This window comes from Gorilla gorilla, chromosome 12, assembly GCF_029281585.2.
Source record: "Gorilla gorilla gorilla isolate KB3781 chromosome 12, NHGRI_mGorGor1-v2.1_pri, whole genome shotgun sequence".
NCBI classification, from domain to species: domain Eukaryota; kingdom Metazoa; phylum Chordata; class Mammalia; order Primates; family Hominidae; genus Gorilla; species Gorilla gorilla.
This window is the reverse complement of record NC_073236.2, coordinates 117,946,404-118,090,582: the sequence shown is the minus strand read 5'-3', so window position 1 is coordinate 118,090,582 and position 144,179 is coordinate 117,946,404. Positions and strand designations below refer to the sequence as shown.

The window sequence follows — 144,179 nt, the reverse complement described above, 5'->3', positions numbered from 1 at the left end:
TGTTAGCCAAACTGCAGTGATGGTTTTCCCTTTTCTGGGTCTAGCAACCCGGCAAGTCTACCCGGCTCTGGGCTGGTACTGGGGGTTGTCTGCACAGAGTCCTGTGATGTGAACTGTTTAAGGGTCTCTCAGCCATGGATACTAGCACCTGTTCCGGTAGAGGTGGCAGGGGGCAAGGGGCTGTGCAATGGACTCTATGAGGGTTCTTAGCTTTGGTAGTTTAGTTTTGTGCTGGTTGGCCTCCTGCCAGGAGGTGGGCTTTCTAGAGAGTATCAGCTGTGGTAGTATAAAGAGGAACCAGCAGTGGGCAGAAGCCTAGAACTCCCAAAATTATATGCACTGTCTTCTGCTAACGGGGTGTGTAGGGAAGGACTATCGAGTGGGGGCAAGGTTAGGCATGTCTGAGCTCAAACTGTCCTTGAGTGGTCTTGCTGCAGTTGAGTATTTGGGGTGTCTCACGGGTCCTGCAGGAGCAGTCTGCTTTTTTCAAAGGGTCTCTACTTAGCATAATTTTGAAATACAAAAGCCTAGCTTGAAATTCAGGCTCTGAGACATACTAGCTGAGGAACTTAGACAATTTTCTCAACTTCTCCATGACTCTCTATTCTTGTATATTAAATGGGATAGTTATAGTTGCTAATTGTTAGGATTACTGTGATACTTAAAAGAGGTAATTATATAAACCAATTAGAACAGTACCTGACACAAATTAGGGCCTAATAAACATTAGCTATAAGTGTGGTTATAGTGCCCAGCACTTGTACATGTTAAGTAAATGTCATTTATTTTGCATACCATTTACACCTATCTGCAGAGCCTTATCTGAATCTGTGCACCCATTACTATAAAGATACACCGACATTTCAAATCTCCAGGAGTCCCATGTGCTTCCTGTCAAGCTCTAAGATTCTAGTCATCTTGGCAATATGGAATTTTTGAAAGAGACTGTTCAACCAACGATATGAGATCTCAGTGTAATTATATATATATATATATATTTAGGATCTGTAGTATCTTATACCCACTAATTCCTATCTTTAAGTCTTTAGACATGTGAACCCAAATTCCCTTGTGTATGCTTTATATACATTATCACATTTGATATTATAGAGTTTTTTACAAAAGATGAGAAAAACTTTATCCAAACTATTTTTAAGGGGAAACAAATTCTCAGTCTGGAGGATAAAAAGAAAGAAATGCAGGCAGCTTGAGTGTGGCAGACATGCAAAGTCAACCAAAATGTTTAAATTTCTAGTGCAGTGCATATATCTCCTGCTCTACTCTTTTCAGAGAAACCAGGGAGAAATAGTCAGGAACCTTGCTGGGCCTTCTCTAGAAACTTTATGTGTGGATAAATGTAAGTGGAATTTTGGATGTTCATCATTTGATTCCATTCCATCATAGCTGAAGCTTAGGTTCATGTTGTTCCCTGCCTTTTCTGCAAAGAAGAGTGCTAGTGCTAATTTGTTTACCTTGAGCGGGCTATGCTTGGTGCTAGGCAGTAACGGTGGAAGTAGCCATCACAAAGGACATCAGGATTGAGTGTCCTTTCCTCAAGTTCAAGCTCTATTCAAAGCATTTCTACATATGTACATCCTGCTGTGAGTCATTCATAATTCATAATACATTTTCTAACATTTTCTAGTTGCTTATTGCTATTTGATGCCTAAGTTTGCACTAAGTTAGGTAATGAATATGGTTCCTCAGAGCTAAACAATTCTGTTACCATTACATAAGTTAACCCACTAGCTTTTATATACACTGTTGACACTAGGGTAAACTGTCTGTTTACTGGAGAGGTGGGATATCTATGTATACTGAGAAAATATACCCTTAAGCGTCAATAAGTATGTATTCAGCTCTAACTGCTCAGTCCTATTCAAGACATTGTAGAGGAGAGCCAAAGACTAAGGCACATGAGGCTGTTAGAAACTATATATGCATTAAATGTGTTTCTCAATGTGTGTAGTATGCATGCAAAAGGAAGTTGAAGTCATAGATTTCATTCCCCCATTACCTAGACAATAACTTGTCACATGCGGCCATCAGTGAATGCTTGCAAAATAAAGAAGTCAAGATCACTCTGAGCAGATAACTATAGCTGGGTCAGGCTTTCTGGACGAGATGGAACTTGAGATATTTGAATAATGTATGGGGGTGAGGGCAGGCATCCTAAGTGAGGTACAGAAATAAAAACAAGAAGGGAGTTTAGAAAGAAGGAAGGCGAATAATGTGGGCAGAATATCATCCATTATCAGAATATAGACATTGTATAAAGCTCCATTACATTTACAATAGTCACATAATAACTTCATAGAATCTGTAAGCCATATCTATTCCACTTTGATTTTTGAAGGAATGCCAAAGCCCTTTTGTGCTAACAAAATATGGTCATTTCTTTTTCACCTTTGAAAACTCAAACATTCTTTTTATAGCAAAGTATATACACTACTGGGAAAATGTTTATTTTTGCCCCCTGCATATTCTAGTACATAAGTTGAATGGCTTATTTTGGAAAACACTGTCATGAAATGACATATAGCAACCAGCATTTCTTGAGCTCACCCACCCAGGGCCATTCTAAGTTTAACATTATAAAAGGGGTTGCTACTTGCCTAGGGGGATGGTGTCATTGGCACCCTGTGGAGGGGAAGAAAGTAGAAAACAGGACAAAGCTTTCTGCCATAAAGAAACCTAATGATTCATGGAGGGGTATCAAGTGGGATGAGTAGCTAAACAATGTGGATGGCAAGTGTTTTAGCTAAAGAAATTCGAGTTTCATAGTCTTTAAGAACAGGCTAGAATGTGTCCATGACCTAGATCAAACAAGGATGTACAGAAACAGAGTAGAAGGATGGTTACCAGAGGCTAGGAAGCAAAGTTAGGGGGCGGGGTGGAAGGGAGGTGGGGATGGTTAATGGGTACAAAAAAATAATAAGAATGAATAAGACCTATTTGATAGCACAACAAAATGACTACAGTCAATAATAATGTAATTATACACTTTAATATAACTAAGAGTATAATTCGATTTTTTGTAACACTAAGGATAACACTAAGGATAGGAGTATAATTCGATTTTTTGTAACATTAATGAAGGGATGGCTACCCCATTTACCCTGATGTATTATGCAGTGCATGCCTCTATCAAAACATCTCATGTATTCCATAAATATATATGCCTACTACATACCTTCAAAAAATTAAAAATTAAAGAAGGCTATGCTTCAATTTTAGCAGGGGCATCTTTGATCTTAACACGCACCTGAGATAGGAAATTGTGAGGAGATTGTTAGGAAGTGATTATAGAAGGTCTGAAGGCCTCATGGCATCATCTAAGGTTCAAGCACAGGGCAGAGAATATAAGTCTGAGAAGAAACAATGGTCTTTAGAGTTAGTGATCCCTGGCATTGCCAACATGTGCAGTTTCTTCTCCTTGGAAGTTCAGGAGGAGAGCCATGTACAGGTAGCCTTGAGAACTGATTATAATCAGACCATTATGAATATAAGCGAGGTGTATTATTTATTTTAATCATTGTTACACAAATGCTGAGAAAAATCAGGGTTTTTATTAGACTTCTTTTAGACTCTAATACTTATTCTCAAGACCCACTATCATTCTCTGTGACTTCCCACTTCGAAGGATACCTTATTTTAGTGATGAATACTGGGCATAAGTGGCCTGTGCCTGAATTAGATGATCTTATCCTTGGGGTTTATACACAGAGCTAGGTGAAGCTATAGAGATGCTAAGCCATGTTAGGAATTGTTCAGGGTAGGGGAAGGGTGGGAGAGGTGGCACTGGCTCAGGGATTCCCATTGGCATTTCATCCAGAGCCCTTTCAGTTTATTCAGTTTAATATGTTTGCTTTGGGGTATTATTTCAACTGAAGAAATGTATCTGAGACAAGATAGCAATAAAAAGCCAGTGCTGTGGTGGAATCATCTATTGATTTCAGACTTTGTCAGTTAAGTCATACAGTGGATCTGATATCTCATTTAATATTTTCTTTCAATTGCTAAAACTGACCAACTGACTTGCAATATTTACAAAATGTATAGAGACAGTGTGGACTCAATCTGCAAATATTCTGTGAGTGGCTGAGTAAATGTAACCGAGGTGGCATTTTCAACTTGATGAGCATTTTGCCAAGGATGGAATAAGAGTAAGTGGAAGCCGAGGTGCAGATGCATCTTCTCTTTAGGCTTACACGGGAACATCATCCCGTAGCAGTTTACACTGAGAATTTACCCAGACTGTTTTTCTTTTTTTTTCCCCCTTGAGTCCTGAATAAGGTTGGCTCATGGCCTGGAAGCTATGCAATTTTTCTTGTTCTGGCAACCTAGGAAGAGAAGGTATTTTGCAACTTAGCTGAGTTGTTTCTTAATGTTTGCAGAGAAATATGTCTTCTTGTAGTTTTTTTTTAAGTTGAAAAGAAGCATGTTTTCTCAATGTATAGAAATGCCTAGTCCATATCTATACTAGATTTGTATTTGAGTTCAAAAATAATACAATGATTTTGTTCCCTGATAATTCAAGAGTTCAAAAATTGGTGGGAGCCGTACTCCATATGGGACACCAGTGAAAAATTGGATTTGCAATAACTAGGAGGGGGGACACAATAAAACCTTCAGTGTAGAAAGAAAAGATTGATCCTCCCTGTTTACCTTTATTGTATGTCCTGGGGAATAATCATCTCTGACATTTGTAAACTACCTTTCGTGGAACAGTCTCACAGGTCTTCCTCATTCAAGAGCTGCTTTCTGAATGTCACTTCTCTACTCAGTGACTCATTATTATGCCATGGTGGGAGGCCAAGGCCTTTAAATTGGAGATTACAGTATGATATGCTTAAAGGAAAATCTAAAAAAAATCCCTTGAGGGGGAAACTTTGGTACTGGGAGTTCTTGTGCATATAAACTATATTGCCAGCCTACATAGCTAGTTGGGAGAATGTGCCTTGCAGTGTAACTTCACTCCAGGGAAATTATTAAATATACCTGGGGGTAATTTCAAGCTATTGGGAACAGTTACTCAAAATACTGGTTAAACTTCAAATTTTGCTGGTAAAAGACCAACAGCTTGTGGTTTACCACAAAGCAAGAGTTTCTTAAAGTGACAACCCCTTCTTGAACAGGAATCACACATTATAAGTGTTCCCAGAAGTTCTGTTTTTGGAGCAGCTTCCAAAGTGATGAATACAAATGACAACAACCATTATCCTAGCTTATTCGTGGTATCATACTGTCCTGAGAAACTACAGTTACGTAAATCAAGGGAATATTGCTTAATATTACTATTAATAAATTACATGCTAGAGCAGCAGTGGCAGTTGCTCACCAAGTTGATGTAACAGAATATATAAACATGCAGATGATTCATATTCTACAGAATGCAATCTTACTTTAAAGTCATTTGCAATAAAAGAAGTCCAATTTTAACTTTCCCTTTTATATACTTTCAATTATACCAGCTTAACTATATGTTTGTCAATTAAAAAAAAACTTCATATATATGTGGGTATATACATATATAATCACTTCTCCCCACACACCCTGTTTAAGTTGCTTTAAAAAAACAGAATTGTTGACTTCCAGGTTCACATTTTCCATTCTACAGCTCCTAAAATGGTAAAACTATTCTGCGTTGCCTGTGGTTTCTGTGTATGAAGAAAGAATGATTTTTCATCTTTCACTCAAATTCTCAAACTTTTTAAAGGGGAGACAGTCACATTTTTTTTTTTCATTTGGAAACAGACTTCTTTAAAGATACCTTTTCTGTAACTTCTTCAAAATGTGAAATGTGCCTACGTTTTTCCTCTCCTTAAAGTTTTCAGTTAGAACTAGTTCAAACCTACAGGCTTGACACCTAATAAATGAAGTCAAACATCTTATACTTTTGTTATAATACAATGAGCACAAAAAATGTGAATTTAAAAATAGCATGTTTTCAAAGATAAAATTGAGCCAGGACAATTTAATGCACAAATTTATAAAGTGATAATATTTTTTAACTTTATTTGAACCAATTGCTTTTCAATTGTTTGAAGGTGGTTTCAAAATTAGTGTTACTATTTTAAATCCTCAACTAAATTGAGTTGGATCAAGTAACTCATCTGGTTTTGGCCTTTTCCACATTTACGATTTGGAAGGGACTAAGCCCAATATGTTTCAATCCAATGCAGTAACTATCTGGTCAAATACTCATCTTTGTCTGTCTCCAGTATTTAATCAATAGTATTTATGTAGCTTTAAGTAAACATCTTATTCTATAAGGGAAGGAGAAGTAATCAGGCAAGTAATTGATACTTACTTTATCTTTTACATCCCATTGAAACATACCCAAATCACTAGAACTCTCATTGGAATACTTGTGGTAGGTTAGATAAAATATCTGTTCCAATACAACATCGAATCAATTTCAAGGTTTTCCTCATGTTTTAAAGTGAAAATTAGAGTCAGAGACCATAGGAAGGAAGCACAATTTCAAGCCCACATGATGCTTGTAGTCTTGATATGAGAAATTAACTTTGGGGTAAAGTACTCATTTGCAACTGATACTCCTGGGTGTAAAATGAATGAGTTATTATATTCACTTCATTATTTGCTGCACAAATATAGTCAATTACTTTAGATTCTAGTTTCGAGGTCCTGGTAATAGCAAATATGCAAGAAAGGAATAGGAGAGTTTCTGCTCTTAATGCATTGATAACCTAGAGTACAAGATAGAAGTATAAACATGTGATTAAAATTCATTATAATACTTCTACATCTTGTCAAGCTAGAGTAACAGTAACTAGATGTACTCATCAAACATTTAGAAGAAAAATAAACTATATGAAACAATTTTATTCAAGGCACTAGGCATCAGAAAATAAAGCACAGTGATACCTGAGATATAAAAATACCACAAATCAAAATTCTAGAGATGAATATTATAATGTCTGAGATGAAAATAAGCTGAATAGGGTAATGGTAGGTTAGGCATTCAGAATATTAGGTTAGTAAAGTTGAAATCATAGCAATAGGAACTATCTAAAATAAAACAGAAAAACACATAAAAATAAGAATTAGTAATCTTTGTTACAATTTAAAGTGGCCTAATATATATGCAATTGGAGTCAGTAAAGAAGGGGGAGACAGAACAAAAATATTTGAAGAAATAATGATAGAAAAAGTTTCAAATTAAATTACAAGTATAAACCAAGAGATCCAAGAAGTGCAGAAGAACCAAAATAAAAGAAACATAAAATGACATCAGAATGTATCATAATCAAAATTCTCAAAACCAATGAACAATATAAAATTCTAAAAGCACAGAAAAGGAAAGACACATTAGAGAAAGAAGAATAAATGTAAGAAAGCAGATTTCTGGTCAGAAGTAATTTAAGGAAGATGATGGTAGAACAACACTTTTTAAAATAAAACTATCAATGTAAATTTTTATAAACTGAAAGTATCTTTCAAAAGTCAAGGAGGAAGAACCTCCAAAGCTGTGGAATACAATCATCAGGGTCTCTTTCTTTCCATATTAGCATCAACCTAGCTTTACCGGAGCTAACTCAGTTCTTAGTAAAAATAATATGTACCTTTTATTGGAAATAGTCTTTCTAGGGCCACTTCTGTTTTTTATTATTATACTTTAACTTCTGGGATACATGTGTAGAACGTACAGGTTTGTTACATAGGTATACATGTGCCATAGTGGTTTGCTGCACCCATCAACCCATCATCTATATTAGGTTATTTATCTGAATGCTATCCCTCTCCTATCTCCCTACCCCCCGACAGGCCCTGGTGTGTGATGTTCACCTTCCTGGGTCCATATGTTCTCATTGTTCAACTCCCATTTAGGAGTGAGAACATGCCGTGTTTGGTTTTCTGTTCCTGTGTTAGTTTGCTGAGAATGATGGTTTCCAGCTTCATCCATGTCCCTGCAAAGGACATTAACTCATCCTTTTTTATGGCTGCATAGTATTCCATGGTGTATATATGCCACATTTTCCTTATCCAGTCTATCACTGATGGGCATTTTGGTTGGTTCCAAGTCTTTGCTATTGTGAGCAGTGCTGCAGTAAACATACGTGCGCATATGTCTAGGGCCACTTCTAAAGATATTTCAGTTCAGCCATTCTTCTGGTATCAGCATCCCAGGCTCACACTCTATGCTCCTTTCAAGGGAGATGCAAGTAACTATTTTTTAACCATTCAACATTTTCAAAATCTGACTTGAACCTCTTACCCTAACAAGTGTGGCTTTTATTAAAACTGCTGAAATTTTAGTCTAGAATATCACTGAAACTTCTACAGAATAAATGGCTATATTTCCATCTTTTTACACCATGCATTCTTATGAGCATACATTGGGATATTGTTTCTAGATATCTAATTGATATGGTTTGGCTCTGTGTTCCCACCCAAATCTCATCTCAAATTGTAAACCCCATATGTTGAGGGAGGTAACTGGTGGGAGGTGATTGGATCATGGGAGCGGTTGCCACCATGTGATTCCCTCCAGATAGTGAGTGAGTTCTCTCATAAGATCTGATGGTTTAAAAGTAGCAGTTTCCCCGCAGTCTCTCTCTCCTGCCACCATGAGAAGATGTGCCTTGCTTCCCCTTTACTATCTGCCATGACTGTCACTTTCCTGAGGCCTCCCCAGCAATGCAGAACTGTGCATAAATTAAACCTATTGCCTTTGTAAATTACCCAGTCTCAAGTATTCTTTATAGTGATGTGAAAATGGACTAATACAGAAAATTGGTACTGGGAGTGGAGCACTGCCATAAAGATAACCTGAAAATGTGGAAGTGACTTTGGAACTGGGTAACAAGCAGAGATGGGAACAGTTTGGAGGGCTCAGAAGAAGATAAAAAGATCTGAAAAAGTTTGGAACTTTCTGGAAACTGGTTAAATGGTTTTGATAAAAATGCTGATAGTGATATGGACATTGAAGTCCAGGCTGAGGTCGTCTCAGATGGAGATGAGGAACTTATTGGGAACTAGAGTAAAACTCACTCTTGCTATGCTTTAGCAAAGAGACTGGTGGCATTTCACCCCTGCCCTAGAGATCTGTGGAAGTTTGAACTTGAAAGATAATTTAGGGTATCTGGCAGAAGAAATTTATAAGCAGCAAAGCATTCAAGATATCACCTGGATGATTCTGAAAGTGTTCAGTCTTATGCGTTCACAAAGAGATAGTCTGAAACTGGAACTTTTAAAGGGAAGCACAGCATAAAAGTTTGGAAAATTTGCAGCCTGACTATGCAGCAGAAAAGAAAAACCCTTTTCTGGGGAGAAACTCAAGCTGGCTGCAGAAATTTGCATAGGTAACAAGGAACCAAATGCTAATCCCCAAGACAATGGGGAAAATATCTCCAGGGCATTTCAGAGACCTTCAAGGCAGCCCTTCCCGTCACAGGCCTGGCCTAGGAAGAAAAATGGTTTCATGGGCTGGGCACAAGACCCCACTGCTTGATACAGGCTTTGGATAAGACGTCCTGTGTCCCAGCCACTCCAGCTCCAGCCATGACTAAGAGGGGCCAATGTACAGCTCAGCCTGTTACTTCCGAGGGTGCAAGCCCCAAGCATTGGTGGCTTTCATGTGGTGTTGGGCTTGCAGGTATACAGAAGACAAGAGTTCAGCTTTAGGCGCCTCCACCTAGATTTTGGAAGATTTATGGAAATTCCTGGATGTCCAGGCAGGAGTTTGCTTCAGGGGTGAATCCCTGATAGAGAACCTCTACTAGGGCAATGCAAAGGGGAAATGTGGGGTTGGAGCCCCCACACAGAGTCCCCTCTGGGCCACTGCCTAGTGGAGCTGTGAAAAGAGGGCCACTATCCTCCAGACCCCAGAAACCAGACCCCGGAATGGTAGATCCACTGACAGCTTGTATCCTGCATCTGGAAAGGCTGCCGGCATTCAACACCAGCCTGTGAAAGCAGTCTCAGGGGCTGTACCCTGCAGAGCCACAGGGGCGGAACTGCTCAAGGCCATGGGAACCCACCTCTTGCATCAGCATGCCCTGGATGTGAGAGATGGGGTAAAAGATTATTTTGGAACTTTAAGATTTAATGACTGCCTTGTTGGATTTTGGGCTTGCATGGAGCCTGTGTCCCCTTTGTTTTGGCCAATATCTCCCATTTGGAATTGGAACATTTACCTAATGCTTGTACCCGCATTGTATCTTGGAAGTAACTAACTTGTTTTTGATCTTATGGGCTCATAGGTGGAAGGGACTTGCCTTATCTCAGATGAGACTTTGGACTTGGACTTTCGAGTTAATGCTGGAATGAGTTAAGACTTTGGGGAACTGTTGGGAAGGCATGATTGGTTTTGATATGTAAAAAGGGCATGAGATTTCAGAGGGGCAAGGGGTGAAACGATATGGTTTGGCTCTGTTTTCCCACCCGAATCTCATCTTGAATTGTAACCCCCATGTATTGAGGGAGGGACCTGGTAGAAGGTGATTGCATCATGGGGGTGGTTTTCCCCATGCTGTTCTCATGATAGTGAGTTCTCATGAGATCAGATGGTTTGAAAGTGGCAGTTTTCCCTGTGCAATCTCTCTCTCCTGCTGCCATGAAAAGATGTGCCCTGTTTTCCCTTTGCATTCTGCCATGATTGTAAGTTTCCTGAGCCTCCCCAGCCATGCAGAACTGTAAGTCAATTAAACTTCTTTCCTTTATAAATTAACCCAGTCTCAGGTATTCTTTATAGCAGTGTGAAAACAGACTAATACACTGATGTTTGAATTATATACCCTTTTTTAATTGGCGGCAATTTTTTTAGTCTCCAGTTTGTCTTAAGACTTCACTGGGATCTTTTCCTCTCAAATCCTTATTTCTAGCCCATCACCTTGACTCACTATTATCCTACCCTAAAATTTTGTTTGTGGTTCTTCTTCTGTTACGTTTTATTCCTTTCTCTCTGGCCTGAAATTGTATTGTTACAACCAACATTCAAGAACCCATGGATTGCAGCCACATAGAAGTGTCCTGGTCCTTATTTTGCTTTCATTTTGAGACTAATTATTCAAGGAGTCAATTACAGAGGAAAAAAAAAACAGGGCATGAGGTTAAGATATCTATATTTTAAGGGATCTAATTTCTTGTAGTCCATAAGCAATAGTTTTACTACATCATCCATCATGTCCCACAAAAGGTAATAGGTGGAGTTATCAAATACACATTAAATACATACACATTAATCACATATATAATGCATTGAACATACAAGTATGCAAACAGAAAAGTTACAATATCTCATTCAGTAGTAAATACCAAACCTGATTTGTAGACACCCTGTTGTATCCGAACCCATCCAAATGGGGCCATTTTGGAATCACACCTCATAGAATATTCCTACTGTTAACCCGAAAGAGGCAAAATCTTTATCTACTTTTGGTAATTTTATATGTTCCTCTTGAAAATTTTCTTCAGCTAGAAAGAAATTGGATTATTGTAAGGAAAAGTGGAAGGTTTTAACTCCACTGCTAAATAACTAGCTAGATATTGATAGGGTGACTCAGCTGAATACACTAATTTCAGCTGAATAGAAAGATCCCGATGGAGTTGTGAAGAAAAGTTTCATTCATTTCTCAGAGTTAGCATAAGGCTACTCAGCTCAGGATGGCAGATTTTATATTTAGTTTTGGCTAAGAAAATATTGGTCACATTTTGTGTGTTTTTTTTTTTTTTTTGTGGGATTGCTAAAGAAATGAACACTGTAAAGACCACCCTCTTTCTCTTAATTCCTAGAATATAAGAACAATAAAAAAATCTTAAAATCTGTAAAAAAAATACAAACATATTTCAATTATTTATACTAAAGGGGTCATAACTTATAGTGAACTCAGATTTAGTGCACACACACACACACCAAAACTTTTTCCCTATGAAATGCTTATTGAGTCCCTAGTGAAGCTCTTAGAATCAAACCTTATAAGCTTTAAGAGAGTTGAATCTACGTCTTCTGAGCCTGTCACTGTTTCTTCTTTCAGTAAGGAACAAGGGACAAGGGGTTCTGGTAAGTTTAGTGTAAACACCATGGGGGTGAGTTTTTTACAATTTGATTAAAAGTTTTATTGGTTTTTTAATATAGAATTGCTTGGGCAATTCACTTCTATCTCTCTGCAACTCAGATTTCCTATCTGAAAATGGAGAATAATAACTGATTCAATGTTGTGAGGATTATATTAGATGATGTCTATAAGCTGCTAACCCTTGCCTGGCCCTTGTGATAGATGCCCAAATATGCCTGGCCCTTTGTTTCTTTTTTCATCTCTGATGAGCAAGAGTGTGAAGCTGAAACACCGAGGCTTAAAATGAAGAATATTCCATCTCTGGAAACCAAGAGCTCTCAAGATGTAATAAACCAGCTTTTATCCCTGGGGAGTAGTAGAAGTCATTGAAGGGTAAAGAAAGTTATGAAAAAGCCATGACCGTGGCACTGGGAAACTTAAATGGCTAATAACTAGAGGATGCATAAGCCACTCAAGACCCCAGGAAAGGAAGAAAATGAGGCTCTGTATTCCCTATGGTAAAGATGACAGGAAGTTCAGGGGCACTGTTGTGATTTTCCTTTAAGTCTCTTGCATTCTGAGGAAGCCAGGGGAAAGTAGTTCTACTTTCTCCCCTTCTATCTTCCCTTGCTTGGTCCCCCTAGCCCTGAGGCAATTCTTTAGATAGTTGATTCAGACAAGATTAAGGATGAGCAGTGAATGGGTGCTCATAGGGCAATCTGACTGATAGCCTACTTCATGCTAACTCAGTCCAACAGTGTGTCAAACAACATTTGAGTTCAGGCTGATGGAAGGGGTCTGAATTCAGGAATTGGTAGACAGCAATATCATGGAGGCACTAGTCACAATTTGCTTAAAATAAATAACTTACAATATACATAAAATATGATTTGGCCTATGCAATTCCAAAACCATTGAAGTATTCATATATCAGAAACTCTTTACCAGCTTCTCTTATGTATACCCAGCTGCCATTGTCTTCTGAAATACACTTCGATTGAGCACTGAATAGGCCAAAGCACCATTCTAGGTTCTAAGAGAGAGAGTGAAAATAGGTAAATCACGACAGCTATTCAAAAATATCTGTAACAGTAGGTTGCACTGTATAATTTATTCTTAATGCTTAGCAGGTGTTCTATACATTGTAGATACTCAGTAATATTTGCAACAGAATGGAATAACCTCTTATGTTATTTATTGTCATAATAGATGGAGTAGTGTTTTCCTCCCAAATAATTATTACATCATAGAAGGCAAAGAAAAATCATAATGTTCACTTTGTATTCCTAGTGCCTTAGAGTTGATTGCATATTACATGCTCAATAAAAACTTTTTGTTTGGCTCTGAGGGACTATGTCTCCTCAAGAGAAGAGCTGTGGAAATGTCTATTGCTGCTTCTGACTCATCTGAAGGTACAAACTAGGGTGTGTCAGCTTAGCTTACATGAGAACTAGGTTCTAGGAGTCTTGGACATTTGTTTATCACTAATTCATAGCCAAAGTTATTCTTGATGTGTTTTGTTCTATATTATGTAACATACTTTATCTTTTGAATACAAAAAAAAACCAAATTTTTACTGAAGCCATGCCCTAAGTGACTTACCCATTTCAGAGGGCTATTTATTTTACAGAGGGCAATGAAAATCATGGCAATGTTTAGTGACTAGCTACTCACCAGCTCAATTAATGATTGATTAATTTAATTGGAAGATCTGTAAGCACTGAAGGTGAGTGAAGAAAGTTGTCTTGCTGGGATTAAGTTGTGCTTTAACACATGCATTGGGAGTAAATGGGAGAGGTGCAAAAGAAGGGTGCTCCACATACCAGGAGAAAGGAGGACTGAAGCAAAGACTTGGAAGCAGAAGTGAACGTGCATATGAATAGGGCAATGACAATATCTAGCCATGTTTCAGGTGTTCGTTGTAGAGGCAAACACCTGAATCATACTCTAGTGTTTTTTGTTTGTTTTTTTTGTTTGTTTGTTTTTTGAGATGGAGTCTTGCTTTGTTGCCCAGGCTGGAGTGAAGTGGCACAATCTTGGCTCACTGCAACCTCTGCCTCCTGGGTTCAAGCGATAAGTGATTCTCCTGCCTCAGCCCCCTAGTAGCTGGGTTTACAGGCGCACGCCACCACACCCACCTAATTTTTGTATTTTTCAGTAGAGACAGGGTTTTGCCACATTGGCCAGGCTGATCTCAAACTCCCAACCTCATGTGATCTACCCGCCTTGGACTCCCAAAATGCTGGGATTACAGGCATGAGCCACTGCACCCGGCCCCTGTCATGGTTTTTAATCTTAATAAAACTTATCGTCAATCAGCTTTTAAATTCCTCATTCTGTTCGTCCTCTGTCAGACCTCACTCAGTTTCCAACCCCTCCTAGAGAGATTGCCATGGATTCAGAGATACATCTCTGTTTTCAGGTGATAGTCATTTTAATTTTCATTGAGCATCTACCATGAGCCAGGCATTGCACATAAAATATAAGATAAAATGCTCACTTTATGAAGTTCAGAGTCTATTGGGAGTGATGCAAGCAAGATGTCTTTGGCATATTAGCTAAAACATGGCAAAGCCTGATGTGTACTGAAAGAGAGCAAAGAAAGATGTGTATGTATGTATGTGTTTATGGAAGGGTTAGAGAGGGACAGTTTTTCTTAGATCCATCATGAATTTGATGAAAAACTTTCATGAAAAAATGTTACCACAGGTGTTAACCAGGCAAAAATAAGAGAGAATTGTATTCTAGGCAACAGAAGCTTATGCACATGCAATTAGGAAGAAACTGAGAGTGAGGAGTGGATCTTCCTCTTTCTGTTTAACTTTCTGTATTACATATTGGTTAGATGTCCATGAATATTTATAAAAATATTGATAAGATATAAAGGACAACAATAGAATGATGACTCTGTATCCCTTGCACATTTTAAAAGTGACCATTACTTTTGAACCCCATGGTGTCTTTCTCCCTTTTCCATCTCCTTCTCACTCCATTCAGGGAACACTGTTCTAATCTTTGCGTTTATTATTTTCTTGATTTTCTTTATCCGTTGATGAAGACACCAAAAGCAATTACAACAAAGACAAAAATTGAGAATGAGATCTAATTAAACTTAAGAGTTTCTGCACAGAAAAAGAAACTATCAAAGAGTAAGCAGACATCCTACAGAATAGGAGAAAATATTTGCAAACTATGCTTCTGACAAAGGTCCAATATCTTGCATCTCTAAGGAACTTAAACAAATTTACAAGAGAAAAACCAAACAACTCCATTAAAAACTGGACAGGGGACATGAACAGACATTTTTCAAAAGAAGACATACATGCAGCCAACAAGCATATGAAAAAAATGCTCAATAACACTGATCACTAGAGAAATGCAAATCAAAACCACAATCAGATACCATCTCATACCCGTTAGAAAGGCTATTATTAAAAGGTCAAAATTAACAGATGCTAGTGAGGTTGTGGAGAAAAAGGAACACTTATACACTGTTGGTAGGAGTGTAAGTTAGTCAACCATGTGGAAAACAGTATGGCGATTCCTCAAAGACCTAAAGCAGAACTACCATTTGAGAAAACAATACCATTTATATACCCAGAGGAATAGAATTCATTTTACCATAAAGACACATACATGTGAATATTCATTGCAGCACTATTTACAATAGCAAAGACATGGAATCAACCTAAATGTCCATCAGTGACAGATTGGATAAAGAAAATGTGGTACAAATAGACCGTGTAATACTATGCAGCCATAAAAAAGAATGAGATCATATCTTTTGCAGGAACATAGATGGAGCTGGAGGCCATTATCCTTAGCAAACTAACTCAGCAACAGGAAACCAAATACTGCATGTTCTCACTTAGAAGTAGAAGCTAAATGATGAGAACTCATCAACTGAATATAGGGGGCAACAACAGACATTGGGGCCTACTTGAGGGTGGAGGGTGAAAGGAACAGGAGCAGAAAAAATAATCATTGGGTACTAGGCCTAATACTTGGGTGATAAAATAATCTGTACAACAAATTCCCGTGATGCGAATTTACCTATATAACAAACCTTCACATGTACCCCTAAACCTAAAATAAAAGTTAAAAACAATTACCACACATGTTCCTATCTTTTAAAAATATATTGTTCAGCCCGTAATCCCAGCACTTTGGGAGGCTGAGGTGGGTGGATCACCTGAGGTCCAGAGTTCAAGACCAGCCTGGCCAACATGGTGAAAACCTGTCTCTACTAAAAATACCAAAAATTAGCTGGGCATAGTGACCGGCACCTGTAATCCCAGCTACTCAGGAGGCTGAGACAGGAGAATTGCTTGAACCCAGGAGGCAGAGGTTGTAGTGAGCCGAGATTGCGCCATTGCACTCCAGCCTGGGCAACAAGAGCAAAACTCTGTCTCAAAAATATATTTATATATAGTTCAATTTTCCATTCAGTTGGAAATTTATATAAGTGGAATCATACTATGTATTTTTGTTTGCTTCACTTTGTGATTTCTCCATATTTTTGCATTCCATTAATATATTACAATATATTCATTTTAATAGGATGCCTATTTACATTATTTCTACCATGGAACTATCACATCCAATGCTGCTATGAATATTCTAAGACATATTTCTTCATGCACATATGTAAGAGTTTCTCCTATGGAACATGGGTATGAGTAGAATTTGGGCTCAAGTTTGTGTGCATATCCAACTGCACTGGACCGGGTAATGCCAAAATATTTTCTAAACTGGTCATATCAGTTTACAACCCCATCATTAGTTTAGAGAGGGTTTATTGGTAACAAACTTACACTTTTTGTTTGTTATTTCTGATTATTGAAAGATATATTCAGTTTGTGTACAACTCCACGTTGACAGTTACTGCCCATCAGATACAGAATATTTTATTATACTATACCCCAGTTTTTATTTTCGCAGTTGAGAAATCAGCTATCATTTCAATAATTGTTCCTCTGTAAGTAATCTGCCCTTTGACTATGGCTATTTCTAGAGTTATTTCCTTGTCTTTGTTATTTAGCACTTCACTGTAGTACAAAATACATATGCGATTTTCCTGAAGTTATTGACTTTTACCGTTAACAGTTCTAGAGAAATCTCAGCCACTCTGTCTTAAAACATAGTTCCTTTAGATTCCTTGTCTATTCTAAAATATGCCTGGCATTTTATATTTTCTTACACTTAAAATTTAATTTTTGAGTATATTAAATATACTTATTTTGTTCAGTATCTCATAATTCCTAAAGTTAAAATATTTGTACACCTGATTCTATGATCTGTTGTTTCTGCCTGTCCTCATTCCAATGCCTTGTTTTCTTGTGTGTGTTTTGTTAATTGAATGAGGTTTCTGAGTTCAGAAGGTTTGTGTTTGCTTCTGTGAGTGCCTGGGATATTATTCCAAATTTGTACTTTTTATTATCTATTACGTTGTACTACAAAAAATAGAATTCTTGAAAATGATAAAGCTCATAGCAAAGAGTGGTGTAAAGGGTCATGGCCTGCTGAAAATATGACACATTATTCTGTAAGTAATTGACAGCCTTTTAAGAGTTTTAAAGAGAGGAAATAAATGGCAAGGTCATTATTTGTGTTTTAGGTAAATTTTCTGGGTTAGAATATAGACAGTAATATAGACAGTAGATTTAAGACAGGGTAAAGACACAGATACGATTAAGTACGTGGCTGTTTACTGTGCTATGTCAGGCAAGAAGTGATGAAGCCTAAACTAGGGCAGTAGAGGTAAAATAGTAATGGGGGAAAGGGGAATGAATTTGGGAAATACGAAGAGGTAAAATAAACAATATTTGCTGATGCACTGGAAGATGATCCAGAAAAAAAGACGGGCAGAGTCTCAATAACTCTCAAATTCTTGGTTTGGGGAAATGGCTGTATAATATGGCCATTCACAGAGTGAGAGTAGGAAGATAGAGGTTTCTGCCCCTCATCTGAAACTTCTTAGATTAGTTCAAACCTTTGAGGCAGATCTGGGGCATTGAAATGCTGTAACTAGCAGGCCTTGCTTATTTATTTTTCTACAAATATTTATGTCCGTATATGCCAGGCTCTGTGCTGTTAGTCTGATGCTCAGGATATTGGTCAGGGATATAGATATAGATTTGGAAATTATCACTAGAAACATTGTAGGTAAAACCAAGAGTATTATGAGGTTGACTAATGAGCATTTCTTTTTCTTTTTTTAATTTTACTTTAAATTCTGGGATACATGTTCAGAACGTGAAGGTTTGTTACGTGTGCCATGGTGGTTTGCTGCCCCTATCAGCCCGTCATCTAGGCTTTAAGCCCCACATGCATTAGGTATTTGTCCTAATGCTCTCTCTCCCCTTGTCCCCCGGCCCCCGACAGGCCCCAGCGTGGGATGTTCACCTTCCTGTGTCCACGTGTTCTCATTGTTCAACTCCCACTCATGAGTGAGAACATGTGGTGTTTGGTTTTATGTTCTTGTGTTAGTTTGCTGAGAATGATGGTTTCCAGCTTCATCCATGTCCCTGCAAAGGACATGAACTCTAATGAGCATTTCTTGAGAGAGAAAAGCAGCATTTAAGTGACAGAATCGTGGGAATGCTGAAGTTTTCATCGTTCTGTAGAGCAAGAATCTGAGAAGGAAAGCCTACTAGGGTAGTAAGTGCAGATAGAAAGATGAGAGTGGAATTATAGTAATAGAAGCCTGGGAAGTATAGGCTTTACAAATGAAAGAATGAAGAAAATAAATATGAACAATGTAAAATAAGTCATTATAATGTATAAAATTTCGCAGAGAAGTCCAAAAATATGTTATAAAAATATTTTGTCAATATGAAGCCCATCGATAATTTTAGTTAAAGCAAGATTCAATGGGATGGTGGAATCAGAAACTATCGGGTTATATTGAGAACTGAGGATACAACAGAACAGATGGATACAACAACTCGAAATTTAGTTGAAAATGTAAGGAGAAAGAACTAGCAGTTTGAGATTTTAAAATGATCTGGGGAAGATTTTCTCTTTCAAAAAATATTAGAAATTTGAATATATTTACAACCTCTGCTGGAAAGATAATAAAAATAGGTTGGTGGTAAAGAAAGGAGAAGGGAAAATATGAAATATTATTCCAGATGAGAAGGAATGAGGATAAGAATGTAGCTGGAGTGGATAAGTAGGATACCCTGTCATCTAAAACGGAAATCACATTTGTAGAAAAGAGAGTGGAAAACTGAGGAAGGTGCTGGGTATGGTGGCTCATGCCTGTAGTCCCAGCACTTTGGGAGGCTGAGGCGGGTGGATCACAAGGTCAGGAGAGTGAGACCAGCCTGGCCAAGATGGTAAAACCCCATCTCTACTAAAAATACAAAAATTAGCCTGGTGTGGTAGTGCACGCCAGTAGTCCCAGCCACTCAGGAGGCTGAGGCAGGAGAATCACTTGAACCTGGGAGGCAGAGGTTGCAGTGAGCCGAGATGGTGCCACTACACTCCAGCCTGGGCTTCAGAGTGAGACTCTGTCTCAAAAAAAAAAAAAAAAAAAGGAAGTTGAGGAATTTTATACTTGACCAGCACTAGATGCTTCGGCTATATTTAAATGATGTCATAAACTGGTCAGTATCATAATAATTATTGAGAAGATAGCTAACATATTTGAGTAGATACAATATGGCAAGTAATGCTGTATGAAAGTGCGTGCATTATCTCACTTAATCCTTATACCAACTTTAGGAGGCAGCAGCTCCTTCTTTCTTTTTCTCTTTTACATGATGAAGTAAATGAGGCACCCAATTTTAAATAATTTTGAATAAATTATTACATTTATTTAAATTTTAAATAAATGACCCAATGCCACAGTTAGTAATGAGAAGAGTCAGAATTTGACCTCAAGAGATGTACTCCAGAATAGGGCTCCTGAAGTTTTCCATACATTATCTCATTAAATTCTCAGATTAGTTCTGGAAGATATCTATTGTTGTTTCCCCAAACTATTCCTGCCTCAAGTATGCCTCAGCAGGAAACAGTTTCTTGTAACCCAGAGGTTATGGATCTTCTAGATTTTAGGGAAGAGACAGTGAATGATGACTGCTAGTAGTGAACACCAGCGCATCATAGCTTTGGGCTTTTTCCACTGCCCAGGAATCAGCTCTTTGAGGGTCAAAGGGAACCTGATCACTCTGGATGGAAGGTGCTAGAAGGAAGCAAATGGAAGAGAGCCTTTGGGAAGGATCCTGTTAAAAGGAAAGCAATACAGTGGGAGGAAGCAACATGTAACTGAAATAGAAAATTCTAGGTAATAAATACCGGTGGATTTGTGCAATGACAGTTTTTTTCAGAATGAATAATAAATTATATGTTCTGCCTCCCACATACAGATGGTATAGATGTTTTAATTACTGAGAAGTTGATGTAGCGATTTAAAAAAAAGTTTGAATAAAGAAATTGTCATTTTACCATGTCAATAAAGCAATTGGTTTCATCATTGTATATTATATATGTATAGTTAATGTAAAAGAAACATTTCATTGTCTACTTGTATTAAAATATTAACATAAACATTCCCCTGTAGCATGTTAGTATCTTTTCAATGACTTTATTATACCCCATCAAGTAAATGTAAGTTTATTATTAGTCATTTTGGCTATTTTCTTTCTTACTATTGTAGCTAATGCTGTGATGAACATGTCCATTTATATAACCTCCTGCCTCTGTTGAATGAATTCCTTAGGTTAGATACTCATGGAAACATTGGTTAGATTACATGGTATTAACCTTTGAGGTTTTTGCTGCAGACCAGATCAATTAAATATTTAATTTTTTATTCAACTGATGTCAAGTGTTTTAATTTTTTGCTTCCTCTTGGGAAGACACTCCATGTATCTTACTCCTTTTTTGGATGCCAGGAGTTGAGAGTTCATGGGCTAACATATTATGATAAAGAAGTTCTGAGACTAAAGCAGAAGCAAAGAAGAAATCAAAAGAAGCAGAACCTTTGTAATTCATCTATGTTGGCACTCCTCCCATATATTTCTCTCATTATTTTCTCCTCTCACACACATACACCTTTCCAGTACCCTAGATGTTCTTAGGTGTGGAAGATGGGATTGCAGAAGCTCTTCTTCAGCTCCCAGGCATGATAAAGATCAGGTACTTAATTTATAAGTAAGTAAATGACTGGGGGAATTTATAGATGGGGAACATTTTTCCTTAGAAGTTTCCTTGTTGAAACAATGTAATTTCCCTTGGAGGTTTTGCCATATTCTACCATGATTTTGATGGTATATTGATGGTATATTTCTCCTAGGAAATCCCACCCTTTTAAAGTTAAACACAAATCAGTCACTTTGTGTAGCAGAGATGGGCTCTTCAATTCCATTTTCTCTTGTTCCATAATACTGGAATTTCTTCTCTTTCCTAGTTGACTGAGTGAATGTAAACAATTCACTGAAGGCCCGAAGGAAGGCCCTTAAGTGTGGTGGCTACACAAGATGGGAAGAATCAGGACTCTACTTGATGAAAAGCCACTGGACTGTAACTAGAGTAGGAATATGCCTCTAATGTGTTAAGCCACAGAGATTAGAGTGGCAGTTTCAGAGTTGTTGTTCATGATCCTGACTGATACACTTTATACAGTGATGATAATAAATCCACAGGACTTTGCTGAACACCTCAAGATAATCATCCCTAAGGCAGAAGGTTGAAGCAAATCTTTAAAAAGCTCAGAATCTGGGCCCATGTCTCTGGCTTTTTTGCTCAGTGCCAAGGGTACAGAGCTATAGGCATAATGAAGTTGTCATTTATTTCCAAAGTACCTGAAGGATCTGGGGTGTAGTATTCTGAATATGCATTGATAATTCTGCCTAGGTAAAAGTGCATGACAGCTTTGCCTTCAGAAATAAATTCCAATTCTAGGAGATTTTTGTTTGTTTTTTAATATCAACACTCTTTGGCACAGTTACACGGCCAAAGTGATTAGGTGCTAAGAGTGTGGACAAGGTCTCTAGATTATTAAACCACTGCATTCATGCAAAATGAATAATTTGAATTCAATATCTGTAATGCCATGAGAGATAAATGACTGTGAGATCTCCCGTGTATGGTTATTCAGATGCAACTCTGGGGGAAATCCACCTCACATGGAGAGATATCTGCCTGAGGTGATTAGGCTGGAATTTAATTTTATTTAAATGTGTGAACACTTTTAATAAGGCTCTGGAGGTATTACAAAGTTTGCAGAATCCTTATATTTGAAAAATGTTTTATTTTGCTTGATAACACGTAGAAAAGCCCTTATTGTGATTAGCATTTGAATAGCGGGATCATCTTAATACTCTTGTTATTAATATGACAGGTTTGATTTTCTCAAAGGTGACAATTGAACCCAATTCTCAGATCAGTTAATCCATGTATTTATGTAAATTGAACTTTTCTACCTTGTAATTTGGTTCTGGAGTACATTGGATTTCCTTCTGCCCTGTGGGGCTCATACATCAATTTAAATCCCTAAGTTACTGGCCTACTTTCTGCTGGATATGAAGATTTAGGTTTCTTCCCTGAGTTTTGATGATTGTCCACGTGTTTTATGCTGCAATGGACAGTCTAACATCATTTGTGGGCTCTTGAATCTCTGTGAATCTGCATCTGCTTCTGAACCTCATGCTTCGGTTGGGTCAACATCTGCTTTAAATTAATGATGTTACCTGTACACTTGCTGGTGCCTTTTACACAAAAGGGGGAAGGCGAAGCAGGGGGAGAAGAAAGATGAGATTAGCATGTATTTTTACCTCACCTTGTACTTCCTATTTGGTATTAGGCTCCTCAGGTTCCCTTTGTCTGAACATATCACTGTTTCTTTTCCTCCCTGAGTTGCCTCTGCTCATTTGCATGGCTCTCAGCTTCCTTCTTGCATTGTTCCATGTTATACTACTTCTGTGTTCACTTGGGACCGTATTTTAGAAACTCTCTGGATTTCACACCTATGGTTCCTGAGTCTGCACCATGTGTTACTGCTCAATCAGAGCATCTTGCCTCTCAGAAAAACCACCTTCCCACGTGTGACTACCGGCTTCATTTAGAAGACACAGGGAATGTTCTTCCACCTCTGAATATAGCAAAGGTGCAAGAATCCTGATTGGTATTATGTGTCAGATAAAAATCTGGACTGAAATTCAGATTCTTAAAAATGTCACAGTATCTTTCATTTTCAGTGGTCCCTGTGCCTTGACCATTCATCCAGGCCTGCTCTCATTAGTCCATTACATTTAATTAGCATCTCCTTTCCAGTAAACTTCCAAGAGCCCCCCACCTCTGCATTTGTTCCTTCTGATTTCTCCAGCCTTTGGTGCCAACCTCTATTCAGTATATAGTGGTATGCTTATTGCCCCTCGAAGGTGCCCATTTCTTTCTCCTCTGGGAACATTTTTGAAATGCTTTTCTATTCTTAGTTTTGCTAAATCTTATCCATTCTTCAAAGCTTAATTTAAGTTCTACTTCCTTTAAACCAACATAGAAATCTCCCTAAACTTCCTGACAGGAGGTGTCTGACTACTGTTTGGACATCTCTAGAAGGACAAAAACGTAGCCCTTCCAAGGTATAGCCAGCTTCCCATGGCATTTGGGATATGAACTGTGTTGTTAAGAACCAATTAGACTGTGTCATTGTAGTCAGACCTTTGCAAGATGAGAACACAGCAAGAAATGAAGTATCAGTAAATCTGGATTCTAATCTCCTCTCAGTCACTAGCCTGATATATGACCTTGGGAACTTAATTCTCCTTTTGTGTTTCAATTTTATTTTTCTGCAAAAGAGAATGCTACATGAATAGACTCTCAAATATAGCTTCCATCAGAAAACTGAATTCATTATTTCAGATAAATTGTTGTGATTTTTGTTTCAAATAAAACTTAAAAAAATTTTTTAATGTGGTCTTGTATAAAAATCGTAGTGTGTGCTCCAAACTTAGTAAATGTAATAAAGTTATTAGGTGATGCATATTTTTTAAAAAAGAATTCCACCATAAGGATATATTTGTAAAGTATACTTTAAAATCAGTGTCAATATTTTAGAACCATACCATGTATTCATCCTTTAAATATATGGCACTTTTCCTATTATTTTGACAGCAAGCATCTTTTTTTCTCTCATTCTTTTTTCAACAAATAGTTTCCTGCTATGCCTGTACACTGAGTATCAAATGAAAATACACCTAAAGATAAAATGTATGAGAAAACTTGTATTGGTGAAAATGGTGCAAATTTTATACGGGTGTTTTGTTGGTAGATCTAGGTTTTTCCAAAGGAAATCCAAAGGCATGCCCATCCAAAGCTCATAGAAAAGAATGTGTACACACTGCAGGGTACTACTGAGAACTTTGTAAGTTTGAATATTTCAGGGTCTGAGAGGTGGTGGCTGCACTCTCCAGTCCCTTTGGGGTTTGTTAAGTCCCCTTGAGAATTGGAAAGCAGTAGTGTTGGTACACGAATGATAGCTGAGTGAAGAGATAGAAAGTCTTTGCAGTGAAGTTTTGATAAAATGATCCTTGCAAACAGCCAGCAGCAATTCTGCTGGGCATTTGGAGAAGCAGGTGGATTCATCTTTCAAACATTAAAGAAGGAGAAATTCTTTCTTCTAGGCTGGTCTGAAATGAGAGTGAAATGGCCCTGCCAGGGCTAGAAAGGTAGGATCACAGCCTCATTGCTGACAGTGACTGCTAACAGGGTGCAGCTTTTGTCACGTCACAATGCTAGAATGCACCCTATTGCTGACAAGGACATTGACCTTTCGTAAATCAAGTGATTCACTAAAATAAGAAGCCAGAAGGAAATGCATCGCATAATGTAAAGAGTGTGTTACTGTTGGAGATGAATGCCATGTGTAATAAAAATGCTAAGCATTCTGTCCTTCCTAACTAAATGCATAACCCCAGGGTCAGTCATAACCAAAGCACACAACCTCAGAGCATAAATTGGATGTAGATCTGGTAGTTTTTAGTCTTCTTAGGCATCTCTGCAGCCCTCCTTGGTACAGAAGAAGGAAGATGATAAATGTGGTGGAGGAGTTTGGAGTTAAAAGACAGATTCTGCTTTTGAACTTGTTTGTTGTAATCCTTAACATAAGTCATTTATTCTTTCTGAGCCTCAGCTCTGAACACATAAAATGGGGATAGAGTTGTTACAGGGGCTGAATGATGCAACAATATAAACAACTTTAAAAATTATGATCAGTCCTATAGTTTTTTTTGCAGGAACCTCCATAGGGTTTTCCATAATGGTTGTGCTAATTTATATTACTACCAGCAGATTGTCAAGGTTCTCTTCTCTCTATATCCTCACCAACACTTTGTGTTTTATGATTTTTTAATTGTAGCCATTCTGATTGGAGTGAGATGTTATCTTCTTGCAGTCTTGATTTGCATTTCCCTGATAATTAGTGATATTGAACATTTTTTTTCATATACCTGTTAGCCATTTGTATGTCTTCTTTGGAGAAATGTCTATTCAGATCTTTTGCTCATTTTAAAATTAATTTTATTTTTAATTGGTACATCATATTTTAGGGGTACATGTGTTCATTTACTATATTCATATAGTTTATAAGGATCATATCAGTGTGATCAGAATATCCATCACCCTAAATAGTTTTCTATTCTTTATTCTAGAAACGTAGATTATTGTAATTTTGCCCATTTTTAATCAGGTTTTTTTTTATTGTTGAGTTGTAAGAGTTCCTTGTATATTTTGAATATTAACCCTTTAATAGATGTACAGTTTGCAAGTATATTTTCACAATCTTTAGGTTGTTTCTTTGCTTTGTTGATTTTTGTTGTTGTGAAGAAGCTTTTTTAGTCTGATGTAATCCCATTTATCTGTATTTGCTTTTGTTGCCTATGCTTTTGCAGTTTTATTAAGAAAATTATTGGTTAGACTAATGTTACAGAAGTTTTCACCTATGTTTTCTTCCAGTACTTTCATAGGTTTAGGTCTTACATTCAAGTTGTTAATCCATTTTGAGTTAATTTTTGTATATGGTGAGAGATAGGGTCTAGTTTCATTCTTCTTCATGTTGAGATCCAGTTCTCCCATGACCATTTGTTGGAGAGGCTGTCCTTTCCCCATTGCGTATACTTGACGTGTTTGTTGAAAGACACTTGATTGTAGATGGTTGGGTTTCTTTCTGGGCTTTGCATTCTGTTCCACTGATCTATGTCTTCTTTTATTCCACTACCATGCTGTTTTGTTTACTACAACTCTGTAGTATGCTTATAGCATTTAATAAGTCAGGTAGTGTGATGCTACCAGCTTTGTTCTTTTTGCCCAAAATTGCTTAGGCTGTTCAGGGTCTTTGCGGTTCCATATAGATTTTAGAATTTTTTTTCTATTTTTGTAAAGAATGGCATTGATATTTTGATAGAGATTGCATAAAACTAGCATATAATCCAGCAACCCCACAACTGGGTATTTATACAAAGAAAATGATATTAGTACATTGAAGAGCCATCTGTACTCCAATGTTGAGTGCAACATTATTCACAATAGCAAAGATATGGAATCAACTTCACTGTTCATCAATAGAAGAATGGATAAAGAAAATGTGATATGAATATAGACAATGAAATACTGTTCATCCATAAAAAATAAAATTCTGTAATTGGCAGCAATATGGATGAACCTGGAAGACATTTTATGTAAAATAAGCCAGGCACAGAAACACAAATACTGCATGTTCTTACTCATAAGTGGAATCTTAAAAGCTGTTCTCACAAAAAGTAGAAGTGAAATAATAGTTACCAGAGGATGATAAGGGGAAGAGGGAGAGGGAGAGGGAATGACGAGAGATTGGTTAGTGGCTTCTGGCATTCTATTGCATAGAAAGATGACTAGAATTAATAATAATATATTGCATATTTCATAAAGTTAGAATTTTTTGAATGTTCTTATCACAAAGAAATGATTAATGTTTAATCAATTTAAATATACTAACTACCCTTATTTGATCAATGTATATATGTATGGAAATGTCACATTGTATCCCATAATTTCTATAGTATTATATGTCATTCTTAAATTTAAAACTTATGATTAGTCTATACATTTTTGAAAATTATGAATGTTACAGAATCAAATCTCTATACTATTTAGTCTGGCTCCTTCACTTCAAGAAGTGAAAAAGAATAAGATTTTAACAGTGTAAAGGCTTTACTGTGGAAAATTGATGTGTAGGAGAAAATAAGGAGGATCTGTAAGAGGCTGGGAGAGCTGACAGACCTTGATGCAAGCAGGACCCTGAGTGAAGGGGAGAGGGAGGAAAGTTGAGGAAATGGACCATAGACTGCTGTGCACTCTATGATTTGGCAGAATCAACCAGGAGTCTTTAAACCAAAGATGGTTCTCAGGAACTCCTGTGTCTCTTAAAAATGAGTTCTACCTTAGTATCTTCACTAAACTTGGGCATCAACTAGGATCAGCATGGCTTTGGTGCAAACACAACGGTGGGTACCAAAGTGCAGCAGCTGGGTCACTTCTGCTCCTTATTGTTGGAAGTCTGAAAAGAGCCTTCTCATGGCTGCCATATAAATTTTACACTCAAGGAAGCTTTCTCAGAAGAATGGATCTAGCTGATAAGAAACCTGCCATAAAGACATGCAGGGCACAGTGGAAGGCAGAGGAAATCACTGCTATAAAAGTTCCAAGGACAAATGAGCCATGTTCAAGGAGGTCAGTGTGGCTGCAACACAGCAAATGAGGGGAAAACTGCAGGAGGTGATGTCAGGAAGGTAGCCAGAGACCAGACATTGTAGGCCCTTACAGGTCCTAGGAACTGTTTTAGTTTTTTTCTTTAGTATGAAATACAAACTAGATTGTTTTGTTTTTGGTTATTATTATTATTTTTTTTTTGGTAGGAGAGTAGCCTGATTCTAATTAAATTTTTTAAAAGATTAGTCTGTCTGAACTGTTAGAAATGGGTTGTCTGGAACAAGAGCAGAAGAAAGGAAATTGGATAGAAGATCAAGTCCAGGCAGAAGAAGAGGAATCAGTACTTAGACTGGAAGGTTGTGGTGGGAGTGGGAGGGAGACAACTGATGTAGCATATGTTTTAGAGTCAAGGATTATGCCATGTCTTTGGCTTTAGAAATCCTGTAGAGACCAATGTATTTCCTTAAAGTGAGAAAGTCAGGAGAAAACTGATCTTAAAGAGGGAAAGTATTTTTTTCTGAGTTGGACATATTTAGCTTGAGACGCTTATTAGACATTGAGTAAAATATGTAAAGAAGGAAATTAGTTAAGGGGACGGGAACATAGGAGATGGGATCTGGAGATATAATTTTGGGAGTTGCTGATATGTACATAATATTTAAATCTGTGGTACCAGATAAGATTACTTATAGAAGAAATGTAACTAGAGAAGGGAAGATGTCCTAGCACCAAGTCCAACTTTGAGAAATCTGGAATACATGGAAAAAATAGCAAAATATACTGTGAAGGGGCAGCCAATAGACTAGAAGAACCAGAAGAGTATGGGGTGGAAACTTAGAAAAAAAACCTGTTTCAAGAAGTAGGGAGAAATCAGTGATATTCCATGACACTTTAAGTAAAAAGATTGAAGAAGTGGCCATTTAATACTACAACACAAAATTCACTATTGTTCCCCTGCTATAGGATAATAGAGGTTTAGTGACTGATCAATAGCCATGGTACTAATACATAGTAAATCCAGGACTCACATGAAGCTCTATTGTTAAATGTATATACTTAGATTAATTCAGTATTCCTTCCTCCATTCATTTTATGATTGATCTCTCTAGGTTAATAATGCTGAAGTTTTAGTGTCATCTCAATTATGTTGGAAACTCTTTAAAGAAGAGACAATGGCCTACGTTCCTGGTGAATGTACCTTAGCATTTAACATAGCTCACACTACTCAGAGAAGGTACTTGGAGTTAGCTAGTTGGTTGCACAAGAGTTGCGTTACGTGGTGATAAATAATGCTGACAGTGCAAGCAAGAGGAGCAGCAGCAACCAGTAAGAGCCATTGCTGAACTCACATGGATGTTATTGAGAAGAAATGTTTCCCTTTTCTGCTTCAAGTGAGTCCAGAGGCCACTTCTACAACAAACAGAACTTAATTGGAGAAATTTGGTATTGTGTGGGTCCCTAAAGCAATTCTTTCTTCCCAAGTTTTCTAATATAGAATTTAGGAGTACAAAAGTAACTTAATTTTGTGACAGAATAATCTTTAGACACATTTGCTATTTCTCGGTTCAGTTCACTTGGCCTACAATGCTTATAAAATCAATTTTAAACTGGTAGTTACCAATTATGAAACTGTAATTATAATTATTTAAAATGAGGGATGGGTTGAGTGGCTCGTGTCTGTAATTCCAATACTTTGGGAGGTAGAGGTGGGAGGATTGCTTGAGCTCAGGAGTTCTAAACCAGTCTGGGCAACATAGTGAGACCTCATCTAAAAAAATAAAATAAAATAAAAAATAACAAACATACAAACAGACAAAACCATTATATATATAGAGTATAAAGTATATTTGCTGTTTTAACAGCAGAAGTGGAGTATGAGTTCATCAGCACAATGGTAAGACTTTAAAGATGAATCATCTGCTTCTCCATATGCAGATCTGTCTTATTATATGCCAGGAAACCCCAGGAGTAAATTCTGACCAGGATTTTATGTATTTTACTACCATTTAGTATGTGAAACAGGTGTTAGTGGCTTTGTAAATGAAGGATACATCATCCGTGTTGCCATACTCCATCGATTTTGAGACGGTGGGGACCTAAGGGAGTTTGGCTTGGAGAAAACACTGATGACATGTGAACTGTCAATAAATATTTGATGTGCTGTCATGTGGAACAGGAAGCAGGCTTGTTCTGTTTGGCTTCAGCAGGCAGAACCAGGACTAATATATGTGAATTATATGGAGGCAGATGTGGACTCAAGTTTAGAAAAAATAACAGAATTGTTTGAAATTGAAGAGAGTAATTGCATGAAGTAGTCAGTTCTCCAGTGCTTGGGGCATTAAAGAAGAAACTTAACCATTTTCTTTCAAGGATGTTTTAGAAGAGTTCTTACATTATATACATGCTGGGAGTAGGTGATCTCCAATGCATCTTCCAGATCAAAGTAACTGAGGTATTTTAAGGTTTATATAAGATTGGAGTTATATTATGAAAGGATGGCCACAGTTCTCCCTATTTCTCTCTCATTTCACATGTATACCACTGTCAGTATGGTGCCACTATTTTCAAGTACATTGAAAAATGTGGCCCCCAAAGATAATAATCATGTACACTCACATGGACTGAGATAGCCTCAGAAGCTCAGTTATCCTTGGTTATACAGGTTGAGTATCCCTCATCTGAAATGCTTGGAACTAGAAATGTTTTGGATTTTGGATGTTTTTTGGATTTTGGAATATTTGCATGTACCTAATGAGTTGTCTTGGGTGTACGACCTAAGTCTAAACATAAAACGTATTTATGTTTCACATATACCTTATGCACATAGGCTGTAGGTTATTTTATACAATATTTTTAATAGCTTTGTACATTAAAGTTCATGTACATTAAACCATTAGAAAGCAAAGTTGTCACTTTCTCAGCCACCCATATGGACAATCTATGTTTGGCACTGCCATCATGCCTGACTCTAAATTTATGCTACTGATAAACAATCATATTCTTACAGTTATTCACATGTAAGTGAAAAATAATGTGTTCAAGGTAACTTGTGGCATCAAATCAGCACTCAAAAAGTTTCATATTTTGAGGATTTTAGATTTTGGACTTTTGGATCGGGATGTTCAATCTGTATCTGAGGTTTTAGTCACTCTGTATGTTCACTCTTCCTATGTTCTTAACTCTTCTCCTCTAATGCTACTTCCTTTTACTCCTCCCCTTATCAAATCTTTCAGATATAGCATGCTCTCTGGCATTTATTTTTTTTAAGGTAAAAGACATTTTCTGTATTCCTAAATGTATTACTAAATGTCTTTTCTGCCTCCTACTATAACAAAAATATAACTCTGTCCTGCACCTTCTGATTGGCTTGCATTCTTTCAAAGTGAGGAATCCTTATTGCTCACAATGTATTTGCCATATTTTGGGAGATGAGACCTTTTTCTGTTTCTTTTTCCACAATTTTAATTCCATATTATTATTTTTATCCCTGTTCTCTTAAATGCTTGTACCATGTCTCATGCTACCCTATGAACTTTCTCAGGGTAGCTTTATCTAGCAACTCTTCTATTCCACTCTCCTGTCCACTATAGCTCAAATTTGTTATAAAGTTTTGTTCTTATGGGGAGGGCATCCAATATTCATTTAAAATTAATTTTATTCTCTTTGGACATATGCCTAGGACTGGAACTACTGGATCATATGGTCATTCTATTTTAAATTTTTTGAGGAACCTCCATACTGTTTTCCACAGTGGCTATAGTAATTTGCATTACCACCAACAAGGTACAAGTGTTCCCTTTCCTCCACATCCTCTCCAACACTTACCTTTGTCTTATAGATAATAGCCATTCTATCAGATATAAGGTGATAATCTCATTATGGTTTGCATTTACGTGATGATTAGTAATGTTGAACATTTTTTTCATATGCCTGTTGGCCATTTGTATGTATCATTCTGAGAAATGTTTACACAGATACTTAGCTTATTTTTAAACTGAATTATTTGATTGGTTTTGCTATTGAGTTTGAGTTATTATATGTATTGAATATTAAATCCTTTCAGATATATAGTTCACAACTATTTTCTCACATTTTACAGGTTGTCTCTTCCCTCTGTTGATTGTTTTCCATGGCTGTGCAGAAGCTTTGTAGCTTGATGTAATCCTATTTACTAACTTTGTGTTTGTTGCTTGTGCTTTTGAAGACCTGTTTTTTAAAAAGTACTGCCAAGACCAATATCAACAATGTTTTTCTTTTTTTCTCTAGTTTTACAGTTTCAGATGTTATGTTTAAGTTTTTAATTCATTTTGAGTTCATTTATGTATATAGTGTGAGAAGAAGGCTAATGCCGTCTTCTGCCTGTGGATATCCAGATTTCCCAACACCATTTATTAAAGAGACTGCCCTTTCCCTGTTATGTGTTCTTGACAGCTTTGTCAAGAACAAATATGACCATACATATGTAAATTTATTTCTGGGCTCTTTATTCTTTTCCTTGGTCGATATGGCTGTTCTTAGTCCAGTAACATGCTAATTTGATTATTATTGCTTTGTAGTATATTTAAAATCAGGTAGTATGATGCTTCCAACCTTGTTTAGTTTGCTCATGATTTGACTATTCGGGGTCTATTGTGGTTCTAAATAAATTTTAGGCTATTTTTCTATTTCTGTATAAAAAGTCATGGAAATTTTGGCAGGGATTTCATTCAATCTGTAGATCACTTGGGATAGTATCTGTGTTATAACAGTATTAATCCTTTTAATCCATGAACACGGGCATCTTTCCATTTTTTTGTTTCTTTTTCACTTCATACATTTATTGAAACAATTACATTGTTTTTGTGTTTCATTACGTTAATGTGGTGCATCACATATATTAATGTGTGTATGTTAAACCGTCCTTGCAATCCTAGGAACACATAATCATGGTGAATGATATATTTTTTGATGTGTTGTTGAGTTTGGTTTACTAGTATCTTGTTGAGGATTTTTGCATCTATGTTTATCAGGCATATTGGTCAATAATTTTATTTTTTTCGCTTGTAGTGTCCTTGTTTGGCTTTGGTATGAGATTAAGGCTGCCTTCATTAAATGAGTTTGAAAGTGTTCCTTTAAAAAAACGTGTAAGATTTTGAGAGGGACTGGCATTAATTCTTTACATATTTGGTAGGATTTAGCAGGAAAGTAATCAGGTCCTGGAAATTCCTTTGTTGGGAGGTTTCTGAAACTGATTCAATATCTTTAATTCTGATTATTCTGTTCAAATTTTCTGTGTCTTCATAGTTCAATCTTGGTAGGTTGTATGATTTTAGGAATTTATCCATTACTTCTAGGTTACACAGTTTGTTGGTATATAATTTTTTATAGTAGTCACTAATGGTCTCTTTTATTTCTGTGGACACCAGACCCATACACCCACTGGCTCAGGCACTGATGTTGCCCACTCAGTGACTCACATAGCAAGCCTGCCTTCATATCTTGCCAAATGACTTGCTCAGGATCTCTGGGTAGACTGACTGGTATAGGGCTTTTCCTGCTATAGCCAGACTATAAAGACTGGAAGAAGTGCCTTCTTCTCTAAATGTGCAGATCCCAGCACAAAGCCACAAGGACTGTGAATAATCAGGGAAAATAACACCATCAAAGGAACAAAATAAAGCACCAGTAACTGATCTTGAAGAAATGGAGATCTACAAATTGCATGAGAAGTAATTCAAAATAATGTTCAAAAAGCTCAATGAGCTATAAGAGAACAAAAATAGACAACTAAGTAAAGTTTTTTTAAAAAATGACTGAAAATCTGGAGGGGGCATTAAGATGGCTGACTAGAAGCATGTGTTACTTGCCTCCTCCAGAAAGACCAAAATAGCAAGTAGATAATTACACTTCAAATAGACCATGTAAGAGAGAACACTGTAATTTAACAGAGAAAAGACAGGAAATGCCTTAAGTAAAAAAGAAGAGAGACGTGAGGCAGCCTGCTTAGTTGAGATCAGGTGGGATCCTGGGTCCCATGCAGGTAAAGGGTAAAGGAGAGAACCCTGGTGATCTACCTTCCCACAGCAGACTCCACCAATCCTAGCCATGGGAGAGCCCATAGACCTTCATAGGCTCTGAGACTAACATAGGGAGCTGCCAAGAGACCACACAAAGGTGTGACTCCAGAGAGGGAAGCTCACACTGGGTCAAATAGCCTCTGAGTCTTAAGCAGCTACAGCAAGGCATAATATTAAAAGCCCAGTCCCCATCAGACTAAATCCTGCTTGAGTGCCCAGTGGCCCCCATATCCCCATATTTCTGGAGCCCCATTGACATTTCTGCCCTCAGCCACTGATGCAGTTGACTGCTGCTGTCAAGGCTGAATTACCAATCCTGCTACCCCCAACAGCAAAGCTGTCATGTATTTTCATGTGCACCGAGAACAAACCCTGCTCCCTACAGCAACAGTTGCTACAGGCTTCCACTGCTGGGGCCAAAGCACAAATGAAATGCATGCTCTCCAGACATATGCATATGCCTAAGGCCACTGAAAGCAATCCCACCCTGTGCTGCCCCAACTCTAGCATTCTACCAAGGTGTTAAGTATTACCCCATCCTGCTTACAATAGCCAGCTCTTGCTTGCCACACTGCGGGGCAGGGTGGGGGCGTCGGGGGCTGGTGGTTGGAGCTAAGGACTGGTTTGCCCAGCCCAGTGTCATCCCCTGAGTCCCTGAGCAAGTTGGCTGGAGGCCTGGGGACAACCCAGCTTAGTCTGCTACCATTGGCCCACCTGTGGGACTGGGGACTGGCTCACCCAGCCCATTACAACCACCAACAACAGTGTGGATCACTTGGGAGTCATAGAGTTGTCCTGCCACTGTTACTGCCATGATGCATGACATGTCTGCTACCCAGGGGCCTGAGATTCTGCCCACCCACCTGACCCACAGCTGCCACTACTGGCACCTGAGCAAGCTGCCACTACTGGCACCTGAGCAAGCTGCTTGGAAGCCCCAAAATTGCTCTGCATGAACCCACTGATACCAGTGCCAGTCTATGCCACCCTGGGGTTCAAGAACAGGTATGCTTAGCACACTCTGGCACCACTGAGGCCCACAGACAGGCCCACCTAGCATCCTTATTCCCAGGAAAGCTGTAACAAAGTCTCCACTAACAACTTCACCCTAAGTTACTGAGGAAATTACAGATACCACTGATACTGTTTACAGCTGAAAAAAATCATAAAAGTCTATACTACTGCATGCATCCAGAATCAAAGCCAAAGTACCTTACTCAAAAAAACACCATAGATACATCTTCAGAAGAAAAGTCCTGTTTTACAAAAGCAAATTCAAAATAATTGGAATAAGTGCATGTTATACCAGATGCACAGATATGAATGTAAAGACACAAGAAAGATGAAAATTCAAGGAAATATAATGCTTCTAAAAGAACAAAATAATTATCCAGCAATAGATCCCAATGAAAAATAAATTTACAAAACCCTGGAAAATAATTTAAATTATTATACTGAAGAAGCTCAGTGAGATGCAAAAGAATATAGAAAAAATAAGAGAATACAGAAAAGTAACAAAGAAATCAGAAAAAACAGTTCCATATATAAATGAGAAATTAACCAAAAAAAACCTGAATAGCCGTACCATTCTGATAAAAAAGAACAAAGCTGGAAGCATCACACTACCTGGTTTCAAAATATATTAAAATACTATAGTAACAAAAACAGCGTAACATTGTTATAAAAACAGACACGTAGGCCAATGGGCGAAAACAGAGAAACAAGAAATGAATCCACATATTTACAGACAACTAATTTTTCATGAAGGCACCAAGAATGTGCATTGGGAAAAGGACACCCTCTCTAGTAAATGATGCTGGAAAAATTAGATACTCATGTGCGGAAGGATACAAGTGGGTCCCTATCTCTCACCATATACAAATATTCAAGATGGATTAAAGACTTAAACATTAGACCCCAAACTATAAAAATACTAGAAGAAAACATGAAAGACACTTTAGGACATCAGTCTAGGCAAAGATTTTATGGTTAAGACCTCGAAAGCACATGCAATAAAAATGAAAATAGACAAATGGGACTATATTAAACTAAGATGTCTCTGTAGAGCAAATGAAACAGTTGACAGATTGATCAGACCACATGTTGGATTGGAGAAAACTTTAACAAAGTATTCAGCAAGGGGCTAATATTCAGAATATACAATAAACTGAACTGGAAGAAAATTACGTTTAAATGTGAGCAAAGGACATGAACAGACATTTCTCAAAAAAAGACATATAGTTGGCCAACAGGTATATGTAAATATTTTCAACATCAGTAATCATCAGGGGAAGGCAGATCAAAATCTCAATGAGACATCATCTCATCTCAGTTAGAATAGCTGAGGTTAAATAATAGATACTAATAAAGATACAGAGAAAAGGGAGCTGTTATACACTGTGGTGCGATTTTGAATTACTCCAGCCACTATGGAAATCAGTATGAATATCTCTCGAATAACTGAAAATAGAAGTACCATATGATTCAGCAATCCCACTACTGGGTATTTATCCAAAGAAAAAGAGATCAGTAAATCGAAGGGATACCTGCACCGCCATGTTTACTGAAACACTATTAACAATAGTAAAGATATAAAATCAACCTAAGTTTCCATCAGTGCATAAAGAGATTAAAAAATGCATACAATATACACAAAAATATACACAAAATATAATACTATGTGGCCACAAAAAGAGAATAAAATAATGTAATTTTCAACAACATGGATAAAACTGGAAGGCATTATGTTAAGTGAAATAATCAAGTCAGAGAAAGACAAATATAGCATGTTCTCACTTACATATGGGAGCTAAAAACGTTGATCTCATGGAGGTAGAAAGTTAATGGATGGATACCAGAGACTGGAAAGGGTGTCTGGGTGAGAAGAAAAAGACAAATTGGTTAATTAGTACAAACATATGGTTAGATAGAAGGAATAAATTATAGCATTCAGTAGCAGAGTAGGGTGACTATAGTTAACAATGTATTTAGTACATTTCAAAACAGGTAGAGGACTTGAAATGTTCTCAACACATAGAAATTATAAATATTTGAAGTGACAGTTATCCTAAATACTCTAACTTGAATATTACAGTCTATGAATGTAACAAAATACCACATGTACCCCCATAAAGATGTACAAAGCTTATATACCAATATAAATGAATACATTAAATACATTTAAAAGAACATTAACAAAAGTAGAAGTTCAATAAAAAGATAAAACCTATAACAAATGGAAAATTCTTAAACGAAGAACACAATGACTGAAGTGAGAAATTCAATAGAGAGTTTCAATAGCAGACTTAAGCAAAAGAGTCAGTCATCTCAAAGTAAGGTATTTGAAATTATCTTGCCAGGGGAAGAAAAACTTTAAAAACAAACAAAAAAGAATAAAAAAGAGAAAAGAATGATTATGAACCTATGAGACACTGCTAAGCCTACCAACATATACATTATGGGAATATCAGAAAGAGTGGAGAAAGACAAAGGGAAGGCAGTTTATTTTAAAATGTAATACATGACAACCTCCCAAACTGGGAAAGAAAAATGACCACACAGATCCATAAAGGCTGAAGAATCCCACAATGATTAAATATAAACAGATTTCCACTGAGAAACATTAGAAACAAATTACAGAAATTCAAATGCAAAAAGATAATTTTGAAACCCTCAAGAGAAAAGCAACTTGTCACTTACATGAAACACCCCCTCCCTCCTTAACACTATCAGCAGAATTCTCAGAAGAAATCTTGCATGATAGGACAGTGGGAAGATACTCAAAATGCCAAAAAAAAAAAAAACCACAACAAAAAAACCCTCAAAAAACTGTCAACCAATAATACTGTTCCTAGCAAGGCTGTCTCTTCACATGTCTAGTAATTAAGTAATTTTTTATAATATGCCACACATTACATGTGAAATAATTGTAGAGGCCCTTCATGATGACATGTTTAATCAGAGATTGCTTCATTTTTCTGTTGTTATGAAGAGAGAGTGAGGGTCGATCTGAGTGCTCAGTTCAGCCAAGGTTTGCACTGTATTGGTTTGATTTTAGTTTAAAAGATTCAGAGTATTTCTGGTTGATTTCTGTTTCTATGAAATTATTCTCCACAAATTGTTTATTGAAAGTCTTGTGAATATTTATCTCCTTGGCCATGAAAACTGAAAAGATTCATTCCTCATCTTCAGGGGTTTACAGCTCACATCTTTGGCCTCCTACCCCAAAATGTCTTCAAAATTTGGTAAATATCTTGAGCAGAATAGCAGTGTTTTGGGGGTAGACTGCTTCTTTTGGAAGATTTTTTTTTTCTAAATAAGAAGATGTGGATACTTCTATTCTGTTTTTAAAAATCTATCAGTCTTCTCTCCCCAGCCTTGATGTAGCCCTGGCATTCAGTCAATATTTTGTGGAGAAAACTAGCCATGGATTTAAAGCCTGGTTCTTTAAATCAACTACTTATTGATTTTTCAGCATGGTTTTCAGCATGGTTCCTATCCCTGTGTAGAGCTACTAAAAACTTTTCTAGTTGCTCTTTTTCATAGTAGAGTCTCTCTCTTTGGCTCAGTACTTAGCAGACGCCCCAAACTGTCAAATGCTCTGAAGAAAAAAAATAAATGTTAGTCATAATCACTTTATTTCAAGATAGTTCTCTCCATTCTGGAATTTTAGTTCATTTAGTTTTTGTGATTCATGATGCATGTGAGGTCTTATGAATTATTATTTCTCCACTTTGATTGGGATTACGCTTAGAAAGTTCTTCTCAATGCTAAGATTTAAAAAGTAAGGCACCTGTATTTACTCCTGGAACTTTTATGTTTAAATCTCATATTTATATACAAAATTGTAATAATAATCCAGATTTCTCTCCTCAAATGGCTAATTATCCCAACATAATGTCTTAAGAATGTTTTTATTCACTGATTTAAAATACCTTCATTTTTACCACGTATTAAATTCAGATGTGTACTCACATGTTATTAAGGAACCTATTGTTTTTATTTCTCTTTTTTTTCAGGATCTTAAAATATATATTTTAATTATCAATGTGTGATATATTTTAGTATCCAGAAATATTAATTTTCTCTTTTTGGCTTAGTTATTAAAATAAATTAGGACTTTTGGATGGTATTTTTTAAGGTTTAGCTCTGCGTTCCCAAACAAATCTAATCTCAAATTGTAATCCCCATGTGTCAAGTGAGAAACCTGGTGAGAGTGATGGGACCGTGGAGGTGGTTCCCCCTTTGCTGTTCCCATGACAGTAAGGGAGTTCTCATGAGATTTGATGGCTTAAAATTGTCAGTTTCCCCTGCACTCTCTCCCCCTCTCTCCTGTTGCCTTGTGAAGAAAGTGCCTGCTTCCCTTTCACCTTCCACCATGATTGTAGTTTCCTGAGGCCTCCCCACATGAGGAACTACAAGTCAATTAAACCTCTTTCCTTCATAAATTACCGAGTCTCACACAGCTCTGTATAGCAGTGTGAGAACAGACTAATGCATTATTACATTTAGATTCAGAATGATATATTCATAAAAAGATAACAAGAAGAATGAAGAGACACAATATTCCAAGTGTAGTTGGCTAATTATTTTTTTAGGTGTCGATTAAGGAAACGTTAGTAAAGCAATACAGGTGTAAAAATGCATGGACTTTATTACCAGAGATAAGATTAAAAAGGTATGCTGAGATTAGGAGTGAGTAACATATTTGGCTGTCTGTCAGTAAACTCACTCTTGGTTACACTGGCAAATTACCCCAAATTGTAGCATCCTAACACAATAAAAGTTGAATCCTTATTCAGGAAAAGTTCATTGTGGTTCCTATGGCCTTTCCTGGGGTTCTCTATAATTGGTGAACTTAACAATCCAAATTCTTTCCATTATCTGATTTCACTCTGTTAGCATCCTTCAACTGCTCAGATATGGTGAAGGAGCAAGAACATGGGAGATTTCATGAGGTATTTTAGGAGCAAGTGTGGATGAAGCATAAACCTCTGATTCTTAATGATTTACTAAAAATAATAGAAGGAAATTAAAGATACAATATAAATCCACTTTTATATTTTTTATATTTTATATTTAATAGATACAAAATTATTAAATTGTGATAAAAGTTTTTAAATTCCTACTCTCAATTGTTTTTTAACTTTCAGTTTCAGGGGTACATGTGCAGGTTGATTCTAGAGATAAGTTGCAAAATATGGGAGTTTAGTGTACATATTATTTCATCACCCACTTAATAACCATGATACTCAACAAGTAGCTTTTCAGTCCTCACCCTTCTCCAACCCTCCATCTTGAAATAGGCCTGGGTGTCTATTGATTCCTTCTTTGTGTCTGTGTGTACTGAGTGTTTTGCTCCAACTTATAAGTAAGAACATGTGGGGTTTGGTTTTCTCTTTCTGCATTAGTTTGCTTAGAATGATGACCTCCACCTCCATCTATGTGGCTGCAAAGGACATGATTTTCTTCATTATTATTACTGCATAGTATTCCATAGTGTATATGTAAACATTTTTCTTTACTCAGTCCACCACTGATGGGCATTTAGGTTTATTCCATTTCTTTGCTATTGTGAATAGTGCTGCGATGAACATATGTACACATGTGTCTTCATAGGAGAACAATTTATATTCCTTTGAGTATATACTTAATAATGGGATTGCTGGGTCAAATGGTAGTTCTGTTTTATGTTTTTTGAGAAATTGCCAAACTCCTTTCCACGGCGGCTGAATTAATTTACATTTCTATCAGCAGTGTGTCAGTGTTCTCTTTTATCTGCAGCCTTGCCAGTACTTGTTATTTATTGACATTTTAATAATAGCCATTCTGACTGGTGTGAAATGTTATCACCTTGTGGTTTTGACTTGCATTTCTCTAATGATTAATGATGTTGAACATTTTTTCATATGCTTATTGGCCACATATATGTCTTCTTTTGAAAAGTGTCTGTTCATGTCCTTTGTTTACTTTTTAATGGACTTGTTTGGTTTTTGCTTGTTAATTCATTTAAGTTTCTTACAGATTCTGGATAGGTGACCTTTATTAAATTCATGGTTTGCAAAATTTTTTTTTCCCATTTTGTGGGTTGTCTGTTTATATTGTTGATAGCTTCTTTTGCTGTACAGAAGCTCCTTAGTTTAATTTGGTTTCATTTGTCTATTTTTGTTTTTGTTTCAATTGCTTTTGGCATCTTCATTATAAAATCTTTGCCAGGGCCTAGGTCTTGAATGGTATTTCCTAGGTTTTCTTTAAGGGTTTTTTATAATTCTATGTTTCACATTTAAGTCTTTAATCCATCTTGACTTGATTTTTGTATATGTTAGAATAAGGAGGATCCAGCTTCAATCTTCTGCACGTGGCTATCCAGTTATCTCAGTGCAATTTACTGAATATAAAGTCCTTTCTCCATTGCTTGTTTTGGTCAGCTTTGTCAAAGAATAGATGGCTGTAGGTGTGCTGTCTATTCTGTTCCATTAGTCTCTGTTTTTGTACCAGTGCCATGCTGTTTTGGTTACTGGAGACTTGTAGTATAGTTTGAAATTGGATAATATGATGCCTCCAGCTTTGTTATTTTGTTTAGAATTGCATTAACTATCCATGCTCTTTTTTGGTGCCATATAGTTTTCAAAATAGTTTTTCTAATTCTGTGAAAAATGTCATTGGTAGTTTGACAGGAATAGTATCAAATCTATAAATTGCTTTGGGCAATGTGGCCTTTTAAACAATATTTATTCTGCCTATGCATGAGCATGGAACGTTTTTCCATTTGTTTGTGTCATCTCTGATTTCTTTCAGCAGTGTTTTATAATTCTCATTGTAGAGATCTTTTACTTTCCTAATGAGCTGTATTCACAGGTATTTTATCTTTTTGTGGCTATTTTCAAAAGCACTGCATTCTTTATTTGTCAGTCAGCTTGGGCATTATTTGTGTATAGAAATGCTATTGATTTTTGTACATTGATTTTGTATCCAGAAACTTTTCTGAAGTTTCATACAAAAAAAGATAATTTGAATTCCTTTTTTTCTTTCTGGATGTCTTTTATTTCTTTCTCTTGCCTGATGGCTCTGGCTAAGACTTCCAACACTATGTTGAATAGGAGTGGTGAGAGTAGGCATGCTTGTCTTATTTCAGGTCTCAAAGGGGAATGCTTCCAGCTTTTGCACATGCAGTATGATGTTGGTTGTGGGTTTATCATAAATGTCTCTTATTATTTTGAAGTATGTTCCTTAAATACCTAGTTTGTTGAGGTTTTTAACATGAAGGAATGTTGAATTTTATTGAAAGCCTTTTCCGCATCAATTGAGATGTTCGTGTGGTTTTTGGTTTTAGTCGTTCATGTGATTAATCACATTTCTTAATTTACATATATTGAACCAGTCTTGCAGGCCAGGGGTGACACGTACTTATTTGTGGTGGATGAGCTTTTTTTTGTTTTTTTTTAATACTTTAAGTTCTGGGATACATGTGCAGAATGTGCAGGTTTGTGACATAGGTATATACATGCCATGGTGGTTTGCTGCACCCATCAACCCGTCATCTACATTAGATATTTCTCTAATGCTATTCCTCCCTTAGCCCCCTCCCCCTGACGGGCCCCAGTGTGTGATGTTCCCCTCCCTGTGCTCACATGTTCTCACTGTTCAACTCCCACTTATGAGTGAGACCATGTGGTGTTTGGTTTTCTGTTCCTGTGTTAGTTTACTGAGAATGATGGTTTCCAGCTTCATCCATGTCCCTGCAAAGGACACGAACTCATCTTTTTTTATGGATGCACAGTATTCCGTGGTGTATATGTGCCACGTTTTCTTTATCCATGGGCATTTGGGTTGGTTCCAAGTCTTTGCTGTTGTTAATAGTGCTGCAATAAACATACGTGTGCATGTGTCTTTATAGTAGAATGATTTATAATGCTTTGAGTATATATCCAGTAATGGGATTGCTGGGTCAAATGGTATTTCTGGTTCTAGATCCTTGAGGAATCGCCACACTTTCTTCCACAGTGGTTGATATGCTGCTGAATATGGTTTGCTATTATTTTGTTGAGAATTTTTGCATCTATGTTCATCAAAGGTATTGGCCTGACATTTTCTTTTTTTGTTGTGTCATTGCCAGCTGTGGGCATCAGGATGATGCTGGGCTCATAAAATGACTTAGGGAGGAATCTCTCCACTTCAATATTTTGTTATAGTTTCAGTAGAAATGTTACCAGTTGTTCTTTATATGTTTTGCAGAATTCAGCTGTAAATTCATCCAGCTCTGGGCCATTTCTGGTCAGTAGGCTTTTGGTACTGATTCAGTTTGAGAACTTGTTATTGGTCTGTTTAGGGATTCGATTTCTTTCTGGTTCAGTCTTGGGAGGTTGTTTGTTTATGAGAATGTATCCATTTCTTCTAAGTTTTCTAGTTTTTGTGCAGAGAGGTACTCATAATGTCTCTCTTTTTTTATTTTATTTCTGTGGTATCTGTGGTGATGTCTCCTTTGTGATTTCTGATTATGTTTATTTGGATCTCTCTCTTTTTTTTTTTTTTTTTTTTAGTCTAGCTAGTGGTCCATCTATCTTATTAATTCCTTCAAAGAACAAACCTCTGATTTCATTGATCTTTTGTATTTTTTTCACATCTGAATTTCATTCAGTTCTGCTCTGATTTGGGTTATGTTTTCTGCTAGCTTTGAGGTTGGTTTGCTATTTTTTGTTTCTAGCTACTCAGGATTTAATGTTAGGTTGTTAATTTGAGATCTTTCTTCTTTTTATTTTCTGAGACAGACTCTCACTCCGTCACCTAGGCTGGAGTGCAATGGCATGATCTCAGCTTACTACAACCTCTGTCTCTCAGGTTCAAGTGATTCTTGTGACTTAGCCTTCCAAGGAGATGGGTTTACAGGCACATGCCACCATGCCCAGGTAATTTTTGTATTTGTAGTTGAGATGAAGTTTCACAATGTTGCTGAGGCTGGTCTTGAACTCCTGACCTCAGGTGATCTACCTGCCTCGGCCTCCCAAAGTGCTAGAATTTGATATGGGTGTTTAGCACTATGAAATTTTCTCTTAACACTGCCTTAGCCATGTCCCAAACATTCTGTATGTTTTATTTTTATTTTTATTAGTTTCAAAGTATTTCCTGATATTCTACCTTAATTTCATTGTTTACCCAGAAATCATTCAGGAGCAGGTTGTTTAATTTTTATGTAATTGTATGGTTTTGAACAATCTTCTTACTATTTCTGTTTTTATTGTGTTGTGGTTTAAGTGTGGGGTTAGCGTGATTTCATTCCTTTTTTTAATGTACTAAGAATTGTTTTATGGCTGATTCATTGATTTTAAAGTATGTGCCATGTGAAGATTAGAAAAATGTGTATTCTGTTGCTGTTGGATGGAAAGTTCTGTAGATATATATTAGGTCTATTTGGTTAAGTATTGAGTTCTGGTCCCTGTTAGTTTTCTTCCTCGATAATCTGTCTACAAGTGTCAGTGTGGTGTTAAATTCTCCCACTATTATTACATGCTTATCTAAGTCTCTTTTCAGGTCTCTAAGAACTTGTTTTATGAACCTGATTGATCCTGTGTTGAGTGTATATATTTTTAGAATAGTTAAGTCTTCTTGTTGAATTAAACCCTTTACCACTATATAATGACCATTTTTATCCTTTTTTTATCATTGTTGGTTTAAATTCTGTTTTGTCTGAAATTAGAGTAGCAATCCCTGCACTATTTTTGTTTTCCATTTGATAGGTAGATTTTCTCCATCACTTTTCTTTGAGCCTGTGGGTGTCACTGCATGTGAGATGGGTCTCTTGAAGACAGCATACCATTGGGTCTTGCTTCTTTATACAGCTTGCCACTCTATGCCTTTTTACTGAGGCATTTCACCCATTTACATTAAATGTTAATATTGTTATATGCAGATTTGATCGTGTCATGTTGTTAGCTCATTATTATGCAGATTTGATTGTGTAGTTGCTTTATGGTGTCGATTGCCTATGTACTGAATTCTGTTTTTGTGGTGGCTAGTAATGGCCTTTTGTTTCTGTATTTAGCACTCCCTTAAGGACATTTCCTAAGGCAAGTCTGGTGGTAACAAATTTTGTTAGCATTTGCTTGTCTGAAAAAAAATTCTTTCCTTATAAAGCTTAGTTTGGCTGGATACGAAATTCTTGTTTAGAATTTCTTTTCTCTAAGAATGTTGTATATAGGCCTTCAAATCTTTTCTGGCTTGTAGGGTTTCTGCTGAAACATCAGCTGTTACCCTGATGAAGTTCTCTTTTTAGATGATCTGACCCTTCTTTCTAGCTGCCTTTAAGATTTTTTTCTTTCATGCCAACCTTGGAGAATCTGATGACTGTGTATCTTGGGGATGGTTATCTTGTATAGTATCTTGTAGGAGCTCTCTACATTTCCTGGATTTTGAAAGTCAACCTCTCTATCAAGGTTGGAGACATTTTCATGGATGATATCCTCAACTATATTTTCCAAGTTGGTTGTTTTCTCTCCCTTTCTTTTAGGGATGCCAATGAGTCTTAGATTCAGTCTCTTTACATGATCTCATATTTCTTTGAGAATTTGTTCATTGTAAAAAATTATTTTCATCTAACTTTATTTAGTTTGGAGAACTAGCCTTTGAGATCTGAGATTCTTTCCTCAGCTTGGTCAATTCTGCTGTTAATACTTGCAAGTATATTATGAAATACTTATAGTGTGTTTTTCAGCTTTATTAGATCAGTTTGATTCTTCCTTAGAATGGCCATTTCATTCTTTAGCTCCTTTATCATTGTATTGTACTCCTTAGATTACTTGGATTGGGTTTTGACCTGTTTCTGAATCTCAATCATATTTATCCCTATCCATATTCTAAATTCTATGTCTGTCATTCCAACCATTTCAGCCTGGTTAAGAACCATTGCTGGGGAGCTAGTGTAGTTATGTGGAAGAATGAAAACATTGTGGATTTTTGAATTGCCAGAGTTCTTGTGCTGGTTCTTTCTTATCTCTGTGAGCTGATGGTCCTTTAACTGTGGTTTAATTTGAGCATAGTCAGTTGACTTCATTTCTGGATATTTTCAGAGAGCAGAGGCTTTGCTCTAGGCCTTTATTTGGAGCTGAATTCTTGTCCTTGGTTTCATGGGATGGGTATATTAGCAAAGGTTTTTGGTTTCCTGGGGTGGGTATATTAGCAAAGGTTTTTGGTATTGAAGTTTGGGCTGCGATCTACTGGATGACATTTAGGTGTAAGGGCCAGTAGGTGGGCTCCTGCTCAGCCATGTGGCTTCTCTATATTTTCTCATGTTTGTAGCCATGCTTTCTCTCCCAGTGCCCTGAGGGCATGGGATTCTCTTCCACTTGAATTCTGGCTCCGGATCTTGGCTTGACATTCCTGGCCTGCATACTGCAGTGGTGAGGTGAGCTGAGGCTTTATCTTTCCTCCTCAGCTTGGAGGCAGGAGGGGCAGTGACCTTGGCAGTGGCAATAGCAGAGGACCCTTTAAGTGTCTCCTGTGGCTCCTCCCCAGAGAAAAGCATAGCTGATAACAATTGGAGCAATCAGCCGAGGGTGGGATCACTGCATTGTGGGCGCAAGCTGAAGGGTCCTGCCTAGTGACACCTACTCTCAATTTCCACACTTACTTCATTTTGGACCAGCAAGAAAGATGGAAAGATAGTATTACACAGACCACACTTTGAGTAGTACTGGCATATATTCTTTGACATATTTCCCATTGTCCAAAACACAATAACATCATCTTAAACTAACTGCAAGAGAGGCTGGTTGTCTGAGTTCATTTGTGTTGTTATAAAGAAATATCTCAGACTAGGTAATTTATAAAGAAATGATGTTTATTTGGCTTAAGGTTCTACAGGCCATACAAGCATGGTGCCATCATCTTCTTCTGGTGAAGGCTTCAGGCTACTTGTACTCATGATGGTAGGGAAAGGGGAGGCAGCATGTTCATAGATCACATGAAGAGAGAGACAAAAAGAGTTGAGGGGGGCAGGTTCTAGGTTCTTTGAAACAACCTGCTCTCACAGGAACTAATAAAGGGATCACTCACTCATTATAGCCAGAAAGCCACCAAGCCATTTATGATGGATCAGCCCCCATGAACCAAACACCCCTCATTAGGCCCCACCTCCAACACTGGAGATCAAATTTTAATATGAAATTTGGAGAGGTGAAATATCCAAACCATGGACTGGGAAATGCTTATTTTTGTGCCCACAAAAAAGAAATAGATTACTATGCATGTAGTCCATCTCTACTATACAGCTGCAATAAACTTAAATTTATTACACACGTTACAGTCTTTTTTAACAAACTCTTACCTAAGTAATACAATCTAAATATCTTTGCATGACTAATTTAGACATGATTTGACATGTTTCTATAACTCTTTTTAATTTTTCTAAGTACTTAGTATCCTATACTACAAATACTTTTTATATATCTCATTTTTCCACTAAATTACCAACAGCCAGGACCCTTCCAACTAATAGTGCAGTGTTGTTTGGCACATAGAAAACTTTCAGTAGATGTGTGTAACCTGAATTATTTATCATTGAGCATGATATTATTGACAGTGTTATTTGATATTTTAGACAGTTCCTTCTACCATCAGGTTGAAGGAAGAATTGATAAGAAAGCTGGCAAGACTAAAAGTAAAGAATGTCACTTGGGAAATAAATTTTAGTAATACTAATTAAATATATTAGAATCTTAATTAAAAGAGTGTGGGGATAAAAGTGTGGAGTTAGTTTCAACAAAGTTTCCAGAGTTTTATTAAATAAGGACTCTTTCACTGGTCGGTAATGTAGAATGAATAATGGCTCTGAGATTTCTAGTTTTTAGGACTGATTTCATTTGATCTTATTGACATAGACGAACATAGGAGGATGAATGGGTTTGAGTGGAAAAGTAGAATAATGTTCTCAGTTTGTGACATGCTGAGCTTGAAGCACCTGCAGAATAATGTACTGTAGCTTTTGTGATCTTCACATTGTGAAGTCTGTGTGGTCCTTTGTAAACAAAAGAGAAGGACTATTATAATCATGAGTTATAATACATTCTCTCCACTTGTTTGAAAAGCCTCCTCAATTTTTAAAATACATAGTTATAAAAGAGAAATTCTAAACTCTATAGTTGAGCTGTAGAACATTGTCCCTTTGAAGGGTAGAGATAAGCAGACCAGGGGTTAGAAGAAGCATGATACGGATCATTCTGGCTGCCTTTCCACCAACACCTCCAGTCCTCTAAGACTGGATGAGGGACCTTTGCCTCCCAATCCCTTTGTTCTGATTTCTCATGACTCTCATGCCCACTTCTGACTAAGTCCACTTCCCATATTTCCTACATTCCCACAAATTCCCCTCCTGAATTGAAAGTTTCCACTCTCTCCTCTGAATTCTGAAAGCTCTTTGTTAACACCTTCATCATTGCATGCACATTATTTTTCTTTGTATTCTTGTTATTTATGTGCTTATCAATCCCACTAGTGGGTTATCAAGGGTTTTTTTTGTTTATTTATTGTCATATTAAAGGACAAAACCACTGTTTTATTTAACTATGTATACCCAGAAATATCTATAAAAATGTGTAAAAAATGTTGCACATCAATGATTGTATTCTGAATTCACTTAAATTATTCAGGAATTTATTATGTCGATGCCCCAAAGGAGAAGATTTGAGGTGAGAATATAAGAGCATCAATCAGAAAATAAATGATAGGCATTGGAAGAAAGGTAGCGAATTGCATTTTCTTACTATTGTATTTTCACTTGAGGGTACTTGTCATGGATTAAACAATCTCTCTTTGCCTCTTATACATTTCTCCTTGTGGCAGGAGAAGTATGTTATCTAGTTGATAAGTTTTGAAAAAAAAATAAAAGAAATGAATCTGGTTCACTCTCAACTCTCCCATTTTGTTTTATTTTGATTTGTTTCCAGTCTCTTGCTTTCAGATCTGTTTGGCTGGAGAGAAAGTGAATTCTAGTTTACTCTTCTTTCATGAGGTAGTTTATCAAGTAAAGTTCTTCCTTTAGCAGGGATGCCTGACATATACCATGTTAAGCATGGGGAAAGTAAAGTGGTTTGATTCAGTGAGAGATCTGTGAGCCCATTTAGCCACTGGGCAAAAACTACATTCTCTGGTCAGCTTCATGAGAAATGGAGCTGGTATTTTAATAGCCATCTGCTATGTTTTATTTTTCATTGATTCCCAATTCAGAAGTGCAAGTATTGTGGGAAGAATTTTAAGATGACCTCTAAGAATTCCTATTTACTCCCCTGGTATTCATGCCTGGGACTTTGAATATGATGGGCTTTACCTTCCATGATTAGATTATGTTATAATATTCAGTTTACCTTAGATAGGAAGATTATCCATGTGGGCATGATTTAATCACACGAACCATTTGAAAGCATAAAGTATTTTTTTCTAACTGGTAGTAGAACAGGTAATCCGAGATTTAAAGCAGAAGGATTAAATGTTCCCTCACTGGCTTAAAGATGAAGGCGATCATGTGTCAAGCAATATAGATGGCATCTAGGAATTGATAGCAGCCCTCAGTGGGCAACCAACAAGAAAACTGGGACCTCAGTTCCACAACCATAAGAAGCTGAGGTATGCCAGATAAATATTGGGCTCAGAAGATGATTTTCCCCAAAATCTTCCATGTAAGAACTCAGACAATCTCATACCTTGATTTCAACTTTGTGATACTTTAAGCAGAGAACTTGGTCATTCATGCTAGGCTTCTGATTTACAGAACTGTGAGCTAATAAATGAGTGTTACGCATGTATAGTTTTTAAACATTTAAACAGTTTACAAAAATAAGATTCTGGGACAATAGAGACCATAACTTAATTTTTGAATCTCTTTAAATTCCCCCATAAAGATGAAGAAGTAGGGCAGTAAAACCAAAACCTCATGAACACAATTTATGACAAACTAGGTAACAAGATAACTCCCTGTGAACCAGAAATATACGTTTTGCAAGAACAAAATCATAGCTTTCAGCATCTGGGAACAAGGAAGGAGAAAGATGGCAACTGGACTTGCAATGGCCCTCTTCAACAGCTGCACATTGGATAGTGTGGCAGGTCAATCTGAAAACAGAAGCCAAAATGAGCAGGGGATTCTGCAGAATCCAGGATCCAGTTGTGTAGCAGTGAGGTGACCAGGATTACGTATGGCCTGCCAGTGCTGGAGCATACTAGAGTGCTTTTACCCTTTTACTTTTTTTTTTTTAATCCACTGCAGTACATATTGAAAAGCACTTTTGATCTAGAACTTAAAGTTCCCTAGATCTGAAAATTTTTCTTGATTATTTCCTTAATAATTTCCCCTCCATTTTTTCTGTTTGTTCTTTCTCTATCGACTCTCTACTTTTTGTCTATCTTCTTAATTACTTGACACTTTGTCTTTTTATTATATTTTTAGCATTATCCTTTAAAATTACTATTGTTTAAATTTCTGTTTATATATTTTTGATTTCCAACAATATTTAACTTTTCATGAATGCTAAACCTCCTCATATGCATGCCATCTTTTCCTCTTACTCCCCCAGGTTATTATACATAGTTGTTTGCTGGTTGCTGTCATCATTTTATATTGTATTTTTTTGATCTCTTAATATTTTCAATTTTCTCTGAGTTCCTTTTTTTTTGTCTTTTACTTCAGAAATTTTGGGGATTTAGAAAGACAATATAGATCTTTTTTTCATTTTCTAGAAATTTAGAAATAATTGAGAAATAAGATACATGGGGCAGATAAATGGAGATCAAAGTGATAGTTATAATGCTGATAAAACCAACCAGAAACTATTTTTATCTCCAGCCAAGAAGATTCACTAATATTGTCTGCTCCCTCTACAGTCCACAGTTTTGGGTCTACAAGTGGCTATGCTTCCCCAGGATTGCTGTTTTGTCCAAGTACAGATTGATGGTGGAAAAGAGGAATTTATCAGTAACTGATGATTACTTATATATTACATACTCTCAAACTGTAAATGAGGATCAATGGATATCACTCTGCAATTACTCCGATTATCATGAAGTGTTAAAAAAAAAGATATGAGGAGCTACGTTTCTTGCTTTTTGTGTGTGTATATATATATGTATATTTTTTGAGATGGTTTCTCACTCTGTCACCCAGGCTGGAGTGCAGTCAGTCAGTGGCGTGATCTCAGCTCACTGCAACCTCCACCTCCCGGGTTCAAGCGATTCACCTGCCTCAGCCTCCCTAGTAGCTGGGATTACAGGTGCGCAATACCAAACCTGGCTAATTTTTGTATTTTAGTAGAGATGGGGTTTCACAATGTTGGCCAGGCTGGTCTGGAACTCCTGACCTCAAGTGATCCACTCGCTTCGGCCTCCCAAAATGTTGGGATTAGAGGCATGAGCCGCCACTCGGCCAAAAGTTTTTTCAAATACTTCATGATTTTGCTTTCCATTCTTATTTATATGTAAATCACTAAGATGTTGATTGAACCTCACAGTATAAGGGTGAAGTTTGGATACTACAAACCACACCAGAGTGATATGACAGGTCAAATTTAGGGGAAATTCTAAGTCTTGTGTTACTATTTTAGCTCAACCTGCTATGACAACAATAAACCCTTCACCACTTTCAAACAGTTTGGCTACTTAATGTCATTAATGCTTCATGACTTTTGTAACTATTTGGCACCTTAACTATTAGTTTTTCTGGGGTTCTTTCATATAAATCAGCCTGCCTCTGGTTCACATTTGAGGTATCTCCCATCTGGGTGTCAGTTATTCCTATGTATCTGCTTTCCAATTTATAAAACCGTGTTGCTGCTTCTTTGTCATTATCTTTGTGGGTTGTTGAACATACATTTACTGTCACTGTATTGGCATTTCAGGACAGAGGTAAGGTAAATGCATTTGTTCGACCTACCAAGTTTAACCACAAGTTTGACCTCAACATTTAGGGTGCAGAGACTCAAGATATTTGTCTCCAAGCATAGAGAGATGGCAGCCATCTCTCAGAGCTAATTCCTGCACATAACACACTTACGGGAAGCATACTTGTTGTGTATGTCCATTGTTTGCTGCTTACCAAAATGATTGTCCCTCTGGAAGTAGCCTAACAGATTTTAGAAAATACTGCCTTGAAGGAAAAAGTTTGGAACAGCACGTGGTTACCTTTGAGAATGTAATTGGTGGAGGGATATTAGTGGTGACAGGAAATTTTGCTCTTTCTTGTGTTTATGTTTATGTTTATTGCATATCTTTATGATTAAAACTGCATATATATGGTTAAAATAATTAAAAAGATAAATTTAACAATATTTTTCCCACTAAAAGGCAGGAGAAAGTAAAGTAGAAATGAGAGAAAGATACAAGGACTCCTCGTTAATACAGAGCTACACTCAAGTAACTGAACAGCCATTTCATCCATAGTGATGATGATGATGATGATGATGATGACAATGATGACAGCAGCAATGAAGACGACTATTGCTTTCAGTTTTACTTTGGATTTGAATAGCATTTGGGTTTTGCTGCTGACTGCCCAAAAATCTCACCTTTTCTCTCAGTTCTAACTAAGCTTTGCTCATGCTTCTTTGCTAAATACCAATGAAATTCAAAGATCTTTGCAACTTTAAGATGTAACAAAATTCAGTGCAAAGCCTGGCTTATATAACTTTGAATTCAGACCTTGACAACCAGACAGGATTTATCTCATGCATATGTATTAATTTTAAGTGCTTTTCTGTAACAGTCATTTGACATTTAATATACCATAATTGTATTATTAAATTTAAATGCATATTTGCAATTCTAAAAGCACTACTGAACTTTATGGGTGAAAAATACATTCTCCTTCACCTTAGTCCCTTACCAACTGCCAGTTCTTCTCTAGGTTGCATTCTGTCTGCTACCCTTACCCCGATGGCATTCCCTCTTCTTTCCTCAACCTCAAATTCTCAACTTAGCTTCTCTTTCAATTTTTTAATGTGTTCTCCTCTCCTCTCTCTGTGATTCATGGTCATTCACTCTCAACTTCATCTTTCTTCTTCTGGCATGGAAATGTCCTTTGCTTCTGTTTTCTCCAATAGTCTCTCATGCAGTCAAATCCCTCACTCCCCTGTGGAGCAGTTTCAGGATGCTGCAGTGACTTTGACTCATCATCCATGAGCTTTAACCATAGTCCAGGGGAGCATTTTCCAAACATTAAAATGACCTGTCATTGAAAACGGCTTTCTTAAGTGGTAATGAGCTCCCAGTCGTAGTCCCTTCAGGAAGGGACTAAAAGGGATGCTGAGTCTGGGAAGTCGGTAAAACATGACCTGAGATACCTTTGAGCATCTTTCTTCTTCAGGACATAGCATCTCTCTTCTTAATCCCTTTGCTGTAACAGCTAATTTTAAAAGTGCTGCCAGAGCTCTAGCTCTTCACTAATAACTTTTTATTTATACCACTTATAATTTCCGGTGTGAAATAAGTCTTAGACATCATTAATTCAACACCAGCATTTTTAATAGAAAGAAAACAGAGGCCCAGAGAAGTTAAGTCTTGGCTCAATATCTGGTGGAACAGTGGTGCAGTTGACACTAGGAGCCTGGTCTATGATTCACACTCGAATTCCTTCCTGTCACTGCATCTCCTTTCCCATTTCCCTCATCTTTGGCCACACAAGTCTGGGGTGAGCACCCTAATTATGACCTTTTATTTTATGGCTCTGTTGTTTCTATACACTAGCATCTGCTCTTTGCCCTGTCAGGTGCAATGTTCCCAAGTTTCCCTTAGATACTTATGTCTCAGTTATCCTTTAACATGAAACTCAAGAATTATCATTTCAGAAAACCTTTCTTGATCCTCCTCCAGGACTTCTCTCCCTCTGTTTGTCTTAGGTGTCATGCTCCTCCTATTAGCACCCTGAATTTAGTTCTCTTTGTGCTTAATCCCATATTATGGAATGTCCTGTATATTAACTATCACTCCTACCAGAATATAAGCCACTGGAGATCAAGGCCTGTGTATCATTCAAATTTCGATTTCCACAACCTGGCACAGTGCCTGCCATAGACAAATTTCAAAATGTTTGTTGATTTGAGAAATTAATGTTACTTATCTCACCACTTCTCATAAACCCTTTTTAACACTGCTAAGCTTTACCAGTAAAAATGTATTGTCATTCTTGGTTCCTTACGATCTGCCAGTTCTTCTCCAGGCTTTGGTCTGCCTGCCTCTCTTATCCTGACTGGAATCCCATTTTCTTTCCTCACCTTCAGCTCCTCAGCTTTCTTCATTTTCTCATTTTTTAGTGCTCTTTGTTCTTCTCCTTCTATAATTTATGTTCACTTACTCTCAGTTGCTACTTTCTTTTTTGAGAAAAAAGAAGATTTGCATTCTATGTAGAAATGTCCAGTGCTTCTGATGACTGCAATACATACTTTCCTATTAGTCCCGCCTCAGACATATCTTCCACTCACCAGGTAGGACAGTTTCCTTCTGAAGAGGGACATTGTCCTGTTATTTTCTGATCCTCAGGGTGGGGAAGAGTTGATTTCAATCAGACCGCAGTTTCTTTGATTTTACTGTTATCTGTCACCTTCATAAAACTATTCTAGGAAGATTCTCAGAGGATCTAACGATATAATCTCGTTCTTATCTCTTTCATGTTCTGCCAAAATTCATGACCTGGAGACCTAATGAAGATGTGGTAAATAGGTACTACTGCTTTTTTCCTTCTTTCTAGAAATTTCCAATGTTTCTGTTCATTTCAAAATAGTTTTTTCCCGATCAACCCCTCACACAGACACATCTTACCCTGTGGGACAGTTTTATGATGTTACAGTGACCGTCTTCTGCTTCTTTGAGTTTTCAATATAGTATGCGGGATTATTTTTCAAATGTCATTTGTCATAGAAAAGATGTTATTTTTCCTCCTATTGGTGCCCCTCCTTAGAGGAAAATTATATTTTCCATGTGTCTTGCTTTGGCTAAAAATATGTGAGAAGAGTGATGTGTGTCTCTTCTGAGTAGGTATTTTCCTAGTTTACCATGATGCCTTTTTCTTCTGACATAAGACTAACAAGAGTCAAGACAGAGATTGGTCCATTAACATGCTCCTAGAAGTGAAGATGACATGGAACAAAATCCCAACTAACCCATTACAAGCATGCAGCATGAGCAAAAAATAACTTGTGTTAACGTAAGCCACTGGTATTGTGGCTATAACCAAGCCTATCCTGACAAATACATGTAGGAAGAATGCAAGAATGCACTTTTAGCTGATGTGACAAATGGAAACAATTGTGCAGTGCATTTCCATTCAATATGTGGATATTTTTCTGTAGTCAGAGAAAGGCCATGATAATTCACTACAGACAGTGTTTGATCAATTTTCCGCTGTAGCCATCTTGTCTGATGGTTCGGGCATTATCAGGGGAGGGCCTAGAGGCCTAGTGGGACTCTTGCCTGTGGCGTGCTACACTAAGTCTCAAGAAAGAAAGACTACTGTGGAATGATAGCTGAATTGAGGGAAGAAATTAAGAGTTTCAATATCAAACCAAACCAATAATGATTGAGCCTAAGGGACTGGATAATAGTCTTAAAAATCTAATAAGCATAGTCTAATTCCTCCAGTTTAGTTTTCCTATAACACATATTCAAATGTCAAATACATTCTGCTAGGATAAGTAAAAGAGGCTTGATATCATATGCCATATTTTTCCAGCAGGTCATCTGGATGCAAAAATGTACAAAATGTATCAAGGTTTAATGAAGCTTAGAAAAGTTCATGGATGACACACCAATAAACAGTGACTAGAGAAAGACAGACCAACTTTGAGCTTCAGAGATCAAGAACAGGAAAAAAAGGTCACCTTGTGCACCCCTTCTAAGATGGCACACCCTCCACTAGGTGGACACTAAGTGGAAGCTAGTGTGGCATTTATACTCTTCTTAAAATAGCAAAGGAGTTTGTCATTCAACTGGTAGCAGATTTTCTTTTTGCCTTTACACTTGCTACGTGAAAGCTGCCTTTATATGAGTGTCACCAGCTTGTCATTTTATAAATCACTGCTGCCTTGCCAAATAGATATGTGCATCGGTAAGACTGTCCTTTTTTGCATAAGTCTCATAAATCAACATCACTGAACAATTCTCAGCATAGGTAGTCTTTTAAATTTAAAATTGGGATACATAAAAAAGACTGTGATGTGGAAAAAAATCTCTTAAGAAATTATGTGTGTTTGTTTGAGAGAGTGAAAGAAAAAGAGAGATTGAGCCAGAGAGAAAGTTTCCCTCATTCAGATGCTCTGAGTTATGAGCCAGAAGGTGCAGCAATGCTTGAAGGAGAAGAACAAAGGTGGAGTTTTACTTTGTAGGGCGGTAAAAGTTTGCATTTTATGAGGAAGGGGTCCTCTTTGAAGTCACCTCAAGTATCACTGGACTCACTAGCCTTCCCTAAAATACATGTTTACAAGAAAAAGAACATGATGAATGTGATGTCCAAAGAAGGTGACAAATGGATTAATTTCAACTAAAAACAGTGATAACTTCAGCTTATTAAGTGCTTACTCTGGGTTGCATACTTCCTAAACACCTTTCTACAAGAGCACATTCAATCCTCACCAGAAATATCCAAGATGGGCACTATTGTCATTGTCTTTTCATAGAAAAGGAAACTCAGGCATGGAACTATTATTAAGTAACTTGGATAAGGTCACACAGTTGATAGGTGGCAGAGCCGGGTTTGGACACAGACATTCTGACTCCAGGGTTCATGCTTCTTCAGAAGAAAACTGCAATCTACTTATAGATAGGCTCAAGTTGATAAATGAACTCCATGAGTAGGGCCCTGTTTTCCTTGATGATCAGTGTAGACATTCTTAGAATATGGTCTCAAATTTGTTAATGCCCTTGACCTTGCTTTAAAGTTCTTTCCAAAATAGATTCTATCTTGTGTGAAATCCTGAAGGTGATAGAATGGACCATGACTTTCAATAGTGATTCACGGAGCAACCCAAGTTTAGCATAATAACTGCTGGACAGATCTATGGCTAACTCAAGAATATCCCTGAAAGCCTGAAATCTGGGTAGTGCAAGGGTTCTAAGAACAGATTTGGTGACGAGCCTGTGACCAAATTGTACTGTCAGCCGATTTGTACATGCATGATCCATGATAAAATTTCTTCTCCTCTCCTTAACTCATTTACTCATCTCTAAAACAAGTAAAATGATACTGGTCTCTTAGAGATTGTTGGTGAGATTACATATTCTTGGCCCTTACTAAACATCAACAAATGATAGTCATTATTACATTTTGGCTTGAATGGCTGTTGCTGCATCTTTGCTCAGGGGTTCCACATTCCAGGATTAGGTTTTCAGAGCTTTGCTAAAAGCCTTGTAGTGACTTGTACTGACGAGATGGAGCATCACCCAATCCTACACTTCAGTTATGAGAAGGAAGAGGACTTACCTTGAAGAACCACTTCAAGAAAGAAGAAACACTCTGTTTCTTTAGAATATGAACATTTTGAGTCAAACTAGAGATGCATATTTCAGAAAAAAAATTATTGAGGTCAGGGCAATGTTGTCCATACTAGAATATTTCATACTTCAGTGAAACAGAATGAAGGAGATATATATATATATATCCCCTTCTCCACCAATGTTAGTCTAATTAGCTGTGTCTATTACTGAATAAGGTCTTTTTTTTGGTAAGAAACCTCAAATTATTAAAACTAGATTATATATAAATAATTGACTAGAAACATAATTTTACTCTCTAAAAATGCATAAACCAGAGTATATGGTAATTTCACATTCACTGAACCCCTTTCCCTCTTCTTCTTTTCCCTGGGAGCTCACAGGTAGGTATCCCTAGAGGTACGAGGTACCTCCCTATTCATCTTGTGATAATAATATACAACAAAGATTAATTAAGAAGGTCCCTTTCTAGTATTAAAATGAATCTTTCAAGGAGGTCCATTTGAAATGGCTCAGATGTTATGTGCCATGTCATAGCTTTTCATTTAACAGGTCTGAAGGTAATCATTTCTGAGAAAAGATGAAAGGAATCCAACATGTGGGGCCTGAAAAATAATGACAAGTCTAGAGAACAGGCCAGATAAAAGGAGGGTAAAGGGCATTGTCAGCGTGCCACACAGCGACTTTGGTTCAATCGGCACACACTGGAAAAAATGATGAAAAAACGCATAAAGAGCACACTGTGCCTTCATTCCCCACGTGTCTTGATAAACAGTGGGCAGAGAGATGAAGGCCCTGTTCCCCGGATAACTTGCTGTGCAGGAGGAGCACCTCTCCCTCCCTGGCTCACTTTCCTTTCTCTCTCCTCAGCTCTCCGCATTTGTTTTTCACATTCTCCAAAGTGTTATACTTTCTTCCTTTTTCATACACCTTTGATATTTCTATTTCATCTCGGCCCTGATACATCCAGGTTTTTAGCTAAAAGTTGCTGTGTGCATGTGTGTGTTTTATTTCATCAAGCAGAATTTAGTCTATGGTTTGTATATTTCAGAAGCTCTGTGTTTCAGCTTCTCTTCCCCTGGTACACTGAGCTCCCGCCCCAGGCTCAGGCCGCCTGTGCATGACAGGTATGAGGCCAGCATTCTGTGATTCACCTGGAAAACACAAGTCCCCACTTCTTCCTCATTTCTGTGCCTCTCTGGAGGGAACCCTGGCAGCCCTTGCCTCAGTTTCTGGGACAATCCAGGCAGCTCTCCATCACTGGAGAACACCAGATGGAATGGATGGAGGCAATTTTGCAGAAAGTGCTTTAAGAGCGGCTTCCTCAGTGGTCTTTCCAGCTGGAAGCAGAGCGTCCAGAAAGCACCGCATTCTCAGCACTGTTTCATCGCCTCAAGAGCTACAGATGGCTTCCCCAAGCACCTGAAGTCGATGCTGCTTGCCTGGATGGAATAAGCTGCAAGCTGCAGAAACTCTTGTCTTTTCACAGTGGAACTCAGACTCCAGTTTCTTTCTGCCTTGAGAGTGAAAGAAAGGAGAAGACACAGAGTAGGAAAGAGCCAGAAGGTGGAGAAATTAATGTTTAATGCTTGATACTCCCTGGGCCTGGCCAGCTGCTCAAAAAAAGGTACATAAGGGGATATTTAGAATATTGCTTCCTGTGGCCACACGTAAGCAAGACTTTGAAAATGGCCCAAGTCTCTTTCTCCGGAAAGATGTGGGTTTACTAGTTGAGTTTGAATTGATTGCATGATTCTTGCATGTTACTAAGTATAGCAGTTTTTCTTATTTTCCTTCTTTCTTTCTTTTTTTTTTTCTTTTCTTACTTTTTGACTTGACAAACAGTGGGTCGAGAGTCAAGGCCCTGTTCTCCCTGGAGAACTTGCTGTGCGGGAGGAGCCCCTCTCCCTCCCTCCCGGGCTCACTTTCACTTCCCTCTCCTCAGCTTCTGTCCATTTGATCCTCACATTTCACTGTTTAGTTCTGCTAATATCAGCCAGTGGTCCACTTGGCTGGGATCAAGGTACTGTCATAAGAAGCCACTGGCATTAGATAGTTTCTGCCATGTTAATGATTCTTCCATTTGCTTTCTATTTTTGCTGACTGTTGGGAGCTGTGACTGCGGGTAACTGGCTGATCTGGCATGGAAAAGGTTTTACAAGAACAAGTTAACCCGTGACAGATGTCAGAAAGGCAGGCAGAACTGATCTTTGGTTTTGCTGAGCTACCTTTTGGAGGCCACCAGTGGTTACTTGGTGTTGGGTCCAGGACTGTGCCGCTGTCAGTTGAAACCTCACAGCTGCTGCCTGTTGTCATGACAATTATTTAGAGAAACTGTTTTTTTGATTGATATGATTCACATATTTTTCTTATTACTCCATCCAAAATCAAGTTTCAAGTCTTGTGATCTTTCTTTCCACATTGTGCCCTGCTTCCTAAGCCTGCTAAGAGCAGACAGGCACCAGGAAAGAATCTATCTAGCCAGATAGAAACCATTTCAGGCAAGGCTTGTCCTCTACCCTCATCACTTCTCAACCATTGGGGCTGAGGAGTGAAAGGAAAGAGTAGTGCTGATAACCATAAGCTCCCAACTCCCTAGAAGCTGGTGGGCTAGTGGTTACATTGGAGCAAGCTAGCTGGGATGCATATGCCCTTTTTTCTTCAAGATGGGGTACCATCAGAGGAGGCCGACTGCTGGTTCCTGCCACAACCCACACGGTGCCAGGGAATTCTGTTTATGATGCCACGTGTCACTCCAACTGGTGGCCAGTCTAAAGAAAAGTGCAGGGCAAGCCTGATAACAGGCGGAGGGCTCTCTGTCCTGACATAGTGACAGCCATTGTGCAATCACATATCTTTATATTAAAGGGCTTGGAAATTGTCAGAGTACTTTTGTATTTGGCAGTTCATTTCAGTCCTGAATAAAACCTCAGATATGACAAAGGAAACCTATCCCAGAACCTATCGGTTTTCTGTCTAAAACCTGGAAGTAGAGCCGCAGCCCCCGTACTTATCTAGCAACTCACAACTGGGGCTGAAATATTTCTGTATTGTGTGAATTCATTCCCGGGGTTTTGGGATGTGCAAAGCAGAGCACTGTCTACTTTTGACTCCAGGAAATCAATGACAGACATATGCATATATAACAAAATAAACTGTGATAAGGAGTGAAAAAACATGATTTGATTTCTGCCATGTACTTTTTTTTGTTAAACATTTTACCTTTTATTTTTTCTTTCTATTTTAACTTTTATTTAAGTTCAGGGTTAATGTGCAGTTTTGTTACATAGGTAAACTCGTATCACAGGGGTTTGTTATACAGATTATTTTGTGACCCAGCTGCTAAGCCTAGTACTCATTAGTTAGTTTTCCTGATCTACTCCCTCCTCTCACTTTCTACCCTGAGGCAGGCCCCAGTGTCTGTTGTTTTCCTCTATGTGATCATGTGTTCTCACCTTTTGGCTCCCACTTACAGGTGAGAACATGCGGTATTTGGTTTTCTGTTCCTGTGTTAGTTTGCTAAGGGTAATGGCTTCCAGCTTCATCCATGTTCCTGAAAAGGACATACTCTCAGGTTTTTATTATTATTATTATTGCCGCATAGTATTCCATGGTGTATGTGTACATTTCCTTTATCCACTCTACCATTGATGAGTATTTGGGTTGATTCCATGTCTTTGTGATTGTGAATAGTGCTGCAATGAACATACACATGCATGTGTATTTATGATAGGATGACTTATATTGCTTTGGGTATATACCCAGAAATGGGATTTCTGGGATGAATCCCCACTGTGGATCACCACTCTGTTCTCTATAATAGTTGAACTAATTTACACTCCCTCCAACAGTGTTTAAGCATTCCTTTTTCTCTGCAATCTCACCAACATCTGTTATTTTTTGACGTTTTAATAATAGCTATTCTGACTGGTGTGAGATGGTATCGCATTGTGGTTTTGATTTGCATCCCTCTAATGATAGTGATGTTGAGCTTTCTTTATATGCTTGTTTGCCGCATGTATGTCTTCTTTTGAAAAGTGTCTGTTCATGTCCTTTGTACACTTTTTAATTTTTTTTGTAAATTTAAATTATTTATAGATAGCTGGTTATAGATGCATAGTTTGCAAAAATCTCCCATTCTGTGGGTTGTCTGTTTACTCTGTTGATAGTTTCTTTTGCTGTGCAGAAGCTCTTTAGTTTAATTAGATCCCATTTGTCAAATTTTGTTTCTATCGTGATTGCTTTGGCGTTTTCACTGTGAAATCTTTGCTCATTGCTACGTCCAGAATGGTATTGCCCAGGTTGTCTGAGCACTTTGGGAGGCTGAGGTCAGCAGATCGCTTGAGCCCAGCAGTTTGAGACCTGCTATGTACTTGATGGTGAATTCTGTACTTAAATATTGTTTTATTTTAGGTTTACAATAGCAGTTTTATCTTTTCATTAATGTGACAAAACTGACACACAGAGACAAGTAATTTATTAAGGCCACAAAGTTAGCAAATGATAATTCCAGAACTTAAGTATGGGTCTAATGGTCTACAAATTATATATTTTCTTTATATACGCAGTTTTCCCCAAATAATATCTAAGACTTACACAATGCCTTTTCCCTTATAAAACGTGTTCATACCCTCAATAGCATTTGGCTCTTAACACCTCTGTTTGACCTAGGCAACATTATAGATGAAAGACTTAATGGTCAAATCATTAACTGATTTTCCCAGATCACAGGGCCAGCAACTGGTAGAATTAGAACTCAACCCAGTTTTTCTTTTTCAAATTCCTTTTACTATGTTGCACTGCCTTCCTGGTAAATAATACCAACAACCATCCTTTCTGGAGCAATTAACCTGTCCTAGTCAGTATTTGAAGTCTTTTACTTGGCTTCTTCCACTTAACCTTCATAACAGAACTAAGCGAGGCAAACACCATTATTATTCTAATTTTGTAGACAAGAAATTTAAAGAGTCTTGTCCAAGGTTATACAGCTAGTAAGTGGTAAGACTGGGATTTCATCCCAGATACTCTCTGACTTCAGGATCCAAATCTTCAGCATAATACTACACTGTCTCTCAACTTGCCAACCCCTGCATGCCTCCTCCAATGTGCTATAAAATGTATTAGGGGGTGCACAGTTTTATGGGAGGATAGAAGAAGGAAATGTTGATTCCAGCTAAAGAGATCTCTAGAAGCTTTGTGAAAGAAGTGACATTTGAGCTAGGCCTTAACAGATTAAGTATCTAAGGAACGGATAGGCTTACTGGCTTGTTTAAAATTTCATAAGTTCTTCAAATACAGGTTTTCTTATGCTTAGATTCAGACTCTTTTCAAGAATGTATAGCATAGACCCATCTAATTGTTCCTTCTCTTTCCATGCACCTTATTTCCCTTTCCCTGAACTACAAACAAATGCACAAAATTTGGGAGGGCAAGAACCTCAAATTCTCCAAAGATTATATAAAAAACAATATCAGTATCATTCCATGGAATCAAATGGAAGTGGCACAAATTGAAAGTATATGCACATGCCCACACTAACTCAAATCCTCTTGGTAATAAATATAGCTTACATTTGCTATATGGGTATGTGAAATATAAAATAAGCCAGTGTATGAAAGTGAATGTGAAACATGCCCTAGCAAGGGTTTCATTCATGAACTGATATAAAGCAGAAATAAATCTTGACTGGATAGTCAAACTTTTAAAAGCTATATTTCCATACAGTTTTCAAACACATGTAAAACTCTTTTTCACGTAAAATAAATATAAGTCCTGAGTAGTTTTAATTAGCAATCTTGGAGACATGCTGCACCTGTTCCAATTCATCTGCAGAGATGAAAATCCTTCACCCTTTTCATTTGCTGACAAGTTAATAGACATTTCCAGCTCATGCCAGCACATAGAGTTTTGCAGCTTTCTTGTGACAGGTGAATAATAAAGCTGCACAAGAATGTGGCAACTGTACATGGAAAACCCTCAGCGAGTATAAATTCCTGACCAGTGAAGATATGTCCTCCCATTGTTCTGCAGGCCTGTGCATGCGTAGCGGATGCATCGTGGTTTTTTTTTTTTATTAACACATTTATTGAGGTACAATTTACATAGCATAAAATCCACCCGTTTAATGTGCACCATTCAATAATTTTTAGTACATTTACAGAGTGGTGCAACCATCATTACAATCTAACTCAGAACATTTTTGTCATCCCCCAAAATAACCTTGGCCAATTTACAGTGACTCCCTATTTGCAGAACCCCTCAGCTCTGGGCAAGCACCAGAAGGCTTCATTTTTACTACATTTGAGTAGAGATGATATTGACTCTTCCATACACTCACTGCTTTGTGTACTGAGTCAATGAGGAATTAAATGGCACAGTTATGCGTTGGAGAACATAATATAGTATGGGTATTTATGGCTACATCTGTGTGTATGTGTATGAGCATTTGTGTGCATGCATCGAGGCACATAGGTTGAAAGAAAATGCAAGAAATCATCCATGCAGAGAAGCAGAGGTTGGAAGTCAGCTTACCCTTTGATAGCAAAGCTGTTAGCAGGGATATTCAAGACGGGTACCACCAGATGCATTTCACTGAGAAAAGAACAAAAATACAATTACAGTGGATTCTCATTATTTGGGAATTCTCTATTTGCAATTTGTCTACTCATTAACATTTATTTATAACTCCAGAATCAGTACTTGCAGATTGCAGTCATTCACAGACATGCTCAAAGCAGTGAAAAATTTAATTTTCACTCACCCACCATGTTCCCAGCTGAGGTGAATCAAGACAACACTCTGCCTTCTTGTTTCAGCCTTGACAGAGAGATGACCTTGGGAGGGGGAAGGTTGGGGGCAGTGCAATGCAGTGCAAGAAGCTCCAGCTCAGAGCCAGTTAAAGGGGAGTTGAATCCAATTCTGGCACCTGTTAGTGGTACAGCTTCAGGAAAGTCACTTCCACATCCTGAACTTTGTTTCTCTTTTGTAAGATACAGAAAATAGAATCTCCCAGGATGTATTACATTTGGAGTTAAATCTGGGAGGATATTATATAAATATATAAAATATATAAAACTATAAATGTATAATATAAAAATATTTTAAAAACTCCCAGAAGCACTGTGTCAGTATTCACTAGTTCATTTTTTCATGGGGCGCTGCATAGAAAATAGCTACCATGAATGATGAGAATTAAGTGTCTATTCTTGAGATCGTTGACTGTGAGAGGAGGGGAGGGGAAGCTTTCCTCATAGAACAGCTGAAGTTTCCATGGATATTTTATCCTACAAAATAGCTACAATTCTCTTCAAATTTCTCTCTTTATTAATAATCCATTATTGTATGTAGATGTCATTTCTAAAGTTCAAAAGTAAGATAGAGATAGAGAAGAAATCTTTGGAACCATACCAATTAAGAACTTGTTTTGCTGCAAGTATTACAAATCTGAGTGATAGGGCTTGAACACAGGTATTTGTTATTCTCACATACTTAGAGGTTTGAGTTGTGAGGTTTTAGTATTTGCTTGGGTGCTGAGGGTAGAAACCAAGGCTCCTACTATTTTCTCCTCTGTCATCCTCAGTGGATGGTTTGCACCTTCGTGTATTTGTCTCATATACAGAAGACAGCTGCACCAGGGCCTGACTGTGAGAAGGGAGGAGAGGGAGTAAGGGGAAGGCATTATATCTCTAAAGTCTATCCTCTCCTCTCAGAATCAAGGAAGAAACATTTTTCTCAGAAATCAGAAATTAGTCATTCCAGTGACTTCTCCATAGATCTCAGACAAAAATATACGATATGGCCATTGAAGACTGATTCAGATTAATTATAATCCACAGGCAGGGCTGGGCATGTTGCTATCCCAGAAAAAAAACAAGGTTTCATTAGCCATGAAGAAGAGGGAATGGGCACTGGCTACTCAGGAGACTAGGAGACTAAATGGGATTTAACACAATTTCTGGGCATAGACAGACTAGTACCCTATGGACTTTCTGATATGATTTCCTATTAGTAGCTCAGGTGCAGAGATATGCCCTAGCGTTAACCCCATACCAGAGAATAAAAAGCTAGTATTCCAGGATTGGGATCCTACTGATCCTTCATCCCACTAGAGCTCAGGGAGCTTTCTTTATGCAATTCTGTGAAAGATTTTGTTCTCTGGAAAAATGTAAGTCTATTGCATGGATACAAAGTTGAAGAATTATTTTTACAAGTTGAATATCTTGTTAAAAATAAGAAAAGAGACATTTTTAAATAAAAATGTCACTCAGTCAGAGGATGAGAAGTTGAAAATCTTTATTCAGTTTCCCATGTATATTTATAACTTTTGAGCCAAAGTAGGATATAAGGGCTGTCCTGTGACAATGTGTTAGCCTTAGACACCAGAATTCTTCAACTGGATTCACAAAAAGCACTTGCACATGGTTTTAGGCCCCTTTTAAAAACCATTCATTATTTTATTAAAATACGGCATGCTTAATTTAATAAAAATTTAATGCAATACATACATGAAAAACAGGTACTGTTTTCATGGAGTAATATATTTATTAGTATTCAAGAAGATTAATTGTCAAGAAATTTAAATACAATATTTTTATTAAAATTTTAAATATATGTTATCAGTGACTGATAGAACCTCTTCCATGTTCCCATAAAAGTACCAACAAAATTACATAATTTATGAAAACCTTATAAACCCCTAGAATTCAGGAGCAAATGAGAACTCAGGTCAAAATATTAGAAGGATATTCACTAATAATAGGACTATGTTAGGCTTGAAAAAAAATCATGCTTTGTGTATGGGCTGCTGCCCAAACAAAAACATGCATTTATTGAGGAAAAAGTTAGTGAAAGCCTTTGATTCATTGCGTGGTTTAGCCCCTTGTTGGAGGACAGAGAAGGCCATTTAAGTAGAATGCCAAGTAGCCACAACTCCTCATCCTTACCTGACTTGCATCTGATGGTGACTATTTCCTGGGCTAAGGAAATCATTGTGCCGAGTAATATGGTGGCCAGTGGCCTGGTATCTGGAGGTCAGAGGAACCTGAGTTAAATACTAGTTCCACCATTTATAATATCAGCTAAATCCCTTAACTTAATCTTTCTTAGTATACATCTTCTATCTGTAAAATGGACAAAATAACAGAGCTCATGTCAAAGAGTTGTGATGTTTAAATGAGGCAGTACATGTGGCAGAATTAGCCGAAGCATTCCACAGCTCTGCTTACTCATCAGCTATCAAATATTACTATAAAGTTTTGTGCTACCATCTCACACATGCATAGGGAGAGAGGAAAGATGAAAGACAAGAAAAGAGACAGGGAAAGGCAGAAGGAGAGGAAGGGAGAGAAGAAAGGGAAAGAGAGGAGGTAGAGATGATCTGCTCGGCCATTAAACCGAAGGGATGGGAAAGTAGCCTGTGATCTGAAAAGCGGGGCACTGTGTTGCTGGGCATGTTCTTATCCTCTTCTCCTCAACAGCAATGCAAAGCGAGAGCTGTTCTTAGAAAAGCTTGAAGTATTGAATGCTGTGGTTGCTCTCTTTTGTATAGTATAAATGAATTACAGATTGAATGTGTCTCCTTACCCGTTTCCATGGAAAGAAATGGATATGAATGGATGAGAAATCCTAAGAAAAGCCCACTATAGAAATATTGGTGGGCAACAGACAAACAAAATGCAATTATTATGAATAACTCTCGGATAAATGACAGAGAAATTCTTCAGTTACTATGCAGCTACCGTAAAAATTCTTTTTATCAAAATTTGTACAATATTTCCAAAGCTATGCTTAGAGGCAAATGTACAAACAAGCATGTAATTAAAGCATCAATGAAACAAGAACAGGGAGTCAGAGAAAGCAAAGTCTCAGATGAAGATTCATATAAAGAGAAGGTAAGATATAAAAATACTGTCAAAGTCTTAATAAATGGTCCTCAACTGAGGATATTTTACAATTCCCTCTTCTTCCCCCCAAATGTTGGACAATGTCTGGGGATATTTTTGACAGTCACAACTGCAAGGATACTACTGGCCTCCAGGAGGTATAGGCTAGGGATGCGCCTAAATTTTACACAATGCACAGGATGGCCCTTCACAAAAATAATTATCTGGCCCCAGTGTCAATAATGCTGGGGTTGAGAAACTCTGCTCTGAAGACAGGTTAATAGTAAAAATCAGAGGTATTAATCTTTAGAATTGACCCTTCAGGAAATTGAATCATGCAGAGGAGGAGGATAAAAGGCTCTCCGTTCATTCAAAGGAAAAACAAAAATATCAAAATGGCTATAAAGCAGACATTACATATAAAATAGAAGAGATGAGATCCAACCTATGAAAAATAGGTATACACAGAGAAGAAAAGAAAGAAAGAAATAATGAGGCATATAATGGATAAAAAATTACTTGAACAGAAAGACCAATGGGGTCTATGGGTGAAAAAAAAAAAAAAGGATGATCCTGTTTGCAACAAAAAGTGCTTAAAAATTCAGCTATAAAAAAAGGGATAGATTTCAAATGAACAAAAAGCAAGGTGGTTTCAGATTTCTCCTGCCCAAGGTAAAATGTCAAAACATACCACACAGACAAACAAACAAAGATTCCTAGGGCAATGTGAATATAAATTTAAGGAGAAAGGCTTCAACAAAATAAATATGTACCCAATAAAATAGCTATTTCTAGAAGCCCAAAGAGAGGTAATATAATCCCATGGTTTCAACTAAAAAAAATTAATCATCTCAGCCAGCAAAGAAAAAAATTGAGAAATACTAACTTAATTTAGAAAGTCATGATACGAAAAGCCTAGTCTCGAGCATTAAAGAGAGATAAAGATATCTTTATAATTATTTAAATTCTGGTAACAAATTAAAATTTAAATATTAAACTTATTCTTGAAATTCAAATGATAACCACATCTCTTATGAATGGAGATCTACATCTAAAACTTCAAAATGAAATAGCAAAGAAAAAAGTGACTTACCTGAAATAATGAAGACAACAGATCAACATTTTATTCCTAACTTTTATAATCTTAGAAATATTGGGAATTAGTTTTTGCAAATCAAACTGTCATTATTAGTTCTACTTAAGACACTTTTATTCTCTCAAAATCATTAGTATGTTTTTATAAAATTAACAACTTAGTATATGTAGCAAGAGAAAAAAAGGAACAGAACAAATGTACAAATTTTTAAACAAAGGGTCAAAAAACAATGTGACAGAAATAAGACGAAACTCATCAATATTTTTTAACCTTCAGACTACACTGGATAAATAGAGAAGTTTTTCACTGAAAAATTATAATAAGCCCATAGTGAAAAATCATTATGCATGAAATATTTTTCTCAAATAAATAAAACAAAGCCTATTATGAATACAAGGCTAAGTTGATAGAAACACTCAGCTTTTGAATGAATAAGTAGTATTAAAAGAAATAAATTCATATACTAGAAAAGAATAAAATATTTAAAAATTAGAGTTTTATAAACAGAACACAATTGTTATTAAAGTACAGTTAAAGTCTTTATACAGAAATATATGCCCTATAAACACAGAGTATATCTTTTTAAGGACTGATGAAATAGTCACTTTAACAATCACTTTTTAGACCAGGGATAAAACACTACAATGTTACAAAAATATGAAAATGAACATAAAAGTCTCTCTGGCCTCAATGCCACTGAGGCCTAGTACTGGAAAGTATACATAAAAGTTTAAAGAACAAAACAAATGCAGAAAAAAATGCAATATTTATTATGAATAACTCTTGGATAAATGAGGGAGAAACTATTCAGTTACTGTGAAGCTACCATAAAAATTATTTTTATCAAAATTTGTACAATATTTCCAAAGCTATGCTCAGAGGCAAATGTACAGCCCTAAATGCTTTTATTATTCATTAACAAAAATAAATGTCACTAATCTAAGATTTTCACTTCTACGAAATAACACAAGCCTAAGAACATCAGAGAAAGAAAAAATACCAAAATTAGTTGATTTGATATATGCAGAAAGGACATTTGAAAAATAAGTTGAAGAGATGATTCTGTGAAATAATAAAGAGTATAATGAATTAAATAGACACATAGCTTGCTGTTTTCATTAAGAACAATGTAGCAAACCCATGGATATATAGCATTAGAATGAAAAGCTGTATTTCAACAGATACAGTGATCATTAAAAAGTAGTAAAAACTATTATGTAAAAACCTAGGCTAATGAATACAAGAACCTTGATGAAAATGTTACTTTTACAGGAATTTCTTAAATGATAAAAAAGTGATTCAGGAAATGTTAGAAAACAAAAATGTCTAATATCTATTAGAATGAAAAATAATTAAAGACTTATTAGGGTCAGACAGTTTTACTAAGGATTCCTTTTAGATTATTATTTTATAAAGTAACCCTAATGTCATGTAAAATATTTGACTACTTGGCAAAATATAGAAAGATTAACAAATTAGGAAGCTAAAATCACTGAAAAAGCAAACCATAATTAATATACCTTATAGACCAATAAAACTTATGAATGCAGTTGCAAAAATTCTAAATAAATTATTTATAAACAGTACGTTAGTAGAATAATTTGTGACAGCCAAGTAGGATTATTTCATTATTGATATTAGGAAATAAATTATTTTTAAAAAGAGCATGGATAGATGTAATTTTTGACATGACATCTATTTTAAACTTACATGATATTAATTCTCAGTTATTAAGGATAATATCATGGTTACTGGAAAATACTGAAGGCATTTTAACTTCAATGTTGCTTATGAGAAAATTGCCTAATATCCCTATTACTATCTCATGTTGTTTTAAACACTGATCAAGATAAAGAGACTTAAACACAAATAAAATCTTCAGCTATTGGTAATGAGAAGACAAGTATCAATATATATGACTTGTTTCTGTGGAAACACAAGATAATTACCTGAAATATGATTCAAATTATTACAAAGTTAATCGAAACCTTTCCAATATACCAGCAATAAAAAATTGGACACTGGAATGAAAAATATGCTGTTCATAATGCAACAAGACATAGAATACACGAAACAACTTGATAAGAAATGTGGATAACTTATGGAAATTAAACAAAGAAAAAATTACTAGGCATATAAAACATGATGAGATATATACCATGTTTACAGATGGGAATATCAAACATTATAGAATGAATGTCTTCCTAAATCAATACAGAGATTTAAGATAATCTCAATCAAGATTTAAATTAGATTGTTTCATTTGTTCTGACAGGGACAAGGGAGGCTTGAAAAAGTGGTTTGAAAGTGTAGTTGGAAGAAAACACGGATAATTTTAAAACAGAAAGCAACAATGAGTGATAAAAAAAATTACCGAAGTTTTTATGGACATGTAATTACAAAACTACAACTAAAAGATAGTTGAATTGGTTCAACAATTAAAACACATGTTAACTGAATATGTTAGTTAGCCTTAAGCTACAATACAGAGTTTATTCGAATCTAAGTATGAAAAGAAAGCAGCACACACCAGTGGGGAATCAGTTAATTATTCAGGATAAAATGTTGAAAAAAATTGTTATGTATATAAGCTAGTAATAACGTTAGATTTTTTTCCCGTGCAATTAATTAAAGATAGCCTCCAAAAAATCTACCAAAAATACTCATGTGTGTGTGTATGTGTGTAGACCATAGGTTTTCAAAATATAAGTTAGCCAAAAGATATCCAAGACATGAGTTTGGTAAAATATAAGTTGCAAAGTAGATATATGACTAAAATTATTTTAAAATGTAAAAAAAGGAAATATGCATTGTATATATAAATTTTTAAATATGTAGATCATATCTGCAATGATACCTTAAGAGCTAACAAAAATATAATTTTTGAAGGTGGCTATGGTAAGAAGAATTAAGTGAAGGTCAAGGTGGAATTTTGCTTTATTTTTGTTTTTCAGTATTTTACAGTGATAGAAATAATTTTTTTGTACAAGAAAAATTTAAAGACAAAAATTAAAATAAACCAATGGAAAGCATACAATGATCACTGTATTAGATATATGATACAAAATGTATTGACTAAAAACAAAAATATATGAAGCAAAGAGTAAACTAAGACATTTTTGTAGTATATATTTTCACCTTGTAAGAAGTTCTTAAGAATTTTGCAAAAATGCCTCAATATAGAAGTGAGCATTCAATATGAACAATTTACAGAGGCCAGAAAATGTGTTGAAAAGATCAGCATTACAAGTAATCAGTAATGCAAATTAAAGCAATATCGAGTTTTCACTTATCACATTGCAATAGATTTTTAAAATATAATTCAATATTAGAAGGAATGACTTTTATAACAGTTTTATACATTTTTAATGACAGTGTGAATGGGGTAACCTTGCTCTATAATGGCTTGCAAAATTTACCAAAAACCTTGATAGAAATTTACCCTTTGCTCCAACAGTTTCACTTTTTAGAAATTTATCATAAATTTGAAAAAGAAGAGAGACAGACAAATACTGGTGTAAAATGATGATTATTGCATCAAAATTTATCATAGTGTGAAAAATAAGGATAACCCAAAATATAGAATATTCCTATAAGGAACTGATGTGCACCAACTAATTCTCATGTTTTAGAAGATTATCCACCATCGTGATAACAGGCAAAAAAGTGGGATACAAAACTGTTAAACATTTTTGTTTTGTTGAATGCACACAAAACGCTCAAAAATACTCATAGAAAATAGAAAAAAATGTTAAAAATTCATGTGAATGTGTGTATGAGTCTGTGGAGACCTGGAGATAGGCAGATACAGATTATAGATACATAGCCATATATATAATTATATGGAATTGATTTGAAGTTTCTGTTTATTTTCCCATGAAACTTTTCTACTTTAAAAGATTTCTCTTTTTAATTAACATCCACGTTTTTTGTAGTCAGAAAAAAGGAAACGAGCATTAAAAAGACACAAAAAGTACAAATGACCTTTCCACAGTGAGTATCTGCCTCTTTGCTGACAGAACTACATCCACTAAACAGTCAAAGAGTCATCTTCTGTGACCGAGCCTGGTGGCATTTAACAAGGAATTTTGTGAGCATTTAAGGACCAAATATTTATAAATTCTCACCACACCTCTGTAAAGTAGGTAAGGAAGCATATTATTCCTTTGAAAGCAAGCCCTCCTTTATCAATCTTGTCAAGACTGTCAAATCTTCCCCATGCTATAGCAATTATTGTTATTTTTCCTTAGTAATAATAAAATACCAGAGTAACCAGAATCAAGTTTATGCAAAGAGGAAACGGATGCCCCCATTGGTGGTCCAAGTTTGTGTAGGGCCAACAGAAAGTCATCACAGATTCCAACACTCAATCTCCACCAGGTCATTGATGCTGGATATCAGACACGATGCCTTTTCGTTCATTATTTAAATAAAGATCGATTAAGTGCCTAGCTTGTAGATGCTGCAAATATAGCAGTGAAAAACAAAAACGAAACCAAAACAAAGTTTCTGATTTCAGAGAGCTCATAGTCTAGTCTGTTGTTGGTTACCATTTCCCCCTTCTGACTCCACCCCAGATCTCCAAAACACTTATGCAGTGGTGTCCCTAAAGCCTTAGCTCCTTTCAAGTTCCCAGATTAACCTAGACATAAAATAATACTAATATGAGTAAACACATATGTATTGCTGAAAATTAAAGCATTCTCCTAACCAATCCTGCAATGCTTTGCCCCATTCGTACCCCAGATGTGGTCTGTCTAATCAGCTCATGGACCTAAAGTCACCATAGCCGTGCTGTTCCATGTGGTAGCCACTAACCACGTGTGGCTGTTACACCAGTCACATGTGGTGAATACAGATATAGAATATTTGCTTCATTGGGAAAGGTATATTGGGCAGCTCTGCTCTATAGTTTTATTGGGATCCTTATTACTGAGACAGGATCTTGCTCTGTTGCATGGGCTGGAGTGCTGTGGTGCGATCTTGGCTCATTGCAACCTCTGCCTCCCGGGTTCAAGTGATTCTCATGCCTCAGCCTCCCACGCAGCTGGGATTATAGGCATGCGCTACCACACCTGGCTGATTTTTGTATTTGTAGTAGAGCTGATGTTTCACCATGTTGGTCAGGCTGGTCTCCAACTCCTGACCTCAAGTGATCCACCCACCTCGGCCTCCCAAAGTTCTGGGATTACAGGTGTGAGCCACGATGCCCAGCTATTTGTTTTTAATATAAACTTTCTTAACTCCCAACCTATGTTTCCAGATCTGCTTGTCTAGGCCTTCTTTTTCAGATCTAGACTCTTCTCCAGATATCACCAGTCTTCTGCTTGCTAATGGAATACTTTCCATGGCCACTGATGGAGTGCCTAGGGTTCTGAGACTCACACAGTCCATGTTTTATATATGTTCTTCCCAACTTGTGGGTCAAACAAGTACTAATTACCGAACTGTGGCTAAGTCTGCCATGCACAGGCCTTTAAAACATTCTGGCCTCTCCCTTCTTCAGATCTCTAGTGCCACTTTCTAGGAAACCCATCATCCTTCCACCATCCATTATCTCACTGCCATGGCCAAGCCTAATCTGAAACTCTCATTTCTTCCAAACATGGAATTGCCTTATCTTTGGACCTGATACTCATGAATAAAGTTTCTTGTTCTAACTTTGTCTTCCCTCATTCTGTACAGTTTGTATTCTTAATATGAAGCTGTTTCTTCTGGCTTCCTTCAAAGAATATCTTTTCCAATGAGGCCGAATCTCAATACTGACACCTCCAATTTTGCAAGCATTTATGTTGATGCCTAGAAAGTACCTTACTTTAAGAATTCCCTTGAACCCTGAAACTCCCCCCCCCCCCCCCCCGTTATACTTCTGGAGTCAAAATTTTTTGACCTAATGAGTTTTCATGGCCGTACATTGTGTTGGTGGCAAGGTGCTTTTCCAGGTTCTCCCTCCTTCTCTTCTCATCCCAGAAACTGCTAGCATATATGCCTTGCACCTAAGTCTTGAATAATTCATTCAACAACATCAAAAGCTCATATTTCTTGAGCAAGGATTCTGTACGAGGCAGTGTGCTCCAACAAGGGGATATACAGGGAGGAATGAAATATACAAGAAGATTGCTGTCTAATTATGACAAGGAATTCTTTGACAAGGGAGAAAACCTTTCTTTTCTGCAGTAATCCTTAGGAAAAGAAACTCAATGTTCACAAATTTACTTCTGTTATAAAGGCATTCTGGCTCAGGAATGAGAAGGAAACCATGAAAACAGAAAAACAAACAATAAACAGCAACAACAGGGGAAAAAAAACCCTTGAAAAGTTAGTTATTTTTCATGAGATAGTTCTGGTCTTCACATATTTATGCTCTTTGTTTTCTTTTAAAAAATACACTGAAAAGGATGACTAGGGAAAAGAAAAGTTTTCAGAGATTTTTGTTTCCTTAGTAGCATGAACTGGTCTAACAAATTGGAAGTATTTTCCAATTGTCTCTCAAATCCAAGCATTCATGAACTGTTTCAACTTTAGATTGACTTGAGCCATTAGCGAGTTTTATGTTTTCAGATCAGTCTATTGTGACCATCTATTTATTCATTTATTCAACAATTTTTTATTAATTATCCAGGATGTGCTAGCTCCTGTTCTGGGTTCGGGAATACAGTGACCAAGATGGACAAAGTGCTTATTTTCATGCAAATAAGCAAAGAAATACTAAAGTATCTGGGACTGAAAAGTGCTAAGAAGAATAGAGTAAACAGGTATATTTGCTCTTAAGGTGTTCTGGGACAGCCTTTTAAAGGAGGTGACATCAGAGCAGAGACTAGAATGGCATGAGAGGGTAAACTCCATGAGTGACTTGGGAAGAGTGTCCCATGCAGAGGAAATCACTCATAAAAAAATTCCGAAGCAAAGGTAATGACATGCACTGATTCTTGTCTTAAAATGGTTTATCTGGCTTCTGTGTGAATAATGCACTAGTGTGGAAAAGCAAGACAGAAGCAAAGTCACCGTTAGGAGACAATGCATCTTTAGCTGTCTGATTCAAAGCTATTCTAAGTCCCGAATGTTCATTATCATCTTGGCACTTAAGTAGAATGCATTTTTCTTATCTATGCACTATAATCCATTCTCAGGAATGCATATGTTCCATGTATGTTATCTCAATGTTAAGCCTTAAAGCTCAATGAAAATATTTTGTTTTGGGAACACGAATACTTCAGTTTGATAGTGTTGAGCCTTCAATGATTGAATCTTGCAGTGCTTACTGGAAACTGCATTGGTTGCTCTACGCTTGTTGTTTGTATTTCTACATGAAAAAGGGTAACTCTAGCATGACCTTCCTCCCGTTGCCAAGAATTAAATCTCAGCTTTTCCAAGGATCATCAAGACTGCCTTGCCACTGATACAGCTTTTTGGCATTTGCGGAAAGCCGATTTTTTTTTTTTTAATTAAGAGAATGCCTGAAGACATTTACCCTTTCCAACTAAAAAGCCTTGGGTAAGGACATAAAAACTACATTCATGCCCATTTTCTTATGGAGAGCAAGCATATGCCTTCTTCATTTACATGGCAGAATGGTAAACACAGAGAAAACACATTAGTTACTGTTAGCACTTGCATAAAAATTAGCAAATTTAGGTTATATTTGAAAATTATATATACGTACTTATACGTACACATATATACATATACGTACTTATACGTACACATATATACATATACGTACTTATACGTACACATATATACATATACGTACTTATACGTACACATATATACATATACGTACTTATACGTACACATATATACATATATGTATGTACACATATATACATATATGTACGTATACATATACATACACATATATAATGTATATATATGTATGTGTGTATATATATACTGTTTTAATCATCACTTCCCCAATATAAAGTCTCATTGCAGCTTGATGGAAATATCTAAAAATAGATATCATTTGCATAAAAATCAGTTGCAGTGAATTAGCTGTAAGCTTAGAAATCTTAAACAGAAATGTAATAAAGCAAAAGTGATGTTATTCTGCTTTCACAAAGATGTTATTTTCTATAAGTCTTCAATGTATTGGTAATAAACGACTAAACTTAGTTTCTTCAATTTTACTTTGATACATTGCTTTGACTTTAGACATTATGGGCTTTGACCTACATACCATGAAAAAGATTTAGCTTACCATATCACCGTTAGTAGGGAGATTTAAATCTAATGTTGACAAATCATTCATTATATGATATGTCACATTCCCTCATATGTAACTATGTATAAGAATGTTAACACTTTATACATATATTTATTTTTACTAATGAAAGAAGATCATAAATGTGAAGATTATATCCTTGAGTAGCAGGTTCATTTATGGACAAAACTTCTCTTGACATTTCAAAAATATGAATGTTATTACTTTATATCATTCACATGATAATTAATCTTAATAATTTAATAAAAATTTGTATCAACGTATTATTTTCTACCTTACATAGACAAACATGTGCTTTCTTACTGCAGGCATTCTATTTCAAATGCTATTCTTAAAAGTGGATAAAACCGAGGGATTAATGATGTTTGAGGTAAAAGGTGGGTAGCTTATTAGCTTCCAGAGTTTATGTATGGCTCTTCATGATTCGAGACTAATCTAGTGATGGGGATGCATGTTGCCCTGGAACTTGGCCATTGGCATGCTGCTTGACTTAAATACTTCCTTTTGGTCATTATTCTCATTAGCTTGGAATATGTAGCAAACGAATTACAGCTATGTTTTACTTCTGCTGCTCACAATTGAGGTCAGATAGCAGGAATCCTTCAATGCACCTTTAGGGAATCTTTGTATCATTTAATGAGATTGTCAACAACATTTTGCAGTAAGTAGTTGGCTGTAGAAAATAATTTTCAGAATTCTGGCTTTCTTAATTCACATCACAAGATCAATTCAGGAAACCCATACTGTATAAGAATCAAATTATTTCTGCTGACTTGACTTTTTTCAGATTCTAGAAAACATCATCTTAGTTAAGGCACGTATGTAAAACTAGGTGTATTAAAGAGATAAAATAATCCTGTATCTATTGAGCACCTGCTATATGGCATGAGTTGAGATAGCTGGTTACATCCAACAGTAAATATTTAGTAGGCATGGTAAATGCATTTTTTATTGGTCCTCCCATTGCTGTGTTATTAACAATTCATAATCAACTAACCTGATGGTGCAATATCCAGCAGTAAAGTTATTTCAGTTTCAAGAAGAGAGTTGTGAGAGAGGAGATAATTAAAATAAGGCACAAATCAGAGCCAAGGAGCTTGGCAGGATAGTGGATTCTATCTGTTGTCTTCTGGGAAACATTTTTCTATGCTGATGAACCAACATAGAGTGACACCCTGATGTTTTTCACACACCATAATGCTCCATTTGTGCTCTGTTTCCCTATGAGAAAAGTGAATCCAAAAAATTGTTACTGCATAGGTTATATGGCCCCTGCTACAATGACTGAGTAAAACCACGCCTTCCATCCTGGTCACCATGTGTATGATGTATCCTGGACAAGGTAGATAGCATCAATGTCTGAGGCATCAGGGACTGAATTCTACTCAATAAGCTTCCTTTATATTGGCCTGTGAGAATCCAATTCCAGTCAACTCTTCTCTTGATGAAAACAGTTGTAGATAAACAGCCGGGAGGCAGAACAATAATCATGAAGCATAGCGGTACTGAGTTCCTCTTCTGGCTGCAGTCTTAAAACACTGGGTTCTGGGTGCTGGAGGAGATGCTGACATAGTTTTATTCTACATATCATTGTGGTGATCTCCTCTGTCATATAAAGAAATTGATACATTTTGCAAGTTACATACAGTTGATAGCTATGCCATTTTGTTGCACATTTTTCTAGACAAGCCTACACAATGTGTATGTTGTACATTTAACTCAGCAAACTGAATATTAACAGAAACTCAAATAATTGAACATGTGTTTTAGCAAGATACTATTTATCTTTAGAATCACATTCCCATTAAAACCTCTTTAAATTTGACAGGGCAGTGTCACATTTGCCATTTTTTTGCAGATGAAAAAACTGAAAATCAGCCGGGCGTGTTGGCTCACGCCTGTAATCTCAGCACTTTGGGAGGCCGAGGTGGGTGGATCACCTGATCTCAGGAGTTTGAGACCAACATGGGCAACATGGTGAAACCCCGTGTCCACTAAAATACAAAAAATTAGCTGGGTGTGGTGGTGTGTGCCTGTAGTCCCAGCTACTCGGTAGGCTGAGGCATGAGAATCAATTGAGCCCAGGAGGCAGAGGTTGCAGTGAACCAAGATCACACCACTGAACTCCAGCTTGGGATACTGAGTGAGACTCTATCTCAACAAATAATAATGATAATAATAATAATAAAATTAAAAAACCTGAAAATCAGAGATGTTGATTAAGTCATAGTGATTAAGAGACAAATGTCAGATATAAGGATACACTTTTCTTACTGCCCTTAAATCAGTGACTGTTTGTGTGGGAGTCCTTAGGACCTTCTTAACACTTTGGCTTTACGATGTTGTCGTCTGAAGCTGCTCAAGTTTCCTTCTCCCTGTATGTTGCTGGAGGTGTGCAGGCTCTACTCCACTCATTTCTCGTTTTATAACTCATTTCTCAGGCAAACAGCACATCTGTCACCAGGGGAGGCTATGGAAGCAAGCATGCACATTAGACATTTGAGGAACTGTCCAAATGCTGACATTCCCATTTTTAGAGTGCACACAGAACAGAGAAGATTTGATTCGGTAACTAGTCTGCCATTTCACATGATTTAATCACCTGGGAATATATTTAAATTCAAATACTGAGAGAGAGACGAGTCCAGGGGGTGGGTGCTTTTCCAAAGTGTCCATTAAGTAGCAAAATGAGACAAGAGGGCAATAGAGAGATGGTATTTCCAGGGTAACTAGAGGAAGTCTGACAGAGCCCATTAAAAGACAGTGCACATTAGCTTCTTGAACCAGAAAGTGACAGACACTTGAAGAATCCTGGGCATGTTGAGAGGAAACAGGAGCCAGCTTGTAGGCACTTGCATTGATTAAATCTGAGACAATTGGGCCCTCAAAATAATGCTAGTAAAGGATTATAATCTAATGAATAAAACAGTTCCTGAGTCTATAAAAATATAAATAAATAACTGAATAATAAATAAATGAAGAAGGAAAAATGTTCTCTTACAGTGGAGTGCTATCAATCTAATAGCTATAGAAGAAAGGATGGAATTAGAAAATTAGTCATTGATGCTAAAATTAGCGTATGAGTTTGAGGAGAGACAGATGTATGTACATCATCTCAACCACAAATTAATATCTCTTCATACATTACATTAATTACAAAGGGAAAATAGTGATCTTATAGTGAAGGACACCAATTAACCAAGTGATTAAAACTAATATCACCAATATACCAATACAGGGATGAATGAACATCATGTACCTACTACTATGTCACATTGAGATAGACACAAATTCACTTATGTCATACTTCTGTCAAAATGTATAATCCAAATCTCATTACAAGTAAATATCAGACCAAAACCAAGGGCAATTCTACTAAATAATTGACATGTGTTTGTCAAAATAGCCCAGGTCAGAAAAAAAAAAAAAAGGTACCTAACTGTCCCAGATTAAAGAAAACCAAGTAAAAGTCATGTATAATCCTGGATTAGGCTGTGACCAGAGAAACATAATTAAGAAGATCAATAAAGATCAATAGTGAAATTGATGATATTTAAATGTAGACTGTGGGTTAGATAAGAGTATTGCATCAAATCTTAGTTTTCTGAGTTTGATAACTGTACCGTGATTATTTGAGAGTATCTTTTTATTGTTTGCAGATACTGAAGTATTTAGAAGTAAATAGACATTATGTTTTGAACTTGCTGTCAAACAGATTAGAAATAATATACATATGCGAGACAAGGATAGAGAATAAAACCAATGGGTCAGAATATAAATGACTTGTCAATCTGATCAAAATCTATACATGAACTCCTTATACAATTTTTTTATCAGAATATGTGTATACGCACATATTAAGTTTATACGTATATATCATGTATAATATATGTATTGTTAAAAGTTATTACATATATTAAAATATATATATTAAACGTTTTAAATGTCACACATATATATGTATAATACATATATATTAAATATACACATTTTAAAGTCATACATAGAATATATGAGAAATTGATAATATTTGAATGTAGATTGTGGGTTAGATGTACATACAGAGGATATATGTATGACTTTAAAAATCTTTTAATTTTGAAAGCGTTGTAGATGCGTATGCAATTTTTAGAAATAATACAGCCAGATCTTGCATATTCTTCACCCGGTTTTCCCTGATGGTAACAACTTGCAACTTTTCTGTAAGTTTGAAATTATATCAAAATTAAAAATTACACGAATTAGGTACATGTGTTTCTGAGTCAGTTCCATTACAGTAAGAGATTAAATACTTCAAGTATGTGGATGAGTTACAGCACTTCTGAGAAGAGATGCAAATAGGAAAGTGAACTAAGGGATGAATAAACCTTGGTCAGTGGGTCAGGCAGACAAGAAAGTTTGTGTTAAGACAGTTTGTAGAACACAGCTTATGATGAGCAACCATATTCATGTCCCAATAACTGAAACTATCAAGATACATTTTCTTCAGTCGTAAAATAGGAGCACAATAACTAACTCACAAGGGTTTTTGTAGGTTGTATAATATAGTGGATATTCAGCAATTGGGATTGTGCCTGACATAGAAAATGCTCGATGGATATTGCCCATTTAATACCCACACCCACTGGCTTTCCCAGATTTTTCTCTTTATGTCAAGTGTAAAATTTCTCTAATTCTACCTCAAGGACATGCAGCCTCCAGCCTGTGAAAGCCTATTTCTGAGACCCAGGCTACTGTTTCATGACCCATAAGATACAGCTCTTATTATAACCCTGAAGGAAAGAAACATAACGCTTGAGCATTAGGATAATAATGAACACTTTTCTTCCCATTTCAGAATTATTCAAATGTATAGTCAATGGATCCCAGTGGAAGCATATTTTTCTCTAATTTCTGCCTGAAGACTTTGTACCGCGTTTCTCCTTTAGAACAAACATGGGAAAGTGTTCTGGGAAAAGGAGTATTTTAGTGAATCAATAAGTAGAATGTTTTCTTTAAAAGGGTTACAAATTCTTTCCATGTTTTTTTGCCTTAGAAACATGGGTGTGCATGTTTAGAATCTAATCAGCCAAATTAATAGACTCCAGTGGCAAAGAAGGGAATTGAGAACTAAGATTTTGGCCTTTTTATATTACTTCAAAAATGGGCATTTCTGTTGCTTGGAGAAGTTTTAATTTTATTATTAAAATGTAGTGAGAGCTAGTACTGTGCTAAAAACTAAGGGGGTTGCCTTTGAGGTGTAGAAAAGCACTCCATCACAAGTCATGCTGTGTGTAAGATATATTGCATATTCAAAAATCATTTAAATGCAGTGTGATTTAAAAGAATAATGAGTGAATTAAAATGTACGATATAGATAATAAGAAATTTCACTGGGGCAAATAGTGAATACAACAGAATTCAGGATCTTAGTGGAAAGGGAAGAAGTGAAGATTAGAGGTTTCAGAGACATCCTGTATTAGTGCTATCTCCAGCCTCCTGGATATTTTAATCTATGCTACCTCCGGTTGTTCCAAGCATTGAAATTTTTCCAAAACAAAGTAATGATAAATGTTTGAGGTGATGGATATCTCAATTACTCAGACTTGGTCATGACACATTGTATGCTTGTATCAAAATATATAGCCCATAAAACTATTATGTATCCATAAAATTTAAAAAGAGAAGAGAAATTATATCTGTAATAATTAAGTCATTTATTCAAATAATTTAGAGTGTGATTTTATAAAGGGGTGCTTATCCCTGGGTTTTGAGCAAGGTTGGCAAGCCTGTTGTTGCTTAAACAGCATCACTTACAATTATGCCCTCTCCACTGTGAAGGCTGCCTGGTAGAATTTGCCACTAATGTCAATCAATTCCAACCACTAGTCAATCAAGTAGCATGGGGAAAATAAAACTCAGTCATGCATTTAATAAATATTTGCTGAATCAAATTGGCAGTTTCAGGAGAGACGGAATGTAACATGGAAATAAAGCTAGGCTTCTAGCCAGACAACTGGAGTTTAAATTCTACTCTCTCACTTTCAAAATACGTGACCTTGTTTATTCATCTGTAAAATGGGAGCAGTAATGCCTCCAGAAACCATCACACAGAACTGTTAAGGTGAGATTAAATGCATACAAGTTTACTTTCTAATTTTTTAAAAATTGTGTGTCTTCCTTTCTTTTCAGCAAAATAATATGAATCACGATTGCCATTACTAAATCTGCTTATTTTATACTTTTACTGTGTATTTTTAGGTTACCTGATGTTTGTGACCAATACAAAAGTCAGAACAAGGCATAAAAGAAACGACACAATTATTTTTAAGAAAAGGGCTGTATGCACTCCCAACTCCACTTAGATTGTCATTTAAGGCTGAGGGCAAGATAGACCACAGAGGAAATCGTTCCAAGGTGCAATGTGTCCTGCGGCTACGTTCATAGAGCTCATAAAGTTAAAACCCCTTCCAATAAAGAATCCCTAGGAGGCCTTGTCTGTATAACATTGCAGTAGCTACTGCTACTTGGGTCAACTGAAAGCAATTGCCCTATCCTAGCTATTATTTCCTGAACCAAAGTCAGTTGTGTTTGGGCTGGCTACAAAAAGGCTAAATTTCTTTTAAATGAAAGATTACTATAATGTAAGCTAAAAGAAGGTACAGTGTAGTTCAAAAAACAAAGTAAACTCAGAACTGAGGACAGTGTTTGACACATGATAGGTTGTTGAATTATTACAGGAAAAAAAACCACTTCGCGTGAAAAATTCTAATCAATAGGGTGATCAATACTGAAAAGTGACAAATGGATCCCAAAAGATCCTTTCTTTGAAGGTCTGAATATTAGGTGACTCATGACAGAACACTCAATATCATACTATTTCATAGTTGATACCTCTATTTTTTTTTTTTTTTACTGAGGATATACATTCTCCTGACATAAACTATTCCATTGTATCTATAAAATAATCTCTTTACTAGTGTAACTCAGGAGTATTTTGTCCTTGCAAATTTCAAGAGCCTAATTATTGCAAAGAGAAAAATAAATTTTCCCTTGGGTACTCAGTCTAGACATATTATTTTGTGCCACCTTTCAATACCTTTCGTACTATTGCAACATAAAGCATTTTGTATAAACCTATGCACATGCAATTTGTAGAGGGCATTAGCAGAATGCTCGCACTGGACAAGTGAGGCCCTCACTAATTTTTTTCTTCCAAACAGAAGTGATAATGCCAGAAGTGGCCCAAACAATGGAAATAGTACCAATAGGTTCTCTTATGAAAACTAAAATTCTCTGTACTTTAAATCCTGGGTTTGGTAACAAAATTCTCTGTAACAAAACAAAAAAGATCTTTTATAAAAATAAGTGATCTTCTGAGTGGAGTAGTGATAAAAGGAGAATTACAGAATCAGGACTAGGAAACAGGAGTGAAAATCCAAGTATAAACTACTTCATATAGTTAATACAAGATTCACAATGCAATTATTTCTGGATGTCACTTGACTTTGAAAATGCCTGTATACTCTCAAGTTATGTAGTTGGCAAACCGTGTATGATTCACATCACATTCAGTAGTGTGTGCTTACCCATTTTCAACTAAAACTTTGCCATCTTAATATTGGTATTTAGGTTCTTATTTAAGGAGAGACATAAGACCAAGCGTGCCCAACAGAAAACTGTAATTACAATGTATATTCCAATATTGAGCAGCCCAGAAATCAGTACCTTTAAAAAGAGTCATGTAGATTGGGCCCTCTCTTGCTTGAAAAGGCAACATTTTCCACAGACACAGAGTATACAAATGCTCCCCCTCCAAGCCCTCCTCCTTCCTGTTATCAAAATCTACTTATCTAAGTTCTGACACACATCCCATTTTCTCCCTGAAGCCTTTCTAAGCTATTGTGAACCATGTAATCATTTTATGTACTGAATTGCCATAAGTACTATTAGTTACATTACCTTTTGGTTATTTTATTAACACATTCTTCTTCTTCTTACTATTATTACTGGTCTTCTCTGAGAAGGCAAGTTATTTGTTTTATTTTGGATGGAGGAGGGCATGCCTTATTTAATGTTTAGCAGAGAAGAAAGCCTACAATAAGGGATGGATAAGAAGTCACTGGATGAACGGAAAGAGAAGAAAATGGCATGATGTTTAGCAAAGTGTTTTCTCTGGCTGAATATAAGTGGGAGACAGGCGATAGACGAATAGATGAAAAGTCAGAGTTGGCCTCTGAAATTGTGTGGTGAGTCTAGTGCAAACAAAAAGTGTCTATAAAAACTACTGTCTCAGTTCAGCACATGGAACTGAACGAGTCACCTAAGGAGCACAAGAGAGAGATCAAGAGTTCTGTAGGAAGAGGTAGAGCCGGACATGGTGGTACGTGCTTGCAGTTCCAGCTACTTGGGAGGCTGAGGCGGGGTGGATCCCTTGGGTCCAGGGGTCCAGGGGTCCAGGATTGTAGTGCGCTATGCTCATCATGTGTCCTCACTAAGTTCAGCATCAATATGTGACCTCCTGGAAGCAGGGGACTGCTGGATTGCATAAGGAAGCGTGAACTGGCCCAGGTCAGCAATGAAGCTGGTCTAAACTCCCATGCTGATCGGTAGAGGGATGGTGTCTGGGAATAGCCACTGCACTCGAGACTGGGGCAACATAGTGATATCCTGTGAAATATTTTTTTTTAAAGAAGTATTAATAGAATGGTTCTCTCTTTGGACTACCAGACCAGAGTTAAAAGGGCAAAGATGAACACAGTACTTAATTGTGTATCACTTAGTAGCAGCTGCTGTTACACGTTGGAGAATTTTCTTTATATTTGTGAAGAGTAATTTAATAACTGATTCTACAGTAGGCCATTTCAACTTCTCGGGGAATTAATGGTCATACCTGGAAATGCAGGCTTTAAATTGTCAGCCTAGATGAATGGAATTATCAGAGCAGGCTTCTAGGAGAACACCTATTGAGTTATCCCAACTACTAGCTTTAGTGTCTGTGGTCTGTAAAAGCTGTCCCAAGCTAATAGGCTAGAATGATACTCCTCTCCTTTGAACTCCAACCTTTAAAGTTTCTGGAGAAGGTGGTAGACATGTAATGACATATGTTTTACCTTGCAATGTTTTCCCTGTGAGATTTTTTTTTTAATGAGACAATGTTCACACAACATCAAATTAGCCATTTTAAAGTGAGCTGTTTAATGGCAATTAGTAAGCTCAAAAAATTGTGTTCCCACTATATTTATCCACTTTTTAAAAACGTTTTCATCATCCTGAAAGGAAACTCTATGCCAATTAAATAGTTGTTCCCTGTTTCTCCTTGCCCCCAGCCCATAGAATCCTCCAATCTGTGCTTTATCTCTATAGATTTATCTGTTCTGGATAGTCTATATAATGGAGTCATACAAGATACCTGGTTTCTTTTACTTAGCACAGGGGTTTTGTGGTTCATCCATATTGTAGTGTTTTTCAATATTTCATTCCTGTTCATTGCTGGATAATATTTCACTGTGTATACTATATTTTGATATTTATGCATCTGTTGATGGACATTTAGGTTGTTTCTCCTTTTGGTTGCTATGAATGGTGTGGCTATGAATATGAGTGTACATGTACTCATTTGAGTAACAGTTTTCAATTGCATGGATATATACTTAGATGTAGAATTGTGGTGCAATAGAGTGATTCCATATTTTAACTTTTGAGGAATTGCCAAATTTTTTTTATACTGGGTAAATAATTTTGCATTTCTACCAACAATATAGGAAGGTTCTAATTTCTCCACATTCTCATTAACACTACTTATCTTCTATTTAAAAATATAGCTACTCCTGTGAGTATGAAGTGGTACCTGATTGTGGTTCTGATTTACACTTTTCTAATGACTAATGATTTGGAACATTGATTATGTGCTATTTGCATAACTTTTCTGGAGAAACGTCTATTCAAGTCCTTTTCTGATTTTTAATCAGTTTGGTTGCTTTTTGTCGTTGGGTTGTAAGCGTTCTTTACATATTCCAGATGCAAGTTTCTTATCAGATATGCACTGAAAAATAATACTACTGAATATAGAATTCTTGGTTGACATCCTTTTAAAAATTTTCTTTCAGAACTTTATATCATTCCATTCACTTTTTCCTACAGTAGTTGGTTCCCAAAGAGAAACCAGCTGCTAATCTTATTGAGAATCATTTGTGCATGATGAGTCATTTCTTTCTTGCTGTTTTCAAGATCCTCTCTTTGTAGTTTCAGTTTGATTATAGTGTGTCTCAGTGTAGTTCTCTTAGAGTTATCTTTTTTGAAGTTTGTGAAGCTTCTTGTATGTGTAGATTCATGTATTTCCTCAAGTATGTCAGATTTGGGACCATTATTTCTTTAAATATTGTTTCTGTCCCTTACTCTCTTTCCCTTCTTCTCTGGGACTCCCATAATGCATATGTTTATGTACTTGATGCTGTCCCACAGGTCTCTTAGGCTCACTTCCCTTTTCTCTATACAAAAGAAAAGAGATAAAACTTTTTGATCCTGAGACTGGATATTTTTCTCTTCAGTTGCGCTTTTCAGCTCCAGAATTTTAATTGTTTTATTTTTAGTTTTCACAATTTCTATTTATTGATACCTCATTTTGCTCCTACACCATTTTCCTGGTTTTCTTTAAATACTTTGTCCATGGCTTCTCTTAGCTCTTTTGATTTACTGAAGACAGCTAATTTAAAGTGTTCGTCTAGTAAGACCAATGTCTGGGCTTTCTCAAGGATAGGTTCTATTGATTCCCCACCCCCATCCCCCACCCCATAAATAGGCCACACTTTTCTGATTCTTTGTCTGCCCTGTACTTTTTTTATTTTTTAGTTCTGGAGTACATGTACAGGATGTGCAGGTTTGTTACAGAGGTAAACATGTGCTTTGTAGTTTGTTGAAAACTGAGCATTTTGAATATTTTAGCATTGTAACTTTAGAAATCAGGTTCTCTTTTCTCCAGGGTTTGTTTTTGATGTTTGATGGATGCGATGGTCCATTTGTTTAGTGATGTGTTCAAGCTATTTTATCAAGGACTATATTCCTTGTTGTGTGTGGTCAGTAATGTCTCTGTTCTGTTATTTCACTGGTCAGTCAGTGACCTGACAGAGATTTCCTTAAATGTGTGGAGTCAAGTAAAAAAATAAAAATAGGCTAGTTTTTGCCTCTTTGCTCTGAGCTAGGGACTTGGCTCTGGGCTAGGGACTCCATTGCTAATCCAGACCATGTGTGACCTTGCCCTAATAAATATGTGAAGCCCGTAGACCTATCAAAGGTAGAAGCCTCTAGTACTTTCAAGTGTTTTTCTGGGCATGAATCTGGTCTTAGTTGTACACATTGCACTTTGCCTTTCCAGTATGTGGAATGGCCCTTCTAAGTCATTATTTCCCTCCAGTAATCTTCTTCCTTGAATTATTTCTTCCTGGGATCCTGGGTTCTGTCTGCCTCTCATCCCATTCATCATCTCTTGCCCCAGGTGAGCACAAAGTATGTATGTCTTTAAGTCTTTTTGCCACCCAGAATGCCGCTTTAGCCCAGGGTGCAAGTTGATGTAGGGGAGTGCAAAACAAAAGTCAGCCTCTGTGTCAGTCCCTCAGGGAATGACCAGACAGGTCAAAATGCACAACCACAGTATTTTAAGAATAAGGGCTTCAGTAGACGCTCACTTCGGCAAGTCAAACCAGGAATCTGGCCATCATCCCTACAATTGAAAGGGTTTGAAAACAAATGTGAATAATATCTACATGTGTTCCCCCAACCCCTTAGGAGAAAGCAAATAGGTAGTACTAAATCCGATGCTCAGTTATGTTGAGCTTCTTATGACGATTGTTAATGTGCATCCAAATATGCTGTAAGGCATCATGCCAGGAAATTGAGATGTATTTTTACTCAGAACTGAAGTTGGAGTATTGAATTCTGCTGGAAAATAACGTGTAAAAAGGACCGCCCTAAGAACATTTAATCTATGGTTTTTTTTTTTTTTTTTTCCTTCCTACATTGAATTGCTAGGTTCTGGACTGAAGGATCCCTGTTGTAGTAAATAATTTAACCCAGACTCACATAATTTGCTGTTTTGATAAGGATACACATTAGAAATAAACTTGAAAATCCAATAGAGCGCATAAGCCTTTCAGGATGCCATCTTACATTTTATTTATATTCTTCTAAGTATTGTATGTACAAAGCTGTTCAACTGCAAGAAAGAAAAGGAAAAAAAAAAAAGAAACTGACTTCTTACTGAGGAATTTTTTTTTTCTAGCCATGTTCCTATCAGAGTGTGTGGTACTTGCAAAATATAACAACTAATTATGTGGTCTCCGTTATAAATTTCCCACCATTATTTCAGATGAATATCCCTTGTTATCTTCAAAAGGTTACACAGCATTTGAAATTCAAAAGAAAGGTGTTACCTGCTATCTTGCATAAATCTCTAACAATTGCAAATGGAATATATTATCGTCAGATCCGATTGCTTATATCCATCCAATCTTGCCTTGGCCCAGCATTTGTAAAGGTAAATGCATGGTAACGTGCTTCTTATTTTCTTGGAATTCAAAATTGTGCATATAAATGAGAGTATCCCTCTTACACAATTTCTTGAAGATTGTTTTTTTCCATTACTGCTCTCATACCAAGTACATTACATTGAATGGTGAGAAAGGCTGAAAAACTTTATTAACTGTAACTTAAATATAACAGCACATTCTTTCTAAATGCAAGTGGGGGAAGATAAATATCAACTTTATTCCACTATTCAATGTAAGCCTTACAGATATATACGGTACTTGTTTGAATGCTCCTGGATTGTTTAAGGTCATTTGTATTGATTGACTATTGTGAAGTTTTACACTGTAATCTCTTTGTTTAAAGTTTTCCAGAATGTAAATCCATTGAGCCTATAATTTGCATATTATTAACAATATAGATTAGTATATTAGAATTACCTAAATCAATCTGATATGCATTTATTGAGTACCCACTCTTTACTCGTCACTGCAGTAGGTGCTAGAGGAATAGAAAGGCAACAGGGCCCTGTCCCTGTCAAGTTCACAGTTGAGTTAGAGATTGAATGAATAACCTTAAAATATTAATATCCCTTGGGTTGCAGCAAATATAACCTAAAGGGAATTCAGAAAACCACAGTGGTGAGTCCGATTCATATTCAGAATCACTTGGGGAGGTTTAACACAATAGAGATTGCTGACTCTGCTTTAGACTTACTGATACGGTTTGGCTTTGTGTTGCCACCCAAATCTCATCACGAATTGTAATCACCACCTGTCAAGGGAGGGAGGTGATTGGATCATGGGAGTGAACCACTCCCCATACTGTTCTCATTACTGTGAGGGAGTTATCACAAGATCTGTTGGTTTTATAAGGGATGCTTTCCCCTTTGCTTTCTCCTCTCTCTCCTGCCACCATGTAAGATGTGCCTACTTCCCTTTCCACCATGATTGTAAGTTTCCTGAGGCCTTCCCAGCCATGCAGAACTGTGAGTCAATTAAACCTCCTTCCTTTATAAATTACCCAGTCTCAGGTAGTATCTTTATAGCCATATGACTAATACACTTACCAACCCCAGATATCTCAGAGTATTGCCCAAGAATATGCACTTTTAAAATGCTCCCCGGATGACGATGGTGACTAGCCAGTTTGGGAACTGCAGGACTAGATGACCTTTTATGTCCTCTGAAAGCTTTGGAGTCTAGAGTTCTATACTTGCATTAGAGAAGTTAAAAAGGAAGAAACTATGTGGAGGCACAAAGTGCATACATATTCAACTTTATTATTATTAAAATATGAAGTCTTCTTCTCAGCCTATCCCCAAGCGAGTCAATGAAAATCTATGTTTTGGTAATATGCCTATCACCCACAAGAGGGCTCCCCTGAAAAAAAAAAATCTCAACCAAAATATCTTAGTCTGTTAAATAAATCTTAGTATGTTTAGAACAACTTCACTGATCTGTTTATTCATTGAAAAGCATACTTGCAATATATTCCGAACAGTTTTTTAACCCTATGTAAAGGGCCTTATGCTGAAGTATCAAGAAGACCAGTGATTTAGTTTATAACTTTTAAGCATAAGGACAGGGGAGATTATTGCTTAAAAATTATCTTATAATATAATGTAACTTACAATATATGGTAAACAAAGACATCATCTTTATAGTCGTGTACATATTCTAATTTTTCCTTAGAGCCCCAGTTTATATATAGCTCATTTATTTTCTTTACATTCTATCCTAGTGTACTCAGGTGCTTAACCAGTGTATAGACAGGGTATATTCCATGAGAGTGTTAAAATACTAACATTGCCATCAATGACCTACCTGAGGTGTCAGTAAGGCCATTGACAGGGGGGATAATATTTTCTGAGAATCCAGATCTGGTCCTTGTCTTTGATTCCTTGGAACATCTGTCCAATATTTAATCTATTGGAAGTGCAAAGGTGCAGTCTACTTAGGGGCTAGGTAGCCTACCACAGAGATCTTTCATTGACAGATCATTTAGGATTCAATGTCCTAACAGTTTTACCCCACTCCCTCTCTCAGTTGGCTGCCCCAGTGTATACAGTAGTAAAAACAAACTGTTTATTTTCCTAATATTCTCTCACTCAACACAACCCAGAGCACTTCTGACACCAGATGTGCATTTTGCTTTGTTTTGTTTCCCACACATCAATTCTCCAGCAGACAGCAACTGGGTGTTCTAACCTTCAGTTAAATTTTGACACAAGCTGTAGTTGGTGCAGACCCCATATGTTACGGACTCAGTCCCACATGACCCCCTCACCTCAGATGCCAATTGCAAGTCTCAAACTATCACCTGTGCTTTTGATCTACCAGCTATAAATCAGGAGTTTTCATTACCTCCTCTTTGGGTTTGATCATTTGCAAGAATGGCCCACAAAACTCAGGGAAACACTTACTTACACTTACTCGTTAATTATAAAGGATTACAACCAGAGCAAGCTTGGAAGTGGATTCTTCACCAGTCTTAGGTTAGAGCACAGCCTGGCAGACACCTTGTTTTTGGCCATGTGATAGCCAAAGTAGAAAACCCAATACATACTTACATAACTGGGAGATAATAAATGGTTATTGTTTAAAGTTACTGAGTTTGTGGTAACACATTATGCAGCAATAGAAAACTAATATTTTAGGCGTGAGCATGTTTTCACTATGACTAGCTTTTTTATTATATATTTTTGCTTGTCAGTTTCTTTACATGTGTATTCCAAAATTACAACTATGTCTAAAGAAGAGCAGTTCTGTCTTGTGTATGGATAGATGATACTCCTGCCTCCCCATCAAAGCACATTGACTGCATTTTGGGAGGTGGGAGTTACTGCACAATCCACCTGCCTCTCTTTGTCTTGCTTCTATGGAAACTGTAATTAATGTACATAATGGAGGTAGCTATAAAAATCCCAGAAGTCCATGGCCAAAATGCCCTGACTTTAGATTCAAATTTATATCCTAAATTTCTTCTTTGAAATCAGTCTGTGAAATGTACTTTTTAAATTCTTAGTTTTTATATTTTGGTATTTTCCATATGACTCTGGTACATTTGTGCCTCTTCCACTAGAAGAGTTGGTAATCTGCACAGTTTGTTTCTATTCAACTTATTTTTATTCTGTAGAATAGTTGAAGTAGTTTTGAGAGCCTGCGAGGACAGTTCCATAAGTTTAATGCTTCCATAATAGACATTCCAGATGGCCTAACCATTTAGGACAGGAAATGCGGATCCCTGCCACAAGAATTTTTGGAAGTCCTGCCATTATCTCAGGATATGGCTGGGATGTGGGCCAGACCCCTGAAGGCTCAGACTTCTGCTAATACCTCTTTTTCCTTGCAGAGCTGCCAGAACTAGAGGAAACACTTTTATTTTTCCCCATCAGAATGAAGACACACTGTCAGCCTGAAACTTTTTGTAGTCTTAGGAGTCTAGTGTAGTGCAGCTGCCTTTTGACTGAAGCTGGTTCATATGTCTTCAAAATCCTCTCTCTCTTCAGTTCTTGCAAAGTATAACTTCTCCCTTGTGATCCAACTTCTGCCACAAGAATGAACAAGCACCACTTTGAACTTTTGACCTGGTATTTTCTGTGCATTTGAATCCATCTCATGCAGGGAGAATGGCCTTTGCCATCACTAACTTTCTCCCTCTCATCAACTGACTGGTATGATAGAACTGTCCCCCCTGGTATGCACCAACACAGCCAGGACAGGACTACCCGACAGACATTTAGACTTCCTTATTAAATACCAGGTAGAGCTTCACAAATCCCCAGACTCCTGAAGGGTTTGCCTAAACAGTCCTGGTCCACTGAGCCTCCCCTGCATGTGAGGTGCAAGCACCTTGCTAAGAGACTCCCTGGGTGGGCCATTTGTGAATGCTGCTTTTTAAACATCATCGGTGCTTTGGATTTAAAAAGCCTTGCTTTGCTCTTTCATAGAGTACAAAGAGGAAATAGGTTGTTTGACAGAGCGAACATCTTAAACATTCAGCATTGCCTTGCATATAGCAACTCAACCAGGGGACAGGGAATGAAATCCAGAGGGGGAAAGAAGAGGACTGGATGCTCTGAGGCTGCAAAAGTGAAGATGAAAGCTAGACAAGCTAGAACCTGGGACTGCCACACACACTTTCTTCTTTTGATAGGAGGGAGAGGAGTGTTTGCTTTCCTATTTTACAGGTTTTGAAACTGAGGTTCAGAGAGATTAGTTTTGCTTCTGAGTCTTAGGAGTTGAGTCTTAGGAGTGTTTGGTTAGATTATAATTGCTTATAAAGCGGAGGTATCTATTTTCTGTAGCTTCTATTTATCTTATTCAGTCAATTCAAGGTCTGCATTCAATCACCTGCCTGAGTTATAAATATTTTTAATGACCACTCACATTTTTCCCCATCTACCAAGAAGTCTCTTGGGTCATCATGCCATTTGAAAGAGCATCAGTGTATGTGTCTCTTTTAATTGGAGCATTTAGCCCATTTACATTTAAGGTTAATATTGTTATGTGTGAATTTGATCCTGTCATTATGATGCTAGCTGGTTGTTTTATGCGTTAGTTGATGCAATTTCTTCATAGCGTCGATGGTCTTTACCATTTGGCATGTTTTTGCAGTGTCTGTTACCAGTTGTTCCTTTCCATGTTTAGTGCTTCCTTCATGAGCTCTTGTAAGGCAGGCCTGGTGGCGACAAAAATCTCTCAGCATTTGCTTGTCTGTAAAGGATGTTATTTCTCCTTCACTTATGAAGGCTTAGTTTGGCTGGATATGAAATTCTGGGTTGAAAATTCTTTTCTTTAAGAATGTTGAATATTGGCCCCAGAAAACCAAACACTGCATGTTCTCACTCATAGTTGGGAATTGATCAATTAGAACACTTGGACACAGGGCGGGGAACATCACACACCAGGGCCTGTCGGGGGGTGGGGGACTAGGATAGCATTAGGAGAAATACCTAATGTAAATGATGAGTTGATGGGTGCAGCAAACCAACATGGCACATGTATACCTATGTAACAAGCCTGCAAGTTGTGCACATGTACCCTATAACTTAAACTATAACAAAAAAAGAAAAAAGCATCAGTGGATGTACTTGAATACCTGTTGTTACCAGTGGAGTTAATTTAACATCATTGAGCATTTTCCACACCTAGACTTCATGGTGAATTCATTTTTGGTTAAGCTATCTGCTGGAAGAATATATCCAGATTACTGTGTGTATGTTTTTGTCTCTGGATATTTTCTTAGGCTTTTGACTCTCAAGTCAAATTTTAGCCCTTCATCTTTTATTAAAACCTCTCAAAAAATCCTTCTACCTTCGTGAATAATTGTATGCAAAAGATATTCTGCTTAAGACCCATCAGTTCCAAAATCAAGTAAAGAGAATTCGTACTAACAGGTGACAAACACAAAGGAAAGATACTGAAAATAACCTATATTCCTGAAGTTAATTTTCAGATAGATAATTTAACCAAGGGTTCATGTTCTAATAGTAGTGATTAACTAGGGAAGAAGTAACAAACTGGCTTACATAATTTTGATTATGGCAAATTTATTTAGCACACCAGAGCCTCGGCATTCCCAGCTGTAAATTGGGACCAATAATTTTGACCCCAGAGAATGGTTCTGAGGATTAAATAGGTGATGTACATGTAGCACTTTCCAAGGCATTTGCCACAGACTCATCATTCATTAAATACAAGTATCTATCACCTTAGTTCCTACACAAGCCCAGTGAACATCAACAATTCTTTCCTGTGCATCACCAGTGAACTGGGTGCTTGGATGAAAGAGAAAATACTGTATGAATGTCAAGAATTTTCAGTGTATTTAGGGACAAGGAGCAACACAGAAAAATAAAAACCTCTGGGTCAATTTCTGCCCCATTTGTCCAATATGTAATTTCACCTCCCATTTCCAATAGGCAGTATTTTCTTATGCAAAGAGTAATTCCCAGTGGTGCAAAAAGGAGGTCAACCTGTGGACAACTTCATTTTTCCCCGTGAACCCCTGGCATTGACCACACTCCCCCAAGTTCTTCTGTGGTGAGTTAAGACCATCATGGATACCTTGCACGAAGCACGCAGTAGACACTGCTAGGGTTTTTATTATAGTACCTCTTTCACGCATGATGTTTTTTGTTGGTGTTTTTGTTAATGACAGAAAAGGAAAAAAAAATAGATTCTGGGACAGTTCCAAGGAAAGCTATTTGTTACTACAATTTTAATCATTCAGTTTCTCAATTAATGTTGTAATTCCTGAGGCTTACTTCTGGAACTTCCTCCCAAAGCAGACAGCTCCTCTGAAAACAGATACTCTCCTTCTCTAGGTTTTGGGTGGATTTCTGTAGTTTGCATGACTCTCTCCTGTATCAACAAATCAGTTGTACAGAATCCAAGGTCACCACAGGTAAGCAGGTTGAAACAGATAATAATGTGAAGAAATCAGTAAAATCAATGATAAAGGAAGATTACTTTCCTGTTTTCTAGCTCTTCCTTTTCATTTTTATTTTCTGCTTATTAAAGTCTTTTAAGACTGCTGCTTTAGCCTTGATAATGTCCATTAGTGCAATACCCATTGAAAGTAACCATTAGAACATCAAAATAATAGAGAAGGTACTGTAAGACAACAGTCATTGAAAATGGGTTTCCTTTTCTTTCTAAAAATAAAAAAGTTTATAATATACACAAACTTCAACCACTCTCATGGAAATCATTCATGGATATTCAGATAGAGGTTTTGGACAAGAAAGAGGGCATTGGTAGAGTCAGTTTTCACTGCATCTCTAGCTAATAAAACAGAAAAATCAAAGTAAAATAGAATTATAGAAGTAATATCTATCACTTTGTATTTTTACTGGGTGCTAAGAATGATTCTGAGTGATTTATATTTACGAACTTTAAAAATTTTGTATGTAATATATATTCCATTTTATAAGTAAGGAAACAGACATGGCAAGGTTGAGTACTTGCCCAAGAATACACAGTGGAATATATGTAAGACTACAGAGCTAGGTTAGATATCTGTCCCTGGGCTAAATAAATACAGTTTGAAAATAATTATTTGGTTATGTGCAAACATGGAAAGGAATATCATTTCCTGCTATATCAAGTGAGAATTAAGAATATGAGCTAGGACATGAGCTATTTAATACAGACTTGCAAGGACTCATGTGTGGTGCAAATTTAATTCAACATGTAAAATATGACCAAGTCAAGGTCACCAGAAAAAGACTGAATGCAGCCAGACTCACCTACCCCACGCCCCTCCACCATCACTGGTGCACTAAATCCAGTAGTGTCTCATATCTGTGACAGGTCTTGCACTTGACTTCTTATTTTGTACTATGAGCTCTTTAAGAGAAGGAGCCATGAGCATCTTTCATACATTTTTCATCATTAAATTATGAGCTCCTTTAGATCAAAGAATATGCCTAGTCTTCTTTCGCCTTCCCTTTCCACCGAATCCAGGCCTCGCAAAGTGTCTGAGTGGGGCATATTAAGCGGTCAGAAAATGGCAGATAAAATGTTGAATGCCTTTTATAGATTTGAAAATGTGAAAGATACATTGAAAACAATTTTCTGCTAAATCAAGGAGCATGGGAGGCACACATGGAGAAACAACACTGAATTTTCTTCACCAAGATCTTCTGTCTACCCTGACTTACACTTCTGATTACAGTGAGCATAGTGGCTGTAAAAGTGGTCACAGTATATAAATATTTAGAGAAAACATGGAGAAAAATAAGTTGGAATGTGATTAATAGAGTTAACTATCTAATTATATAATAATGGAGCATTATGTTAAAAGTACTTCATTAAAAAAGGAAAAATTACCTATAATTAAATTTTAAATTTGATTGAAGAATGTTGAATTCATTACTGCATTGAGGATCTCCCAGGATCATTTCCTTCTTCTATTAATTCTGTTTCTTTGAGGTTAAGCCTCAAACTAAAAACAAAATCTGTAAACATTTTTTAAATTTTAACATAAATTTGTATTTTAAAATAAGCCTTAACCAAAGGCAGAGACAGCTACCTAAAAAAATTATGATGTTAGAGGATAAAAAATGTGTTCATTGCTATGCAGTGCTAAGGCTAAGAGCTGAGTGACCTCAGTAGGCACAGCTCTATTTGTTATCATCTCCCTTTAAAATGGGGAAGTATGGGAATGAATGCCAAATACCATACTTGAGAGAGTAGAGATACTCCAGCAACCTCTGAGAAAACTGAAGAGCATGAAAAAAGGATAGCCCTTATCCTTGAGTGAATACTCATTTGTAGTAACTCTGTAAACCTAGATGAGATGTACTATGCAGTTAAACCTCTGGATTATTTACTAATATCCAGATTTCTCACTAAACTGCTTAATTATAGCCTATTGAGAATTGGTGAATAAGTAAACATTGCATCCGCAGTTATGTTGGTGGAGGCGCCCATCACCACCAAGGGGGAAGAACAGGAGTCAAAAGAGCTACACGTCATTCCCAACTCTCCTGTGACTGGCTTGGCCAATGTGCCACCTCGTCACTGGCACTTCATCTACAACAAGGAGGCTAGTTTTACTTCAGTGTTCACTTCACAGGGTTGCTGTGGCTGCCAAATGAGTCACGTGTATGACACTCTATCTTAGGAACCATAAGGTATTATCCAAGCACCAGTTAACAGATCAACAAGGCCTAAATGATAGCTGCGTTGTCCTGGACACCAGGATTCCAGCTACCTGATGTGGATCCCTTCCAAATGCTTAAGACACGAGGTACATGTAATGTTTTTCATAATTCCAATTGCCATCAAGAATTATCGATGACTTAGAGAGAACATTGATTTTCTTCTGGTGGTGTTTACATGCATTCTTTCTGCAGCCATTAGTGGTCCTCATAGAATTGATAGCTTTTTGAACCGTGACAATGAGATTATCGATTCCTGAAAGGGCCCTAATCTAGGAAAACTTTTTAAATGTTTGCTATTGGCTTTTATTAACATATAATGTAGCAACAGGATTGAAAAATTCAAGTATTGTGTGATTGCCTGGAAATCTCAAAGTAAAAATCAATGTAGTTAATCTATTTAATAAATCATGAAACACATACACACATGCACGTGTGCAGACACACACACACACACAGAGGGAAAGTATGCTAAGATTCATTATTAAGAAGGTAATTTTGTGTGAACAATTTGCTTTGCCAGCTAGCTTTCCAGCTAATTTCTTGCCCTTGTGTGCCTAGCCATCTTAGATGGAATCTAACATGCCAACCCTTATTGGACTCCATTACGGCCTCTCCATGCCCATTTCTGACCGCAATTTCCCTGCCTGGTCACATAAAGGCTCCAAATCCCCCCATCTCTTTATTCTATATCCTCTTTTTATAATAAGCCAGCAGATTGAAATACACTCTTAATTGGGTCTTCATAATTCAGCATGAAGTATGCATTCTACCATCAGGCAAGAGATAGAAGCTGTGATATCTTCACAAACACCAGCTTAGTGATGGCTTGTAATATCCAGGGCACTGGGCATGGAAAAGTCAGATACAATAATTTAGAAAACCAAGATAATTAACATTTAAATGTCCAAAGTGATAGTGAATCAGACACAAAGTGCTACAGGGCACAGCTTACTTCACCACAAAATTAACAACCAAAAGAGTGACCCACAGGTATCTCACGCCCTCCAGCACACACTTTTAATTAACAGAAGCTAGTCCGCCTTTTTTTCTTCAGATTTAAAGAGAGTGAACAATGTACCCTTAAATAGTAATATATTGTTTTTTTTTTTAAAAAAAAGATATAGGCAAGAGAAATTAAAATGTAGCACAGACAATAATCTATTCGCAGTGAGGAAAATCTCCCAAGTAATAATTTTGGAATTCCTACTAAGTTATCTAAAGAAGGAGAAAAATTCAATTCTATTTCTCTTTAGAAGTCTATTATTTTTAGTCCTATGGAAAACAATGAAATGTACTATTAAGGCAGATAAATCTGGGTGTCCCTTGGTGATAATAGAGCCACAGGGGGGAAAAAAAACAGGGCAAGAAAATGGGATCATTTTTCTATCCAAATTTCAAAATGGGTGGCTAAAGGGTAAGCAGTGATTATAATGCTCTGATTTTTCAGAAAAGCCTATTGAGGCAATCTTCAAAGTCGTAGGGAGTTAATCTGAGCTTTGGGCATATCATTAATAAGAAGATAAGAAGGTATCCACCAAGCAGCTTTATCTATGTATCAGGCAAGGCAATGTCTCTGGAGGCTTTATTAATACATGCACACTCCCATAGAACATATAATTTGGAATATTAGCAATCTGGTGAAGGAGTGATTAAAGGCTGCAGTCTCCAGAGTATACAGGTGTTGTCCAACTTGGCCTAGAGAGTGCTAAGGCAAATACAACGTTGCCCTTGTAGGAGACCATCTTTCCTCTACCCTGATACACATATACACAAATACACACACATGCCCCCTACACACAGACACACTCTATATACAGTACACGCGATACTTACTGTGAAGAGGAAGAAGAGGCATGCAGGTAGGTTCAAATGCTAGGTTTTGTGCATGGACACATTATTATTATTATTATTATACTTTAAGTTCTGGGATACATGTGTAGAACATGCAGGTTTGTTACATAGGTATACACGTGCCATGGTTATTGGCTGCACCCATCAACCCGTCATCTACATTAGGTATTTCTCTTAATGCTATCCGTCCCCTAGTCCCTCACCCCCGACAGGCCCCAGTGTGTGATGTTCCCCTCCCTGATGGACATATTTTTTAGTCCTCTCCTATCAAGCATCACACCACCACCATTCCTGTAGAACACAGGAAGTTGTAAAGCCATCTGCGGCCTACCCTTGGTGCTATCTTTGCACAAGTATCTATCAGCCACAGATTAGCTGAAGGTAAAGTTTAACCTTCCTTGTAGTTAGAATGGAGGCTTAATTGGGTATGTGGGGCATAGCCATAGACTACACACACGTTACAAAGGATGACGGCTTTCTGAGATGAAGTGAGATCCTAGTGAATGATAAAGTCCCTGAGAACACCTTCGCCCTTGCACCCAGGTTCTTTCCTTCTCCTTCCCCCAAATGCCCGAAATTCGATCATTAAAATAGCTTTCTTTGAGTGGTACATTGTGCAACAAGAGGAACAATAAGGCATATTCTTAACAAGCTACCAAGTTACTCTATGAAAAAAATTTCTCTTTACAGAGGCAACAAAGACCAGGATGAGTTCAGTCAGAGCTGTGACCTGCAGGGTTCCTTATCTGCCACAAACTAGAATTAATTTTGTAATAAAAATTATTATGAACACATTGTGTAGTAATTTTCAAAGTGTTCCTTGCTTTTCTCATCATACTTAATCCTCACAACACCTTATAAGTATGGTTTTACTTATTTTGCAGGTAAAGCAAGTAAAACTCAAAGTGTAGGGGATTTGCTTTAAGTAACTCAGCTTATTGATGACAAAGCCGAAAATGAGACTCAGATATTTTGATTCTTAATCTAATGTTATTGTCAGTAATCCCGGAAATGATGATTAGGAGACTTACATTCTAGTTCTGGATCTGATCCTAGATCACTCCCTGGCTTTGGACTAATCACTTACCCAGTCTATGATTCTTTCCATCTTGAACAAGAATAGTCTGAAGTAGATGAGTACCTCGTTTGATTTTTCTTTCAAATTTGCATTTAGGAACATATATCATACCCAGAAACTGAAATCAATCCTTTCACACTCTGGTTTCTCTGAAGGCAGTGGGTATGTTGTAACAGGAATCAAAGACTAAAATTCAGGAGATGCAATTTCTAGGGGAGGATGTCAGGTACTTGCAGCTTATCAGGGATTAATTAGTGAATATTACATTTTAAATTACCCTGGAAATTTGGAAATCATACGAGCAATTTATTTTGGGGAGGCAATACACAATGTAAACATTTTATTTATATACTGAGTTACTAATTATAAGAATTTGAGCAAGACATTTAAAATCATATATTACTGTAAGAGACCCACAGTGAGTGAGATTCAACAATGAAAATAATGAATAAGATCCGTGGTACAGGTATGCATAAAGTGCTTTGAGATTTCTCTGTAAGGACTTGTCAGAAATTTTAGAAAAAGAGCTAATGCTTGAATTAGATATAAAATTATCAGAAGTATTTTCAAATTAGATGTAGATGTGGAACTGGGAACCTCTAGGTAGAAGAAAGAGCATATACCAATGCATGGAAAATACGTATAGCCATAGCTTAGAACAAAGACTTAAAAACCTCAAAAGGTGATTCTAGAAAAGCATGTTAGGATTTGGTTGTAAGATATTTTTTTGCTATGCAAGAGAGTTTTGTAGTTATCCTATAGGCAACAGGGAGCTAGTAGGGCTTAAAACAACATGCATTTTACTTAAAAGCAAATAAGCTTTCCATAGAGTTCATTCTTTTGTCAACATCTCTGCAGTTTCTCAAGTCTAGGTCATGTCATCTTCTGGAAACAGAGACAGATAATTTAACACAACGAACACTGTCAGTCGTCTCAACCATCCAGGCCTGAATAATCGAAGAATGCAAGGATTTGCATATATGACTTTGAGCCCAACTGCTGAATTTCCCTCGACAGTTATTTTGTCAATAAGAAAATAGTGCAAATATGACCAATGAGAGGGAAAATAATCAGTAACACAATTAAGGAGAGAATTTTTAGGAAATGAAGGAAATGCCAAACATGAAAGTGTTGAAAAAATTTTAGGAATTAGGGATTCTCAAGGATTCGTTTTACTGACTTATTGTCAATTTGTAATACTCTAAATAATAGACAAAATCAAATCTACAACACAGAGTAGAAATCGTTTGGTGACTCAATGCCTTCAGTATCAGAGATTTTAGGTTCTTGGAATTTTATTTTTAGAAGACTGAAGACCAGGCAGCCTCAGAAATGGCCAATTATAAATGGAAGATTGTAGAATTGAGTCATTCTCCAGGAAAAAGAATTTGATCTCTCTAGAGTCAGGCAATTCTCTGTTGAGTCACCCCTTGCATCAGAGGCTCTATAAACAGCTCTGGAACTTTCTTCATGCAGTGGCCATTGGCTCCTGCTAAAAGAGTCCTCCACTCCCTCTGGATCCATAGAGGAATGATTAAATGAGTCATTTTAATTTTAAAATGAGTGCCAGTATTTCAGCTTGAAGTCATAACCATGTGTAAAGTATGGGGGGCAGAATTCTATTATTCTATTGATTTCTTACATCCTTCCTGAGGCTTAGCAATTTAAGAATTTTCAATTGTCTTGTAAGGTCATACTCCCGGAGGGTGCAAAAGACACCAGGGAATCCATGAATGGTGCCAAGGACCTAGAGCAGGCAAGGACCATGAAGATGGGAGATGCAGGAGGGTTGGGAATCACTCACACTTCAGCACTACCATATGCTCCCCTTTCTAGGTGAAGAATGAATCATAAAAAACAGTGTGACTGACCCAGGTTCTCTCTCTAACTGCAGCTAGTCTCTTGCCAATTCTTCCCATGCTAATTTCTTGAAAGGTCTTCTACCCTCTTTCCAGTTTCCCCTCCTTCCACTCACTGCTCAGTGTACCTTGCAAGGTTACAGATGATCTTTATATTGCTAAAGCCAATAAACTTTTAACATTCCTTATCTTACTGGACCTTCTTGTACCACTTGATATTATGCCTTCCTCTTTTTGATTTATGATAATCATAATAATAGAATTATAGCTAATATTATTATTAAATATTTACCAGGAAGTGTGCTACTAAATATGCATTAACACTCCTCTTTTTGTTCAGAAATGCAAATTTGTCAAATTTCTTGGTCAACAGGCTAGGGCATGTATATTCTATGGTGGGAGTTCAGTGAAGAGTCCATATGGGGCTTTGTATACCTGGGGACCCCCTCAGTTTCCCAGAGATCCTGTTAAAGAGTACTGAGATGGTTTGTCTGTGTCCCCACCCAGATGTCATCTTGAACTGTAGCTCCCATAACCCCAGTGTGCGGTGGGAGGAAACCAGTGAGAGGTAATTGAATCATGGGGGGCAGGTCTTTCCTATGCTGTTCTCATGACAGTGAATAAAAGTCTCATGAGATCTGACGGTTTTATAAAGGGCAGTTCCACTGCACACATTCTCCTGCCTGTTGCCATGTAAGACATGCCTTGACTCCTTCACCTTCTGCCACGATTGTGAGGCCTCGCCAGCCATGTGGAACTGTGAGTCTATGAAACCTCTTTTTCTTTATAAATTACTCAGTCTCAGGTGTTTCTTCATAGCAAAGGGATTTCAAGTTAGACTAATACAGGTACCCACTGATCCCAAACCCCGCCTGCTGATACTGAGGCTCTGATCTTACTCTTTGCAGGATGGCATTGGGTAGATGGAAGAGACCCCCAATAAAGTCCTTGGAGAAATAGGGACTAACTTATCAGGCAATAAAGGACACAGGAATGCTGTGAAACACCCATGGCCTCAGACTTATGTGGTATCTGCCTGTCTTCCTCCCCCATTCTGCTTCTCTGTTTGATGACCTTTGCTCTGAGTTCCTGTGACTACACAAAGAACAGGGGAAGCTAAGACCATAATGGCAACAGTTTCCATGAAACTTCACTTGCATTCCAGGGAGCAAGTGCCATACAGATAGTCCCAGGGTGAATCGACAGGGCGTAAAGAAAACAGAAATGGATCATGTTTGTTGATGTTGAGTGGCCACAAACAGAAAAGAATGTATTAATTGATACAGCATAACAAATGACTATGTTCTTTGGTCTGGTACAGACACACAGCCAGAGCCCCAAATCTAGGAGGCCATCCTGAAACCACATACAGTTCCCCACATGCTCTGGGGCATCCCTGGTTTCTTTGTAGTTTTTATTAGCATGGATAATAACTCACTCATGTGTTTCTTATATCCTTTATGCAATCTGTTTCATGTTTTCTCTGACTTGGTCTCTAAAGGTATTTAGGGAAAATATCTTCAAGTCCAACCGAAATAGAATTTCATCAGATTTATTTCTATTTAAGGATATTAGTTATCCAGAATAGTAATATATTCCCTCTCTACATTCATGTATCAATATGACCATATCATTTTTTCTTCAGTTTTTTTATTTATAGCAGAAAAACAATGAGTTCAAGAAAACTAACTTTGCTTAAAGTACCATAAGTCTTTCTCCTGGCTCTTGAAATGTCTATTTTCCAAGATTACCCTTTGAGGAGTCTACATCCTGCTCAGTACAAGTGTGGTGCAATAAGCTAAGGTCTCAAAATGGTCAACATGGATAAATAAGCACTTTCTTGTTTGATCATCTCTAGTGTGTTATGCCTGGGATCTATAGATTTCACGTGGTTTATCTCATTGAATCTTCACACTATGTGAGGTTAATATTATCACCCCTATTTTATAAATAAGAAAACTGAGCTCAGAGAAATTAAAATTTCTAAGACCATGCAGATTATAAGAGGTAGAATCAGTGTTTACACTCATGTATATTTTACTCTGAAGCTTTTGTCCTTTATTCTGTATGAGGCTCTCTCTGCCTTCCTATCTCCATTGCTGATATACGAGTTTAGGACCTCATGGTTCAGCTGGAGGGCAGGAGGAGGGATGCTTCATGAATTAGGCACAAACAAAAAGATAATTATTAGCTGGGAAGAACACCCCTTGTGGTATTCTGCATGGTAAAATAATCCAAGTGAGTAGTAGTACTGAGAAACACGGGAGGGCTTTGGGAAGTGGGTGGGCAAGGAGTTAGGAGGGTTGAACAGAACCTATTGAACATGGCTGTTTCCTTTGTGATCAGTATATGATTATTAAATGAATTAATAAAAGAATGATTACAGAGAGATACCTGATCATGATCATTGGGTATTTACCAAATTCTTGAGCTTTGTAAAAAACATTGCAGGCTTACCCTCAAATCTGAATGAAAAATATGACAATGGTGTTAAAAAAAGTAGCCCTAGGGTTATCACTTGCACTAGTTCTTAAACTTGGCTGCCTTTTGGAATTATCTAGGCTGTTTCAAACAGATTTTGAGAACAGGCCTTAATCTATTCCAATTATATAGAAATCTCTGGTGGGACCCAAACACCAGTAATTTTTAAAGTACTCTAGGTGATTCCAATATGGAACCAACTTTGAGATTGTAATAGATCTCTGTCTTTCACCATAGCGCATGGTATGGAGTGTCTTGTGGTAAGGGCTATAACCTCATATTGGATAGAGACTTGTTTGGGGATCTGAAAACTAAAGAATTTGGGCAAAGTTGACTTTTACCAAAGTATGTGAAATCCTAGTTCTATGACATAGTAGTAAGAATTAAATATAGAAAAAAATAGGGCCCAGCCGGGCACAATGGCTCATGCCTATAATCCCAGCACTTTGGAAGGCCGAGTTGGGAGAATCATTTGAGGTCAGGAGTTTGAGACCAGCCTGGCCAACATTGTCGAATGCTGCCCCTACTAAAAATACAAAAATTAGCTGGGCGTGGTGGCACACACCTGTAATCCCAGCTACTTGGGAGGCTGAGGCATGAGAATCACTTGATCCTGGAAGGTGGAGGTTGCAGCGAGCCAAGATCATGACACTGCACTCCAGCCTGAGCAACAGATTGAGACTCTGCAAAAAAAAAAAAAGAAAAGAAAAAAAACAGGGCTTATTTTCAAATACATTTGGAAAATACTGGGTTAACCACACAGGTGTCCTTTTTTTTTTTTTTTCCTATTGCTATTTTGTTATTGTTTTTAACTTAGACCATTTCAGAGCCTTTAAAATTCATACATGCACTGTAACTATCAAAAAGAGAGTCTAGTATGTATAGCTTTCTAAATGCATTCACTATATGTATTTGAACTAGTGTTTCATGAATAACAACAAAAAGATTAATAAAACCAGTCACAGCTTATTGAGGTCTTAGGTAGTCTATGAGTTACTTTAAATATATTACATTGTTTAGTTTGAGCCACAGAACAATAGTATGATTATATCTTTCCATACCTATTTTATGGATGAAGAAATTGATGTTTTAGTGGTTCAGTAATGTGCTCAGGTTTACACAATAATTGACAAAGCTGGAATTCAAATTAGATATTATAATTCTTGGTCTTATAACATTTCTTTGTATTAAAAGTGTCTATAAATATTTTCTGTAAAGTCCTCCGCACAATAGATTTGGCCTAAAAAGCAATTATTATACTCTAGCAATACTGACCATTTTCAAGTAATTTTCATTCTTTTAGGCACTGCAATGTTGGAGTGAAATTTTCCCATGAAAAACTCTCTAGATTGTGCTTATTGGACTAAATATACTTTATGTGCATTGCAGAATAATTGCCCACAATCACCTTGAGCCCAGCTTTCACGCCCCTAAGGAACCCACCACTCCTACCCATGCCTCACATGGCTTACATCCCTTCTCCTGCCTCTCAGAGATCTTAAGTTCTTAGGTGATGTCTTCAAACAAACAAGCTCTTGTGGCACTGACTTTTTTTTAATGATTGACTGTGCAGGGTACCATGGGAATATGCATGAAAGCTTAATTATATTTCCTGCCTCGCTGAGTGAATGTTGGATAGAAAGATGGCTCTGCTCCGCCTGTAGTGTAAAACATCACAGAGATCAGATCGGTTCCCGAGCATTTGCACATGGCTGATAATCAGCTCTCCACATAAACAGGCAGACAGATGAAGTCAGTTATCTGAAAAGGTGTCCATGTCCTGTTAGCATCTGTATCTGTCTTGACTTTACACTCTCATTGCAAACTCAACGGCAGGCTGAGCAAGCCAGAGCCTCTCCAGATCAGGACAAGTCAGTGGTGTCACCTGGAAATAGTCAATACAACACTTCATTATTCTGGAATCACAAGAGAATCAATTCCCACCATGAGCATCTTTGTCAGATAACTAAAACTTATGCTTTTAAGTACCCGAGCATTAAGCACAATCATATTTTTCAGATCAAAAACCTCAATGTGCACAAAATGCTTTCTTGATGCAGCACTTGTTTACTGAGCACTAACTGTGTTCCAATGACAACTACTGAAGACAAAAATAAAGATTAAAAAAATAGATGTTACATGAACACTCAAGAGTATTTCCTTTGGATAAAGCACAGATGTTAATTCACAGACCTCAGTGTTACAACCATTCCGACTGTTCCAAAGAGCTTTGTCTTTTCTCTCTGATTCTTGGCTCTGGTGCTGATAGGTTAGGCTGTTGGAGAAGTGACCCCAAGATAAAAGAGTTGTTTGTTTTTGTAAATACACTGCCATGATCATTCCTTAGGAGCCAACCATATGCATAGCACACTTTAGTCACTGGTAATCCTACGTTAAATGAAACAAAATGCCTTTCCTTTTAGCAGGAGAGACACAGCTAATCAAATCCTAGATAAAGCTTATGCAGAGGGCAGTGGGAACATCAGAACTACATCTACATTCAAATAGTCATATGTTTATTCAATTTCCAGGTATTCTGCAGGGGCAGAACGGTACACTGCAAGTGGAATCAAATTAAGAGAGGTCCACAGAACCCTCTGATATGCTCCTACTTCAATTAGTGAAGCTTCTTCTATCTCAGAAGGAACTGACATCATTTCTATTCAGTTGTATGTTCACCAGCCTCCTTAATGCAGCGCCAGGGATTAAATGTTTCCCAATAGACAATGCAGGTGTCACTTCTGAGAAACGTGCACACTCTGTTAACACTAAAGGTGGCAGCCAATTCTGGAACTATAATTGGAGCTTTTCTTCTCCATTCCAGTTGCACGATTTCTCTTTCTCTTCAGTGATTTTCCTAACTTTATAAGTGAATACAAAGGCTCAGCTTCATGCTGCAGCAATGATATTTGCTTAATCCATTTAGCCATCTGTAAAGCAGGGGTAATACACTCTATCAGCTCATCAGTTATGTGTGTCTTTGTGTGAGTGCACCAGCATAATGCAGATATTACATCCAATGAAGCCCACCCAAAAGCATATTTGTGTTTATTTAAAGATTTAAATAATACAGGGCAAAAGTGTGGCTTTTGAGTCTAGTCTAATTCTCAAAGCTAGATAGTCTCATTGCCCATTTTGCACATAACTGTGGTCATTGGTCTTTAATTTTTATTCTAGCTTTGTGATGACATATGCTTAATCCCAGCACTTTGGGAGGCCGAAGCAGGTGGATCACCTGAGGTCAGGAGTTTGAGACCAGCCTGACCAACATGGAGAAATCCCATCTCTACTAAAAATACAAAATTAGCTGGGGGTGGTGGTGCATTCCTGTAATCCCAGTTACTCGGGAGGCTGAGGCAGGAGAATCACTTGAACCCAGTAATTCCGTGGGCCGTGAGCCGAGATCACGCCATTGCACTCCAGTCCAGGCAACAAGAGTGAAACTCCATCTCGAAAGAAAGAAAAGCGTTATACTATATGCAATTCTAGAATTTGCTTTAGCCAAATTCAAATTCTGTGTAGTGTTAACTCATTTGTTTTTCAGTAAGTTCTTTATTAACAGCCAAATCCCTTGATTATGACACTTCTGTGAACTTCCTTGATAATCTTACTTACAAGTCACATAATGCCTGAATACATTTCTCTGAAATGTTGTTGAGATAAAAGAGTTGACAGTGACGGTAATTAACTTCTAAATATTAAAATGAGAGGGCATTGTAAATATCCCCAGTGCAACGGTTACATGACTGAGTTTCTAGGACGTTAGGCAGCCAGTCTGTCACCATCTGAGCTGAGGGTAGCTCTGCCACTGATTTTGGAAGATGTTCCTTTATACTATTTAGCCTATTTAGCCTCTTCTTTTAGTTCTCGGTTTTAGCTAAACACATATTTTATAGCTTGCCTCTCACACATTTGGCCACTTCCCCATATGTTCTCCTGTCCAATTCTCCACAGCTTACATGCATATCTAAATTCTCCCTAGGTAGGGACCAAATTGAATGCTTTCCTTTTCCCACCTCCCACCCTATCGTGGTGGATCCTTGCACACAGCCGGCTGAAAACCCAATTGGTGCTCCACATGTCTGTGTTGAATTGAGGTTCATTTGCTCACAAGATATTCATCTCAAATCTGTCAAACAAAAACTGTGAAAGTGCCGTGTGATTGGCTGAGGCTGTCTGTGCCATAGGAAAGCAGAAATCACACCAGCACAAGTGCCAAGTCTGGCAACCGACTGACAGGGTTGAAATACTAGCTCCGACACAGATTACAAGTAACTTTGGACAGGTTACTTAAAATCCCTAAGCCTTAATTTCCTCACATGTGACATGTGGAGCACACAGCACTTTTGTGACAGAGACATTGCAATTACTAAATGGCATAACACAAGTAAAGTGCTTCACCTAGGGCTTAGCAAGTGGTCAACCATTGGCAGCTATTACAAATTTTATTAGGAGTTCAGATGAAACATCTCTGAGTTATGGTGCTTTGGGGAAGATTCCTGCAAATGGCAAATAGAGAGCAGCGTCAGGAACCAAGATGTACCTGCATATTTTGACATTTTAAAAATGGTAACAGCAGTAAAAGTGATGTGGCTGGAGCTGGATTCTCAAGGGAATCTTGTCTTTAGCTCTGGGGGTAATGAACTGCTGTTTCTCTCTGCCCCTCCCCATAACCTGCACCCATCTCTTGGAGGACAGGTGCAGCAGTGGGTGACCAGCACTGCACCCTGCCTGTTGTTACTTTTGTTACCCCTGTGTCAGTGGGTGGCTCAAGAATCCTAAAACCCTGTTGGAAGAGGAAGTCAACTCAAAAACTTTCTGAACTGGGCAAGTACAAGAAACATGAGCATACATGAGGTCAAAATGCAGAGTAAAGGCAACTAAAATATAAAAAGATGAGATCCAGGAGTAACAAGGCAGATGGAGTGAAAACTTCCTGGATGCATTGTGGAAATGACGGCATGCAATGACAGTTTGATGCTGCCTTGTTCCTAGGTATGGGTGGTGGGGGATAGATCAAGAGTATGTAAAAGGGTAGACCTTAGTCTGCACCTTTGAACCTCTCTGACCTCACAGGTCAGGCAATTTAAGAGTAATCTGCTTGTGAAACTTTAATCAGCTTAAATGGTGTGTCTGTGTGTGTGTGGGCGTGTGTGGTTTATTTGAACATTGTGATGCTGAATATCAGACAAATAGAATTGGCAAGAGGTCACAGGGCCTCCTCTGTCTTGTTGAATAATTGCTTAATTAAGCCAAAGTAGGATATGCTGGAACAAAGAAACACGTAGCTATTTCACTGGGCATTCACTGGGCAATGTAGCATGTAGAGGAAGGGGAACACTGTGGTGGTGAGACCTCTGTGCTGTCTGAGAGGTTGTCCCAGCTTTAGTTCTGGCACTGTCATTCATCACTGTGCAGTACAGAGCAGTGGCTCTCAAAGGGTGGTTCTGAACCAGCAGCATTAGCATCACCGGAAATTGTGTTAGAAATACTAATTTTCAAAAAAAAAAAAAACAAAAAACAAAACCCTAAACCTACCAATTAAGCATGCGGGGGTGAGGCCCGGAAAAATGTTTGAACGAATAAATTCTCCATGTGATTCTGATGCTCACTGAAGTTTGAGAACCACACTAAAGTGTTGAGAATTGAGGAGTCTGCACTCATGTTCTTTGTATTTGCACTGCATATACAGGTCATTGCGTGTTCTATCAATGTGAAATCAAAGAGCTCCTTAGAGTCAGAATTTTGCAGCCACAAATAGACACATCTTTTGTTATCTATTCCCTGGACTTTGATGTCCCTCCACTATATCTAGAGCTTAAAAAAAAGTGACTTGTTACCAGGGCTCTGAATGGGTTCTGTGGGAAACATTCTCAGGTTTTGTAGAGCACCTTGTGCCTTTCCTTAGAGAGAACAATGATACCAATTTTGGGGGTTGCTGTGATTAGCTAGAGGCAGCGGCTGCCAGTTATAAGACTGAGCGGCTTTCTTAGCGCTCTGAAAAGTAGGAGAAATTATCAAGGAGCTATTTTCAAAGCTCATCATAAAAATTCAGCCAATGGTTGTTACTTCTCCATCTAAGTCAGACATTTATATTCTAGTCATTGGGTCTTGGATTAATCCAGATTGTAGGCTAAGGACTGTAAATATCCTCTGCAGTGAAATGTGTCTGTTAGGTCATGGAGGACCCAACTTTTTCCAGAAGGAAGTCAGACTGCATATTTAATACTACAGCTTTCTTCTGTCTCTGCCTGGGATTTATTTCTCATCCATTTTCCAATCTTGTTTCTCTAAATTCAAATAGTTTCTCAGTTCGAACCTACAATTGTTATGTGCAATCATTTATAATTTTTTATTTTTCTGTCTCTTATGCCATAGACACCCCACCCCTATTTTCCCTTCTGCCATTTCATTTAATCTTTATAATTTATTTTGGAAATGTGCTCTTTGTGATAACTTTATATGGGATGTCATTTCTGTGATGATAGTAGGCCAATAATTCAGAAAATATTATTTCTGCACCTCTTTGCCTACCCCCAGGAATTACTTGTAAATAATGTTCATTTGCAATCAGCACTTTTTAAAGCAGCATTCCATCTACAGCATAACAATGCAATTTTAAATCTTATTGCACTGACACCCATTCTCAAAGAATAAAATGTACTTAAAACTAAATGATGGAGGTGCCTTTTCAATGATGTAGAAGTTTTATTTTCAGGTCCTCTATAATTTTTTTTATAGTCTGCTCACTTCATCCTTGAATAGCTCCAAATAACCTTGTGCAATAAATATGGTAAACTAGTCCATTGAATTCTATACAAATAATTAAAACTTAACTTATCCATTCTTCAAGCTCTTATGTAGCACGGACTGAAAGATTAAGAGTTGCAGGATCAGGAGTCCTGGATAAGAAATAAGGGATTAAGGGTCTTCCCTGTCTCCTTCTCTTTCTTTTCCCTTCCTTTTTTATTTTTTTGAGACATAGTCTTGCTCTGTCTCCAGGCTGGAGTGCAGAGGCGTGATCTCGGCTCACTGCAACCTCTGCCTCCTGGATTCAAGCGATTCTCCTGCCTCAGTCTCCTGAGTAGCTGGGACTACAGGCGCGCACCACCATGCCCAGCTAAATTTTTGTATTTTTCGTAGAGATGGGGTATCACCATGTTGGCTAGGATGGTCTCGATCTCTTGACCTCGTGATCCGCCCACCTCAGCCTCCCAAAGTGCTGGGATTACAGGTGTGAGCCACCATGCCCAGCCTCCTCCTTTTCTTTATCTCTTTCTGTATAACTCTTTGTTTCCTCTCTTTGTACTTTCGTAGAAACCAGTGTTATTTATTTATTTTTATTGTATATATTTGAGTTATGCAACATGATGTTTCGGTATACATATGCATAGTGAAATGGTTACCACATTCAAGAAAATTAACAATCCATTTATTCACGTAATTGCTTTTTTCTCTTTTCTTTCTTTTTTGTGTGGTAAAAACCCTTGAAACCTACTCTCTTAACAAATTTCCAGCACACAGTACAATATTGTTAACTATAGTCCTCACACTGTGTATTAATTAGATCTCTGGATTTATCCATCCTGCATATGAGAGGACTTCAAAACGTTCCTGAATAAAGGGAATTAAAAGATAAAAATAAAAACACAAACTTTATTTCTCATCATGAGCTCCATCAAGTTCAATTCACTTTTGGAAGCAATGATACCAGCCATTTGGCCCATCAATAAGGAACTGAGGGTCCTGGCAATTTAACCCTGTAATTGCAGTCTTTTTTACATTATTAACTGAAGAAAAATGAGGGCCTTGTAAAGAACTTCCACATTCTTACTCATTTAAGTTTAAATATTACTTTCCATGAGAATCATTCTTGAATTACCACCCCCAATCCCCTTCCTCTGGATAACCATTGCTATGTGCCTTTATAGTATGCTGTGTTTCCCATTAGATTTCTCAGTACTCGTTATAATTACTTATTTAAACATCCTTCTCAGGGACTGTATGCTCCATGAAGTAGAGATAAAGTCTATCTTGCTCATCATTGCTTCTGCAGAGCCTAATACACTCCCAAATAAACATTTATTGCATAAATGGATTGTTGTAATTATTCAAATGTGAGACATGATGTTTTCCTTCAAGAAGTTTAAGGTAATCAAACCTTGATAAATCACTACGACATTAGGAAATATATAATAGGTGACTGGTAATAATAAAGGTAATTGTAATAGGGTGATAACATTTGTATGGTGCTTATTCTATTCCAGGTGCTGTATTAACCCCTTATTATGTAAGCTCACTTCATTTGTACAACAGCTCCTTGATGCTCCTAATGTGATCGTAGTAGTATTTTCATCCTCATGTAACACGAAGAGGGGCTGTGTGACTTGCCCATAGCCACTCACCTGGTACATGAGGTTTCACATTCAAACTCCAAGTTGTTTGCATTTGGAGTTCATGTTCTTAACCTCTAGATTATACTGACGCCTTCAGTAAATGATCACTATACATTTATTGCAGGAAGGAGGTGATGAAGAGAGAAAGAAAGAAAGGATGGAAGGAAGGAAGGATGAAGTGGACAATGAGGTAAATAAAAATGGATGGGTTAAATTTGGGCATATGGAGTAAGAGACCGTTTATTGCTGTGAAGAAATTGACATGCACAAGGGGGAAGATGTAAGGGATCCTTAGTAATGGTGAATGAACAATTATCTCATTGCAGCCCAGAGCCCTCACCTGAGTTCCAAACATTTAAGTCAAACTGCCAACTTCATTCTCCACTTGGACGATTTCTCAACATGTACAAAACCAAGTCCTGATTTTTCCGTGCCCTCAAATCTGTTCTATCTGAAGCCTCTCTATCTCAGTTACTGGTAAGTTCATTCTTCCAGTTATTCAGAAAATTAACTTGGGAATCCTCTTTAACACTTCCCCTTCTCTCATAACCCATATCCTATTTAACAGGAAAACACTCTTGGGTTTTCCATCAATATATACCTTTAGTCCTACCACTTCTGACTCCCCAGTGATACCTCCCTGATCTGAATAAAGGGTCGAGTTTTCAAGGTCCCCTTTCAATATATAGCTAGAAGCAATGCATATAAAACCTCAGTCAGAACATTTCACTCATCTGTTCAACATTTTGCAGTGATGCAAATCAGTGTTCTTAAGTAACTTAGAAGAGGCTATGTGATTTAGGTTCTATTATTTCAGTGACTTCATGTGCCACCATCCTGGCCCTCTCTTATCCTGCTGCAGTCACACTGGCCTCCTTACCGTTCGTCAAGCACATTAGGCACTTTAGGGTCTTTAGCTCTGTTTCTCCCTTAGCTTGATCAAACACGGGTGTCATGTCCCACAAGCCTGGGTTCAGCTCTTACTTCAAGGAGGCCCGGCTCACCTATCCAAGTTAATGCTTCCTTTCCCAAAACTCCTTATCACTGTCACCCAGTTACGCTGCTGCCTTTTTTCTTACAACTTCTCACCTTGTAATATGCAATATTATTCCTTTTTCACTATGTCTGTCAGTTATTTTCTGTTCCCTATGGCAGAAGTGAAAAGCCCGTAGGACAAATGTCCTTGACCAGGAAACAGGGCCAGCTCCATCAACATATGCTAGGGCACTGGCATAGGGCCCTGAGCTTATAAGGGCCCTACATACATTTGAAGCTTAACACTCTGTGGTTTATGTCTTGGAATCCTTAGTACATTTATGTGTTTTGTCAGTGAAGTCTGTCAGGACAGTGTAACATGAGCTGGGAGGGGCCTCTATGCCTTATTTCATGCTCTGTCCTGACTTTTGCTACCTCCCTGGGATAATTTTTTGGCTGCATACTTCAAAATTCCTGGCTTCCTGGGTCCTGCCTGACCTTTTTTTTTTTTTTTTAAGAGACAGGGTCTCTCTTTGTCACTCGCATTTCACGCTGGAGTGCAGTGGTGCGATCATAGCTCACTGCAACATCAAACTCCTAGATTCAAGCGACCTGATCCTTCCACCTCAGCCTCCGGAGTAGCTGAGACTACAAGTACGCATCATCATGCCTAGATAATTTTTTTAAATTTTCTGTAAAGATATGGTCTTGTTACACTGCCCAGGCTGGTCTCAAACTCCTGGCCTCTAGGAATATTCCTGTTTCAGTCTCCCATTCCTGTTTCAGTCTCCCTTGTGCTGGGAATGCTTCATCTTTCTTTACCCTTGAAGTTGTGGTGACACTGAGTCTATATTTCACCATTGCCCTCCATCCCTACAGGGACCTGGGTAGCAGGAGAATGTGGATGCAAGTTCAGAGAAGTCTCAAGGTGGTAATGCAGCAGTGGCTCTTGCCTTGGGTTGGCAATTGACATATGTTCTTTAGGTGGCTAAGTGGGGATTTCTTACCCATCCCCAATGTAGGTACTGAGCAGTAATGTTCCTGCACAGGCATTTAAAGTCCATGGTCTGGCTGTCTGTGGGAAATTAGCTCAGTGGGTTCCTGAAAGAGGAAGATTCCGGCCAAAGTCCTGCAATTTTGTTTTTCACTGAGTCCCACAAATTATATAGCAGGTCCTACTCTGACAGTAACTGATGGATTTTAATTGCCTAGATATGAACCTTTCATCCAGTAGGTATTCAATAAATATTATTGAATGAATGTAAACCAGAGTCACACCACACTCCACTCCTTCCTCACTTCAGATCTGTCAAACCATGGACGAGGGACAGTTTTGATGTAGACATGCAATTTTAGTTTTAAGCTGGATTGTATTGACTTTTAATAACTCTGAAGTGACAAGATAGTTATGGAATCTGCTGAAAGTATTATTAGAATATGTATTCCCATTAGGAAGGAGAGACTTCCACAGCATAGTTGGGAACAGCTATTGGAGAAAAATAAGACGGTTTCGTGCCTGTACCTCCACTATTGAGCTGATGAGCTCACTAAAGAAGATGATCGTCACGGCAGATGTGCTATGCCTGGGGAGAAGCAAAACTAGAGCCAAATAACTTGGAAACAGAAGCTGAGAAAAAGCTGAGGGAATGAGACTGTAGCCAAACTGAAAAACAAGTTAGAAAGGCAATGCAAGAAGTCAAGAGAAGAAAGCTATGGAGAGAGATGTCAGAGGGAAGGACATGGCCGCTTGAATGCCCCTGAGTGTAGGCCAGGGCCTGTCTGACAGTCTACACATGCTCTGATGCTTCAAAAACAAAGACTGTAAGGCACCTATTTTGGAGTCAGGATAGGGCACTAATTTTTATCTAAAATTGGAAGAACTAGTGATGTTCTACTTTTCTTCAATAGGCTTTTTCAATGCTCAGGGACTAAGTATATTGGGATATAAAAATTATGGAGGAGAGGCAAATTATCCTGGCATCCTGGGTAAAAACGTGTTCTATACTTGGGACCTATAATATGGTACCAAATCTGTCCTCAAAGATGACTGCCTTCCATCCATGGTAGGGGTGGGAGAGGGGATGCCAGTAAGAAAAAAGCAGTCAACCAGCAGCCCCTGGGTTGGTGGGCATAGATCCCTGCATCCCAAGCTGCACATCCTATGAATCTAGTTTGTTGTGTTTTGGTTAATATAACATCTAGTATTAAGTTGTGCTTACTTTTGGGTTCTCTCCAAAGAACCTCTTTAAGGATCCTGATATCATCTTTATTGGTTGTCCCATCTTAAAAGGAATTAAGAATTATGATGAGCACTTATGGTTGATGGCCCAGTCCCTAGAATGCCTACTGAGGGCCCCATTATTGCTGTCGTATTTCCATTAGCAGTTCTCAGATTGGCTGTTACTCTGAGAATCAGATGTTACTCAGAGTTTTGCAGCATCCTATTTGCCTGGTCACGAGAGAGACCTAGACTAGCCCATGTCTCCAGGCTACTGAAGTGAAATAAATTTTTGATCAGACTATGGAAGAAGCAACAGAAGACAGAGCTAAAATCAAAATAATTTTGATATAATCATTTCAGCTGAAGACATCATAGAAACATCATATACAGTAAAGATAAAAATACGGCAGCTGATATATAGAAAAGACTGGAATATTTAGCCATAGCATAGTTATCAAAAACTTAGTAGGACCAAGGAACTGAACCTATTTTCATTCTAAGAATACTATTGGGTTGTTATGTAAATAAGTCAGAAACACCATGAACCCATACTATCCCCAGTGCCAAGTATCAATGAGCCCTGAGTGCCATAAAGTTTAAGCCTGAAACAATTATATCTTAAATGATTTATGTGCACTCTTTGAATCCTCCAATTAAAGGCCCCATTTATACCCAAACTATTATTATTTAGAAATATCAAGAGCTTCTAAACTACATTATAGTTTGTATTTATAGTTTATATTCACATTATTAAAAAATTACCATTATTTCTCCTCTCATGGCAAAATTTTTACTTAACTATTTACACAATAAAGAATGTCATTTAAAATAGTCAATGAAGGAATTAAACCACAATGAGAAAGATCAATATAATGAAACAATAAAAATGAAAATATGTGCCAAAACTATTATTAAAATGAACAGATAGTTACAGTCCTGACATTAAAACCATTTAATTTATAATCAACTCAGAAAAATTTTTAGTGACAAACATCTTAGAAGAAAATTAAATGACATTTCAAGCATACCAAGTCAATCTCAATGCAAATAATTTCAAAAGGACTTTTGGGGATTTTGACAGGCTGTTTCTAAAACAAACTTAGGGAGAAAATGCATATGAATAAACAAAAGTTAAAGAACAATAAATATATCTGATCCCTATCAGATGCCAAAAGGTATTATTATCTAAAATAATTATTTCTGAAAAGCACTAGTATAGAAGTAGATCAATGCAGAAATGGGACTGACAGTCCAATAGCAGACTCACTCATAAGCACATTTTTTAAATGTATTATTGAATTCACATAATATAAACACAAGTAGGAAAACAAAACTAATTGGCAAAAATAAAAGCTGTGAGATGCCTTTTATATTGATAAAAATAGTTAATAAGTTTATAGGTAATATTTGAATTTCCTGAGGAATAAAAAGTGAATTAAAACAAAATATATTGATAAAAACAAAATATATTGATAAAAATAGTTAATAAGTTTATAGGTAATATTTGAATTTCCTGAGGAATACAAAGTGAATTAAAACAAAAATGGAATGTAATTTTGGTCTAACATGTCAACAACTTGAGACTACTAAATAAAATATGTATGTCAATTTCTTTGACATTTATTAAGTGAAATATATCAATTTCATATGTAAGGGGAAGTATTTTGGTACAGCTTTTCTGGAAATTAATTTGGCAATATATAGCAAGGGATATAATTTTAATACACTGTGCTTTGATCCTCTAATTCTGCTTCTTTAAAGTATTCTAGATAATGATCATAAATACAGATTTAAAATTGTGTACAAAATGTCCTTTTTTATAAACAACAGAATATAGACTAACCAGTTGAATCTTGGATTGCCTAGAATATAGGGAATTTAGACATCTCATGTTGGATATGATCGTATGTAAACTGATACAGTTTGAAGATAAATTAGGACCAAAGTGTATGAAAGTCTTTAATGTTGCACAGACTCTGTAGCTGGCAATTCCACTTCTAGAAATTTACCCCGAAAATATAATTGCAATTTTTTTATGATTAATGAGTCATGGTTCCAAATTTTACTTTATGTAGAGATCAGCAAACTTTTGCTTTAAGGTGCCAGATAGAAAATAGTTTAGGCCACACAATGTCTGTGGCAAATGTGGTAGCACAAAAACAGCTACAGATAATGAGGAACAAATGGGTGTTGCTGTGTTCCAATACCAACAGTATTTTATTTACAAAAACAGCCTGTGATGAACTGGTCTGTGCTCTGTTTAATTACAATGTAACCTATATAAAAATGAAATTTATTTTTCTGTAGAAAATAATAGTCTTCCTCATAAGCCTCCACTTACTATATTCATTGTTTTAACATTTAGCTTAGTATAATAATTTTTAAATTATTTCAGGTAATGATTAGTATTTAGGCAAAAAATGTTCAGTCTTTATTATGCCTATTTCTTACTCCTGCTCTGCTCTAAGATGCATTTGGGAACGTGGTTTACATGACCTCTTGCCTATATGGTGAAAGAGTCCTCAGACCAAGATGCCCTCAGATCCACTTTGGGCTTGGATGCAGAGTCATCCATTGGGATATGTTTGGACTAATCTCATCTTTTGCTACATTAAAACAAAGTTGAAACTTTCACAGTTCTCTGGGTGCATTGGGCTCAGCTGAGTGGTTCCAGCCTTACATCTTTCAGGATTGCAGCTATAGTGCTAGAATCATCTTGACTTGACGAAGCTTAATGTCCAAGATCTCTCAGTCACATGGCTGATAACGGATGCTGTCCATGGATAAAAACTTGCTTTAAGTTGTCAAATGGAGAGCTCACTCATGACCTCTCCATGTTTTGGGTGTCTCATAACATGGTGACTGGTATTCTCAGACACCTACGTAGAAGCTTGAAGACTTCTAATGACTTAACCTCAAGAAATCCCAGAACATTACTTTTACCAAATTCCACTGGTAAAGTGAATTCCAAAGGGAAGCCTAGATTCAAGGAGAGTAGAGGCACAGCCTCTATCTCTTGATAGAAGAATGCCTTGTGTTAAAGGAAAAAGAGATAAAGATGGTGGCCACTTTGGAAACAAGCTACCACATTATTAATTGTCATTCTGCTGGCATTGATATCTTTAGTTTTATAAAATATAAATAAATTCCTCTGATTTCTAATGAAGCTTAATGATCTCTCCCCCACTTACTCAACTGATGCTAAGTTCTAGTTCAAATTCTAGATCTTTCTGACTCTGTGTCATCTCCATCAGGCAACCTACCAAATCAGTCTTCCAGCTTTGTTGTAGCATCACCTTGCCCCTGCCATGCAGGATCCAGGCCACAAAAGAATTCAGGAAAGCTAAGAAAAGCAAACTAGAATTCTCTCTAACTGCACAATGTCATCCATTAATTATGCAGGGCTCCTAAATGTCTGTAAAGAACCAGATGAAGAAGAGCTGACTCCTGAACTCAAAATGTTTTTTTGTTTGTTTTCAATCATGACACATTTTGACCTATTTGGGTTAAAGTCTAAAAAAAAAAAAACTGCTGAGACACCCATCTGACTACTTCTCTTTCCACAGCCATCCAACACAAGTGTAAGTTTATCTTCTTTACTTCACATTCTTCTTCCCCTTCCTGAATCCAGCCTTGTGGTTAAGCCTTTGCGAGGGTAAATATCATCTCTGAACTAAACGAAAAAAATATATTGCTGGCTAAGCTTATTACACCAAAAGAATTTCAAGCAGTTTCTTTCTATAGTAAACGTTGTTTTTAAACCAATTTTCTTGCTAAAAACATCTTTATTCTCCTCTTCTGAGTCTATATACTGCTTGACTCAGATTCTGAGGTGGAAGGCTGAGACTGGATTAAGGAGATGAATTTTTTAAATAACTGGAAGTAAGAAAATATCTGAAAACTGAAGAAAGATTAAATAAATTGTGGTACAACCACTTGGTGAAATATTTAAAGATTTTTAAGTGTTTGCTTATAAAGAAGAAAAAAGATGGAGATGTTAATTATTCAATGTTGAGTCTAATAGTCTACATTTGCAATGGAATGACATATCCCTTTTTTTAATGATATCTACTCTGTTTCCATTTGTGCCTTCTTCATTTATTCATATTTCTAACTCTGTAGAGTCTTAATTAGGAATGATTCTTAATACTCGGTTTTTGTTCTTTTCCAGTGTCTCTCTCAGTAATCTTACTTGCTTCCATGACACTGACATTGCTTCTTCTATGAAGAAGTTTTTAAGACTCAATCTGTACTCTGGCTGCTCTTGCGTGCTTCAAACTTTGTAACTATGTGACTGCAATTCCTTTTGAAAATCCCATCTCCCGGACCAACTTGTGCCAAACCAAAGCTATCATCTTTCCATCATGACTGACACCTCTTTGTTCTTTTCCTATTTCTCTCTATAATAATCTATTTCCCCATTTCCCAGGATGCATGGTCTGTAATAGTTTTTGACTCATCTTCTCTTGCTCTTATCTTCAATCTCCGTATCTGTATCACAGACACTGTTTGTTGCCTACCCAGAGCCACTTCCCTGCCTTATTCTTGACAATAGAAATTTGCTTCTTGACAATAAAAATTTGTGGTTTTATTTTTTTCATTATTGAAGGCCAGCGTGTCACGTCTCGAGGTCTAAATCTAACATAGTAACAGTAATTTTACTTTTCTTGCCCATGATTGATTAGGGTTGAACATGCTGTATAATTTGGCCACTGAGTTCTGAAGGATCTCTGCTGAGGAGTCTTCTAGGAAAATTTTCTTCATTCTTAAAAAGTGACATAAGGAAGGGACTTTTATTTTTTTTTTTTTGGTGAAGGGGATGTACTAGCTATGTGTGTGTATATATATATACATTTATATACATATGCTTTATAGGTATATGTGTATATATATTTATATGTATCTACACACACACACACACATACATATATAGCACTTCCCCTCCACCAAAAAAGGAATGTCTCTTTGTGTGTGTGGGTGTGTGTATGTATTTTGGAAACGGGGTCTCTGTTGTCCAGGTTGGAGTGCAATGGCATGATCACAGTTCACTGCAGTCTTGAATTCCTGGAATCTAGCAGTCCTCTTGCTTCGTTCTCCCAAGCAGTTGGGATGATAGGCACCATCACACCCCACGTACTTTAGTGTAAGGATGTGATGCTTGTAGCCACCGCACCCATCTTGAGACTATAAGAGGATAAGCCTGAAGACAAGAGTAACTTGCTGAGCATCATAAGGAGAAAAACAAAAATAACCAGGGCTCAGGATCAGCTGCTGAATTAACCTAAGCTATGGACTTCTATACCTTTTTGATCTGGGTTTTTTAAATTAATTGAGTAGAAAGACCTTTAACTGCTATGTAGACAATTTCAATGCTGTGGGAAGACAATTAGTAGTCATAGAAATTTAGTTCAAGCCTTGGCTTGGCCACTTAAAAGTTGTGTGATACTAGGGAAACTACTTGATTTCTGTAAGTCGCTACATCTATGAATTAGGAACAACATTACCCAAACATTTAGTTGTTTCAAATAAAGGAGAGAATGCATACAAAATAAGTTTGAAAAGGTAAAGCACCATATCAATAGAAGATTCATGTTATATTTTTGAGTGTGATGATTGATTGAGCCACGTTTCCATTGCCACTACTCTCTTATAGAAATAAATTCTATCATATTTTGTGGCAGAGATCTAAGTGCTACCTCTACCTGCATTATCAGTAGTCTGTAATTCACACAGGTTAATATTTATCAGAATTTCCATTTTTTAGAAATTTAGTTTTCTAAGAAGATAGGTCTTAACTGTTCTCACTACATACATACAAAAATACAAAATTACAAAGTAACCATGTGAGGTGATGGATATGTTCATTGGCTTGATTGCGGTGAATATTTCACAAGGGATACATATATTGAATCAAGTTGTACAACTTAGAGTACATACTATTTTTACTTGTCAACTATGCCTCAACAAAATTGGAGAAAGAGTAAAGATATGGAAAATTTGAATCAATTACTAGACTTAATTGGTAGATATTGAACTCTGTGTTCTATAAACAAAGCATCAACATGCTTTTTGAATGCTTCTAGAGGATTTAGGAATAATACTATATTCTACTCAAGAAAGAACTCTTAAACTATACACAGTAAATATTTTATACACAACGAAATACTAGTAGCTAGTATGTACTAGTGGATATTCCAATGCTAGGAATATGTCAGTAGGAAATGACAAAAAAGTGTTTTGCTAAATAATAATTTCATGGAAAGTAATTAAAACAGTTATTGCAATACTATCGATAAGAACTATGAAAAATTTTATTTTAAAATGTTTTACACAAGAACAAAAGTATAACTGGGGAAATTTTGTAGCCTTACATGCTTTTATTTTCCATTAAGATTCTTTTGCTCTTTTTTTATTTTAATAGTTTTTGGGGTATAGCTGCTTTTGATTATACAGATAAGTTCTTTAGTGTTGATTTCTGAGATTGCAGTGCACCTATCACCTGAGCAGTGTACACTGTACCCAATAGGTAGTCTTTTATCTGTTACCCCCCTCCCAACCTTTCCCCATGAATCCCCAAAGTTCATTATAAAAATACGGAAGCTTAAGTAAGATTATAAAAGAACAACATGGTAAATCTTATGAATCTGGAAAAATGAGCTTAAGAAAGGTAGAATTATGATTAATAAAATTAGCGGAAGTAACTGTAGTGTAAGTGATTTACTCAAATTTTTAAAAGATCCACACAGAGCATCATCAGTGAAATAAGAGGGAAAATATACTGTTTCTAGAATTGTAAATAAGATAGAATCTATGTCATAGTTAAAGAGACAACTATCAGCTATCTATAGCTATAAAGAGATATAAATAGATGAGGGGCACAAAATCAAAAACACTAGGAGTCCTGCACTTGCTTCTGTTGTAGAAAGTTTCAATAGACTGTAACATTTGCCCCAAACACCAGAAGGAAACTGGGAAACTATAATATAGTTTTTGAAAACCGATTAGAGGATTTAGAGGATTGAGGACACAAAGAAATTGAAATCAACTGCATGACAGAAACTGAGGAGCCTTTCGTAAAAAGGAAGAGACTCCTGCTGTCATCCTTGGCAATGCAGAAGAGGAAGAGGTAACCCAATGGAACATCCCTCAGGCTGTCAATTGACCACGTGTGAGCTGACATGGCAAGACTCTGGAAACACCTTTCCAACTCATTCTCGGGTCCCTTCAAAGGGCATCTGGAGAGCAGGCCAAAGTTTGAAGGCAGTTAAAACAAGAGTGCTGAGAGGGATTCCCCTTCCCCAGTAATGGGGGTGAGGGAGAGATTAAGGAAGCTAAGAGGAACTCAACATGAGCCCTCCGGGCTTCCAGGCCAAAGGTGGGGCAGAAAGACCTAGAAACATTCCCAACCTGGCATTTCAGGCTTTTGGCTAAAAAAAACATCAGGACAGATCATGGAAGCTGAGGAACAAACCTGCTGGGTAGATAGGAAAGTGCCTCCTTTGCGGTAGTTATGACACGGGGTTATAGTTAAACAAAATCTTAAAAGCTGTCCACTTAAGATTCATACATCTCATTGCACTCAAGTTATTCCTTACTGTAAAACAATACTTGTAGGAAGAGGACTTTGGTGTGGGTATTTTATGCAGAATGAATGGGAAGAGCATGAACACTCCCCAGAAAACATATGCTTTAATATCTTACAATATAACGTCTTTCCCCAAAGATTTGTATGTAAGAATGTTATATTATTTTAATAGACTCAACATTTGAAAAACTCCTGAAAATGAAACAATATGTGATTAGTTGAATAAATTGTGACACGTTTCCTGGTGCCAAACTATATAGTTATTACACTTGATGCTATAGATGTATATTTAGCTATAAAAAATTCTATATTGTTGATTTAAATATTTATTACGAACATACTCCTACCATATGATCCAGCAATCATGTTGTTTAGTATTTACCCAAAGCAATTAGAAACTTATGCCTACACAAAATCCTGCACGTGGATATTTATAGCAGCTTTAGTCATAATTGCCAAAACTTGGAGGCAACCAAGATGTATGGCAGTAGGTGAATGGATAAACTGTGGTACATCCAGGCAATGGAGTCTTATTCAGCACTAGAAAGAAATTATCAAGCCATTAAAAGAGATGGAGAAAAATTAAATGCTTATTGCTAAGTGGAAGAAGCCGATCCTAAAAGGTGACATACTATATGATTCCAATCATATGAGGGTCTGGAAAAGGCAAAACTACGGACATAGATAGTACAAAGATCAGTGGTGGCCATGGGATCCGGAGTGGAATGTGAAGGAATGAACGGGCAGAGCACAGAGGATTTTTTAGCAGGGAAAATACCCTGTATGAGACTGTAATTGTTGATACATATCATTAAACATTTGTTGAAACCCATAGACTGTACAACACCAGAAATGAACCCTAATGTAAATTGTGTGCATTGTGTTATGATGCATCAATGTAGGTTCATCAGTTGTAACAAATATTCCTTCTAATTTAAATTTGCCTTCCTTGTAATTTACATTTTGCTATAAACCTAAAGCAACTCTAAAAATACGTTAAATAAAATAACTAAATAAATGATCAATTACAAAGCAATATGTACACTATCTTGAAAAATGCGTGTTACAAGCAGCAACCAACAGAGATGGAAGGATAGAACTTTAAAACCAAATACTGATTATTACCTTTCTTCTGTTTTTCCTACTGTTTGATTTGTTTCTGCGATAAGTTTGTAGTATTTTTGTAATTAAATTCAGGTTATTTACCAATAAGAAAACAAAAAACATTCTGATGATTAAGATAAAGGTCTCAGGGAAAAGACCTAACATATTAGAATATAAAGTAATTATTAATTCAACATTACTCAATACCATAAATTACTGTTATGCTTTATGTTAACGGCTTAAAGAAAAAAACGATGGTCATACTGACACTAGTGGCTGAAAAGTCACTTGATTAATTTGGGACAAGCAGCTAATTATTTGAGAAAAAACAAAAGCAATCCCTCTACTTTAATTCATCCAAATAAATCAATTTTAAAAAATTAAAATCATACTACAAAATAAGAGCAAATAATTATATAATCTTGAGACTACACAAAGTATTTCTGAGCATCAAACTGAATGTCAATGTGCTAGAGAAAAATATTGATATATTGGACTATTAATTTAAAAGCATTTTTACAACTAAAACCTCTAAGATTAAATATCTAAGGAAAATATTTGCTATAACAATGGGAGTGTTAACTATACTCTTACAAAACACTATTAAAATATATTAATAACAATGGGAGTGTTAACTATACTCTTACAAAACACTATTAAAATATATTAATAAGATCACTTAATCACAGAAGAGATATAAATTAGAATTAAACATATGAAATTGTTTAACTTTTATAATCAAAAATTCCAATTGAATCTATAATGATTAACATGGAAATTGTTAAACTGTCAAAAATAAAAAAGATAATCATTTCTGGTGAGAATTTAGAGAAAGTTACCATCTCAGTATCTGATGGGGCAATGCAAATTGGGAAAAATTTTTCTGGAAAGTGATTTAGGACAGCCTATGTCAAAATCCTTAAAAATATGCATATCCTTTGATCCAGTCATTTCACTGCTAAGAACTGATTTTTCCTGGAGGTGTGTTTGCAAAGATAAAAATTCATGAAGCTTTGCTTATCATAGCATTAAAAAAAATGAAAACAAACTGTTTACCCAAAAGAGAACTGAGTACCTTCTGATATATCCCTACTAACCAATAATATAAAACTATTAAAAGTTATTTTATTGTAAAAACTTTATTATCTAAAAATATATAGCAAACAAAAAGCTTAGCATAGCTTTTAGCTTAGGATTTAGCAGGCTCTGGAGCCCAAATGCCTAAGTTTTTTTTCCCAATCCTGCCTTTTATTACTATGCATTCTTGGGCAAGTTACTTAGCATTTCTGATTCTCAGTTTGGTTATCTGAAACAGAAATAATGGTAGCAGTCTCATTAAATTGTTTTGAGGGATAAACTAGTTCATAGATATAGAGGAACAGTGTCCCATATGCACTAAGTCCTTACAATATTTGATGTTATCAATAAATATTGTAGATCTAATTTAAAACATTACTTTTATCATAACCTTCTTCCATATCAAGGACATAGTGTGGCTTCTAAACGTATAGATGTTGAACCTAAATGCTTCCACTAAGCAGAAAACCCACCCTATTGTAAAGAGTAACCAGAAAATTGCTTGTGTATGGACACATTCAGATGCTTCTGGCTCTCCTGTGGCACCTCTCCCAGGCACTCCTGCTAGACATGGATCCTCCACTCCCTTGTCTTTCTTGGATCTGTGCCCAAAGCTGTTCTTATCACTAGACTACCTATGTCCTTCCTTGCCTTATCTGTTCTACACCTGGCCTTTAACACTCATAAGTCATGCTTTTTGTATAAATATTTCTCTCCCCTCTCCAGCTCATGAGGTTTTTTTTTTAAGTCTGACATTAAATTCTATGCCATATCCCCTGGTCTTTACAACATATTTTCCTTAGAGATATGACTATCTGATTCCCCTACTCCCCCAAAAAAGTCCCCAAGAGTGGATTTAACGCTGCTTCTCTCAGGAATCCTCTTAGTACTCTATAAAGATATGATAGATATAAAATTAGCCATGCATTTAAATTTAAAGCACACCAATACTTAAATGTACATTCAGACTTATAGCATCCGTGGTCCAATCCGCGGGAGTATTGGCTTTTCTAGAGGCAATCTCAGAAGGCTTCCAGACTGATTTTGATAGAGATGAAGAGCCCAGCCTCACACAATAGCAAGAATCAAATGGGAAATTTGTGAAATAAGATGCCTTCCTGAGATTTATGTCACGCTGTTCCTGTCTCTACAGAATCCACAGATTTCTTCATATATTACAGAACTGTGCTTTCACTCTCTCATAAAAACTAAGGCAGAGAACATTTCAGAAAGAGACATGTGCAGTGTGTATTGGTTCCTAAGTTGTCTGAGAGCTTAGGAAGTCAGAGAATGGTCTCAGTTTAATCAGACCAACTTTTTTCATCACCCTTTCAAATAATTGGATGTATCTGGTGGTTGCGGGGGCCCCAAGAATGTCAAAGTCTAGCAAAACCTGATCAGCTTTACAGAGTTCTTCAGTACCTCTCAGACTAACTACAAATAATTTTCCATTTATCTGAACCTGGTGACAATATCAAATCACATTATGTTCATGTGGAAAGTAATTGAAAGGTAACTCTTTAGCTCTGAATTCAGAAGTTGGTAAAAAGTCTAATATTTTCAAAAGCTGTATCATTTTGAGAAAGTGAAGAAAATTGCATTTTTCTATCTTTCAAAAGAATCTAACAGCATCGTTTATTGTATTTGTAAGTTATCTGGGCCGTGCTGCTATGATGTTAAAGGAACAGATTAAGAACACAAGGTTGAGAGATACAATGTGGCAGATTTCAAACAGGACAGCTGAGTACAGTATTACTTTTTTTTTTTTTTCTTCCAAGGGTTGACATAGTAGGAGAAATACATAGACTGGTAAATGCAACTGGAAAAAGAAGGTCAAGTAAAACAGCATTTCATCTGAACAATGGTTAGGGATCCATTCTTTTACTAATCCATCCATTACCTCATTTTTTTAAGTGTTTTATTAAGCAACCTTTGTTTTAGGAACTGAGCAAGCAGCAGGAACAAGGCAGATAAAGTCCCTGAGCTCATAGTGTCCAGCGAATAAAGAAAGAATGTATCTGGTCGTCTCGTTCCCCAGGAATTAATGAGGAAGCACCAGATGTCACTAGAATGGGAATGTCTTTGGGGAAAAGGCAAAATTGTTGACTTCTCTGAGGGCACTTTCATTTTTCTACTTGTGTACTTGTTTTATCTTTCATAGAAAAAATGGGAGCTCCTCAAGAATAGGTTCTGTATTGCAGCAGTCCCCAACCTTTTTGGCACCAGGGAACAGTCTCATGGAAGGCAAGTTTTCCATGGACTGGCTGGGAGCATGGCAGGGAGGTGGGGGTGGATGGTTTCAGGATGAAACTGTCGCACCTTAGATCCCCAGGCATTAGATTGTCCTAAGGAGCATGCAACCTAGATCCCTCACATGCGCAGTTCACAATAGGGTTCATGCTCCCGTGAGATTCTAATGCTGCCGCTGCTCTGACAGGAGGCAGAGCTCAGGCAGGCAGTAATGCTTGCTCACCTCCTGCAGTACGGCCCGGTTCCTAACAGGCCACAAACCAGTACCAATCTGTGGCCCTGGGGTTGGGTACCCCTGCTATATTGGATCCATTTCATTATTATCTTAGCTCCTGGCCCAGTTCCCTGCCTTGCGAGCCGCAAACACCTGCACCCATTAAAGACATTTGACTATTATATATTTTTTGTATTTCTTAGAGTATATATTCAATAAACATTAATGCAAGATTGTTATTTCATGTCTTTCTCATATTCCTATAATTAATTGGCTCTACTTTTTCACCACTCACGTATTTCAGAATTCCTTGACCTCTGTATCTCATACTGACCATTGTGTGACCATTTCCAGAGTCTTCCCTTCAGGCATTGCTCTGCCTTGTCCTGTGTGATTACTTCTTGCTCCTCCTGTACTTCTATAAACTACGACTTAGCTATCTTTGTGTCTTTCTAATTGTTTACTTTTTCTCTGTTGTATTTGATGCTCCTGTTCAACTGCATTCAGTTCAATGCAATTCAATCCAGTTTAATTAATAAATATTTGAACAATTGCTATGTACTGGATACAGTCACCACCTCTGTTTGGAATGCTCTAAAATTCAGTCCTCTGCTCTGTGATGGATCTAATCCACAATTGTTTATTGAACATCATCTCCTGGGTGACTTGTCATCTCCCCATTCTCAGCACTTCTACAATTAAATTTATCCTTTCACTTTAAAAATAAGGGCCTATCAACTTCTTAGGTGAAGGTGATGAACATTATTTAAGCAAGCAGTGTACAAATCATGTTGTATTTAAATATTTCTTCAAAAATCTCCTTAAGTAAAACAATTTTATTTCACATGTGACTTACACCAACCACAAAGTGCTCTTAACTTGCTTTATCATTGTTATAATCTCTTCCACTGCAAGATGTACAGCATATATGGCTAGATTACAAAGATGAGTCAACTGTAATGACACTCCACTCCTACAGAAGCTCTTGTAGATCCCTCAGTGTGGGGTACAATAGCTTGGGGTGCAATACCTTTACCATCTTTGTCTTATTTACACTACTGCTATACATACGTTCTACATTCCAGAGAAAGTAGAGGTCTTCCTGATTGCTATGTGAGTTCTTGCTTCTGATTTTATCTTCACCTGTTCTCCTCCTTCAGTGTGCTTACCACTGTCATTCTGGGTATTAAAATTTCCACCTTTCCACCTTTTAGGCCCTACTTTAAATCACATATTATTAAGGATTATATACTATGGTGAAAAATAAATTTTAAAAGGGAAATAAAGAGCATGGTTTTTAGAAACATTGAGACTTGGATTAAATTTTAGATCTACCACTTTTCATGCTATGTGATTACTGAGCAATTGCTTAAAATTGTGACATTGCTCTGTGGGGAACAAATTCCTTATATTCAAAATGAGGATAATATCTACCTTGAACTTGAGTTAAGAAGGTGATTATATAGCACTACTTGATTGAGATAAATGTGAAGATACACAAGGGATGCTGGGTTTCAACTATCTTGGAATTTAGGAAATTATTATTAAAAATTTAGGATGAAATTTAAACATTCAGAGCACAATTGTGATCCTGGGAAAGAACGATTCATCTAGACAGAAAAAAAGTAGACATTTTCACCATGACTTGATACGTTCGTAAACAAGTTGGCAGGTCATAAAACTCTCTATTTTTACCCCCCGAGATCCCTTACTACATGGGAGTAATTTCCGAAGTTTCCAGGGCCATTTCATTCCCGAAAACCTCTTCCTCCTACCCTCTAACATGAACGTCACCTTATACATTTAGTCTGGAACCGAAATTCCAAGTTAAAATCATGGCAAATGGCTAAAATGGCTAGGCGGTGGCCCTTAAATGATTTGTAAAAAGTGATGAATTCTGTTGGTTTTAGATTTTGACATGTTACTTCTAGAAAAGGACTTCTAAATACATATTCTTTAGGTTTACTTACATACACTAATTTTTTTTAAGCATACAAACAAAACCAGATAGAACAGTTTCCATCAGGATGACAAGACACTGCAAATTTGCTAAACAGTTATACCTATCCACTGACCCTCCAGACAATGATCTTAGAAGCTGGACAAGATAAAAAGACTGAGTCAAATCCATGCTCCTACTTAACCATGTACCGCCAAATATTAACCACAGATTTACCTCTTTCAATTAAATGACTAAATTTAAAAATAAGTACCTAAGAAAATATTTGACAACATAAAATTATACTGAGATTCTAAAGGATAATCTGGCCTTAAAAATCTTTACTCAAGGAAGCAAAGGAATCTTAGCATCATGTTAGTTTCTCAATAAAACTAAAACATGTACCTGTGTAAACACACATACGCACACACACATACGCTTACATACACATACACACACACACACGCACACACATACATGCACGCACATACACAATAAACAAAATCATATAAGTAGGAGAGCTGAAAGCATCCATATTGCCCAGTTTATCCAAATTCAGTAATTTGACTGTACTATAGGCCTCTACTGGGTTTGAAGCTGTTATAAAGCTTGGATTTTCTCAACTTTATATAAAAAAGAGTGTTCTTGTTGGTATTTGGCAATTTTCTATGTTTTGATCCCTCTGAAAATTTATCCCAACCACTCTCTCTCTTCCAGAATTTCCTAAAAGTTTGTGCTTTGTACCCTTTCTTACTTTCTATTATTTATATAAAAGTATTATTTCTGCAATTTCAGTTAACTTTTAGTGCAGAGAAAAGTAAAAAAAAAAAAAAAAGGGCTCAGTTTACAGTCTTGATCCAACTCCTCTGTTGTATGTTAGTTTTATATGCAAGAAAACAATGTTACTCTTAAAATATAGCAATAATTAAAAATAAATTAAGAAGGTAGTCATGTTAAAAAAACAGCTAAGTAGAACAGCTCACTTCTCAGTGATGATCAATATAATGAGGCATTTCTGTGCCATGAAAAAACAACAACTTGTAGAAAATTCCTTTTGAGACTCACATTATAAATTACTTAATTTTTTACAATTTGTTTTTCTCCTACTCTATGCTACTCTTAAAAACGAACTGTGGGTTTTAAAAAAACCATTTCTAATAACATAGTAACTGTGTGTGACTCTCTTCCCTGGGTATGGGGGGTCAACCTTTAATTTAAATATCAAGCATTTATTGTGCCACAATTGAAGAGACAGTAAGTAGCAAAATATCAGTTCTCATACAGTATTTTAAATCCATTCCAAAGTGAGAAGAACTATAGTGCTAATATTATTTGCAAAACCTTTGCCAAATAAGATTAAAGTGTAAACCATATTAACGCATTTGATGTGTACTGTAGCTAAATATACCATGTCTATAGAAAATGTTGCATCCTCTGCCTCCCAATAATAAAAGCACATAGCAGGTGTTATTGTTCGGTCCCAGATATATAAAGACAACTAGGAATAAGCACACCCTTACCTGACACTTAAGCTTAGCACATTGTCACTACAGATTGTAGTTACTTGTGTACATGTATATGCATGTATATGTGTATATACATTATACACATGTAAATGTATCCTTGCCTTGTTCACCTTTCATTAAAATAAGCATAATAGGCCAAATAGTGTCTGTCCGTACTAAACTCCATTTCTACCCCTTGTTCTCTGTTCTGTATTGAGGAGGTTGGAAAACTAAAAATGACATTCTTTGGACTCCTTTTCCAGTTAGATTCTGATTAGTCCCCATCAGCAGAAGCAGCAGAAAAAGGATGGAAAAATTGGGGCTCAAACAGCATTTGTAGGTGGGGTTGATGCACTAGTTCTATTTTCTCTCTTTTGCTTCTCTAGTCCTAGAAGAAGGGTTTCAGATACTTGCCCCACTTTCTGATCTCTGGATTGTACCATTTCCTAGTGTTTCCTGTAACCCTTTCTAAGAATTTCAAACAGAAGAAAATTTGGTACAGAAATATATCTAAAAATTGTTAAAGTGGTTTCTATATTTTTGACCAGATCCTGGCTGATGGATATAATGAAGGCATGAAATATACTAGTTGAACAAGGAAATGAACTTGAACCAAATTGTGAAGGTCTCTGCAGTGAAATATTAAAGGTACAGATTAAAGCTTTCTCAGCAGTGTCCATTCCACTTAATCTTCTTGAAGCACAACTTAACTGCTTTGTTGTAGCTGTCAGTCCTAGAGACCAAGTGGTAGAGGGGATAGATAGCTTATCTTCACTCTCACCACCTAATTACACCTCCTTCAACTGATTTCTTGGGCACACAACCTCTCAAACATTGCTTTTGTTACGACCCTGATACTGCTTACTTCTATGCCTATAACAGATGTGGCCTTTACGTGGCCTTCTTATCACCAAAAAAGCTTGAAGGATATGGACAAAAGTGATACGCCCTTTGAGTTAGTATCTGCTAAAAGCAGGACTGGTTTCAGATGAGATGTCATATTTGTCATGTGCAGCATTGCCTGCCTGATCCACTTTGTCATACTACTTCTTCTAGTATGTGTCATATTATGTTAGGTCATGCCATCAGAGATAACAACAAGACATGCTATTACTAGAACAGGAACACATTGTTGCCATAGATTCAGAAAGCTCTGGTTCTTATATAGTCACCAGAGACACATGAGCTGGATCTTGTAGCAGAAAGTCCTGCGCCACCGAACAAAATATGCATCTTATTTTTTCCAAAAAAAAAAAAAAAGTCAATAGACTTGAAGAAATCATGAGGGTAGTATCCTGGGGAAAACAACCCCATCAGTGTTGAATTCTGAGCTCCAGTGCCTCTTTACATTCAGCTCTTGCCTCACAGCAATGGCAGTCATTTGGGATAAATTGTGCCTTGATGCTGTGGCACCAGACAGATTTGAAGGAGCATCTTTATACCTTTCAAAACGATCTTCCATTTAAATAGATAAGATGGTCTGGGTCTCGCCACTTTGATTCATATTTAGAATCAGAACAGATTTCTCTTTCAGTTGCCTGTGGAAGACACATTTCTCCAAATCAATGTCTGGAATTGCTAAATAAATTTCAAAGAATAGATTTTTTTTTCTGACCTTATTTGAATGTCTAGACATTTGTGGATTATTGAATCTAAACCGTCTAAAACACCAGGCCCATATTTTCCCCAACCAAATTTAACCTGTAGATTAAGAACACAATTATGAATTGTAAAGTCAGAGCTTCTGGGCCAGGCTTGTTGGAGAACTGAGAAGTAGAAACAAAATAAATGATCACTTAAAAACCTTCTGACATGATGGAGAAAAAAAAAAAAGGGGCATAGACAATCACTGAGCAATTTATTGATGCTGATATTAGGGCAGGAAGAGTACAAAGGAGGGAAAGGGAAAGTCTAAGAAAGTTAATGTAATTGGAAAAGGGCTCATTAAACCTATTCACAGATAACACATATTTACCTAAAACATGTTTCACATTTAGAGGCTACTCACCAGGTTTTTTTCATTTGAAATTCAAACTATTGTAAGCCTGTTATATTCTATTAGTAATTGCTATTAGATGGTAACTTAAAGAACAATTACAGGATGGTCCATAGGAGGAGGCTGTTATCAGCACACCTGGAAATGGTAAAAGGGATTCCTTCCCCATTTGTTCCTTGCAAGGAGCAAATTGCTGTAGGGACAGTCCAGTGGGAGGGGCCTCTTGAAGGGGCGAAAGTCCCAGCCTGTTGAATACCTTCACAGATTATTTCCCATTTTTAACAAGTATCTCCCTTATCATGCGAAAAAAAAATGTGATTTTCCTTCTACCCATATTTAACCATCGTATTTGTGCATATGATTGCAGCTCTGCTGAAAGGACTTGGGAGTGAGCTGCCAGGCTACAAGGGATTGAATCGAAAGCCCCCTAACGGTTAAAGTGTCCATTAGTTTCTCTACACTTAGCATCCATCAGAGAGAAGACGGGCTGGGAGCCCCGGGCGAATTTCTAACTAGCCTAATGAGGAGAGAGATTCTGGGAGCAAAAAAAGTTCATTTGCTGAATTTCCAGCAAGAAGTCACTTCAATATTGCTTCTAGGAAACACTGACAGGCTTTGTTGGTAAGAAATCATTATGCTGAGAGAGAAATGGGATATTGTTATATGACGTTTTTAAAGAAAATTCATTTTGATAGATGTCTAACTGTGCATTCAATTATATTTCCTTCTCTTTCTTAAAAATAGATGTCAGGTAATTGTACTCAAGTTCTGTAAGCTGAAAAGTGTTATCCTTTCCTTCCAGTTATTAAAATTTCTTTATCAATATGTGTCTTTCTTGTCTTAATCCTTTGACTATGGGGGGCCCTCAATGGAAATACATGGAGTTCTCCCCTCCTTGCCTGTGGATGTGTGCATGCCTTCCTGAAGAATTAGTAAGGACTGTTTTTTTTTCTTTTTTTTTTTTGGTAAAAACTGACTTCTTCTGTATTTAAATTCTGTAGGTTCCATGCTCCCAAAAATTGTTCTTAAAAATCTATATGCATGACCATTTGCTAGACACAAGCCCTTGTAGTTATACAATCACAAGTCAGCATTATTCACCATGATGCCTCACTATTTCCTAACTATGTATCCTGCCATTTGGGAATGAGCCTTTTGAAGCTTTTTTTTTTTTTTTTTTTTTTTGAGATGAAGTGAAGTGTTGCTTTGTTATCCAGCCTAGAGTTCAATGGTGCGATCTTGGCTCACTGCAACACCCACCTCCCAAATTCAAGCGATTCTCCTGCCTCAGCCTCCCAAATAGCTGGAATTACAGGCACATGCCACCCCACCTGGCTAATTTTTGTATTTTTAGTAGAGACACGGTTTCACCATGTTGGCCAGGCTGGTCTCGAATGCCTGACCTCAGGTGATCCACCTGCCTCACCCTCCCAAAGTGCTGAGATTACAGGGATGATCCACCGTGCCTAGCCCTTGTGAAGCTTTTAACAATGACCAACCTGATGTTCAAAGGATTTATCCCCTTCAAGATACCCTCTTACTCCCAGCAGATTCATCATTCTAAAATATAGCTTTGCAAATGATACACACCTGCATCTGAAACATCTAAACCTCCAGTGGCTATGCATCCCTCATCTGGAACAACCCACTTCTCGTTCTGATTATCCAGTTGCCAGCAATGTTACCCTCATGTTCCTGATCAACCAGACACCTACTCTTGGAGTCATCTTCATTCACCTTCCCATTTCTCCTCACAATCATCAGAGCCACTCACTATATTCCAACTCATATATGTGAAGTCAATCAGAATTTTCCCTTCACAATATTGGTCTTATGTGCTCATGCTTCTCCATGGCAATTGCCATTTAATTAATTCAGACTCAGAAATTTTGCCTTGACTATTTTCATAGCCCATTATTTGCTTGCCTTATTCCAAATAATTTCACAGATGGACAGCCATATACATTTTGCTAAGATTAATTTCAACCACATTCCAATCAAACATTCCATGACTCTCTCACTGTGTACTGGAAACATACATCTTAGCATTTAACACTTTCCAAAATATCATTGACACCTGCATTCCAGAATTTACCTAGTACTTTTACATCAATGTATGATGATAAGTTCTCACAAATTATAACTATGCACTGCCATTGTTGTGTCCCACACTGTTTTATATTTGTACCTCCACTCATATTCTCCACTTCAAGTGGAATGTCCTGTCTCCACTATCACCGCCATCAAAATATTAATCTGCTTTGAGACTTCTTTTCAAATTCCAATCATTTCATGAAGCCTTTGCTGATACACCAACCAAGCAAGATTTCTTACTTCTCTGAGAAACAGCACTAATAGCACTTTGTGGGCATGTCAAGTAGAGGAAAATGAAGAGTAACAGTAGGTCTTAGTTTCCACAACGGCGAGATTTCTAAACTCTTTCTTTCCAATTCTCACTCTTTGTGAACAAACGGTCTGTTGCATAATAGAGGACAGAAAAAGCATCACTTCAGAATGTCTTTATCAAGGGGAATGAGATCTCAAAAAAGGCTTTAGCGCCTTGGAGAGAAAACCGAGTGAGTTATCAGATCAAGCTAACTCAGCCTAGCTATTTCCCAACTTTCAATATGAAATTATATAGAAATGATGGGCAATTTGGGGCTTTCATTTAGGAAAGCTGTGGCACTAGGATTAAAATGTAGCAGGCAGGCTATTTCCAGAATTGAGTTAACTTTAACTCATTTCCAACCTTCCCATATAAAAATAACAGACTGACTACTAACCTATACTTTTATGTTCATTGTCCTATTTGGCAATACCTCTGTAAAGATTTTTAAGAAACCAGAGAACAGAGACTGTGGCTGACTTATCTCTATGTTCTAAGTCATCAAGAAGAGATAAGTAAAGATATTTGATAAATATTTACTAAATTAAGGTCTCCCCTGTCAGGCTACCCCTTAAATATTAAGTATTACTAACAATTTACAGTGCACATCTTTGGTAAATAATGTGGCATTCCCTTTTATTTATATGGTACATGCAAACATCTTAACATAACATTAATTCCTCAAGCTCAAGGTGTAAAGTGCATTCTTCCATTATTGTAGTATATGTCTCCACATATAGTGCCACAATGCCTAGCACAAAACAGAGATGGATCGGCTCAAGAAAGCTTATTTGATGTTTCAATATAGTAAAAAAAAATGCTGTTTTTTAAATCTATTTTCAGATTAGCAAGCTAAACAGAGAAAAAGATAACACTCAAGAAGCTGCCTATATGTAAGAGATTCTTTTGAGAACTTTCAAATGGCTCCTTTCTACAAAAGACCTGGGAATACTTAACCCCCCACCACTAGCACACTCAAAGCTCAAGGCAAATGCATTTTCAAGATTGACAGGGTCTTGGACTCTGAAAGTCTTTGGTGAGTATTGCGCTGCAAGTCTTAGTATTCTACCAAATGGGTAAGTACACTATTTTCTGAAAATATTTCAAAAGACAACATTTTTCTCATGTTTCCACTACAACCACCCACCCTCCTTCTTTACTGGCTCTCCTAATAATTCTTCCAACCCAGCAGTAATGCACCATGGAATCAGGTGAATGGTATCAGTAGCTTCCTCCCTTCTTTATCATTGGCACTATCTAATGCACAGTTTCTTTCCTGATGCCATCTGCCAATAAGCCCAAATAAGTCATCTTTCATCTCTCCAGAAACCACAGGCTGCTTTATTTAAATGCTATTCTAGATTTTAATTTTAACAAAAGGAATTAAAGTGCAGAGATAACTGCTTCCAGAAATACTAGCCACTAGTTATACTGTCTCTCCTTTACCAAAAGGAGACACTTACATATGCACATACGCACCCCAAACTGAGTTCCGAAAAGCCATTCACTGGGGGTGCAATGAGTTCCTTCACGTGTTTTTAGTGAGATTGACTGATCTACTCAAAGTTCTTTCAATACTTACTCTACAAAGCAATTTGTTTAAAACCCAGGGAGATTCAGGGGGTTGGTTGATCAGGGACCACAAGACTTACAGCTCCAATATTATTCAGTATTTTAAATTACACAAAGGACTGCTGCTTTTAATCTCTGGGTGGACTGTGACTGAGCTGAAGAGAATCTGTTTTTGGGTTCACTTCCAGGATGTCGGTAATCTCTGTCTTGTTGAATATTTGTTTTTCCTTTTTTTCTGCTTAATATATTGCTTGGTTTCTAGAAGTGTTCTCTGATGTCAAGTGTTCATAGCAGAGAGATCCCAATTATTTGGCTTCAATGTACAGTCAAGAGAGTCCTGTCAACTCTCATTAAATCCTTCAGTCTTATCTTTTAGTCAATATATTGAGCCTCCTCTAGATGCTATCCTTGTTATAGATTTTAATCATCTTGATTAGATGATTCTTCTGTTACAAAGTTCTATATGGGTTAGTACAATCACACAGTAATGACAAGTCTTATAAATTTACATGACATTTCCTAGGTTTTTAAGTTCTTTAGCACACATCAGGCATTTTTCCATCAGCACAACCATGTGAGATAAAGCAGTTGATACTTTTCTTCAAGTAAGTAGACAAAGGATCCGAAAAATAAAGGAACTTGCTCTAGAAACCATGGATAATAAGGGATATTTAAAATGCAACCGCCAGAGCTTACATATGAGACTTTAGTAAACTAAAATGAATACACATCAAATGAAAATGATATAATATCATATGTAAAAATAAACAAAGTTGGTTTAAGAATATATTCACCAATACCTCATGAGTGAAGCTTGTATGACTAGCAGTACTTAAACTAGTACTGCTAGGAGAGACGAAAAAATATCACATGAAAAAAGCAGACCTTGGGGATTAAAAAAAAAAAAAACACTAAGAGAAGAGATGTTTTGTTTTCAGTTATTGCCAGACTCCAGATCTAATAGTGCATTAGTTCATCTGGTCCTTTATAGCTAAATGACATTCCGCACTCATTAGAAGATATGCAGATTTTTATTAGAGTTTTTCATTACTACACAAACTGACCAATTTCTTGACATTTTGACTAATTAACAAGAAAGTTGTTTATAAAAATGGAAGATTCTGTGTCCCATTGTCAAAACATCAGCATTTTGAACTAGGGAAGACATGTAACATTGAGATCATGTGTTATGAAAAATATAAAATATATCCCAGTATTTGAGGAAAACGCTGGCTTCATCAGTCTGTGTCAGGGAATTAATTTTCAGTCATACATCCCTGCTGATACATCTGAAACCTGAGAAAGTCCAATTTCCTTCCTTCATATGTGTCTAATAGAGTATGAATAGTTCAAGTGTCTGAGGGAAATCAGAGGCCGAGCTAGAGACTCACTTTCTCAGTAACAAGGAGGACAGTGGCTTCAACCTGCTGCTGACAGAGGGGCTTGCATCTTCCATGCCCCAGGAAAGGTTTTCACACCTGGGTGAGGTGCAAATTGCAGTCAGAAGAGAAGGGCCCAATGGAAATAGGATGGACTACTGGGCACAGGATGGCTTTCTGCCTACCCTTTCTCCTCTGCAAACCAGAGAAAGGGCAAAATTCTGTGGGTTTCTAGGGGAGGAACCTGGAGCTACAGCTCTTTGTTGACTAATCTCCTTCTCTTTTCCCTCCTGGGAGAGCTCCAGACACACGAATAGGTCCAAAGGTACAAAAACTTCCATTTAGGACTATGGAAGGCAACAGGAGAGAGGAGGTAATCAATTTGTGGTCCATCCCAAATTCCCTTTCAGCTAGCGACCTAAGAGAGTGGGATGGGGAGCCTCACCTGATGCATTGGTAATTCCAGACAATGCACACTTGAGAGTCAGATATAAAGTGGTCATCCATTCCTGAGTCCTAAATGAGCATTTGCTGTGCATTCTGCTCAGAGCTCATGTATTGTGTAACAGTGAGCATAAAAACCACTGTTTTTAAAGTATGCTGTATTTATGAAAATTATTGAACAATGATAGGGTTCACATCATAACAGTGACTTATTTTCCATTTAGTATTGAGAAATGATTCACAAGGTGTGGTCCTGGGACCAGCAATATGAGCATCACTTTGGAACTTGTTAGAAATACAAATTCTTAGGCCCACCCCAGACAACGTGAATCAGAAACTCAGGATGGAGCCCAGTTTTCTGTATTTTAGCAAGCCCTCCAGGGGATTCTGATACACACTAAAGTTTAAAAGTGATGAGCATTTATGAATCTGCACTTACGTTCTTTGTATTTCCAATGCATTTACATGTCATTGTATTTTCTATGAATGTGAAATCAAAGAATGCCTTAGAAGCAACCATCATAAAAAAATTTACAAACACTAATAATGCAACTACAAAAAAGAAGTCACCTTTATGTAGTAATTAATTTATTGCAAATTGATAGTCTTTTAGAAAAAGACCAGGGATTAAATCCCAGGCTTGCCATTACACTGTGCCTGTGGACATGTTTCTTACCTTTTTCCAGTCTCGGGTTTCCTTATCTATACTGTACTCATAATCAAAGTGTTTCCATTATAGGATTGTTTTGAGGGTGAAAATGTAAATACACTTAAAGATATAGTTTGTGTTTAATGTACATATACCTATGAATATTATCACATAGTTTTTGCATGAATCTGTGTAACAGTAAAAAAGTGAACATCATAGGTGAAGCATCTTATGTTTAAAGGGTAAATTTTGACCACATGCATATAGAGATTGAGAATTATCCACAATTAGTATATATATCCACTCAGATCTATTATATAAAATGGTATCTTGGCTGGGCAAAATCTAAGCTCAGATACTTCTGACAAGTGAAGTAGGACTATGCCACTTAAATCATTTATACCATCGATTGCGGTTATCTAGGGGCACCAGGGGGCACCAGGGACCAGATTTCAGGGAGCAACAATGCAGGTCCCAAAAGGAAACTCATTACCAAGGAAGTCAGGAAGACCAAATCTCTTGGGCCAAACTAAGTAACAAAGCCATGCATTGTAAATTTATTACCTCATACCAGAACTTATTCTGATCTCTTCAGTGGGCTGTGTGTACCCAGGAGGAGGGAGCTAGGTGTGGCCATTGGAAAAGCTGTGTTTCTTAATGCTGTGATACTTTGGAGTGCAAGGAACTTTGCTCTGATTCACATCTGAGCTTAGCCGAAACACACTATTCTACTCACTTCCTGAAATCAGTGCTATAATGAAGTGTGGCAGGGCATGTGGGTGTCTAGAGGCAGCAATGATGAGGAATGCAGAATTCTGACCTACCTGAGTGTCCCCAGCATGACTTGGTGTCCCTAGCTTGCTGGGATCATCAGACATGAACACCATGCCACCACTACAATTCTCTTCAGTTTAGGCAACTCTTCTATGGAACCCTAGCTACAAGTAATAATGAAAGACTATTTTTTTTCCCCTTTGCCTGGGTAGTCAAAGTTTTATCTTATACCAATGTTCATTTGTAGTGTGTCTTCATTATCAACTTAGGATATTTTTTGGGAAATGTGAAAGTACAAAAATAATGTGAGGTACAAACCCACAGCAGTACTTTGGAAGTCCGCTTAAGATATGAAGCTTAAGTTACAGCAGTGGATAATAACCAGAGGGCACATCTTTGCTTTGGAGAATACTTGAAAGTCTTGTGGGGAGGTAACCTTATAAAAGCTTGGATTTTGTAGTAAAGCAGTTGGGGACTTGGGAACAATGAATATCAGGTGTAAATGGTGATGGATCTATTTCTGTTTTCTCCATTAGGACCCGAGAAAAATCGTATTATCTAAGAGTGCAGTTATTCTGACACAGACTGACATCAGGTGCCCGTGACATGAAACACGGAAGAGAATAATAGCATCTACCTTATAGGAAGACATACTATATTCTGGACCACATATCTGATAATTCTTACAGCCCTTTGAAGATAATCATAACTAGAATATTATCTTATTTTGTAGCTCATAGATGTCAGAAGACTAGCTCATAATTTTATTGCAGATCATAGCAGAACCAAGATTTGAACTCAGACCTGTCTCATTCCACAACTCATTTTCCTTGAAGTCAATAGACGCCACTGATCTCTAAATACCTACAAAAGGGGCTCGGAGGTGGAGAGGGGATGTCTGAGGAGCCTTAGGACTACCACCCAATGTTCTGTCTTTAGATAGAGATGCTATCACCAATCTCTCACACATACTCCTCCTCATCTCATTTCTGTTCGTGTACTTGGTTCTCAGTGTAAGATTTTGTTAGAAGAAAGAGGCATGTTGGTAAAATAAGAAATAATATATCAAAAATAAAATAAAATTGTTTGAAAGTCTCTGCAGTGCTTTAACAATGAAAGAAGTATCTATGCACACTTTTTGTAGTTTGCTAAATACATAATTGATTAAGTTAGAAGACTATGTAGAGCTGAGGCGGGCAGATCACTAGGTCAGGAATTTGAGAACAGCCTGGCCAACATGGTGAAACCCCTTCTCTACTAAAAATACAAAAATTAGCCGGGCGTGGTGGCAGGCGCCTGTAATCCCAGCTACTTGGGACGGTGAGGCAGGAGAATTGCTTGAACCTGGGAGGCGGGGGTTGCAGTGAGCCAAGATCATGCCACTGCATTACAGCCTGGGTGACAGAGCAAGACTCTGTCCCAGAAAAAAAAAATTTTAAAAAATTAAACTATGTAGAGTTATTTCTACAAATTGGGTTTAGCCATTGTTATTGAATATTTATTGCTCTTATATACAGTTCTGAGAACCCCTGAAATGATTACTGAATATAGATTTTTAGGGTAAGGAGAATAATATGGTGCAATCATAGTCAAATTGTTATGCCCCGATTGGTAAAGAGAGTTGATATCCTCACTCCAATACCCCCCACCCCAAACACACACATATCTTCAAATACTACTTTAACAAGTCTTACTCCACCCTGTGTGGATGAGTCACAAGGCTAAAAAGAGTTCAGGCAAATATAACAAAACAACTGGCCGAACCTCATCACCTAGGCATGCCAGCAGGACAGAAGCACCCCAACAATTAAGACATCATATGGTGAGCTGTGTTGTGCACGTTGTCTGCATTACAAAGTGGGAGAAAGGATCAATGTTGGCTCAAGTGGTCAGAAAAGGCTTCAAGAAGAAACACATTCATGAGGTAGATGACTCTAGAGAAGAGAGCGATACTGCTTACTAAAGCAGGATCCAGGTAAGCACTTGTCAAGCTCCTGGGGGTCTTCGTGGATTCAGGGATTTCTCAGTCACCATTACTATAATGATACAGTGGGTCTCTGTATTAGCCCGTTTTCATACTGCTGATAAAGACATGCCTTGGAAGAAAAAGAAGGTTAATTGAACTTACAGTTCCACGTAGCTGGGGAGGCCTCAGAATCATGGCGAGAGGTGAAAGGCACTTCTTATGTGGCAGTGGCAAGAGAACAAGGAGGAAGATGCAAAAGCGGAAACCCCTGATAAAACCATCAGATCTCGTGAGGCTTATTCCCTAGCACAAGAACAGTATGGGGGAAGCCACCCCCATGATTCAAATTATCTCCCTCTGGGTCCCTCCCACAACATGTAGAAATTCTTGGAGTACAATTCAAGATGAGATATGGGTGGGGACACAGAGCAAAACCATATCATTCCACCCCTGGCCCCTTCAAATCTCATGTCCCCACATTTCAAAACCAATCATGCCTTCCCAACAGTCCTCCAAAATCTTAACTCATTTCAGCATTAACCCAAAAGTCCATGGTCTAGTCTCATCTGAGACAAGGCAAGTCCCTTCTGCCTATGAGCCTGTAAAACCAAAAGCAAGCTAGTTACTTCCTGGATATAATGGGGGTACAGGAATTGGGTAAATACAGCCATTTCAAATGGGAGAAATTGACCAAAGAAAAGGGGTTAGAGGGCATATGTGAGTCTGAAATCCAGTGGGGCAGTCAAATTTTAAAGTTCCAAAATGATCTTCTTTGACTCCATGTTTCACATCCAGGTCACACTGATGCAAGAGGTAAGTTGCCATAGTCTTGGGCAGCTCTGCCCCACCCCTGTGGCTTTGCAGGGTATAGCCCCC

The 144,179-nt window shown here is 37.1% G+C and overlaps 1 long non-coding RNA gene across 1 annotated transcript; it reads left to right on the top strand.

Moving 5' to 3' along the window:
- The first annotated feature begins 58,356 nt into the window (after positions 1 to 58,356).
- Positions 58,357 to 142,429, top strand: LOC129531804 (uncharacterized). The gene is made up of 6 exons (XR_008677215.1): positions 58,357 to 58,853; positions 113,392 to 113,457; positions 113,594 to 113,744; positions 132,686 to 132,785; positions 137,363 to 137,555; positions 141,874 to 142,429. It is a non-coding gene; the product is annotated as an uncharacterized lncRNA (long non-coding RNA).
- The last annotated feature ends 1,750 nt before the right edge of the window (positions 142,430 to 144,179 follow it).